Here is a 140,098-nt window from a genome sequence, read left to right as displayed (position 1 = left end):
TTTCCCAACTTTTTTCTGCATTTTTTTTCCTGCATTTTTTCTGTGTATTTTTTCTGTATGTTTGTAATTTTGCATTTAGACAATTAGAGGCACAGACAGCCACTAAAGGAATTTTCCCAACTTTTTTCTGCATTTTTTTCCTGCATTTTTTCTGTGTATTTTTTCTGTATGTTTGTAATTTTGCATTTAGACAATTAGAGGCACAGACAGCCACTAAAGGAATTTTCCCAACTTTTTTCTGCATTTTTTTTCCTGCATTTTTTCTGTGTATTTTTTCTGTATGTTTGTAATTTTGCATTTAGACAATTAGAGGCACAGACAGCCACTAAAGGAATTTTCCCAACTTTTTAAGCCCATTAATTGGCCCTGAATGGCTGAGCAGCAAATCCTGGAGTCCTGCAGGTGCCCCACCAGGGTTTTTCATTGGAGCGCTTGAGCTTTCACCTCATTTTAGCAATTTTGATCCCTCAAAAATCAGCACAAACCTTCACCCCGCGCCTTCAGAGGTTTGTGCCTCTGCTCTGAGCATTTAGTGCTGGCAGGAGTTGGGGAATTGGGGTGGAAAACGCAGATCCTGGGCAGGAGCTCATTGTTATTCCTGTGTTTTCCTCCTTTCACCAAGGGCCCTCATTTCCCTCTCAGTGATGCTGCTTTGAGCACATTGGATTTGACTCCTCACTTCCACCTGCCAGAGATCAAACATTCAACAGCCCCGAAAAAAAACCCTCGAGTGGTTCCCAAAAGCCAAACAAAAACCAGCCCAGGAAATGGGAAACAACGTGCAAACGAGAGCTCCAGAGATGGGAAATAACAACAGGGCAAAAAAAAAAAAAAAAAAAAACAGAAATTGTGATTTCCACCCATGGAAAGGAGGGGAAATAATTGGAGTCCAGTTTGTTCCAGCAAATAAACCCTGAGGGGAAACGCAGGGTCTGGGCAGCTCCATTTGCAGTAATTAACCCAAAACAAGAGGTTTGTGGATATTTTATCCATTGGGGAGGGAAACAAGAAGTTGTGTCAGCATCGATCCCCTTTTCTGAGGGAAAGGGAAAGGAATTAAAATAAAATGGGTTTGATGGAATCAGTGGTTTCCTGGTGAGTTTCAAGCCCCAAAAAAATCAGGCGGTTCCCTCAGGTGAGGTGACATCCATGGGGTTTTTCCTGAGGGAAAATCTCATTTGGGGAGAGCTGTGGGGTTTGGGCAGAGTTTGGGGCAATCACTGCCCAGGAAATGGGAGGTGCCAGGTGGGACATCTGGGAGGGAGGAATTTCACTGAATTAACTTGGTGAATTATCACTGAATTATCCCAAAATCCCGAACTCAAGGAAGGTTCGATGGGGAGAGTTTAATGCTGAGCTCTCCAGGCAATCCCATCCCTCCCCACAGCTCCTGGGATCCTGCAGCACCTCGGTCCTGCCCCCTCTGAGCCCGGGCAGAGGCAGCAACAACCAATTCCTCCATGGAAATCAGAATTTGGAATGGCCACAAGGCCCTGCCTCAGAAAAACCCCACAGCACCGGTGTCCCTCATGAAATCCTACAATGTTCCCTAAAAAGGCCGGTCTGGGTTCAACCCAGCCTGTTTTAGGGGTTCTTTTCCTCTGTAGGTCCCACACAATGGGCAAAGCTGGAATTTATTTATTTAAATATGATTTAAATTCACTTTTTCCATAAGAGCTGCTCGTTTGATCCTTCCTGGCTCCTGCCCAGCGCTCGCACCAGATGTTGCAATTTGCACCTGGTGGGTTGGTGTTTGAAAAGCCCCATTTCTGCTTTTTCCTCCATAAACAGAAGGAAATCTGTCTTTAGCACCTTTGATGAATTCCTTGCACTTTTCCCACCTATTAACTCCTCCAGCTGGGCGCTACCACCAGCAGGAATCCAGGAGGGACGTGGAGGAGGTCACTGCCAGCCCTAAACTGCCAACTCAAAACTGCAAACCCCAAATTCCCAACTGCCAAATGGCAAACCCAAACTGCCAACCCCAAATGGCAAACCCCAAACTGCCAATGTAAAATGGCCAAGCCCAAACTCCCAACCCCAAATGGCCAATCCCAAACTTGCAGCCCCAAACTGCCAACCCCAAATGGGCAAACCCCAAACTGCCAATGTCAAATGGCCAATGTCAAATGGCCAATCCCAAACTGCCAACCCCAAATTCCCAACCCCAAACTCCCAATCCCAAACTCACAGCCCCAAACTGGTCACCCTAATCTGCCAGTCCCAAACTTCCAACTCCAAATGGGAAAACCCCAAACTGCCAATGTCAAATGACCAATCCCAAACTTGCAGCCCCAACTCCCAAATGGCATATCCCAAATGGCATCTCCCAAATGGCAAGCCCCAAATTGCCAATGTCAAATGGCCAATCCCAAACTCCCGACCCCAAACTGCCAGCCCCAAACTGCCAATCTCAAAGTCCCAACTCCAAACTCACAACCCCAAATGGCAAACCCCAAATGGAGAACCCCAAACTGCCAATGTCAACTGGCCAAGCCCAAACTGCCAACCCCAAACTGTCCATCCTAAACTGCCAGCCCCAAACTGCCAGCCCCAAACTGGCAACCCCAAATGACCAATCCCAAACTTGCAGCCCCAACTCCCAAATGGCATCTCCCAAATGGCAAGCCCCAAATTGCCAGTGTCAAATGGCCAAGCCCAACCTCCCAACTCCAAACTGCCAGCCCCAAACTGGCCACCCCAAACTCCCAACCCCAAATGGCAAACCCCAAATGGAGAACCCCAAACTGCCAATGTCAAATGGCCAAGCCCAAACTGCCAACCCCAAACTGGCCATCCTAAACTGCCAGCCCCAAACTGCCAGCCCCAAACTGGCAACCCCAAACTGGCAACCCCAAATGACCAATCCCAAACTTGCAGCCCCAACTCCCAAATGGCAAGCCCCAAATTGCCAATGTCAAATGGCCAAGCCCAAACTCCCAAGCCCAACCTCCCAACTCCAAACTGCCAGCCCCAAACTGGCCACCCCAAACTCCCAACCCCAAATGGCAAACCCCAAACGGAGAACCCCAAACTGCCAATGTCAAATGGCCAATCCCAAACTCCCAACCCCTAAATGGCAATGTAAGACGGCCAATCCCAAATTGCTAACCCCAAACTGGCCATCCTAAACCGCCAGCCCCAAACTGAACACCCCAAAACTCCCAACCCCAAACTCGCAGCCTCAAACTGACCACCCTAAATGAGGAAACCCCAAACTGGAAACCCCAAACTGGCCATCCTAAACTGCCAGTCCCAAACTGTCAAACCCAAACTACCAACCCCAAATAGCAAGGCCCAAACTGCCAATGTCAAATGGCCAATCCCAAACTCTCAACCCCAAACTAGTCACCCTAATCTGCCAGCCCCAAACTTCCAACCCCAAATGGGAAAACCCCAAACTGCCAATGTCAAATGGCCAATCCCAAACTCCCAATCTCCAATGGCAAATCCCAAATGGCAAACCCCAAACTGCCAATGCCAAATGGCCAATCCCAAATTGCCAGCCCCAAACTCCCAATCCCAAACTGCCAACCCCAAACTCCTGACCCCAAAGTGGCCGTGAGGAGCTGCTGCCATCAGTTCTGCCCCACCCTGCACAAGCATCTCCTCTCAGGCAATTCCCAAAGCTCTTCAGCACCAAAAGTTCCTTCCCTACCACGAATTTCCTCAGCAATAACAAAAATAACTCCAGACAAAGCTTGGGGAGCCAGCAAGAACAGAAGGAATGTGAAGAGTTCAATTGAGAGTCAGAAATGAAAATGGACTTAATCTGTCTTGAAACTTCTGGAAAAGTCCAAAATGGGTATTTCCTTGTTTGTTCAGCCTGGTTTTGTTGTTTGTGGGGGTTTTTTAAGCACAGAACTGCAGGGGGTGTAATCAGAGCCTTCATCACTCACATTGGGCTCATTTCTTACCCCACCCAGCCCTGCCAGACGAAAATGTTCCTTCACCAATGAGAGCAATGAGAAATTGAAGTGGCAACAAAAGAAAGTGGAGCTGGGAAGTGCAAAGGAGTCCAGCAGGGAGGGAAAAAAGAAAGAAAAAATAAAAAAAAAACAAGACAAAAATGCGGTGATCACAACCTGTTTTCATTCACTGCTTTCCAATTAAAGTGATTTTTCTTAGAAGAAAACCTTATCTCTGGAACACATTCATTTCTTCTCAGCCTTCTGTGAAGGCAAATTGAAAACTCACAGGGTAAAATTTGACTTCATGGTAAAATTACAACCAATTTTTTCCTCACAACAATAACAACACAGCCGCTCGCAGTTTTCAAATCAATTTTCCCTTCTCTTTTACTGAGATAAGTGGCACAGTTTCCACGATTTGAGATGTTTTTTTCCCCCATAAAGATTTCTACTTAACCCTGACCACAATCACACAATTCCTGCCCCTCCTCCATGAAATCACTGCTAATTATCAGTGCAGGGATGGACTCGGTGCTGCCTAAAAGCTCATTTAGCACAAATCCCTGCCAGGTGAATTTTCTCCTCGCTGGGAGCCAGCCCAGTCTCACCAGCACAAAGAAATGAGTTAAAACCCACAAAAATCTGCATTTCCAGGGCTCTTTTTCCTTCTCCCAGCCGGGCACCTCCCCTTCCCTCTGTTCTCAGGCTGTTCCCAGGAAAAAGCCGTTTTTCTTGGAATTATTGTGAATTATTCTGCCAGAGCAGGCAGAACCAGCAGCGATTTTCAGATCAATTTACAGGACATCCCACTTACTTCATGTCGCTGTTCCACTCCACTGCATTCATTACTTAAAACGTGTCCTTAAAATTGAGTTTTCATCTCCTGTTCCCCGCGGTTCTGGAGTGCAAAAATCTCCTCCTCAGCCCTGGGGCTGCTCATTTCCATCCCATTCCTCGCTCCCACAAAGAACTTTTCCAAACTGAAGGGTCTACAGCCATTCTCCTTTGCAGAGTTGATTTATAAATGGGTTTTTTAGGTGTTAACAGGACCTTTAAACCCAGAGCATTTCTGGATTTCCCAGCCACATGGGGAAGTTGGACGAATTAAACCAATTTTTTTTTAAATTCTGGTCTATTTTCTGAGCTTTTAGGCCAGCTTTTCCAGCCTTTCCACAGCATTTCTGCTGCTCAGCTACTGAAGGAGTAAAATTCCAGCTGGTGACCTCTGAAAGGAGAGGAAATGAGGAAAAAAAGCTTTTTTTCTGTGCACACTTCCCAGCAGTGGAAACATCTCTGAGGGAAAAGGAGTCACTCCCAATTTCCCTGATAGGGAGGGAAAATTAAAACTTGATTTATACACACTGAAACAGAAATAAATCAGAGCTTTCCCAGGCCAGGTGCTGTTAAAAATTGAAATAAACCCCTGAAGAGATGGAGAATTCTCCATCTCTTGTTGCTTTTGGTGCAGATACTGGGAATTCAGCTATGGGGGCTCAGGAGGAGCAATAACTACAAGGAAAACCCGAAGTTTTACTGAGGATGTTAAAACATTCCCCATACCATGACTGAGGCTCCAAACTCAGTTTTTTTCAGGCCACAGAATTGAGAAATACTTAAAGAAGAGAGGGAAATGAGGATGTGGTTGGGTTTGTGGTGCTGGTGCTGTTCATACACAGAAAAAACCCTGCACAGCCCCAGAACAATGAAGATTTTGCCAATTTTGAGAGACTTCAGAACAACCTTGTTAGGAAAATTAATCCACAAACACCAGAGGTTTATGCCCAAAAAGGACACACAGGAGTCCTTTGACTTTATTCCAATCAAGGCAGAGGCCATGGGGCATCCCCTGGGGTCTCTCCAAGTTTTGGAGGATGCAGCCTCCCTTTTTATCCCAATTTCCAGCCACATTTCCCTTCTCTCTTTCCCCATTTCTGAGGTACTTGAGAGGTTCAGACTTCCCAGAACACCTGATCCCAAAGATTCCCCTCTGATGTGTAACTCTCCATTTTCATTTTTAATCTTCATGGAGTTTAGGGGTTTTTCTTCCCCGTTGTTTCTTTCATCTTTCAATGTCTAATTTCATTGATCAGCAACCCTAAAGTTGATTTGTAAAAGCAAATCTCTTTTTCCATTCATCCATCAGTGGAATCCTTCCCATTGTTTCTTTTCTCTCCCAGTGCTGGTTTTATCTCCCAGCAGCCCCACAGCTCGTTTGGAAACACAAATCCGCCATTCCTCTCAATCTGAATGCTCTGTGACACCAAATCAACCCCAAAAATTCTCCTTTGAGCATCCCTGAGCTCCCCAGCCACTGACCCCACCACTCCTTTAATTCCAGGAACTTTTTGAGAGGAATAAATGGGAGCCAGCTCTGAGCAGCCCAGGCCAGCTCAGGTTTGGGATCAGAATCTCTCAGGGTGAGCTGAGCTCAGACCTTGGCTGGAACTCCACCTGCAGATCCCCCTCTGAAAATATCCATGGGAAGGCTGCATTTACAAAAAAAAATATGAACACACCGAGATTCTGACTTTTTCAACCTTTTATCAACCTTTTTTGCAACCAACTTCTCTTTTTTCAACCAACTTCCCTTTTTCCAACCTTTCAAAAAGTTAAGGCTGGCTGCACTCAGCCTGTGTCAATCTGCGTGTGAAGTGTCAATCTGCACCGCAAACCTGCACATCTGATTTAATTAATAACTATTTCAATAATATTTTAAAATCGATTACATATTTAATTAAATATTTTTTAAAGTAACTAAATATTTGAATTAGGAATTAACCGGCACGTTTTATTTAATTAATAGCTATTTGAATAATAATATGAAAATAAATATTTTAAGAATAACTAAATATTTAATTAGGAATTAACCTGCACATTTAAGTAATTATTATATTTATTTAGTTATTTATTTTATTTTTATTTTTTAAATTTATTTCTGTGCCATATTTCCCTTTCACACACAGCTTGCAGCACGTGGCTCTCAAAGCCCCAGCAATATTTGGCGTGTCGGGGCTGTCAGGATGATTAACAAGAGGAATTTGAAAAGAAAACAGGAGGTAGTTAAGACTTGCTCTCAGAATATGATTTATGGAGGTGTTTTCTGACAGAACCACGCTCAGAAATCTGAAAGGAGGGCGGAGCAGATTGGGTTTGGCTTCAAGATTCTTTTGTTTTGCAGAACTGGTTAAAATCAGTGAGAAACGATGAGGAAAATTGGATCTCTTAAAGATAAGGGACAGCAGGGGAAACCCAAATCCCAGATATTCCACATCAGCCTGCTCCTGGTGGAACAGCAAATCATGCACAGCACTGAGGGGTAAAACAGAAAAAAGTCACAGTATTGAGGGGTAAAAGAGAAATAATTCACATCATTGAGGGGTAAAACAGAAAAAATTCACATCATTGAGGGGTAAAACAGAAAAAATTCACAGTATTGAGGGGTAAAACAGAAATAATTCACAGTATTGAGGGGTAAAACAGAAAAAAATCATAGTATTGAGGGGTAAAACAGAAATAGTTCAGAGCATTGAGTATGAATGGAAGACAGGAAATAATTCATAGCATTCAGGAGTAAAACAGAAATAATTCACAGCACTGAGAGGTAAAACAGCAAATAATTCACAGCATTGAGTGTGAATGGAACACAGGAAATAATTCATAGCATTGAGGGGTAAAACAGAAATAATTGACATCACTGAGGGAAATTTGTTCCCAGGTACAGCAGGGTGGGTTAAGTGGAACCCGCCAAGGCCATCACTGCCCAAGGATTGGCTCTCAGGGTTTTGTTTCCTTTATAAATTTCTTTCCTGAGTCTCCAACCACAGAACTATCCCAGCCTGGCTGGAGAACTCCAGGTGCTCCTGGATGCAGGAACATCCCCAGTTTTAACATTCTGCTCATCCCTGGGGTTGTCTGCAAGCCCAGCTCAATGGGAAGGATCCCCTGAGATTTTCTCACTTTGCATTTTGTTATGCATTAAAGGGAATGGATGAGAAGAAGGAACCCCAGTGCTAAAAACCCCCAAAAGAAGAACCCCAGTGCTGAAAACCCCTAAAGGAAGAACCCCTGTTCTCAAAGCCCCGAAAGAAATAACCCCCTGAGCTCAAAACCACAGGAGGAGTGTGAAAAATGAACCCCAGTGCTCAAAACCCCAAAAGAAAGAACTCCCCTGCTCAAAACCCCAAAAGAAGAACCCCAGTACTCAAAACCCCAAAAGGAAAAACCCCTGTGCTCAAAACCTCATGGGATTTATTGAAAGGATCCTCTGGGATGGATTTCTGAAGCAGCTTGGAAACATTTCCCCTCGTTTTCCATCCCCTCTTTGTCCCAGCATCACCAGGGGGGTTCTGCTTATTTGAGTTCCAGCAAGTGGGGTCAATTTCCTGATTTTAAATCGGCCTTTAATGCAGCTTTTGAGAGGTTTCCTCTCCAATTTAAGGCAATTTAAGCAGCTGTTCATTCTAACCCAGGGGTCAGCTTCTCTTGGTAAAACACCGTGCAGATCAAGGGGGGGCAGGTGATTGTCAGGGCCTGCAGCAGCTGCTTGAGAATGAAAAATGGGGATTTTTGCTGCTGTTGAAAACCAAAACTCACCAAGTTTGAGTGAGTCCCCACTCGAGCTTCTCCCCCTGTGCAGTCCCGGGAGTTCTGACCCCAGATGTCCCCTCCCCATTGAAAGGAATGAGGGAGATTTGTCCTCACAAACTGTGGGAGTGCTGAGAAATAAAACTGGGTACTGGGAGGTGAAAGAAACAATGGGATGAACCACAAATCCCATAGGAATTTATCAAAGAAGGAATGGAAAGAACCATAATGAAATTAGCCATAATGAGTGAAAGAAAGAATGGGAAGAACCATAAATTCCACAGGAATTCATGAAGAAGAGAACACTGGGAGGAACCAGAAATTCCATGGGAATTCCACTGATGGACACAAGGGAAAGACAAAGGGGGATAAATTAGAAGGGGGTCCGGATTAGGGGGTTTGGGAAGTCTGAACCTCTCCAATACCTCAGCCAGAGAGAGGGAAATTGGGATGAGAAGAAGGAGGCTGAGACTCCTGAAAATTGGGTGACCCCATGGGAAATGCCCCATGGCCTCTCCCTTTATTCCAACGTAATCCCAGCACTCCTCTGCCTCCTTTTTAGGCACAAACCTCTGGGGTTTGTGGATTAATTTTCCTCACAGTCTTTACAAACAAACTGTGGGTCTGCTGATAAATACAATTGGATACTGAGAGATGAAAGGAACAATGGGAGGAACCAGAAATTCCATGGGAAAATACAAAGCGGGGATTCATTAGAAAGGGGGTCTGGATATGGCAGGGATCCTTCAAAAGCAATAAGGAATAAATATTGAGCCATCAAACCTTGCCAGACCGCATGGGTAGCAGGGGAGAGCAAGGCTGGGAATGAAAAGAATTATTTTTTAACAGATAGAAGCAGGGGAAAAAAAGCTCAGAGGGGTTTCCTTGGAGCTGAAGTACCAAGGTGTTCCAAAGGCAGCTGCAGGGGGAATTAATGTGCATTTTGCCCACAATTAGAGCGCTGGGTCGTTAAGGGGTGGGGATGGATATCTGCTGGTTTTCAGCTGCCTTTTTCTACCTCTGTTGAGGTCAGGATTGGAGGCACTTGGGAGGATGGTTCCCATTCACACTCAGGTTATTTCTCACTCGTTATTATTTCCTATCAATGTTGCAGTCTCACAGCAGTGAGTTCTGCAGCCTTTCATTAGCCAGGCACGAAATGGTTAACTATCTCTTGGTACAAGGTCTTTTAAGGCTAAACTATCCAATTAAGAAATGACACCTGAAGAAGAACAAGCTGCCTCCACCCTAAATCCTCCATCTCGCTCCACGTACATTACTGTATTCCAAAACCCCAAACTCCTAAGTTTTCCATCCTGTGATATCACACACTTCTGAATAACTACACACTCACAACCCCAGTGTTATCAGTCAATTTTGGAATCCTTTTCTACAGCCTCAGGTCAAATGACGAGTCAGAGTCTCTCCTGGGAGTCGGAGTCTGTCTGTACAGAAAGTCTGAAAATCTCAGCATCCAGAACTCCAACAGTTGCCTGGCGAGCGGAGGTTTGGAATATGGTTATATCCCACATAGTTATATAATTACATTCCAAATAGTTATATAGTTATATTCCATTCTCCATTTCAGGGCAGGCTCCTGCCTTCCTTAGCAAACACCTCTCTTTCCAAACCAAGACCCCTGGGCTGCACAAACACCTCCAGAGAATCAGCAAATCCATCGCAGGGGACCCCACAAACTGCAATTCCCCAGCCAGCCTCCAGCTCCAGACCATCCAAAAGCACCTGTGGCACCGTGCCCTCCCTGCCCTGCTCTGAAATGTGCTTTTATCCTCTGGCCTCGGCTCCCAGTGCCAGGGATCTCTGCAGGGATGCTGGGGCAGCCAAGCTGCCAGATGTCCGCGAGAGAAGGATGGAAGAGGAGCGAGTGTCTGATCCTCCACGCGGATGAAACGGCCCCTCCTGCTCCGGGAAAAGCAACAACCCCAAACCAGGAGAGGAGCAGGGCTGAGGGACGGGCAGAACAAAGCAGCGCAATCTTTCTTTGGTCAGTAAACAAACCTGGAGAGAATGGGTTTGCAGTGTGTTGACAATGTTCTGGCAGTTCATTAATCCCAGCAAAATCTCTCCAAAGCCACTGATGCATGGATTCCATTTTCAAATTTCTCATTAGTTCCTCTTTATGGATTAAATGCTGATGTTCACGAGTGAATGCACACAGCTTCAGCTGATGGATGTAATTGGGTTGTAATGGATTTTAGCTGCTGTTCCTCCTGATCTGGCCAATTTGAAATGCAGTATCAATGCATTCTGCCCATCTCTCTGTAGGGAATGAGAAATTGAAACCTACAAGATGAGATTTATCAACTTCCATAAAGTTCTCTCCAACCATCATAAAACTGTTAAACTCCTCATTATCATTCCAGCACAGTGATTTCCCCAACTCTGCTCGGGCAGTCCAAATATTAAAGTGCATTAGAAATAAGTAGAGTTGATCCCTCAATATTCTGCATGTCCTCAACATTGATTTAGGTGCTGTAAATATCCCCAACCCCGAATGACACGAGCACAGCGGAAAAAAAAAAAAGCTTAACAGCAGGAACACAAAAGGCTGTGACAGGATTTAAAGGTTGCAGAACTTCCCTCCAATTTTTAATAGCTCTGAGTCTCAATAGATAAATGGGTGAGTGATTTGCTCTCCCTGTGGGGCCGGGGTGTAAAATGCAGCTTTGCACGTTTTCATGGATTGAAGGCAGCCCTGGGCCAGCAGGGGGATGGGGAATGCTGAGGGAATTCCCTCAGTGTTCCCATCCTGGAAATGGCAGGGTTGTTACAAACGCCAGGAAATTCCTCTTTGGAGGTGGGGCTGTGAGGAAGCCCCAGGCTGGGGCACCCAAAGCTGCTGAGGGGATTTGGGAAATGATCCCATGGATTCTCCTCGCTGAGAGCCCCATGGGGCTGGAGAACACCTTGCTGTGACTTCTCTACAGGCTGAGGGGGTACAATTCCTCAAGCCAGATTCAGATTTCACCCCACAGGAGCCCAGCTCACCTGGGAACACCCCCAAGGATCCCCCCAGCCCCTCTGGCCAGGCTGAAAATCCCATTCCTGCCCAAAACCCCGAGCTCTGCACTCCCAGCCAGGGCCAAGCTGCACTTGCTGGTCCTTAAAACCGAGATCAGCAGCAAAACCTGGGGGCAGGACCAAGCACAGACCCAAACCCAACCAAAGTGGCCTCTTTTTAGTGACTTTTTAGTGACTCCAGGTGCCCAGCCCTTCCCCATCCCTGCTGCCACCCAGACCCTCCCTGCCTGATCCCCCTTCCACGTTCCAGGCTGGTTGCAAGTGAAAACCGAATTATTGCCTGCAGTGATGCTGGGTTTGACCTGCTCTGTCCATCAGCAGCCACAGAATCCCAGACTAATTAGAAAAGCCCCGTAAAACAGATGAGAAATTTCTCAGTTTTACTGCTGTTATTATTGGAGCCCTCATTTCCATCCTGTGAGGTGTTTAAAGGCTGGAATAGCGGCTAAATGGGACATTTTGGAATAAACATTGCTCACCCTGCCAGCCACGCTCATCTGTCCCCTCCTGAAGCTCTTAAAACCAACTTCCAGCTGATTAAAATGTTAATGAGACCCTCCACAACCCCCTCAGAAGCGTGGTCTGACCCAAAGCTCAGCACCAAAGCAGAGCTTTACCTGCCTGATCCATGGGATCAGCCTAAAGGGAAATGTTCTCCCAAATTCTGGGCGATTTTGGTAAAATAAACTACTGGAAACCAGGTAATAATGGAAAAGTCAGAAGTTCCATCTGAAATGAGCTCTGAGCCTCTCAACCAGCATTCCCAGTAATTCCCGTCACTATAAAAAATTCCTTTATTGGGCTGGTTAAGCTTTGAAGGGAACTCCTCCCTGTGTTCCAGCATCTCCCCTCCTTTCCTGGCTGCTCCTCATTTCTTGTCACTGATTCTCCTCCAAAAGCTCCTCACGCCTTTAATGAAATCATCTCAGCCCTTCCTGGGTGACCCATAAATCCCCATCCGTTGCCTGCGACCTGGGTTTGCTGATTGCAGAAATTAGCAAAATTAGCAGAGCCACAGGGAGTGGCTAAAGCGGGGTTTTGTTAAGCCTGGCTCAATCTGAGCCACAGCGCTGTTTGTGTGGTGGGTGGGAATTCCCTCAGAGCTCACCCAGAGCCTGGAAATCTCCACAGGAATGTTCCTGGCATGGAAGAAACTGGGAATCACTTGGGTCTGCCCAAAGCTCCCCCAGCCTGGGGAGATGGAGATGCTTTGCCTTCAACTCTTTTTATTCAGCATCTCCAACCCAAATCTTAATTTTCCTGCCTCAGATTTGCCAAAAGGCTTCAGTTTCCATCAAACTGGTTTTTGTGAATGGAGAGTGTGGTATTTACATTCTCTGAAAAAATCCCTTCGCCCAGGATTTTTCTCCTGGGAAGCTGAGAAGCCTCAGAGAAAAAGGAAAACAATTCTTATCTCATTTGCTTCTCCTGTGTTTTGCTTCTTTGGAATGTGTTTGGAGATTGTTTACTAACTGGTGACTGTTTCATTGGTGTCATGTGAATTGTTTTGACTCATTGGCCAATCAGTGCCAAGCTGTGTCAAGATTCTGGAAAGAGTCACGAGTTTTTATTATTATCTTTTTAGCCTTTTGTCTGTATCCTTTCTGTATTCTTTAGTCAGTATAGTTTCGTATTCTTTAAAATAATATAGTATTATAAAGTAATAAATCAGCCTGCTGAGAACATGGAGTCGGATTCATCATTCCTGCCTTCATCAGGACATTTCTCAGCGAAAACAATAGGAGAGAGCTCAGAAACCCCAAATCCAAATCCCAGGAACCCCAAATCCCAGGAATCCCAAACCCAACACGTTCTGAGCCTGTTCTTCCCTCAGTTTAGGAACATTTTGGAGCAGGGACAGCTCAATCCCTGGCATCGTTTTTAATTCCTCACAAGGCACAACCCAAAAGAGGTCCGGGGGCACTTTGGCAGGGAGGAATGAGGAAAGGAAGAGGAATTTCAGCAGGTTGATAAAAACAGGGCAACAACAGCTCAGGGGGTGGGGATCACATTTTGGGGAGTTTGATAAAAAAGGGACCAGCAGCTCCGGGGATGGGGGTGACACTTTGGGGGTGTTTGATAAAAACAGGGGAACAACGGGCTCAGGGGACGGGGAACACGTTTTTGGGTATTTGATAAAAACAGAGGAATAACAGTTCAGGGGATGGGGATCACATTTTGGGGAGTTTGATAAAAACAGGAACACGGGATCACATTTTTGGGGAGTTTGATGAAAACAGAGGAATAACAGCTCAGGGGATAAGGATCACACTTTGGGGGTGTTTGACAAAAACAGGAACAAGGAGCTCAGGGGATGGGGAACACATTTTTGGGTGTTTGATAAAAACAGAGGAACATGGGATCACATTTTGGGGAGTTTGGTAAAAACAGGAACAAGGAGCTCAGGGATGGGATCACACTGGGAACTGCTCTGCTCTGCCACAGAGGGTGCCAGGAGCCCAATTAGGGGGTGCAATTAACAGGTGGAATTGGGGTTTGTGGGTATTAAACACAGACAGCAAAAGGGTTGCAGGGTGGTGGAAAAACCCCGAGTGCCCCACACAAAACCATCACCCAAAAATCCTTTAAAATATCCAATAATGAACACAAATTAGGCTCTGATTGGCACCCAGTGCCCTTGGCATGGACAGAAAACCTAAGACAGGGAAAAAACATTTTGTAAAGAGATCCAGGATTCCAAACCAAGAAGAATTCAAAACACTATGGATAATAACTATAAAAATAAAAATAAAAACTAAAAATAATTTTTTTTTCATTTTATTTTTTGTTTTATTTTTATCATTATTTCTCCATCATCAAGAGCCTCTTTTCAGAGATGCCTCACTCATTTGCAGCCCCGAGTATTTATCACTGGGGCTATTGATTTCTCCCTCAGCAGATGGAACACCTTTCTGGGCTGAAGCCAGCAGGATGAATCGATTTGAGGATGTTTTTTCCTGCCTGTCATAAAGCAGTTTTGGACTGCTCACAGTCCCTGGGCGGGTTTGTCCACACGGATTTCTCTTTTCATTAGTCTGCCATCAAAGCCAGACAAACCAGCTGATTGTTTTTTCCCCCTACGCTTCAAATAACTGTTGATAGAAACGTTAATTCCGAGCCTATTGTCTTGGCTAATTAGCATATTAAAGGAAGTCAGCTAGAGGAAAATATCAATTTATTAGGAATAATGAGCCTTACCTCTCCCAGAGAGGTAAATATTTCAGGATTAAAGACTTGAAGTGGCTGAATGTCCTGAAGGGATCTGAGCTCCCAAGGGAAAAGCAGGCAGAGGTTCAGAATCAGAACCCTACACAGCAGGAATTGGGGATTTTGGATTTAGGGCATGAAGCCCTAAATGAAACCCCCTAAAAACAGAGATTCCAGCTAAAAACAGAGTAATTCCAATTAAAAATAGTTAATTCCCTAAAAACAGAGTGATTTCAGCTACAGCTAGAGAGATTGCCCTAAAACCAGAGTGATTCCAGCTAAAAACAGAGTGATTTCCCTAAAAACAGAGTGATTGCCATAATAAAAGAATAAATAATAAAATAAATGTAAATGCCATAATTTAAAAAAAAATAATTTGTGTGTGGAAATAAAAGCGGGAGAATTTTGGCACGGCACCATAATGAAATAAAAATAAAAATTTTGTGTGGAAATAAAGGTGGGAAAAACTTTAGCACCCCACCATAATAACTGTACTCAGTTGGGATTACAGAATTATCTGCTCAAAAAGGGAGAAAAACAGTGCTCAGGAAGGGGGAAAAACCTCAATTATTCCATTTGGACACAGCAAAAAATTAAAATTTAACTCCAGCTCCCTTTGAGTGGGTTTATTTGGGCCTGAATAAACAATTTTGCCCTTCCACGACTGCTCGGAGACGTTTTCAGACACAAATCTTGAGGAGCGCTGCAGTTTCTCAGGGCCTGACTTCTGGAGGACATAAATTGATTCCAAATACCATCGAAGGGATGAATTAATTTGACAATAACTTTCTTTCCAGTCTAATAAAGGCAGAATGAATCACTGAGGGATGAGTTCACCACGAGGGGAGCACTGGCTGATGATTTCATTAATCCTCCCTAAAAAACCGGAACCACAATGAAAGAAGACAGCTTGCTTCAAAAAATGTTATTTTTATCTGCATAAAAACCCCTTTCTGGCCCTTTTTTCCACCCCATTTGTGCTTTTACCCTGTTAAGAATCAAATTGCAGAGAGGATTGCCTTGGAAACTATCCTGCTGCTATACTATTATACTAATTGTTATAATATATAATAAAAAATGTATAATAACTTATTTTTTATATATATATATATATATATATATATATATAAAATATTATTTATAATAAATTATAATATAATAATAAATTATAAATATAATTAGATAGTATATAGGTATTATTAGATTATATTTATATTATTATATGTTATATAGATATAATAATTGTTATAATTATTATCACATATATGATAATATATAATAATGAATGCATCTTAATGTACCATTATAAGAATTATTATAATATTCTATATTATATTGTAATAATGTAAACTAAGGTATATATAAGAATTTGTATATATTGCCATATCTATTAATTATACAAATTAATTATAAAATAATTAATATGTAATAATTAATATTATAGTATTATTAATAATATATAATATTATTATATCTCATTGGCAAATAAATAATAAATATAATTTTAAAATATTATTTAAATATAAATAACCCTGTAATATATAATATCAATAACCCTATTATATTACATAATATAATAATATATGCCAATATTATTATAACATCAATAACCCTATTCTATTGTACAATATAAATCACCCTGTATTAATAAATACATTGATCATATATAATATACACATATAGAATTTAATAAATATATCCTCTTTTCTACTTAAAATCAATTTAATTCCATTTAATTTCAGCTGTCCATGCCTCACACCCCCCCTAGGCCATGTTTCACAGCTCGGGCTGTGAATTCTCCCTGCAGAGTCAAGGTCGGAGCATTTATGGGCTCTGGCTCCAGCCTGGCCGGCCCTGCCTGGGTCCCTTCTGGGAGGAGGAGCTGGGCATGAATCACCCAGGGCTGGCACCAAGGAGCCTCTGATTTACTGAAAAAGCAGCAGCGCAGGGCAGGGGCGTCAGGTTTGTGAGGTGAGAGATGAGAATCTGACTCCAGAAGGCTGATTTATTATTTTATGTATCATATTATATTAAAGAATGCTCTACTAACACTCTACTAAAGAAAGAGAAAAAGGATACATCAGAAAGCTTAATAAAAATTCATGACTGACTCCTCAGAGTCTGACACAGCTGATGGTGATTGGTCATTAATTACAAACAATTCACATGGAACCAATCAAACATTCACCTGTTGGCAAATGAGAGGAATGGTGGATTTGTGTTTCCAAACAAGCTGTGGGGCTGCTGGGAGATAAAACCAGCGCTGGGAGAGAAAAGAATTGATGAATGGAGATAAAGCTGATTGATGAATGGAAAAAGATATTTGCTTTTACAAATAAAATTACGGTTTGCTGGTAAATGAAATTGGACATTGAAAGATGAAAGAAACAATGGGGAAAACCCCTAAATTCTGTAAGAATTAAAATTCCATAGGAATTAAAAATGAAAAGGGAGGGTTATAAATTAGAGGGAAATCTTTGAGATCAGGTGTTCTGGGAAGTCTGAACCTCTCAAGTACCTCAGAAATGGGGAAAGGAAGAAGGAAATTGGGATAAAAAGGGAAGCTGTGTCCTACAAAACTTGGAGAGACCTCAGGGGATGCCCCATGGCCTCTGCCTTGATTGGAATAAAGTCAAAGGACTCCTGTGTCTCCTTTTTGGACATAAACCTCTGGTGTTTGTGGATTAATTTTCCTAACAGTAAACAATCTCCAGCCACATTCCAAAGCAGCAAAACACAGGAGAAACAAATCAGATAATTATTGTTTTCACTTTTCTCTAAGGCTTTTCAGCTTCCCAGGAGAAGAAATCCTGGAAAAGAGGTTTTTCCAGAAAATGTGACATTGGGAATAACAATTTCTGCTTCTCCCTGGGTTCTCAGGAGCATCCTCTGTTGGGAAATGGATGAAAATTGGGAAATTCATGGAAAGATTGGGTTGGAAGAGACCCTAAAGACCATCGAGTCCAACCCATGCCCCATAGAGCTGGCTAAATTGCCCTATAGAGTCGCCCTAAATAGTTGGCTTTGGGTGGCATTGGAGTGAATTATAAATCTGTATTTTTATACAGATATAATTTTCTATAAATCTGTATTTTTATAGAGATATAATTTTTTATAAATCTGTCTCAGCCTTCACCGGGGCTGAAAATGGAATAAAAGCTTTTAAAAACCCTCTCAATTTTCCCATCTGTGGGTCAGGAAAGGGTAAAATCTGACATCCTCTGAGCGGGGCAGCTGCTGGGGTTGTGGGGTGGGGATGGGGTCAGCCAGGAGAAATTCCCTATGGGGTGGGGATGGGATATCCAGGAGAAATTCCCTGTGGTGTTGGGATGGGATGGGATGGGATGGGATGGGATGGGATGGGATGGGATGGGATGGGATGGGATGGGATGGGATGGGATGGGATGGGATGGGATGGGATGGGATGGGATGGGATATCCAGGAGAAATTCCCTGTGGGGTTGGGATGGGATGGGATGGGATATCCAGGAGAAATTCCCTGTGGGGTTGGGGATGGGATGGGATGGGATATCCAGGAGAAATTCCCTGTGGGGTGGTGTCAGTTTCTCGGCTGTTTAGGTGACCTGGAAAGGCCCGGGGTGGCCTTGGACAGTCCGGCGCTTCAAAGGACAAGAAGAGACTTCAGATCTTTCTTCGGTCTCGGTGTTTATTAATTGTTTATCTAAAAGATTTTCTCTTGGCCCGACAGAGGTCTGCACAGCAGCCAGCCATGAGCACACTGAGAGCCCCCGGGGTGGTCACTTATCTTTATACTCAAAGTTACGTATACAATATTTATCATTTTTCCCTAATACCTTTTACCCTTATTAACCAGTGCACTTTTAGTAATAACCAATCCCAAAGTGCCACCATCACCACAGAAGATGGAGGCCAAGAAGAAGAAGAAGAAGGACAGGACACGCCCCAATTCCTCCATCTTACTTCTCCAGACCCCCCTGTACAGAAATCCTAAACCCTGTGTTTCACACTCTAATTAACCCATCCCTTCACCATTTATCCCAGTGAGATCCTCCCATCCTCATACAGGTGTCGTCTCCTGTGCAGGATCAAAGTCCAGCCACCAGACACTTCTGGCAACATCCCAGGACCTCCGAGCCCCCCAAGGGTGGTCTCGGTCACTCTGCACATCAGTCCTGAGGTGCTGAGATCCCACAGGGTGGGAATAGGGGTATCCAGGAGAAATTCCTTGTGGAGGGATGGGGTCAGCCAGGACAAATCGCTTGTGGGGTTGGGATGGGGTATCCAGGGCAAATTCCTTTTGGGATGGGGATGGGATATCCAGGAGAAATCCCTTGTAGGGTGGGGATGGGGGTATCCAGGAGAAGTTCCTTATGGGGTAGGGGTTTGTAGGATGGGGATAGCTTCAGCCAGGAGAAATTTACTGTGTGTTGGGGATGGGATATCCAGGAGAAATTCCCTGTGGGATGTGGATAGGTTCAGCCAGGAGAAATCCCTTGTGTGGTGGGGATGGGATATCCAGGAGAAATTCCCTGTGGGATGCGGATAGGTTCAGCCAGGAGAAATCCCTTGTGGGGTGGGGATGGGGTCAGCCAGGAGAAATCCCATGTGGCCCAAACCCCAAATTTCAGTGCTGAGGGGATCAATCCTCCCCCAGCCCCTGCTGGAAATGTCCCCAAGGTCACCTCACCCATGGGGAGGGACTGAGACCCTCCAGCTCCAGGCCAGGACAGAGGAAAAGCAAAAAGAAAAACAGGAATTAGGATGGCTGGTAATTTGTTTTGTTCTCACATCTATTCCCCAGGAATGAAAATACAGCAGGAGCAGGAGCAGGAGTGCCAAACGCTGAAAAGTTGTGAAAGACGGGCTAATTATAGGCAGGATTAACAGATGGGAAAGCTGAGCCCGAGACAGGCCACCAGGAGAAACAGGGCTCTGTGACAGGCAGGGGAAACTTGGACCAGCGCTTTTTGTCAATCTCCCTCCTCGTTTGGTTTTAAAGGCACAATTAATTCCTGGGTTTGGGTTTTTTTTTCCTACAAGCAGGAGTGATTTATTCTGCTAAAAACAGCGAAGGACAGCGAGCAGGAGAAATGGGAATGATCTCAAATCCCTGCACATGGAGCTCGGGGGCCAGACTGTTTCAAGCCTGAAGGAAATTCACCTTCCGAAACACTGACAAGGAATGAAAAAACCAGCTGGAGCTTTCCTCCAACGAGCCATTCCCCAACAAGTTTCCGTGGTTGTTTTCTGTACAAAACTCCTGTCCAAAATTCCCCACCACTTCTCAGCTCTGCCTGTTATTTTGGACAACTCTCAAAGGAGCCTCTCTGGCAGCTGGCTTACAATAATTGCTGTGAGAACTGCCCTCAAACCGTCTTTTTCCAAAAAACACCTCGGGATGAGCACCAGGGTGCCTCTTTCCCCAAAAACATCCTTATTCCAGCTGCCACAAGGTGAGAAACACCTCCCTCTCCCCTTGGATCTCAGGCTTTTAAAATCCAGTCTGAATTTCAGGTTTTTCAAAACCCCCATTTGAGCTGGAGGTGGAGCAGGAGCAGCCACCCAGCACTCCCCTGAGGCCCAAAAAAAGAAACTGCAGAATGAATGTATGTAAATGTATCATCATTATAAGAGTTATTATAATATTATATAGTATAGCATGTAATAATGTAAAATAAGGTATGTATAACAATTTGTGTATACTGTCTAATAATTAATCTAGAATAATTAATAATATTATTAATAATATATAATATAATTATAGTATCCCAGTGATAAATATAAATTAATACATATAAATATACATTTATAATATAAATATATCTATAAATTGCTCCCAAAATCCAGCCCCGGCTGCCTCTCATTAGAGCCCCTCTGGGGAGGAATTCGCTCCATTAACTGGAACTGCCTTCAGGAGAGTGGAAAAGAGTCCCCTGGCACTTATGTCACCCAGCTGTTGCTGTTCCATAAAAATTCACCTCCCTGGCAGCCTCTTGTCCTCTCACCCTTCACCACGACCCATTTTTTTGCTTCTTTTCATAGAAAATCCCCTCCCAACCCCTTCCCTCTTCCTCTCAGCACATTCCCAGCTCCACAGCGGAGGCAGAGCTGAAAAATCAATGCTGTTTTGAGGGGGGAAAAAAGGGTTTGAAACCCCCTGTTTGTCTGTCAGTGATTGGATTCCAGGCTGCAGAGACAATCAGCAGCAATGCCCCGTGAAACGTTGCTGATGCATTCCTGTCAAACCCGCAGGTTTGTGGTAATTAAAGCTCAGCTTGCAGCCCAAACCCACAGCTCGTGGCACAGAATTCTGGACGAGGCCAAGCCCAGCAAAGCTGGGCCCTTTTCAGCTAAAGAATCAGCCACCACCACCACAACAAAATAATAATAAAATAAAATATAAAAAAAGAAAAAATCGATGTTTCCTCAGACTGGAGAACAGCTTGAAGCCAGACAGACACATTGCAAGGAGCAAAAAAAATGTTTTGACCCCCCCTGAAAATGTATTTACACAAATCTGTGTTTCTTGCAGAGCTGCCTCGCTGCTCAGGGAGCTTGCATTGATTTCCCAGCCTCCTGCCCCAGTGCTGGTGATTTGACAGGCCGGCTCTGCTCGGCTCAGAAATCGTGTCTGACCACTTTGCTCGTGCTGATTTTGGGCTGATAAACTCCAAAATTCCTCTCGGGTTTGGTGTTGCTGAAATGGCTCCCGAGGTATTAGAGTCTTTTTTCCCAGCCCTGTGGTGGAAGAAGAAGTCGAGATTCGTCAGTTTTGCTTTTCAAGACTGTTTATTTTCTCTTATCTGTCACATTCTTTCTCTGACCTGCTGAGATCTGTCCAGCAGGTCAGGTTGTGGCACAGCCCCTGCCCTTGGGGTGGGGTTCACTTTTTATACTGAGATCTAAGTGTGCTTTATTTACAATAATTTTCCAATACCTATCACCTATGTTAGACAGTCTGTCTCTCCTCTAAACCAATCCAAAAGTTTCACCATCACAGCAGAAGATGGAGGAGAAGGAGAAGGAGAAGGAGAAGGAGAAGGAGAAGGAGAAGGAGAAGGAGAAGAAGAAGAAGAAGAAGAAGAAGAAGAAGAAGAAGAAGAAGAAGAAGAAGAAGAAAAGGGACAGGACACACCCAGATTCCTCCATCTTGCCTCTTGAACCCCCATTCTAAATCCCCAAAATTCTACTTTTTCACCCTTTGACAAATCCACCATCATTCTACTCAAACTCTTGTGGCTTGTAACTCCTCACACAAAGTTGGTAATTGTTTCCATGGGCTAAAATCAAAGGCTCAGGTGTTTGTGACTGTGTGCCGGGGTCTCTGAGCCCCCTGCCAGGGTCTGGAGTCCTCCAGGGCAGCCAGAGGAATTTCCTGGATTCCCACAAATTCCCAGGCTGGGTTTAGTGCAGCACAGAAGGAGGACAGGGCCAATTTAACCTGGTGTTTTAAGGCTGCTGTTTGCACGCATTAATTGGGATTAGCCTCACATTTATCCTCCTTAAGGCTCAAAGCCCTTTGTCAAGGAGCGCTTGTCAGGTTCTCCTGGAAAACCAGCTAAATTGGGAATTGAATTGCTTGCTGTTTTTACCCGAAAAAAAAACACCAAAAAACCTTAAACTTAGAAGCTGTGTGATAAAATAAAAATATTTTCCTTCCTCTACTGCTCTCCATTGTAGGGAAAGATAAAGGTGAGATCGCTTGTGAGATCTAGTCCCACCCTGGCTTGTCCTGGCACCACTGGGGACATTCCTGACACCACTGGGCACATCCAGTCCCAACCTTGGCTTGTTCTGGCACCACTGGGCACACCCAGTCCCCCCCAGTCTGTCCTGGCACCACTGGGACGTTCCTGGCGCCACTGGGAACATCCAGTCCCCCCTGGCTTGTCCTGGATCCCCTGAGGACATCCAGTCCCATCTTGGTCTATCCTGGCACCATTGGGAACATGCCTGGCACCACTGGGGCCATCCAGTCCCAACCTGACTTGTCCTGACCCCACTGGAGATGTTCCTGGCCCCACTGGGGACATCCAGTCCCCCTTGGTTTGCCTTGACCCCACTGGGGACATCCAGTCCCATCTTGGTCTATCCTGGCACCATTGGGGATGTTCCTGACCCCACTGGGGCCATCCAGTCCCATCTTGGTCTGCCCTGGCACCACTGGGGACATTCCTGGGCCCCACTGGGGACATCCAGTCCCCCCTGGTTTGTCCTTGTACTGCTGGGACATTCCTGGCTCCACTGGGTACATCCAGTGCCACTCTGGTCTATCCTGGCACCACTGGGACATCTCTGGCACCACTGGGGACATCCAGTCCCATCTTGGTCTGCCTTGGCACCAGTGGGGATGTCCAGGCCCCACTGAAGACACTCTTGGCCCTACTGGGGACATTCCTGGCTCCACTGGGAACATCCAGTCCCCCTTGGTTTGCCTTGACCCCACTGGGGACATCCAGTCCCATCTTGGTCTGCCCTGGCACCATTGGGGACGTTCCTGACACCACTGGGGACATCCAGTCCCATCTTGGTCTGCCCTGGCACCATTGGGGATGTTCCTGACACCACTGGGGACATCCAGTCCCAACCTGGCTTGTCCTGACCCACTGGAGATGTTCCTGGCCCCACTGGGGACATCCAGTCACATCTTGGTCTATCCTGGCACCATTGGGAACATCCATGGCACCACTGGGGCCATCCAGTCCCAACCTGGCTTGTCCTGACCAACTGGAGATGTTCCTGGTCCCACTGGGGACATCCAGTCCCATCTTGGTCTATCCTGGCACCATTGGGGATGTTCCTGACACCACTGGGGACATCCAGTCCCATCTTGGTCTATCCTGGCGCCATTGGGGACGTTCCTGACACCACTGGGGACATCCAGTCCCAACCTGGCTTGTCCTGACCCCACTGGGGACATTCCTGACCCCCGTGGGGACACCCAGTCCCCCTGTCCTTCCACCCCTCAGGGAAGTTTGGGGGATTTGTTTTTTCCCAGCCCCTGCCATGAAAGAGCCCCTGCTCCCCCTTCCCCCCCTCCCAGCGCTGGCGGAGCAATAATTTCATTAAGTGATTAAGTGCTTTTATTCCTCTGACTCACAGCTCGTGAGGCACGCGAGCATGAATTTCAATTAGCGCTCCTTACAGGGAAAAAGGGAAAAGAGAAATGGGAAAACATTCCTGAGCAGGGTGGGGAGAGGGAGCTGAGCCACCCCTGGCTGCAGGGATCCCCTCCAGCTTTCCACCCGAGACGGTGCAGCTCAACTTCTGCGGCAGTTTGAAGTCCTCAGGATAAATTTATTATTTTTTTTTAATTTTAACTTAAAAAGATTTTCAATTTAATTTCAAATTATTTAAATTTACATTTATTTGAATTATAATTTAAATTTATTGGAATTTTAATTTAAATTTATTTGAATTTCAATTTAAATTAATTTCAAAATTTTAATTTCAAAATTTTAATTTTAAATTTTAATTTAAAAAAAAATTAAACTCAGCCAATGGAGTTTCTGTGGTGTGAATCCCCCTGGTCTTCCATGCAGTCCTGTAAAATAGTTTGTAAATTCAGAGTCTTGCTTGCTTTTGCTCCTGATTGCAAGAGGGAGCAGCTGAGGGGAAGAGTTGCAGTGTTTTATTATGGAGATGCTGCAAGGGAAGAGCTGAGAGAGATCCTTAAGGAGAAGCAGGTTTCCACCAGAGCCCCTTGCTCTGCACCAAACCCTCCCCAGGAGGCAAAAATTCCAATTTCAACAGCTGCCACTCCATTGCCACAGAGAAACTTTTAATTACACCTGTCGGGAAAATTAACCCACAAACACCAGAGGTTTGCGGCCAAAAAGGAGACAGAGGAGTCCTTTGACTTTATTCCAATAAAAGCAGAGGCCATGGGGCATCCCCTGGGGTCTCTCCAAGTTTTGGAGGACGCAGCCTCCCTTTTTATCCCAATTTCCAGCCACATTTCCCTTCTCTCTTTCCCCATTTCTGAGGTACTTAAGAAGTTCAGACTCCCCAGAACACCTGATCCCAAAGATTCCCCTCTAATGTATAACCCTCCCTTTTCATTTTTAATTCTTGTGGAATTTAGGGGGTTTCCCCCATTTCTGAGGTACTTGAGAGGTTCAGACTCCCCAGAACACCTGATCCCAAAGATTCCCCTCTAATGTATAACCCTCCCTTTTCATTTTTAATTCTTATGGAATTTAGGAGTTTCCCCCATTGTTTCTTTCATCTTTCAATGTCTAATTCCATTTCTCAGCAACCCTAAAGTTTATTTGTAAAAGCAAATATCTTTTTCCATTCATCAATCATTGGAATCCTCCCCATTGTTTCTTTTATCTCCCAGTGCATGGTCGTGCATTTTGTGACCATTTTGGTTCATTTTGTGACCATTTTGGTTCATTTTGTGACTATTTTGGTTCATCTTGGGTTCATTCTGGGACCATTTTGGTTCATCTTGGGTGCAGCCCTGGCCGGGCTCTGGTGCTGCCCAAGTTGTATCCATAGAGGAGACCTTTTTCATAAATCCTTTATTCTTATTTTAATAAATGCTTTATTCTGCATTTCATGTAGAATAATCTGCATTTTGTACACAATAAACTGCATTTTGAGGGGCCGCCTGGACTCTCGCATCTCTCATTTAGGCTCTTGCCCTTCTCCCTGATTTTGCAGCCCTCATTCCTCGCTCCAGACACGGCTGAAGTGCTGCTGCTGCTCCATCCTGATGGCTCCTGCCTTGAACAGCTCCTTGTGCTGCTGCATCTCCATCACAGGATGAATTTTTGATGCTGTGAGGTCCCACCACACCCAGATCCTCATTTCAGCTTTTTTCCAGCTTTTTCCTCCTGTTCTGCTCTGGGTTCAGCTCAGCTTTCTGTCCCAAACTCCCCAACTAAAACAAGAATAAACAATGTCAAAAAAACCCAAGGAATTGGCACAGCCCAGCCAGAAACAGCTGAAAACTCCCCAAAACTCAGAGCAGGTCAGTGATTATGATTTATAAATTATTTATAATCACCAAGAGTCCGGCAGGCGGCAATTAGTGCTTGATACAGGGTGGAGGTAAAGATACAAAACTAAAACCTGAGTGAAATCTTTGTGGTTTTCATTCTTCCAAATAAAAAATCCTTGCTAAATAAAAAATCCTTGCTAAATAAAAACTCCCTGCTAAATAAAAACTCCCCGCTTCTCTCTGGAGCTGTGGCTGAAGAGTTTTTTTTTATTTTTCAGTGATCTCAGGAAACACAGAAGTAAAGAGGCCCCATCCTGCATTGCAATGGGCAACTTAAGGAAAATAAATTGTGATTTCTCTTCAGCTGCCAGCAGAGATCCCCTCCCTGATTTCCAAGAAAAAACTCAAAATGCAAATAAAGCACAAGGAAAGGAGCAGGGCCTGGCCTGGCAGGGCCCATTAGAGCTTCCAGAAGCTTCTCCTTTTTGGAGCTGGGAATAAATCACAGCTGCAATGAAGGGAAAGAATTAATTTGCCAAAAAATTAATGGTGAATCTTTGAGGTGGAGCTGTTTAGAGGCGGAATAAAGAGGTTTTCACTGGGTTCCAGAGGCTGGAGGATGTCAGGCCTGTTGGGATGTTCGATTCAAAACACTGAGGCTGCTTTCAGCAGAAAGGTTCATTGGGTTTAAAAGGGTCTTTTTGGAGGAGGAAAAAAAAAGCAAAAGGAAACCTGAAGCGGTTTTGTCCTGCTTTAACACACGAAAAGCTTTTAAAATAAAAAAATACCATGACAAAATTCACTCCAGAACGTTCTCTGGTTTAAAATCTCTTCAGAACATTCATTCCAGAACATTCCCTGATTTAAAATCTCTTCAGTTCCCCCTAATTATCATTAACGAGGAGATCCTGAGCCCCACAATCACCACAAAAATCATTTGGTTTAAAAACATCTTTTTGGAGGAGGAAAAAAAAGCAAAAGGAAACCTGAAGTGGTTTTGTCCTGCTTTAACACACAAAAGGCTTTTAAAATAAAAAATTACCATGACAAAATTCACTCTAGAACATTCCCTGGTTTAAAATCCCTCCGGAACATTCACTCCAAAGCATTTCCTGATTTAAAATCCCCTCAGTTCCCCCTAATTATCATTAACGAGCAGGCCCTGCGCCCCACAAACGCCAGGCCCAGAGCCCAGGCGGATTTCTGATCTCTTGACAGGCAGGAATTGATTTCTGTTTAGTCCAGAGTTATTTTACACCTCTCTGGATGCATTAAAAACAATCCTTAAGTTGACTGGAAACAATTTTTCCCTCAGATTGATGCAGCAGGGCAGAAGCAAAGGGAGAATTCAGAATTCACCCGGGGATTTCCTCAACAAAGAGCGGGACTGGGGCTCCCAAAGCCCTTCCCCAAAGCTCTTGGCATTTTCCAGAGATTTCTCAACACAAAAAGCAACAGATTTCCAGAGAAATCTGGAAATTCATCCTCATCCCCTTGGTCAGAGCCAGGGGTGCATCCTGCAGCAGAAATTCTCTTTATTAATATAATATATGTATTTATAATTCCCTGATATTCCTGGGTGCTGCAGAGCTCTGTGGGATATTTCCCTGTGCGAGCAGGGGGCTGGATCCACCTCTGGCAATTAGAAAATGTGGTTTAGTGTTATAAAATCTGTTTTGGTGTTATAAAAAGTGTGGTTTGGTGTGAAGGACAAGTTTGGTATTATCACATCTGGTTTGGTGTTAAAAATGTGTTTTGGTATGAAGGGCAGCATTGGTGTTATCAAATATGGCGGGAAAGGCAAATTTGTGTTATAAAATCTGATGGGAAGGGCGGGTTTGGTGCTACAAAATCTATTTTGGTGCTATAAAATCTACTTTGGTGTTATCAAACATGTTTTGGTATGAAGGGCAGCTTTGGTGTTGTCAAATCTGGTGATAAAGGCAGGTTTGGTGTTATCAAATGTGTTTTGGTGTTATAAAACCTGGTTTGGTGTGATGGGCAGCTTTGTGTTATATACATTATGTCTTCTCCCCATCCAAAAATCTCCTTCAATTTTCATTTCCATTCCAAACATCCAGATATGGGAGCTCCCAAACAGGACCCAGCTTTAACCTCAATATTTTCATCACCATTTACCATTTTTCCAACAAATAAACTTTAAACACCAGGGCCCAGCACTCATGGGGAGCTCTTTGGCTCCTGAACACGCCAGAAATCATTGCTTGGGATAAAATTGTCCAGAAGCTTCTGATTTTTGTGGTTTGTGTTCTCTCTAGAGCCCTGAAGTTCCTCATGTTTTGGAGAAATGTGGTCAGAAATGTGATGAGGTATGGTTTGGTAGCTGCTGGAGTGAGAAAACTTCTTTATTTAAGTCAAATAAAGAAAATAAAATTCCTTTTCTTTATTTGACTCAAAAGTGAATCCCTGACTTCCTCTACTTCCAACAGATTTATGTCAGGAGAGGAAAAAAAATGGAAAATGAAACCCAATGTGTGCTGGAAGAACATTTCCCTCCCACCTGACTGAAAATATTGATTAAACAAAGCAGAGCCTGCGGAAGGTGGTGGAAAAACAAGGCCAAAGAAGCTAAACATTGATAAACTTAATTAAATTTCTAATGAAAACAGAGGCAGCCTGTGGTGATTACTCTGTGTAAGTGAGACTGATACACCAATTAGGGTAATTCATCCCCTGGTGCTCTAAACACAGCTCTGAATTCAGTCCATGCCTCTCCTCATGTGTCACCAGCCCATTTCTGTCTCCTGGGGTGGACAGGAGAAGCTGCAGAGACTTTTCCACAGGAGCAGATCATGTTCCACCAGCTCCAGAATTTGTTGTCCCATACTCAATGAAACCAGGTCAAAATATTATTAATTTGTGAGTCCAGAACTTGGAAAAAGGCTCAATGGATGGAGAAATTTTTTTTTTTTTTTGGGGTGATTACTTTGTGTAACTTGGACTCATACACCAATTAAGGTAATTCATCCGCTGGTGCTCTAAATTCAGTCCATGCTTCTCCTCATGTGTCACCAGCCCATTTCTGTCTCCTGGGGTGGCCAGGAGAAGCTGCAGAGACTTTTCCACTGGAGCAGATCCTGTTCCACCAGCTCCAGAATTTGTTGTCCCACACTCAATGAAACCAGGTCAAAATATTATTAATTTGCACTTGGAAAATGTTATCTGTGCTGGGAAAAAGGCACAATGGATGGAGAAATTCCTTCTTTTTGGGGTGATTAGTCTGTGTAACAGACTAAAACACCAATTAGGGTAATTCATCCCCTGGTGCTCTAAATTCAGTCCATGCTTCTCCTCATGTGTCACCAGCCCATTTCTGGTTCCTGGGGAAGCTGCAGAGACTTTTCCACGGGAGCAGATCCTCTTCCACCAGCTCCAGGAATTTATTTCCTTCGCTTATGTCCCACACTCAATGTAACCAGGTCAAAATATTATTAATTTGCACTTGGAAAACGTTATCTGTGCTGGAAAAAAGGCACAATGGATGGAGAAATTCCTTTTTTTTGGGGCGAGTGAAGCCTCCTGCACCAGGTGAAGCTCTGACCATTTTTCGGATCATTGTTTTTGGAAACTTGACCAAGACATCAGGGCCAGGCACGGCAAAACTAAATTAATTTCTTCCTAATTTCAGAAAACTCATGAGATGTTGAAATGCTCTGGTTCCTGCTTAATTTATATAAAATGTAAATAAATACATTTATTTACAGAGCAGCTCCTGGATGGTTTGGAAGGAGAGGAGCAGAACTGCAGGAGCAGTTTGAGTCTGGGACCCTCCAAGAACAGCTCTGGGCAAGATCCATCCCCTGAATGCTGAATAATTCTGCAATTATATTATTATTATATTTATATAATTCTGAAATTATATTATTATTATACTATACTATTATATTATATTATGTTATGTTATATTATATTATATTATGTTATGTTATATTATATTATATTATATTATATTATATTATATTATATTATATTATATTATATTATATTATATTATATTATATTATATTATATTATATTATATTATATTATATTATATTATATTATATTATATTATATTATATTATATTAATAATTTATTATATATTATTAAATATATGTATTATATATCAATAATATATATTATTATACATTATATAAAAATATATAAACATCCTGTATATAAATAATAATAAATATATTATTATATATCAATAATATATAATAATTAATAAAATCCAGTATTATGTATTATTAAAGTAATGGAAATTATAATAATAATATATTAATATAATTTATTATATTATATTGTAATATTAAAATAATATAAATATATTAATTATCAAAATATTTATTTGGGGGATTCTCCAGAAATTTTGGGAAGTTTTCTTGGACTTTTTGCTTTTTCTGCACACAAATAAATCCAGTCCAGGTGGTGGAGAGCTCAGGGATGGCCTGAGGTGCCCCAAAATCAAATCCTGGGCTCGGGAGAAGGAAAAACAAATTAATTTAACAACTTTGCCTGTCAATCTGCAAAACTCAGCCCTGCTCCAAACAAACACTAGCTCGGGCAATTAGCAACACTTAATTTGGAAAATTAGCTAATAGAATCGATGATGTCTTTTAATTTGCCAGGCAGGATTTTACAGGGATTCATTTTCTGCCTCTCCACCTCTCAAATTATCTTCAGGTGCTGTTCGGAATGTTTATTCTGAAATTACCTCAGTGCTGAACGTGACCCCCATGGAATGTCAGGGGGTGCTGGTGGGGCAGGACGGGGCAAGGATGGTCCTGGCCCATCAAAGGGGCTCCAGTTTGTCCCTGTGCCACCAAAACTGGGGTTTCTCAGCTTTTTCCAGGCTGGCTGTGAAGCTGCTCTGCTGCTCTCCACACCACGAGCCTGGTGTTGGATTTTCTGCGTTTCCTTGAGGACTTTCTCCATTTCTTTCAGGATCCTCTCTATTTCCTCAAGGATCTTTTCCATTATCCTGAGGAGTTCTCTATTTCCTTGAGGATCTTCCCCATTTCTTGGAGGATCTTCTCAGCCTTCTCAAAGATCTTCTCCATTTCCTTGAGAATCTCCTCCATTTCCTCAAGGACCTTTTCTGTTTCCTCAAGGACCTTCTCCATTTCCTCAGGGATCTTTTCCATTTCCTGAGGATTTTCTCTATTTCCTTGAGGATCTTTTCCATTTCTTGGAGGATTGTTTCCTCAAGGATTTTTTCCACTTCCTCAAGGACAGTCGCCATTTCCTGAGCACCCTCACAATTTCCTTGAGGATCTTCTCAGTTTTCTCAAGGATCTTCTCCATTTCTTTGAGAATTTTCTCCATTTCCTCGAGGATCTTCTCCATTTCCTCAAGGACATTTTATGTTTCCTCAAGGACCTTCTCCATTTCCTCAAGGACCTTCTCCATTTCCTCAAGATCATTCTGCGTTTCGTTGAGGATCCTCTCAGTTTTCTCAAGGATCGTCTCAATTTCCTTGAGGATTTTCTCCATTTCTTTGAGGATCTTCTCTATTATCTCAAGGATTTTTTTCTGTTTCCTCAAGGGCCTTCTCCATCTCCTGAGGATTTTCTCTATTTCCTTTTTTTCATCACCATTTACCATTTTTCCAGTCCTCCATTTCTTGGAGGGTTTTTTCCTCAAGGATATTTTCCACTTCCTTGAGGATCTTCTCCATTTCCTCAAGGACCTTCTCTATTTCCTCAAGGATATTCTGCATTTCCTGTGGATTTCTCCATTTCCTTGAGGATCTTCTCTGTTTCCTCAAGGACCTTCTCCATTTCCTCAAGGATTTTCTCTATTTCCTTGAGGATCTTTTCCATTTCTTGGAGGATTGTTTCCTCAATGATTTTTTCCATTTCCTCTAGGACATTCGCCATTTCCTGAGCACCCTCACAATTTCCTTGAGGATCTTCTCAGTTTTCTCAAGGATCTTCTCCATTTCTTTGAGAATTTTCTCCATTTCCTCGAGGATCTTCTCCATTTCTTGGAGGATTTTTTCCTCAAGGATTTTTTATATTTCCTCAAGGACCTTCTCCATTTCCTCAAGGACCTTCTCCATTTCCTCAAGATCATTCTGCGTTTCGTTGAGGTTCCTCTCAGTTTTCTCAAGGATCGTCTCAATTTCCTTGAGGATTTTCTCCATTTCTTTGAGGATCTTCTCTATTATCTCAAGGATTTTTTTCTGTTTCCTCAAGGGCCTTCTCCATCTCCTGAGGATTTTCTCTATTTCCTTTTTTTCATCACCATTTACCATTTTTCCAGTCCTCCATTTCTTGGAGGGTTTTTTCCTCAAGGATATTTTCCACTTCCTTGAGGATCTTCTCCATTTCCTCAAGGACCTTCTCTATTTCCTCAAGGATATTCTGCATTTCCTGTGGATTTCTCCATTTCCTTGAGGATCTTCTCTGTTTCCTCAAGGACCTTCTCCATTTCCTCAAGGATTTTCTCTATTTCCTTGAGGATCTTTTCCATTTCTTGGAGGATTGTTTCCTCAATGATTTTTTCCATTTCCTCTAGGACATTCGCCATTTCCTGAGCACCCTCACAATTTCCTTGAGGATCTTCTCAGTTTTCTCAAGGATCTTCTCCATTTCTTTGAGAATTTTCTCCATTTCCTCGAGGATCTTCTCCATTTCTTGGAGGATTTTTTCCTCAAGGATTTTTTATATTTCCTCAAGGACCTTCTCCATTTCCTCAAGGACCTTCTCCATTTCCTCAAGATCATTCTGCGTTTCGTTGAGGTTCCTCTCAGTTTTCTCAAGGATCGTCTCAATTTCCTTGAGGATTTTCTCCATTTCTTTGAGGATCTTCTCTATTATCTCAAGGATTTTTTTTCTGTTTCCTCAAGGGCCTTCTCCGTCTCCTGAGGATTTTCTCTATTTCCTTTTTTTCATCACCATTTACCATTTTTCCAGTCCTCCATTTCTTGGAGGGTTTTTTCCTCAAGGATATTTTCCACGTCCTTGAGGATCTTCTCCATTTCCTCAAGGACCTTCTCTATTTCCTCAAGGATATTCTGCATTTCCTGTGGATTTCTCCATTTCCTTGAGGATCTTCTCTGTTTCCTCAAGGACCTTCTCCATCTCCTGAGGATTTTCTCCATTTTCTTGAGGCTCTTTTCTACTTCTTGGAGGATTTTTTTCCTCAAGGATCTTTTCCATTTCCTTGAGGATCTTCACACTTTTCTCAAGGATCTTCTCCATTTCCTCAAGGATTTTCTCCATTTCCTTGAGGATCTTTTCCATTTCTTGGAGGATTTTCTCCTCAAGGATCTCTTCCATTTCCTTGAGGACCTTCTCCATTTCCTCAAGGACCTTTTCTGTTTCCTCAAGGACCCACTCAATTTCTTCAAGGACATTGTCCATTTCCTTGAGGATCTTCTCCATTTCCTTGAAGATTTTCTCAATTTCCTCAAGGATTTTTTCCATTTCCTCGAGGATCTTCTCCTTTTCCCCCTTTAAGCCCAGCAGAAGCCCCACCACAAACCCAAATCCCCCCAAACCTTCTCCACCTTTCCCAGCTCCTCGTCCTGCCAGGCCCAGCCCAACTTGTATCTCCCAAGGAATTTCCTGTAAATTAAACTGAGAAAAAAAATTCAATTTCCAGCAGGGAAAACTTAATTTTAGCAGAAACTAGAACTCCTAAAACACCCCCAGGCCAGCAGCTGCCCCAGAGCTCAGAGCCACCTCCCAAGCAGCTGCTGAAATTTGGAGCCCAGATTTGCCTGAATTCATAATTTTAAGTGAATTTAAACCACAGTTAGCAAGCAAAGCCCAGAGAATTAAAAGAATAAATAAATAAATTCCCAGTCAGGATTGGGTAGGACCGAAGTCGGTGAGGAGCAGAACACAACATCTATTTTTGTGATGACATCCTTGAGGTCACAGCAGCAATGGGGAGGGGGAGGAATTAAAAGGTATTTCCTCTGAAGACACCATTTTACAACACTTTTCGCTTGTAGCTCGTTAATTTTCACAGCAGAGCTGCCTTTGCAACGTGAATTAAAGAAACAGATGAAAAAAGTCTGCTGCCTCTAACTGTACCAAGGGCCCCGTGCACACTCCTGTGCCTTTGATGAGAAACATTAAACATTTTTAATTTAGCACATCAATTTGAAAATCTAATTTTTTTTAATGCTTTGTAGCAGCAGACGCTTTTCACGGGGCTGTCACGACCACAGAAGAATTATGAGAAACTTGAACCGCGAAAAGTAAATTAGAAAAATCTCATTTCGGTTACTCTAAAAAAGAGGGGAAATTAGATTTTGATTAAAATCACTCACACATACAATTTTAGGTAAACTAATTTAGCAAGACTGACTATATAATTTTTTTTTTTTTTTTTGCTTGCCTGTGTGTCCTTTAAGAGAGGCTGAATGGCCTTGGAATGGCCAAGGAGAGGAAATTCCTGGTTCTCCTTGACCAACGCCTGGCAGGTCATGGAAAATGGGTTTAATTAAGGAAGAGTGGACAGGAACTGAGTTTATTTATTATTAAAAAAATGTTTACATCATTCCTTGACATTTAAGGAACAGTGGACAGGAGCTGAGGGTCCTTGGATCTTTCTTGATCCCCTGGGAATGCCACAGAAACAAGGGAATGGGGAGGAAGAGGAGTGTGGTATTTTCAGGGTCCCTCATCAAGAGGAGGAAATGATGAATCTGACTCCATGTTCTTAGAAGGCTAATTTAATATGATATGATTTCTATTCTATTCTATTCTATTCTATTCTATTCTATTCTATTCTATTCTATTCTATTCTATTCTATTCTATTCTATTAATAAAATAGTATAATAATAATAAAAATCAAAATATTTATTTTAATGCTGAACAGTTCTGCAATATATTTTATTAAAATAATGAAAAATATTCTATTATTATAATATAATAATAAAAATATTTATTTTAATGCTGAATACATAAAATCTTTCCCCATCTCCCTGTGCAGAGTCCCCTTTTCATCCTGTGACATTTCCCTGCTCCTCCTCCCATGTCCTTGTCCCTCCTCCCCTCCCCAGCCCTGCAGTCCATCCCTTCAGCAGCCAAAATCCTGAAATAAATGAGGAAAAAAATAGAAAAAAAAAGGGAAAAAAAGAAAAAAAAGAGCTCCATCAGCGAATTCTCGTGGATGTCACAGCACGAGCTGGTGATTTAAAAACTAAAGCTGCTCCTGATTTTGGGGGAGGAGATACAGATACAGAGTGGGGTTTTTTTCACTTTTCATGGTTTTTTCCGAGTCCTTTTAAACTTTTTGGTTTACATTTTTCATTCCAGACCCCCTGCAAAGTGGGTTCGGGAGCTTGGGGTTCCTCAGTGCCCTCAGCAGGGTTTGGAGGGTTTGTCCTGCTCGTGGGATTTGGGATCGAGGTGGGGAGATGGGAATGTCACCCCAGTGCCGTGAATGTCACCCCCAGCCCAAGAATGTCACCCCCAGTCCTGGGAACGTCACAGCCTCGGAAATGTCACCCCCAATCCCAGAGATGTCACTCCAGTCCTGGGAGTGTCACCTCCAACCTCGGGAATGTCACCCACAGTCCAAGAATATCACCCCAATCCTGAGAATGTCACCCACAATCCTGGGAATGTCACCCCAAATCCCTGGGAATGTCACCCCAAATCCCTGGGAATGTCACACCCAGTCCTGAGAATGTCACCCCCAACCACGGGGATGTCACCCCAATGTCACTCCCAGCCTCAGGAATGTCACCCCCAATCCTTGATATGGCACCCCCAATCCAGGCAATGTCACCTCCAGCCTCAGGAATGTCACAACCTTGGGAATGCCACCCCAATCCCGGGAATGTCACCCCTAGTCCTGGCAATGTCACCCCAATGTCCCCCCCCAGCCCCGGGGATGTCGCCCCCAATCCCAGGGATGTCACCCCCAATGCTGGGGATGTCACCCCAATCCCAGAGATGTCACCCCAGTGTCCCCCCCAACCCTGGGAATGTCACCCCCAATGCTAGGGACGTCACCCCAACCCCAGGGATGTCACCCCCAATGCTGGGGACGTCACCCCAACCCCAGGGATGTCACCCCAGTGTCCCCCCAGCCCCGGCAGTGTCACCCCCCCGTGGCATGCCAAGGTCTCCACGCTGTGTCAGGTTTAGCTCAGCAAGGCCCGGGTTTGTGTGGGGCCGATGCCATTGAAGTTTTCCTTCCCCAAAAATCGAGATTTGGCGGAGTTTGGGACGGCCGCGCAGCGCCACCCAGGGTCCGCGGGGGGGAGATTTGTAATGATTTCGGCAAAAATGAATCCCCGCGGAGCTCTGGGGTTCTGCGCTGCAGAACTGTGGCATCGGCACCCACAGCTCTGGGGTGCTGCCCTCAGTTTTGGGATCCTGCCCTGAGCTATGGGATCAGCACCCACAGCTCCGGGATCCTGCCCTGCAGAGCTGTGGGATCCTGCCCTTGGCTGTGGGATTCTTCCCTCAGTTCTGGGATGCTGCCCTCAGCTTTGGGATCAGCACCCTCAGCTCTGGGATCCTGTCCTCGGCTATGGGATCACGCCTGCAGCTGTGGGATCAGCACCTTCAGCTGTGGGATCAGCAATCACAGCACTGGGATCCTGCCTTTGGCTGTGGGATCCTGCCCTAAAGAGCTGTGGGATCCTGTGCCTGGCTCTGGGATCCTGCCCTTAGTTCTGGGATCCTGCCTTTGGCTGTAGGATCCTGCTCCTGTGCCCGGGAATTCTGCCCCAGGAGCTGGATGAACCCAGATCCACGTGGTTGATCCAGGGCTTGTTCTGCTCCTGTGTCCAGGAATTTTGCCCCAGGAGCTGGATGAGCACAAATCCTCGTGGCTCATCCAGGGATGGATGGACACAGAACCTGCAGCTCATCCAGAGCTGGTTCTGTTCCTGAGTCCAAGAATTTCTGCCCCAGGAGCTGGATGGGCACAAATCCTCATGGTACATGTAGAGCTGGATGAACCCACATCCCCGTGGTTCATCCAGGGCTGGTTCTGCTCCTGTGTCCGAGAATTCTGCCCCAGGGACTGGATGAACACAGATCCACGTGGCTCATCCAGGGATGGATGGACACAGAACCTGCAGCTCATCCAGGGCTGGTTGTGTTCCTGTGTCTGCAATTTCTGCCCCAGGAGCTGGATGAACCCAGATCCCAGTGGTTCATCCAGGGCTGGTTGTGTTCCTGTGTCCAAGAATTCTGTTCCAGGTATGGATGAACACAAATCCTCGTGGTTCATGTGGGGCTGGATGAACATGTGGCTGATCCAGGGTGGGGATCCTGTTCCTGTGTCCAGGAATTTCTGCCCCAGGAGCTGGATGAACCCAGATCCCAGTGGCTCATCCAGGGCTGGTTCTGTTCCTGTGTCCAGGAATTTCTGCCCCAAGAGCTGGGTGAACACAGATCCTCCTGATTTATGTGGGCTGGATGTACCCAGATCCACCTGGTTTATCCAGGGCTGGTTCAGTTCCTATGACCAGGAATTTCTGCCCCAGGGGCTGGATGGACACAGATCCTGCAGCTCATCCAGGGCTGGTTCCGTTCCTGTGTCCAGGAATTCTGCCCCAGGGATGGATGAACCCAGATCCACCTGGCTCATCCAGGGATGGATGGACACAGATCCACATGATTCATCCGGGGCTGGTTCTGTGCTCCCAGGGGTGGTTTGTGTTTGTGTGGATTTATCCTGCACAGTTCTCGTGCTTGGTTAAGGATCTAATGCCTGCAGAGCTCCCCGTGTACGTGGGAGTGTTTGCACAAACACCAGTGAATTTTTAAAACTCCAGCAGAAGTAATTGGACACATTTATTACTGTCAGTGCACTCAGGGAGGGAGATTCCTGCCCACACCAATTTTCCCCCCTAAGAAACACAACAAAACTCCAAATAAATGAAGGGAAACGCTGCTGCTTTTATTGGGGGAAGGTGGAATCCAAACCTTGTTAGCCCTGGCTCCTCCACACGGGCTGGAAGCTCACTAATAACCCCGAGCCCAGGCACAGGAGCGTTGCTAACAAGCTCCACACTGACAGCAGGATTTGGCAGGGCTGCTGCTCCACCGGCCTCAAAGGCTTCAAACTTTCAGGGTCATTATCCCCTGACCTTGGGAAAAACCATCCACGGGAGCTGCTGGCCGGCCCTCATTGCTGATTGCACATTTGGGGTGTGAGGAGCAGCAGGGCCTGCAGGGTGGATGGGCCCTGGTGGTTCTCGTTGTTTGTGTTGTGATGGTGTTCAGAGGGGTCTGAGGATGAGGGAAGAGATGAGGATCTGACTCCATGTTTCAGAAGGCTTGATTTATTATTTCATGATATATATTATATTAAAACTATACCTGAAACTGGGAATGTTCACATTGCCATCCTAAACTGGGGATGTTCACAGTGCCACCCTAACTAGGATGTTCACAGTGCCACCCTAACTGGGGATCGTGACCGTGTTCACAGGGGTCTGAGGATGAGGGAAGAGACGAGGATCTGACTCCATGTTTCAGAAGGCTTGATTTATTATTTTATGATATATATTACATTAAAACTATACTAAAGAATAGAAGAAAGGATTTCATCAGAAGGCTAGCTAGGAATAGAAAAGGAAAGAATGATAACAAAGGCTTGTGGCTTGGGCTCTGTCCTAACCAGCTGACTGTGATTGGCCATTAATTAGAAACAACCCCATGAGACCAATCCAGATGCACCTGTTGCATTCCACAGCAGCAGATAACCATTGTTTACATTTTGCTCCTGAGGCCTCTCAGCTCTCAGGAGGAAAAATCCTAAGGAAAGGATTTTTCATAAAAGATGTCTGTGACATTTGTGCTGTTCTTTTTTCCTAGAAGAGAACAGTTTTGTGTCCAGGGTGGTGTCACCCCCACACCAACCCCTGGGTGCTGCCCCAAAATCTCCCCTGAGCTCCAAACCTGGCCCAGGCCCTGCTGGATCCCTGTGGGTGTTTGAGGGCAATAAACTCCAGCCCAGCCTTGTGGCTCTCTGCTGATGCCCACAGAATCTGTAGGGATCTGCAGCCCCCCAAAACTCCTCAGGGTCACACCCAGCCCTGGGAGCTGCTGCCTTCATGTTCAGCACATTCCAGTCCTTCAGCTCCTCCATCCTTGATTCCATCTCTGCTCCTCTGTCCTTTCTTCCCAGAGTGGATCTGACACAATTCCATCTCTGCTCCTCTGTCCTTCCCTCTTCCCAGAGTGTCTCTGACTTGATTCCATCACTGCTCCTTCCTTCTTCCCAGACTGCTCTGGATTCCATCTCTGCTTCTCTCTGGTGTCCTCTATCCTTCCCTCCTCCCAGAGTGGATCTGACTCGAATCCATCTCTGCTCCTCTGTCCTTCCTTCCTCCAGACGGACTCTGACACAATTCCATCACAGCTTCTCTGTCCTTCCTTCTCCCCTGAGTGTCTCTGACTTGATTCAATCTCTGTTCCTTCCTTCCTTCCTTCCTTCCTTCCTTCCTTCCTTCCTTCCTTCCTTCCTTCTTCCTTCCTTCCTTCCTTCCTTCCTTCCTTCCTTCCTTCCTTCCTTCCTTCCTTCCTTCCTTCCTTCCTTCCTTCCTTCCTTCCTTCCTTCCTTCCTTCCTTCTTCCTTCCTTCCTTCCTTCCTTCCTTCCTTCCTTCCTTCCTTCCTTCCTTCCTTCCTTCCTTCCTTCCTTCCTTCCTTCCTTCCTTCCTTCCTTCCTCCTTCCTCTCCCTCCCTCTGACACAATTCCATCTCTTCTCTTCTGTCCTTCCTCCCTCCCAGACTGGGGACAGGACACACTTGAGATCTCCCTCCCAGGGCGGGGAAGGAGGGACAAAATGCTCCCAGACATTTGAAGGAAATGAAGCAGAACAAAAGCTTCAGGACAGCCCTGACAGCTCTGCTCCCACTCAGAAGCACAAACAAGCACAGGAGCCATCCCAGGACATTTCAGGGAATCTCCTGACCCCAAGAATTACCTGGAATTCCACAGGGATGCACAAACAACCTTGGCAAAGCAGCATGAGCAAAGGCAAATGGGGAAGGGGGTAAAAAAGCCCCAAATTGCAGCGCTTCAGGGCGTCTGATGCTATTTTGCCTCGTTCTGTTTGTTTCTGCACGGTGCCAGCAGTTTCTGTCAGCTCTGCTGCACGCTGCCAAGTCTATTATTCGCCCTGATTCCTGCTCTCAATATTTTTAGCAGCAGCGGATCTTTAATCACGGGGAAATTGTTTTTGGGGGCGGTATTTTATTTTCTGCGTGCCCTGAAGCAGAGCTGAAGGTCCTGTCCGAAGGCTCCGTGATGATCCCGCAGCCGGAGAGGACAAAGAGGGAGTGTTGGAGATGGATAATGAGATTATTTGCTCTTGCAATTAAAAGATAACTATTGTGTGAATATCAATAAAATCTTTAATGATGTACAGTTATGTTATTTTGGTTTTGATGTCTTCTGTTCTCCCTATAATTCCCTTTTCCCCCCATACTGTGACCATCAGACAGCCTGGGGTGTCTAGGACAGGTACAAAGTGTGGGATTTTTGGGGTTCCCCAGACGGAGGAGGAAATGAGAATCTGACTCCATGTTCTCAGAAGGCTGATTTATTCTTTCATGGTCTATATTATATTAAAGAATGCTATACTAAACTGTACTAAGGAATACAGACAGAAGGCTAAAAGATAATAATGAAAACTCGTGACTCTCTCAAAGCCCCAACACAGCTGATGGGTGATTGGTCATTAAGTAAAAAACAATTCACAGAAACCAATGAAACAATCACCAGTTGGTAAACAGTGTCCAAACCACATTCCAAAGCAGCAAAACACAGGAGAAGCAAATCAGATAATTATTGTTTTCATTTTTCTCTGAGGCTTCTCAGCTTCCCAGGAGAGAAATCCTGACAAAGGGATTTTTCCAGAAAATATGATGGTGACAAAAAGAAGGCTGCACATGTATCCCTTACCTGGGCCAGGTGGAATGGAAAATCTTGGTGCTCAGGGGTGTGGAGGCAACACCTGACCTCCAATCCAGTTACAAAGCAATCTGTCACTGTCATATTTTCTGAATCAAGCTGATCCTGACAGAATCAGAGGGGGAAATGTGATTCCAAATTATTTTCCGGTGTTTTCCTGCACACGACAAATTTGCTAAGCAAGGTCTGAGAGGTGTGTGTAGAACAACGGGAATTCCTGGCTCTCTCTGCCAGGAATGCAGCTGGGAATAACAGGAAATCCTGGCTCTTACCACCAGGAATGCAAGTTTAAGAACTGCAGCTAAGTGAGACATTGACCTTGAATTTGTTCCCCTCTACGGTGAATCTGGCCCAGAAAACGCCGATTTTGGAGCACAAAGCTCCGTGTCTCTACTGCTCACAGTGACCCCAAAATGTGTTAAAGTCTCTTTTCCCAGCCTGGCAGCTGAAGAAGGAGTTGGAGCTCTTCTATTCTCATTTTCAAGGTTGTTTATTGTTTCTTATCTATAAAATTCTTTCTTTGACTTGCCGAGATCTATTCAGCAGGACAGGCAGAGGCACACTGGTGTTATCATTTTAGACTAAAACCCATATGTACAATATTTACAATTGCTTCCCGATACCCATCACTTGTGTTAGACAGTGAGCTTTTACCTTAAACTAATCCAAAAGTGCCACCATCACAGCAGAAGATGGAGGCCAAGAAGAAGAAGGAGAAAGGGTGGACAAGCCCAGATTCCTCCATCTTGCTCCCTGAAGCCCCATTCTAAAAACCCCAAAAATTCTATTTTTCACCCCGTGACAAACGAATTATTATTCTACTTAGACTTTCATGGCTTGTAGGTCTTCATATAAGGTTGGTTATTTTTTCCATGGATTAAAATCAAAGCTACAGGGGTCTTGGGCTCTGTGCCAGGGTCTCTGAGCCCTCATTCTAAAACTCCCAAAAAAATCTATTTTTTACCCGGTGACAAACTAATTATTATTCTACTTAGACTTTTGTGGCTTGCGGATCCTCATATAAAGTCGGTAATTTTTTCCATGGGTCATAATCAAAATTACAGATGTCTTGGGCTCTGTGCCAGCATCTCTGAGCCCCCTGACAGAGGTTTGGGCAATCCAGGACAGACAGAGGGAAGTCCTGAATTCTGAAACCCGTGAATTTGGTGAATTTCGCTGCTGTGTTGGTGTGTGTGTGTGATAAATGCCTTTAACAATGGAGCTCTGGGATCAGAGGCTTCAGAGGAGCTCGGAAAATCTCCGATGATGATCTGCTTTAATTCGGGAATGCGGATTGAACTTTGCAGGAGCGCAGCTGCTCCGCCAGCCCATCTGCAGGGCTCCCATTGATCATTACGGGTGTGAAGGCAGCACCTGTTGGAATTCAAACCAGGCATTTTTCACATCCAACCCGCAGCCAGCCTGGCTGCAGTGCCAAATCTGAGCAAAAAAAAAAAAAAAAAGAGATTTTTCTGCACTGACCACCCACAGGCAGGTCCAGTCTGGTAGGAACCAAGTTTTTCATTCTTGGTCGCTTATTTTTGCTCTCAAAAAACCCATTTCCTCCAGATGGAATGATAGCTGCTTTAGAGTGGCAGAGGGCAGGGATAAGATGGGTATTTGGAAGGAATTCCTCCCTGTGAAGGTGGTGGGGTGGAATTCCCAGGGAATAGATTTTCTCCAGATGGAATTAAATTGTTTTTTAAGTGGCAGGGGGCAGGATAAGGTGGGATTTTGGGAAGGAATTCCTCCCTGTGAAGGTGGTGGGATGGAATTCCCAGGGAACAGATTTTCTCCAGATGGAATCAAAGCTGCTTTAGAGCAGCAGAGGGAAGTGATAAGATGGGATTTTGGGAGGAATTCCTCATTGTGAAATTGGTGGGGTGGAATTCCAGGGAATCCATGTCTGCTCCATCCCTGGCAGTGCCCCAGGCCAGGCTGGAGCAGCCTGGGATGGTGGTAAATCCCATGGGATGGGATTTAGGGCAAATCCACGTCCTGGAAGTGCCCCTGCTCTCCCTGAGCCCCGGCAGTGGATCCAGCTTCTCCTGGGTAATTAAAGGGATAATTATCGCCTGTCCAGAACATTTCCCTTACTTATATATAGCCCCGTGGAAGTATTAAAGTTGATTAAACACAGATACTGCTGGTGGAGAGCAGCTCCAGCCCCAGATGGAGCAAGGAAGGGCAGCAAAGGGAGGAGAAATTTAATGAATATTCTGCAAATATTACAGGAGAAAGGCGGCTGAGAAAAAGCTGATCCTGACAGAAGCAGAGGGGAAATTTTATTCTGAATTATTTCCTGGTGCTTTTCTGCATGGGGAATTTGCTAAGCTAATATAATATAATATAATATATATAATATAATATAATATAATAGTAAATATATATAATATTATATTATATATTATATAATATATATATATAATATATATTATATATATAATATATATATAAAATATATATATATTATATATAATATATATAGTATATATTATATATATTATATAAAATATATATAATATAATATAATATATATAATATAATATAATATAATATAATATAATATAATATAATATAATATAATATAATATAATATAATATAATATAATATAATATAATATAATATAATATAATATAATAGTAAAATATAGAATATAATAGATATTTATTATATATATTATATTATATATATTGCATATTATATAAATAATTATATATTATATTATATTATATTATATTATATTATATTATATTATATTATATTATATTATATTATATTATATTATATTATATTATATTATATTATATTATATTATATTATATTATATTATATTTATATTATATTATATTATATTATATTATATTATATTATATTATATTATATTATATTATATTATATTATATTATATTATATTATATTATATTATATTATATTATATTATATTATATTATATATATTATATATAAATAATTTATATAATAAAACATATAAATAAATCCCACGTTCTGTGCACAACCATCAGCACAAAGCTGCGGCAGTTCAGCCTGAAGGAGGGGGAAACTTTGCAGGAGAGGAAGAAACTCAGTCCCCACTGCTCTCAAAGACTTTCATTTAACAGCGTGAAAACGAAGCCAAAGCAAAGCAATTTCCTCCTTCCTCAAACCCCCAAGGTCCCCACAAATAAGGACCTGATGGATCCTGAAAGCATCAGAGGCGAAAGGGACGGAAATCACCTTTTCTTTCAGCGGGTAATTGCCTGCACTCCGCTGCAGAGGAGCTGTGCCTGTTCTAATTTGCAGCGCCCGCAGCCTGGAATGCTTTGAAATGGCCCTTTTTTGGAAATGTTGCTTTTTGGAAACGTCGCTTTTTGGAAATGTCTGTAATATGTGATGTAAAGTAATTCATGCTCGTGTGGAAAATATATAAAATAGAAATTGTAAAACAAATTATACATGTAATGAAAATCCAATGAGCCTCAAACCATGGACAGCCCAGATTGCACACTGAAGTTGTGAACTCCTGATGGCAGCAGGAGAAGAATGCCTCAAAAGAACGTGGCTGGTGCAGAGATGGGCTTCCCCCAGAACCACCTGGGAACATCAAGGATGATCAGCTGGGAATAACGGGAATTCCTGGCTCTCACCACCAGGAATTACAGGAATTCTCACCTCTCTCTGCCAGGAATTCCTTCTCCAGGAGGATTCTTTTCTGCAGGACTTGCCCTTGCCAGGAAAAACCTGGAGGAGTTTTCTCCAAAGATGCTCAAATGCAGAATCGCAGAATTCCAGCCTGGGTGGGGTTGGAAGGACCTTAAATCCATGGATGGGGAACAGCAACAGAATCCATGGATCCTTGAGGATCTCAGGGAACAGCAGCAACCAGGAGGGAAATGGAAATGGAGATGGAGATGGAGATGGAGATGGAGATGGTGATGGAGATGGTGATGGAGATGGAGATGGAGATGGAGATGGAGATGGAGATGGAGATGGAGATGGAGATGGAGATGGAGATGGAGATGGAGATGGAGATGGGAAGGGAAGGGAAGGGAAGGGAAGGGAAGGGAAGGGAAGGGAAGGGAAGGGAAGGGAAGGGAAGGGAAGGGAAGGGAAGGGAAGGGAAGGGAAGGGAAGGGAAGGGAAGGGAAGGGAAGGGAAGGGAAGGGAAGGGAAGGGAAGGGAAGGGAAGGGAAGGGAAGGGAAGGGAAGGGAAGGGAAGGGAAAAGGAAAGGAAAGGGAAAAGGGAAAAGGGAAAAGGGAAAAGAGCCCTTCTGCTTTAGCTGAGGGCAGAACAGGAACAGACAGCTCTCCCCTTCCCTAAACAAAACCATCTGCAACACTTCCAATTTGAATCCAAATAATCTCTGGGCTTTGGGATCCGGCAGCAAACCAGCTCAGGGTCTGTAATCCCAGCGCCTGATGTTTGGGGGTGTTGGGATTTGGAGCTAATTAATTCAGCCACCTGTAATTTCTGCTCAGATGTGCTGCCTGCCTTCTCCTTGGATGTACTGTATGCTTTGGAAAGCTGCAGACAGAGCTGGCCTGAATCCCAATCCCTCTTTTTTCCCCCCTAAATCTTTCCCTTATTTTTGTTTATTCAAGTTTTTCCTTGTTCCTTCTCCTTTTCTCCCACCTCCCTCCTGCTGCTCTCTCCCTCTTTTGGGTCCTTGCTCATAAAAAAGCCCAGAAACAACAACAAAACTCTGACATTCAGTGAGTGTTTGGGTTTTTCCTGGATGGAATGGCCTTTTCCCTTCAGGGCTGGCCTCAGGATGATGCTCCCAGCGCTGTCCCTGTGTCCCTGCCTGGTTTTATCTCAGCACAAAAGCTCCAGTGCTCCTGTCAGGAGCAAGGCTCCCGGTGATAAATATTGCAGGGTTTAGAAAGCCCAGGAGTCCTGTCCTGATTTCCGTCCCTTGGCAGGGAAAGGGATGGGAGAAGAATGAAAAGATAATTAGTTTGGGGTTTGGAGAAATTAACTGGAAAAGATTAATCCGTTCTTTTTAGGATTGAGGGGAAGCTTGGCCTGAGCTGCACAGGCTGGAAGGTTCTGGGGGCTGAGGTGTGGCCACAGGAATTTCTGTTCCTCATTCCCTGTGGGATTAAACCCTTCCAACAGCTGGAATGGGATTTCCCACAGATGTAGAGCCTGGAGCTGTCCTTTCCCAGAGCTGTGGGCATCCCTGGGGTCAGGAGAACCAAAATTTGAGGATTTTACATTAAATCCATCATTTCCATGTTCTGTATGCCATGATGAGTTCCCAGAGCTGTCCATGGCCATCCCTGGGGCCAGGAGAACCTAAATCTGTGGATTTCCCATTAAATCCATCATTTCTCTGTTCCCATCCCCGAGGCAGGAGAACCCAATCCTGTGGACTTTCCATGAACCCAAATCTGAGGATTTTCCATTAAATCCATCACTTCCCTGTTCTCTGTGCCATGATGAGCTCTGTTCCCATCCCTGGGGTCAGGAGAACCCAAATCTGAGGATTTTCCATGAAATCAATTGTTTCCCTGTTCTGTGTGCTGTGACGAGCTCTCAGACCAGTCCATCGCCATCCCTGGGGTCAGGAAAACCCAAATCTGAGGATATTCCATTAAATCTATCATTCCCCTGTGACCATCCCTGCTTTCAGGAGAACCCAAATCTGAGGATTTTCCATGAAATCCATCATTCCCCTGTTCCCACCCCTGGGCCAGGAGCTGTTCCAGGGAGTCCAGAGCACATCCCAGGAGCTTTGGGAGCTCTGTCTGGAGCCGCTCGTTCGGGAGGCTGCACTTAATTAAAGCTGCCAAATGGAGCAATCAGCCAGGGCTGGGAGCTTCCTGCAGCCCCAGCTGGGTGGAACAGCAGCTTCCCAATCTCCCCATTTATCTGGTTGTGGATCCACAGCCATCAGCTCCAATAATCCTCCAGACTTTGATGGGTTCATTTGGAAAGCACCCAGACGACAATGGAATCATTTTGATTTTAATTTCATTTATTTTGCCTCACTTTCCATCTCTGGGGGAGAGGGGGTTCATGCTCTGGTCTCAGAGGATGCAGGGTGGGCACCAAGGCTGGAAAAAGGGCAGGGAGATGATTGGTGGCGTTTTTCAGGTGAGTTCCAGCTGAGGGAAACCACACAGCAGAGTTTGGGGCCAGGAACAGCAGCTGAGCTACAGAGCCTTTGAAAACCTTTGAAAATTGATATTTTTCCAAAAAGGAAAAAGCTTCCTGTCAGCTCTCACTGCAGGCTAGGCCGGGGGCGGGGGCATTTTACTGTAGTCACAGCTCAAATCAGGGCTAGGAGCTGGCAGGGTGGCACCAGGCTGGCCTTGTTTTGTGTCCCTGACCCTGGCAAGGTTGGCACCAGGCTGTTTCTGCTCTGTGTGTCCTATTCCTGGCAGTGGGAGGAGCCAAGCATTCCTGCCTGGATATAATCTGGGGATTCTGGAACACCAACCAAGCATCCCTGCCTGGATATAATCTGGGGATTCTGGAACAGCAGCCAAGCATTCCTGCCCAGATATAATCTGGAGATTCTGGAACACCAGCCAAGCATTCCTGCCCAGATATAATCTGGGGATTCTGGAACACCAGCCAAGCATTCCTGCCCGGATATAATCTGGGGATTCTGGAACACCAGCACGGCTTCTCCACTGGATTCCCCAGAGGAACAGCAGCTGCCCCTGGATCTTCAGAGGAAGAATACATCCTTCTCTACAGGATCCCTGCTCCAGCAGAACCAGCCCTGACACTGCAGGAGGGCTGGGCCACAATTCCAATGGGACTGCTGCCAACACCCTGACCCACAGGGTGTCAGGCTGGGTTCTGACTCTGGCAGTGTTGGTTTAGTTCACTGCATCATTTATTTTATCCTTTTACTTTCTTCCCTATTAAAGAACTGTTATTCCTGCTCCCATAATTTTTGCTGCCTGAGAGCCCCTTAATTTAAAATTTATAACAATTCAGAGGGAGTGGGGGGTTACATTTTCCATTTCAGGCAGGCTCCTGCCTTCCTCAGCAGACTCCTGGCTTTCCAAACCAAGACACAGAGTCCGACACAGCTGGACTGGGATTGGTCATTAAATTAAAACAATTCACATGCTGGGTGAAAAATTCTCCAAATCACATTCCAAAGCAGCAAAACAGGGAGAAGCTGAAGCTTTCCAGGAGAAGAAATCCTGCTGAAGAGATTTTTCATCAAATATCACCGTAACAGTGTGGTGGCTGCTCTGATATACACCAGCCCATGATCCGGCTTTTATTCATTATTATCACCCAAAATTAATCCCCTGGGGTAAATGGAGGAGTTTGGCATGCTGGCATGGTTTGCTGGGAGTGTTTTTCCAGGCCAGACAACTTCCAGAAACTCGGGGAGAGCAAAACATTGGGCTGAGGCAAGGATGAGTAATTGAGGCTGGGGATGGGAAGGTGTAATTACAATTAGCTGCACAAGAGTGTTAATCACGGCAATAATTACACGTCAGCGCTTTCCAAAAGGAAGGAGAATGGTGATGAAGTGCCCAAGTGGGTGACAAAACCCAGTAGGGGAGGGGCAGGAGGGGAACAGAGGCCAAATCCTGGATATTTCCTGTGAAAAATGCATGTATTTTATGATTGGCTTTTCGCAAATATTAAAATGAATATTATATGTGTTGTGTTCGAAAGTAATGCTGTGTTAATTCTCTTAAGTAGTGTGTTAAATATAGGTTTAGGTTATAAAAAATGTTAAGAAACAAATGATGCTATGTAGAATACTTTTTTTAAGGAAAGGACTTGCAGTGCTATAGCAGACACAGGACACCTGAATCTTTCAAAGAAAAAGAATTTCTTGCCCTCTTATCAGAAGAAATGAACTTCTTCCCACCTCGAATGCACTGTTAAGACTCAGAGGAAGAAGCTGACACTGACCAGACAGAATCCTGTGTTTGAATGGAATTTATGCATCATGGATGAGGTGTATGAATATGCAACAGGCTGTTGCTTTTAAGGGTTAATCTTCTGTTAACGTGTGTCCTTTTTTGGGTTCATGCTGCCCAGAAAACTGTACCCAGACTGACTGTAACTCTTTGTCTTTGTTGTCTCATATTGTCCTAATTCAAATTGCCCAAATTATTGTTACTCTAATTACATTACTATTTTTATATAACCATTTTATTACTATTAAACTTTTAAAATTTTAAAAACAAGCGATTGGCGTTTTTCACATTTCCCGTTGCTTCCAAGGAGAGCAGAGCTGAGGATCAGGCCTGAGCTCTGTCCGGGTGGATGCAGATGATTTTACCAGCAGGAATCAGGATTTGGGCTCCCAGCATTGGATTTCCCAGCTTTGCTAGGCTGGGCCGCCTCTGCTTGCAGCAGGGTTAAGCTCAGACCTGCAGCCACCTCCCCTTCCAGGACTCCACAGCCACACAAAGATTTTTTTGTCCCACAAAGGAGGCAGACCCAAGGCAGACCCGGGTTTAGGGGACATTTGTGCAGCACAAGGCTCAGTTCTGCTCTGGGGTTTGCCTTCAGTGCTTTTTGCTTTTACAGGAATTTTAATTCCAGCTGGGGCTGGGAGCAGCCCCCAGAGCAGGGCCCTGGGCCAGGGATAGGACCCAGCCCCAGCTGTGACCCTGAGTGACCCCTGAGTGACCCCAGAGTTACCTATGAGTAACCACTGAGGTACCCCTGAGTTGTCCCTGATTTACCCCTGAGTAACCCCAGAGTTATCCTCGAGTTATCCCTGAGTTACCCATGAGCTATCCCTTAGTTACCCCCAAGTAACCCCTCAGTTACCCCTCAGCAGCTATCCCTGAGTTATCCCCAAGTTACCCCTGAGTTACCCCTGAGTTACCCCCGAGTTACTTGAGTTATCCAAGAGTTATCCCTGAGTTACCCCTGAGTTTCCCCAGAGTAACCCCTGAATGACCCTTGAGTTACCCATGAGCTCTCCCCAAGTTATCCCTGAGTTACCCATGAGTTACCGCTGAGTTACCCATGAGTTATCCCTGAGTTACCCTTGTGTTATCCCTGAGTTACTCCCGAGTTACCACTGAATTACCCATGAGTTACCCCCAAGTTACCCCCAAGTTATCCCTGAGTTATCCCTGAGTAACTCCTGAGGAACCCCTGAGTAACCCCTGAGTTACCTGTGAGTTACCCCTGAGTTATCCCTGAGTAACCCTCGAGTTACCCCAAGCTCTCTCAGCTCCCAGGGCAGTTACAGTTCGCGTAATTTATCTTGCATGAAATGAGCAGTGAGAGCGGCCTGGAGAAGCCAAGCCATTAATTCAGAATCGCTCCTGGACTCTGCAGAGTTGCAATTCCGTTCTGCTGTAAAAGTGATGGGATTTTAATGCCCTTTTTTTTATTATTATTTTATTTTATTTTTATTTTGTCCTGCTGCAGTCACGGCCTCGGCTGCCCCTGAAAGCAGCTTCACCTCAGCAGTCACCTGTGAACAATTGAATAAGTTTGTAAATCCTGTAAATCCTCATCTTTAAACTCATTAAAGTGTGCCCAGCTTCTCCAGGAGCAGTTTGACAAACTCTCCTGAGCAACAAAGTCGTGTTTATTGTGATTATTATTACTATTATTATTATTTTTCGCTGCAATATAAACACCATTACATTTTAATTATCTGCCTGAAGAGGAGATCTGAGAGTGAATCCTGCAGGAACCTGGCTGGAATAACAATGGGAATGTCCCTGGAGGGGAGAGAGAGGCACGCAGATGGGACAGGGTGAAGGTCAGGGCCATGAATCCCAGGGAAGTGGGGCTGGAAGCTGAGGGATCCCCCTCCAGGAGGGGATTTCCAGTTTTATCCACAGTTTGGGGGAGGAAGGGGCTGGCAGAGGTTGTTTGAGTGATTTTGGTGAAGGATGGTGAAGGTGATTTATGTATGACCAGAGCAGCCTCCAGTGGCTGCAGCCGTGAACTTTTCCAGCTGAGGTTCCATCCCATCCCATGGATTCCATCCCATAGATCCCATCCCATGGGATAGCATCTCATCCCATCTCCCTGATCCCATCCCATCCCATTGATCCTACCCCATTGATCCCATCCTATCCCATTGATCCCATTCCACGGATCCCATCCCATCCCATTGATCCCAACCCATCCCATCCCACCCCATTGATCCCATCCCACCCCACTGATCCCATCCTATGGATCCCACCCCATCCCATTTCATTGACCCCATCCCACTGATCCCATCCCACCCATCCCACTGATGCCATCTCATCCCACTGATCACATTGATCCCATTGATCCCATCCCATCGATCCCATCCCATCGTGTCCCATTGCATTCCATGGATCCCATCCCATCCCCCCCCATGGATCCCATCCCATCCCATGGATCCCATCCTATCCTATCCTATCCTATCCTATCCTATCCTATCCTATCCTATCCCACTGATCCCATCCCATGGATCCCATCCCATCCCATGGATCCCATCCCATCCCATCCCATTGATGCCATCTCATCTCATCCCACTGATCCCATCCCATGAATCCCATTGATCCCATTGATCCCATTCCATCCCACTGATCCCATCCCACCCCATGGATCCCATCCCATCCTATCCTATCCTATCCCACTGATCCCATCCCATGGATCCCATGGATCCCATTGATCCCATTGATCCCATCCCATCCCATTGATGCCATCTCATCTCATCCCACTGATCCCATCCCATCCCATGGGTCCCATCCTGTGCATCCCATCCCATGCCATGGATCCCATTGATCCCACTCCATCCTATCCCACTGATTCCATTCCATGGATCCTATCCTATCCCACTGATCCATCCCATCCCATGGATCCCATCCCATCCTATCCTATCCTATCCTATCCCACTGATCCCATCCCATGGATCCCATCCCATCCCATGGATCCCATCCCATCCCATCCCATTGATGCCATCTCATCTCATCCCACTGATCCCATCCCATCCCATGGGTCCCATTGATCCCACCCCATCCTATCCCACTGATTCCATTCCATGGATCCTATCCTATCCCATCACATGGATCCCATCCCATGGATCCCATCCCACTGATCCATCCCATCCCATGGATCCCATTGATCCCATTGATCCTATTGATTCAATTGATCCCATTGATCCCATCCCACTGACCCCATCCCATCCCATCCCATCCCATCCCATCCTGTCCCACCCCATGGATCCCATGGATTCCATCCCGAGTGAGGGAATCCAGCCTGCACCAGCTCATTTCCATTTCTCCTGGGTTCGTTTTTCCCACTTCCCAATCTGAGTCAAACTTTTTGTGGGAAAGCAGCAATTCCAAGGGAAAGGGAGCAAATCCAGCCTGGAAAATGTTTAACTGAAACATTGCAGCGCTTGTGAAATCAATGGTGGCGTTTAGAAGCTGTCAAAACAACAAAAAAACTCTGCTTCAATCATTCCCTCATTTTTATTTTATTTTTCTTTCTTTTTTGAAACATTTCTTTATTTTTTAATTGTTCTTTATTTTTTTTCCTTATTTTTTTAAATTTTCTTTCTATTTTAATTTTTCTTTATTTTTTTAATCTTAATTTTTCTCTTGGTTTTATTTTTTAATTTTTTTTTTAATTTTTCCCCCCTCCTGGGAAAAAAAAATATTCCCTGCCCTTGACAGGAATTTGTAAATTGTTTTAATTTGGAATGGAACCATAGGACCATGGAAGGAGGTGATGTTTAAGGTCCTGCCCAAGCCAAGCCATTCCCTGCTTTGCTATGCCCACATAAATCCAGGGTTTATTTTCTTTACACAAGGAGAAAAAAATCACTGAGGCCTGGGTGTGCAAAAAGGGAGGGGGGAGATAAGGTCAGATGGGGAAAAAATGCAAAAAAAAATTGCCTGGGAAGGAAAATACAAAAAATAGCAGAAAAAATACCCCAAAAATACAAAAAATATTGCCTGGGAAGGAAAAATATAAAAAAATAGAAAAAAAAATACAAAAATACATTGTCTTGGAAGGAAAAATACAAAAAAAAAAAAATAATAATAAAAAAAAAACCCACACAAAAACCACCCCATTGCTTGGGAAGTAAAAATTAAAAAAAAAATTAAAAAATACAAAGAAAACATTGCCTGGCATGGAAAAATAGAAAAAAATAATTTAAAAAATACCCAAAAAATCACCCGGGAAGGAAAAATACAAAAAATAATAAAAAATACAACAAAATAATTTCCCTGGAGGGAAAAATACAAAAAACAATAAAAAAATACAAAAAAATAATCGCCTTGGAAGGAAAATTACAAAAAAACCCAAATAAAAATAAAAAATAAAAACAATAAAAACAATAAAAAATTAATAATGATGATAATGATAATGATAATGATGATGATGATGATGATGATGATGATGATGATGATGATAATAATAATAATAATAATAATAATAATAATAATAATAATAATAATAATAATAATAATAATAATAATAATAATAATAATAATAATAATAGTAATAAATGCCTTCGAAGGAAAAATACAAAAAACAAAGCACCAAAAAAATCCAAAAAATCCATTGCCTGGGAAAGAAAAATACAAAAAATAATTTAAAAATACAAATAAACATTGCCTGGGAAGGAGAAACACAAAACCAAAGACAAAAATACAATGCCTGGGAAGGAATAATACATAAAAACAACTAAAAAATACCCCAAAAAATCACCTTGGAAGGAAAAATACCTCAAAAAAATACCCCAAAAAATACAAAATAATACAAAAAAACCCAAAAACCACCAAACCCCATCAGCATTTCCTCCAGCCGTGGCTCCGGCGGGGCGCGGGGGAGGCTCCGCGGTGGCTTTGGGGACATCGCCGCCGTCGCTGTCGCTGCTGCGCGGTGGCCGCGCGTCCCCTCCGCGCCCAGCCCGGCCCGAGCCGCGCTGCCTCCGGCCATGTCATGCCTTAAAATAGCAGCTCCTCCATCCGCCTCCCTGCCTCCCTCCCGCGGCAGCCAGACATGGCCGACCGGAGCTGATCCCGCTGCTCCCGCTCCTGCCGCGGCTCCCGGCGCTCGCCCAGGTACGCGCGGGGGGCCCCGAACGCTCCCCGGGGGGAAAGCGAGGCGCGGAGCCTCCGCACGGCTCCCTGCGGCAGCCCACGGGAGGGGTTCTGCGTCCTGAGGGAGCGTTCGTGAGTCCTCGACCCTCCCTGAACCCCTCGGGAGCGTTCCTGAATCCTGAACCATCCCTGAGCCCCTCGGGATTGGTCCTGAATCCTCAACCTGCCCTGAACCCCTTGGGATCATTCCTGTACCCCGTGGGATGATTCCTGAATCCTGAGCCCCCCTGCACCCCATGGGATCATCCCTGAATCCCTCGGGATCATTCCTGAATCCTGAACCCTCCCTGAACCCCATGGGATCATCCCTGCGCCCCTCGGGATCATTCCTGAATCCTGAGCCCTCCCTGCACCCCTCGGGATCATTCCTGAATCCCTCGGGATCATTCCTGCACCCCACGGGATCATTCCTGAATCCTGAACCCTTCCTGCACCCCATGGGATCATTCCTGAATCCTGAGCCCCCCTGCACCCCATGGGATCATTCCTGAATCCCTCGGGATCATTCCTGCACCCCACAGGATCATTCCTGAATCCTGAACCCTCCCTGCACCCCACGGGATCATCCCTGCACCCCATGGGGTGATTCCTGAATCCTGAACCCTCCCTGCACCCCACAGAATGATTCTTAAATCCCATGGGACCCTTCCTGCACCCCTCGGGATCATCCCTGCACCGCTCGGGACCATTCCTGAATCCTGAACCCCCCTGCACCCCACAGAATGATTCCTGCATCCCACGGGACCGTTCCTGAATAATCCTGAACCCCCCTGAACCCCTCGGAATCATCCCTGCACCCCATGGGATCATTCCTGAATCATGAACCCTTCCTGCACCCCTCGGGATCATTCCTGAATCATGAACCCCCCTGCACCCCACGGAATGATTCCTGCATCCCATGGGATCGTCCCTGCACCCCTCGGGACCATTCCTGAATCCCGAACCCTCTCCCTGCACCCCTCGGGACCATTCCTGAGTCCTGAGCCTTCCCTGCACCCCACAGAATGATTCCTACATCCCATGGGATCATTCCTGCACCCCACGGGACCATTCCTGAATCCTGAACCCTCCTGCACCCCACAGGATCATTCCTGCACCCCATAGGACCATCCCCCCTATCCCACGTCTCCATCCCCCCCATCGCCCAGCTCCATCCCCCCCATCCCACGGCTCCATGCCCCCTATCCCCCAGCTCCATCCCCCCTATCCCACGGCTCCATGCCCCCCTCCCGGGGCTCCATCCACCCATCCCAGGGCTCCGTGCCCCCTCCCAGCCGGGCACAGGGCCCTGGCAGAGCGGGCGATCCCCGGTTCTGCCCCCAGCCCGGGGCCAGCCCTGCCCGTGCGGTGCCCGGAGCCTCTCCCGACCCTGGGGGGCTGCAGGGGGCTCGGGGGGCTGCTGGCAGCCCGGCCTGGGTGGGCACGGCTGGTTTTCCACGGCTGGTTTTCCATGCCTGTTTTTCCAGCCAGCTGTTTTTCCAGCCAGCTGTGGCCCTTATTGCGGCTGGAATTCTCAGCCCTCCCCGTGATCCAGCCGCCGATTCCGGGGCTGGGGCCGCGCTGCCACCAAGGTCACCCAAGGTTCCCGGAGCTCGGCCCTGCCCGGAGCTGTCCCAGCCAGGGTCAGAGCAGGAGGAGCCGGCCCTGGGGTGACGCCTGGGCAGGGCTGGCACACCCCTGGCACAGGGAAGGGACGTGGGGACATCCCTGGGCTCCCTCCGAGCTCCCCCCTGCCCTTGGCGCGTTTCTCTCTGTGTTGGCAAGACATGGCCGGAGGCTCTGGGGGCTCCTTCCTCCTCCTCCTCCTCCTCGGCTGGCTGGAGCCCCGGGAATGTCACAGGAGGGACGGGAATGTCACAGAGGGACCGAGGAGGGACCGGGAATGTCACAGAGAAGAGATCGGGAATGTCACAAAGGAGGGACCGGGAATGTCACAGACGAGGGACCGGGAATGTCATAGAGAAGGGACGGAGGAGGGACCGGGAATGTCACAGAGGAGGGACCGAGGTCTGCCCAGCCGGGCAGGGCTGCGAGGCTCTGGTCGGCCCCAGGGCAGCTCCAGGGCACCAGCATCGGTGTGAGAAGGAGAATTTGTCATTTCTCCTCCTGAGGGAGGGGCAGCAGCGCAGGGAGCACAAAAACGCCGCTCTGACCACACCTGGCAGCGGGCAGGGCCCTTGCAGATGTGTGACAGCAGCGGATGATGCAGATCCGTGCCCTGCAGGAGCTGCTGGCTGAAAGCAGCTTGCTCATGCCTGCAGTTAACCCTTCCCAGCCCGGAGCAGCCCCGGGTGCTCCCGAGCAGCTGCAGGGCCGTGCCCGTGGAGGGTTAAATGTCATGGACATCTTTTTATGAAAAATCCTTTCCTTGGGAATTTTTCCTCCTGAGAAGCTGGGAGGCCTCAGGAACAAAATGTAAATAATTATTATCTGCTGCTGTGGAATGCAACAGGTGCATCTGTGATTGGTCTCATGGGGTTGTTTCTAATTAATGACCAATCAGTCAGCTGGCTCGGACAGAGAGTCTGAGCCACAAACCTTTGTTATCATTTGTGACCGTGCTCACAGGGATGAGGGAAGGCTTAGGAGGGTCTTGGGATGAGGGAAGAGATGAGAATCTCACTCCATGTTTCAGAAGGCTTGATTTATTATTTTATGATATATATTACATTAAAACTAGACTAAAAGAATAGAAGAAAAGGTGCTCATCAGAAGGCTGTCTAAGGATAGAAAGGAATGATAACAAAGGTTTGTGGCTCGGACAGAGTCTGAGCCAGCTGACTGATTGGTCATTAACTAGAAACAATCACACGAGACCAGTCACAGATGCCCCTGTTGCATTCCACAGCAGCAGATAACAATTGTGTATATTTTGTTCCTGAGGCCTTTCAGCTTCTCAGGAGGAAAAATCCTAAGGAAAGAATTTTCATAAAAAGATGTCTGCGACAATCATTCTTTCTTTTTCTATTCTCAGACAGCCTCCTGATGAAATCCTTTCTTCTATTCTTGTAGTATAGTTTTAATATAATACATACCATAAAATAATTAATCAAGCCTTCTGAATCATGGAGTCAGATCCTCATCTCTTCCCTCAACCTCAGGCAGTGAACACAGTCACAGGTTAATGCTGCCCCGCAGGGTTTTGTGTCCCGGCCAGGCTGGTTGGTGCCGTGAGGAATCCTCCACCTGCTCGGGGCTTTTCCTGGTGCCGTGCCCAGCCCTGGCCGCCTTTCCTCGCCTCCCAGCGCGGGTTGGCAGCGCCAGCCCCGAGCTGGCAGCGTCCCCTGGCAGCAGAGCCACGGGAGGGGCTCCTGGGCAGGGCAGCGCCTGCCAAGGCGGCCTCAGCCCAAACCGCGGTGTCACTGTAGGACACAAAAGAACACAAACACACACCGCTGCTCTCGAGGCGGAGAAAAGGGACGTTTATTTTCTGATTCCAACATTTAGAGTTTTCCAAAAGTGACAGCGGATTGGAGGGTGACAGTGCCACCTCTCCAATGACACTGGACAATCCATCAAAATTCTCCTCCTCCACGGAAGAATGCAAAACGAGGAGTTATTTACAGAAAGTGTGTGAGAAAGTTCGCGGCAAGAATGTCGACATCGGAAGGCTTAGAAAACCTTAAAAAATAATATTAATAATTATTAATAATTATCACTATCATTAATTCCCCCCTCTGCTCCCCGACAGGACCGTGGGTGGCAGCAGCAGCAGCAGTGACCCCCAGGCCCCCGTCCGGCCTCGCCGTGCCCTCCGGCATGCCTGGTGGGGCTGGGCAGCGCCCATGGCTTTCCTGTCCAGGCTCTACAGGAGCAGCAGCCGCTCCCCGAGCCGCGCCCCGCGGGACGAGCGCGGCGCCCACCCCATCCTCAGCGTCTTCGAGCTGGAGCGGCTGCTCTACACCGGCAAAACCGCCTGCAACCACGCCGACGAGGTGTGGCCTGGCCTCTACCTGGGCGACCAGTGAGTGTGGCCAGTGGCACGGGCTGGGCTGGTGTTGGCAGGGAGGGATGGTGAGGAGGACTCAGACCGCCAGGTTTTTGCATCCAGCTCTCTCAAGCCAGGAACGTTTATCCAGGACGGCCTTTCCGGTGTTCTGGGATGCTTTTAGTGGTCTGAAGTGTCCCCTGCCTGCTGTAGCTGCTGTCCCTGCAGAGATTTAGCTGGGACAACTGAGGAAGGAGCTGAGAGGGCTGTGCAGGGATGGTGTCCGTGGGGCCAGGGCTGTGAGATCACCATAAACCCAAAGACCTCAAAAATGTGCCAGGTTTTACATCCACCTCTCTCAGCCAGAAGCATTTACCCAGAACAGCCTTTCTACCATTCTGGGACACTTGCAGTGCTCTGAGGTGTCCTCTGCCTGCTGTGGGTGCTGTCCTTGCAGAGATTTAGCTGGGACAAAGGAGGAAGAGGTGTCAGAGCTGGGCAGGGAGGTCACAGATGGGTTGTCAATGGAGCCAGGGCCACGAGATCGCCTTAAAGCCCAATAATCTCAAAAATCCGCCAGGTTTTTACATCCAGCTCCCTCATCCAAAAACATTTACCCAGAACAGCCTTTCCACCATTCTGGGACACTTTTTCTGCTCTGAGGTGTCCCTCCCTGCTGTGCCTACAGAGATCTAGATGGGACAAAGGAGGAAGGAGGTGGCAGGGAGGGTGACCACAGAGCCAGGGCCATGAGAGTGGTACAAAACCCAATGATCTCAAAAATCTGCCAGGCTTTTACATCCAGCTCCCTCACCCAAAAACATTTATCCAGAACAGCCTTTCCACCATGCCGGGACACTTTTAGTGCCCTGAGGTGTCCCTCCCTGCTGTGCCTGCAGAGATCTAGATGGGACAAAGGAGGAAGGAGCTGACGGGTCTGTGCAGGGAGGGTATCAACAGAGCCATGGCCGTGAGAGCGCTACAAAACCCAATGATCTCAAAAATCTGCCAGGTTTTGACATCCACCTCTCTTTAGCCAGAAACATTTATCCAGAACAGCCTTTCCACCATTCTGGGACACTTTTAGTGCTCTGAGGTGTCCCCTGCCTGCTGTCCCTGCAGAGACATCGCGTCCAACCGCCGGGAGCTGCTGCAGCTGCGCATCACCCACGTGCTGAACGCCTCCCACTGCCGCTGGCGCGGCGGCGCCGACTACTACGAGGGCACGGGCATCCGCTACCTGGGCATCGAGGCCCACGACTCGCCCTCCTTCGACATGAGCCCCTACTTCTACCCCGCCGCCGACTTCATCCACCAGGCCCTCAATGAAGGTGCCCCGGAGGGAAGGGGGAGGAGAAGGAGAAGGGATGGGGGAGAGAGGGGGTGGTGGTCTGGTGGTGGTTGTTTGTTAAGGGTCATGGGAAGCAAAGGGGTTTTGAGGTTGGGATGGTGTCTCCTCGTGGGGTCACCCTAATGGTGTGTCCTCACGGGATGACCTTGATGGTGTCCCCTGGATGGGATCACCTCAATGGTGTCTCTTCATGGGATCACTTTAATGATGTTTGCTCATGGGATAATCCCAATGGTGTCTCCTCATGGGATAATCCCAATGGTGTCTCCTCATGGAATAACCCAAATGGTGTCTCCTCACGGGATAATCCCAATGGTGTTTCCTTGTGGGATCACCCCAATGGTGTCCCCTGGATGGGATCGCCTCGATGGTGTCTCCTCATGGAATAATCCCAGTGGTGTCTCCTCATGGGATCACCTAGATGGTGTCCCCTAGATGGGATCTCCTCAATGGTGTCCCCTCATGGGATGACCTTGGTGGTGTCCCCTGGATGTGATAACGCTGATAGTGTTTCCTCATGGGATCACCTCAATGGTGTCCCCTGCATGGGATCATCCCAGTGGTGTCCCCTCATGGGATAATCCCAATGATGTCTCCTCATGGCATCACCCTGATACTGTCCCCTCATGGGATGACCTCGATGGTGTCCCCTGGATGGGATCACCTCGATGGTGTCTCCTCATGGGATCACTTTAATGATGCTTCCTCATCGGATAATCCCGATGGTGTCCCCTGGATGGGATCACCTCAATGGCGTCTCCTTGTGGGATGACCTTGATGGTGTCCCCTGGATGAGAAACCCTGGTAGTGTTTCCTCATGGGATCACCCCAATGGTGTTTCCTTATGGGATCACCCCAATGATGTCTCCTCATGGGATAATCCAAATGGTCTCCTCTGGATGGGATCACCTTGATGGTGTCTCCTCATGGGATCACTTCAATGATGTTTCCTCATGGGATAATCCCAATGGTGTCTCCCCATGGGATGACCTTGATGTCCCTTGGATGGGATCACCTCAATGCTGTCTCCTCATGGGATCACCTTAATGATGTTTCCTCATGGGATAATCCCAACGGTGATCCCTCATGGGATAATCCCAATGGTGTCTCTTCATGGGATCACCCCAATGGTGTCCCCTGGATGGGATCATCTCAATGGTGTCTCCCCATGGGATGACCTTGATGGTGTCCCTTGGATGGTATGACTTTGATGGTGTCCCCCATGGGATCACCCCAATGGTGTCCCCTCACGGGATCACCTCAATTATGTCCCCTCATGGGCTGAAAATGTGAGATTTCGGGGCTGAAAATGTGGGATGCTCCTGGCTGTGCCGTGACGCGGGCGCCGTGTCCCCGCAGGGAGGATCCTCGTGCACTGTGCCGTCGGGGTCAGCAGGTCGGCCACCCTGGTCCTCGCCTACCTCATGATCCGCCACCACATGCCCCTGGTGGAAGCCATAAAGACGGTCAAGGACCACCGCGGCATCATCCCCAACCGCGGCTTCCTGCGCCAGCTGGTGGCCCTGGACAACGCCCTGCGCCTCCAGAGGAGCTCCTGAGGGGCTGCCACTGTGTGAGCTCTGCCCGTGGCTCCCCCATAAACCCCCCCAAGCTCGGGGGTCCCCCATGGTCCAGCCCAGACCCTCCACCTGCACTCCTGGCCATGGTTTCCTTCCCAGCCCCACCTCACCGGCTGCTCCATCCCCGTGGCCTCCAGGGAGCCTCCAAGGCTTTGTTGTCCCCCCTGGCGTTTGTGTCCCCAGCTGCCAGGACAGCTCCGTGTCTGTGTTTGTGGCGATGTCAGGCGTGGTGTGCGGGTGTTTGGGTGTTCTCTGTGCCTCGTGCCACCCTGTGACAATAAAGGCAGAGCTAAGGAACGGCCTGGACGTGCCTGGTGGGACTGGGGACAGCTTGGGGTGGCATCGGGCATGGGACTGGGGGACAGAGCGTCACCTGAGTGCTCGGGGTTGAGATGGACCCGAGAGCCCCCAAACTCTCAGGCCAGGGATCAAACTTGGGATCCTGCTCAGTGCCCAAACCTGAGCCCCTGCCCAAAACCTGAGATCCCACCTAAACCCAAGATCCCACTCAGTGCCCAAACCTGAGGTCCTGCCCAAACCTGAGATCCTGCTCAGTGCCTAAACTTCAGATTCTTCCAGAATCTCAGATCCTGCTCAGTGCCCAAACCTGAGCCCCTGCCCAAAACCTGAGATCCCACTCAGTGCCCAAACCCGAGATCCTGCTCAAATCTAAGATCCTGCACAGACCTGAGATCCCACCTAAACCCAAAGATCCCACTCAGTGCCCAAACCTGAGATCCTGCTCAGCGCCCAAACCTGAGGTCCTGCCCAAACCTGAGATGCAGCTCAGTGCCCAAAGCTGAGATCCCACTCAAAATGAGATCCCACACGCACAGGGTGAGTGGACAGCGGTGAACCAGGATAACCCTCAGGACATGGGACAGGTTGGGGATGGAGCTGGGGTGAACCGGGATAACCCTCAGGACACGGGACAGGCTGGGGATGGAGCTGGGGTGAACTGAGATAACCCTTGGGACACGGGACAGGCCAGGGATGGAGCTGAGGTGAACCGGGATAATCCTGGGAATACGTTCCCTGTGCTCAGGGGCAGGCTGAGATGAACCGGGATAACTCTCAGGACACAGGACAAGCTGGGGAAGGAGCTGGGATGACCTGGGATAACCCTCAGGACACGAGACAGACCGGGGACGCTGTCCCGGGATGCGTGGCCCCGTTTCGGGAGGGAATCCCCGTCCCCGCGGGTGCTCTGAGCTCCCGGCTGGAATTTCCCGGGATTTCCCGATCCGTGCCGTTTCACACCCGCCCTCGGCCGCGGTCTCACCTCCCACAGCGGAGCTGCGCCGTCTGCCCGGAGGATTCTCGGCTGCAGGAGGAGCTGGGAGCGCTCACGGTTTCCACAGACAGCGAGTGCGGGGAGCGGCCGCTCCCCGGGAATCCCGGCGGGAATCCGCATTCCCGAATTTCTGCCCGCAGGAATTGCGGGAATTCCCGGTGGGAATCAGAATTCCCGAATTCCTGCCCGTATTTGCTGGGAATTCTCGGCGGGGAATCAGCATCCCCACTTTCCTGCCCGCAGGTGGCTGCAATTCCCCGTGGGAATCGGCATTCCTGAATTCCTGCCCGCGGGAATTGCAGGAATTCCCGGTGGGTATCAGAATTCCGGGATTTCTGCCCGCAGGAATTGCAGGAATTCCCAGCAGGAATCGGCATTCCCATCGGCCCAGGATCTTGGGCTCTGTGCCAGCGTCTCTGAGTCCCCTGGCAGGGGTTCTGGCAATCCAGGACAGACAGAGGGATGTCCTGAATTCCGACAGGATTGTACAGTTTTGTGTCCAAAAAGATGATTAAAAGGATGATTTTTAACCCATCTGAGCTGTGGGTGCTATCAGGGGACCCCAGAGGGGTGCTGAGCCCCCAAGGAGTGGACACTGCTGGCTGTGACACTGTAACGTGGTGACAAGCTGCCCAAAATACACCAAACTGCCCCCAAACTGTGCCCAAATCAGGGCAGGAGCCCCCCGCCCCCGAATCTTCCCAATTTCCCTGCTTTCACACATCTGAGAGATGATGACATCAGTAGTGACATCACTGAACCCTCCAGGGCTGGCTACCCCCCATGCTGTGCCCACATCAGGGTGGACGCACCAATTTGCCCATTCCCAGTGATTTTTGTCCCAGAGAATGTGACATCAGCAGTGACATCACAGAGAGCCCAGGGGCTGAGCACATCCCCCTTAACCTGCTAATTTCCGCCGATTATTGACACGGGGAGGAGATGACGCGGCAGTGACACCACAGAGCCAATCACCAGGCACTTACACGCCGAGGGGATGACATCAGCAGTGACGTCATACACCCCATAACACCCTCCTAGCTATTGAATTTTGCGGTTTTGACATAAGGGAATGATGCGGCAGTGGTGTCACAGAGCCAATCACCAGGCACTTACACACCAAGGGGATGACGTCAGCAGTGACATCACACACCCCATAACATCCTCCTAACTATTGAATTTCACTTGTTTTAATATGCGGGAATGATGTCAGTGACAGCAGTGACATCACAAACCCGGTTTCCAGCCACTTCACACAGATGACATCACCCACAACACATGCGCAGCTCAGAAATGATTCTATTCTTAACACACAAGCGGTAAAAATGACGTCATGGCGACGTCAGGACCCCCCGGCGGTCAGATGGGACTGTGCCACGTCGTAACGCAGGGCGCACACGTCACGCAGCCGCGTGCCACTCCCATTCATCATTTCCATGAACCGGAAGGATCGCCAAAATGGCCGCCGGGCCCGAAGCTAGCGCCGCTCTACTGCTCTGCCGGTGACGGCGACATCACTGTCCCACTCAGCTCTCCCCGGTTTTTCAATTTTTCCCTCTGAGCCGTTCTTTTAATACCTCTCGTTCCCGGATTTTTCGCTCCGCACCGCCGCACGGCCGCCCTGCCGCGCTCCACGGTCTGAAATTAGCTATGCTAATTTATGCACATAAAACCACGCCCGCTCCGCCGTCGGCTTTACGGCAAGCGGGAGGTTTTGCGACAGTTCCCGTGCGTGGTGCGGGTGGCGGCGGCGCCGCCGTGACGGAACCGGGGGTGCTCGGGGGTGTCTGAGGGATCCCGGGGTGCTCGGCGGGTTTGTGAGGGATCCTGGGGGTCTGCGAGGGGATCGTGGGGTGCTCGAGGTGTCTGTGAGGGGATCCCGAGGTGCTCAGGGGTCTTTGAGGGATCTCGGGGGTCTCTGAGAGATCCTGGGGATGCTCGGGGGTCTGTGAGGTATCCAGGGGGTGCTCGGGGGTCTCTGAGGGATCCCGAGAGTCTCTGAGGGAGTCCCCCGGGTGCTCGGAGGTCTCTGAGGGATCCCGGGGATGCTCGGGGGTCTCTGAGGTGTTCTGGATGTGTCTCGGGGGTCTCTGAGGTTTTCCGGGGGTGTCCCGGGGTTCCCTCTCCCCGCAGTTCGCCGCTGCCGCCATCGATGTGTCCCTAGCGGGGTTCAGGGGCGGGTCAGTCCCGCGGTGCCCGTGTGAGGCCATGGCCGGCACCGGCACCAGCACCACCCGCAGCCCGAGCCCGGAGCGGGGCCCCGGCGCTCCCTCGGCCGAGCAGGCGCTGCTGCGGGCCGGGCAGGAGCTCTGCGAGCGGCCCGGGGCGCTGCGGGAGCTGGGCGCGCTGCTGGAGGCGGCGGATCCCGCGGCTCTGGCCCGGCTGGCGGCGGCGCTGGGCGGGCTGGCGGCTCCGCCACGCCGGGAGCAGGACGGGGCCGAGCCGCCCGGCCGGGACACGGCGTTAGCGGCCGTGGCGGAGCGGGCAGAGCGCGTTGGCGCCGCGTTCCTGCTGCTCCTGCAGAAGCTGGAAGATGCCCGGAGCCAGGAGTCGCCGGTGAAGCCCATCCCGAAACGGGTGCTGGGACACGCGTTCATCTTTGCTGTCACACACAAGGAGGAGAGGCCCTGGACCACGGCGAGGAGTCGGGCGGTGGCTCAGGAGGTGCTGGAGCGGCTGCTCCGGACTGCGGGCTGCGCGTCCGTGCAGGAATTCCTGCAGGGAAAGGAAGGGGATGAGGATGGAAGATTCGGAGAAGTGATGGGGATCCTGAAGCAGGAGTTAACTAAGTGAGTGAGGAGCAGAGTGGTTGGAGGGTCTCTGTGGGAAGTACTGGGAAATTTGACACTCAAGAGATGATAAGTATGAAACCAGGAGCTTTCCAAATGGAAGGTGTCGGGATCTCTGCTGGTCAGAGTGACCTCGAGAAATGTTCCAAAGTCTCTTTTCCCAGCCCGGCGCTTGAAGAAGGAGTCTGGGCTCGTCATTTCTCGGTCTCAAGGTTGTTTATTGTATCTTATCTGTAAAATTCTTTCTCCTGCCCCGCCGAGGCCCGTCCAGCAGGACAGTTCCAGGCACTCTGCCTGCCCCCGGGACAGTGTTATGTCTTTATACTAAAAACTGCATGTACAATATCTACAATAACTTTCCAATACCTATCACCTATGTTAGACAATGAGCTTCTACTCTAAACCAATCCCAAAGTGCCACCATCACAGCAGGAGATGGAGGCCAAGAAGAAGAAGGAGAAAGGCTGGACATGCCCAGATTCTTCCATCTTGCCTCCTGAGCCCCCATACCAAAACCCCCAAAATCTACTTTTCCACCCCATGATAACTTCACTAATATTCTACTTAAACTGTTGGGGCTTGCTGATCTTTATATAAGGTTGGTAATTTGCTCCACGGATCATAATTAAACCCACACAGGCATTTTGGGCTCTGTGCTGGGGTCTCTGAGCCCCCTGGCATCCCTGGCAGAGGGATGTCCTGGCTCCTGACAGGAACGTGTTGGGGGATGGTTGTCAGGGTTTGAGAGCCTCGAGTGGAAGGAAAACGAGCCCTGTGAGTTCGCTGAGCTGTCCCTGCCTCTCCAGAGACACCTGGAAGCGTAACCCAGCCTCCAAGGATGTGTTCTCCTGGTCCCTGCTCCGTGTCAGCCGGCCCTGGCTGTGCCCGCACCTGGAGCGGGTCCTGCCGCCCGCGCTGCTCCTCTCCGACGACTTCCAGGAGGAGAACAAAGTGCTGGGCGTGCGCTGCCTGCACCACATCGTCCTCAACGTGGTGAGCGAGGGCGTGGAGTCCCCTGGGGCTGTGCGTGAAGGGAGGGGCAAGCACGGCATGTCCTGAGCTGGGAGGGACCCATAGGGATCTGAGTCGCAGCCCTGGCCCTGCACAGACCCCCGAAAATCTCGTCCATGAATGTTTCCTGGAGCTCTGGCAGCCTCGAGGCTGTTCCTGCTCCCTGGGCAGTGCCCAGCACCTCGAGACTGTGCCCAGAGCCCGGGCAGTGCCCAGCACCCTGTGGGGAAAGAACCTGTCCCCAAAATCCAGCCTGACACAGCTCCAGCTGTGGGTCAGGTTCCTGACTTCTCTTCCTGGTGAATGGCAGGGTTTAACCTGCATTTCCTGCAGTTCCCCAGACTCTGGGAAGGCCATGGCAGGGTTTAACCTGCATTTTCAGCAGTTCCTTACACTCTGGGAAGGCCATGGCAGGGTTTAACCTGCATTTCCTGCAGTTCCCCAGACTCTGGGAAGGCCATGGCAGGGTTTAACCTGCATTTTCAGCAGTTCCTTACACTCTGGGAAGGCCATGGCAGGGTTTAACCTGCATTTCCTGCAGTTCCCCAAACTCTGGGAAGGCCATGGCAGGGTTTAACCTGCATTTCCTGCAGTTCCTTAAACTCTGGCAAGGCCGTGGCAGGGTTTAACCTGCATTTCTTGCATTTCCCCAGACTCTAGGAAGGCCGTGGCAGGGTTTAACCTGCAGTTCCTGCAGTTCCTCACAGCTCCCAGGCTTTGACAAGGCCATGGCAGGGTTTAACCTGCATTTCTTGCATTTCCCCAGACTCTGGGAAGGCCATGGCAGGGTTTAACCTGCATTTCCTGCAGTTCCCCAAACTCTGGGAAGGCCATGGCAGGATTTCAGCTGCATTTCCTGCATTTCCTCACACCTCCCAGACTTTGGCAAGGCCATGACAGGGTTTAACCTGCATTTCCTCACACTTCCCAGGCTTTGGGAAGTTTAACCTGCATTTCCTGCAGTTCTCACACTCCCCAGACTTTGGCAAGGCCATGGCAAATTTAACCTGCGTTTCCCCACACTCCTGCAGGCTTTGTGAAGTTTAACCTGCATTCCCTGCAGTTCCTCACACTCCCCAGGCTTTGTGAAGTTTAACCTGCATTCCCTGCAGCTCCTCACTGGGTTTAGCTCCCTGTGCTGCCCAGCAGTGACGTGCTGCTCTCTGTTGTTGCAGCCAGGAGCGGATCTGTGCCAGCTCAACAGGGCCCAGGTGGTTTTCCACGCCCTCTACAACCACCTGTACTCACGGGAGGCTCCTCTCATCCAGGTAGGACGGGGTTGCCCTGGCTTTTGGGGTGCCCTGGGGTGCAGGGAGCCCCTCGGGTTCAGGCAGGAGGCTGAGCCTGTTCCTGTCACCAGGAGAACACCACAGAGGGAGGAGCTGTTCCCTCCTGCCCCGTTCCAGGTGGGCAGGGAGCAGCTTTGAAGCTCGGTGGGTGCCCACGGGGTTGGGATTTTTTGTGTTTTGGAGAGAACGGGAGCTCAGAGTCCCCCCTGTCCCCAAACCAGGCGGTGCTGCTGTGCCTGCTGGACCTGCTGCCCGTGCTGGAGCGGTGCCAGCGGCGCCAGGGCCAGGGCAGGGCCAGCTCCAGCTCGCCCTGGCACCAGGTGCTGCAGCTGCTGCTGGCACACATGGAGGCCGAGCACCGGCTGGCGCTGCGCAGGGTCTACGCAGGGGCACTGCCTGCCTTTGTCACCAGGTGAGACACAGGGGACACCTGCACCCCTGTCTGAGGGGTGGGAGCTGCACCTGGGGCTGTGCCCACCTTCCTGAGGGGTGGGAGCTGCACCTGGGGCCGTGCCCACCTTCCTGAGGGGTGGGAGCTGCACCTGGGGCTGTGCCCACCTTCCTGAGGGGTGGGAGCTGCACCTGGGGTTCTGCACATCTTCCTGAGGGGTGGGAGCTGCACTTTGGGCCGTGCCCACCTCCCTGAGGGGTGGGAGCTGCACCTGGGGTTCTGCACATCTTCCTGAGGGGTGGGAGCTGCACTTTGGGCCGTGCCCACCTCCCTGAGGGGATGGGAGCACAGGGATGGGACCTGGGCTTGGTGTCCAAGGGTTGGATCCCTCCTCAGGGTCTGTTTTTGGGATCCAGGGGATCTGACCTCCCTCCATGTTTATGGGATCCAGATGACCTGTCTTCCCCCCTTGGTGTGTTTTTGGGATCCTGCGGATCTATCCTCCCCACTTAGGGTGTTTTTGGGATCCAGGAGATTTATTATCCATCCTCAGGGTTTCTTCTAGGGATCCAAGGGCATGCTGTCTCCTCAGGGTGGATTTTTGGGATCCAAGGGATCGATCCTCCTCCCTCAGGGTCTGTTTTTTGGGATCTGACCTCCGTCCATGTTTATGGGATCCAGGGGGTCAATCCTCCCCCCTAAGGCTTTTTTTGGGATCCAAGGGCTCCTCAGGGTGTGTTTTTGGGATCCAGGGGATCTATCCTCCCCACTCAGGGTCTGCTTTTGGGATCAAAGGCTATGCTTTCTCCTCAGGCTGTTTTTGGGATCCAAGGGTTCTGTCCTCCCCCCTCAAGGTGTGTTTTTGGGACCCAGGGGATCTATTCCCCCTCCTCAGAGCATTTTTGGGACCCAGGGGATCTGTCCTCCCCCCTCAGGGTGTGTTTTTGGGATCCAAGGTTATGCTGTCTCCTCAGGATGTGTATTTGGGATCCAAGGGATCGATCCTCCTCCCTCAGGGTCTGTTTTTGGGATCTGACCTCCGTCCATGTTTATGGGATCCAGGGGGTCAATCCTCCCCCCTAAGGCTTTTTTGGGATCCAAGGGCTCCTCAGGGTGTGTTTTTGGGATCCAGGAGATCTGTCCTCCCCCCTCAGGGTGTGTTTTTGGGATCCAAGGTTGTGCTGTCTCCTCAGGATGTGTATTTGGGATCCAAGGGATCTCTCCTCCCTCCTCAGGCTGTTTTTTGGGTTATGGGGATCTATCCCTCCCTCCTCAGGGTGTGTTTGTGCCCCCAGACTCGGCATCCTCATCGTGAGGCACCTGAAGAGGCTGGAACGAGTCATCCTGGGCTACCTGGAGGTGTCTGATGGCCCTGGGGAAGAGGCCAGGCTGGCAATCCTGCAAACCCTGCAGTGCACCATAGAGCACGCCTGGCCCAGGTACCAGAGCAGCTCTGCTGCCATGCATGGCTCATTCCTGTCCTGAATCTTCCCACTTTGAAACCCAAAGTTACTGTTTCTTGAGGAAAAGCTCTGAGATAATTTCATTCCTGTCTTGACATGAATGTTTCATTGCTATCATGAATATTCCCACTTTAAGACCCAAAGTTACTTTTTCTTGAGGAAAAGCCCCTGAAATCATTTCATTCCTGTCCTGCCATGAATGGTTCATTCTTATCCTGAATCTTTCCACTTTAATGAGAAAAATCTCTGAAATCATTTCATTCCTGTCCTGACATGAATGGCTCATTCCCATGTTCCCACTTTAAGACCCAAAGTTTGGGGGTTTTTTTGAGAAAAAGCCCTGAAATAATTTCATTCCTGTCCTGACATGAATGTTTAATTTCTATCTTGAATATTCCCACTTTAAGACCCAAAGTTACTTTTTCTTGAGGAAAAGCTCTGAAATCATTTAATTCCTGTCTTGACATGAATGGTTCATTGCTATCCTGAATATTCCCATTTTAAGACCCAAAGTTATTTTTTCTTGAGAAGAATCCCTGAAATCATTTCATTCCTGTCCTTACATGAATGTTTCATTCTTATCCTGAATCTTTCCACTTTAATGAGAAAAAGCCCTGAAATCATTTCATTCCTGTCCTGACATGAATGGTTCATTCCTATATTCCCACTTTAAAACCTGAGGTTACTTTTTCTTGAGGAAAAGCCCTGAAATCATTTCATTCCTGTCCTGACATGAATGCTTCATTCCTATCCTGAATGTTCCCACTTTAAAACCCAAAGTTGTTTTTTTTTTGAGTAAAAGCCCTGAAATCATTTCATTCCTGTCCTGACATGAATGTTTAATTTCTATCCTGAATATTCCCACTTTGAAACCCAAAGTTATTTTTTCTTGAGGAAAAGCCCTGAAATCATTTCATTCCTGTCCTGACACGAATGCTTCATTCCTATATTCCCACTTTAAAACCCAAAGTTACTTTTTCTTGAGAAAAATCCCTGAAATCATTTCATTCCTGTCCTGACATGAATGGCTCATTCCTATGTTCCCACTTTAAGACCCAAAGTTGTTTTTTTTTTGAGTAAAAGCCCTGAAATCATTTCATTCCTGTCCTGCCATGAATGTTTAATTTCTATCCTGAATATTCCCACTTTGAAACCCAAAGTTATTTTTTCTTGAGGAAAAGCCCTGAAATCATTTCATTCCTGTCCTGACACGAATGCTTCATTCCTATATTCCCACTTTAAAACCCAAAGTTACTTTTTCTTGAGAAAAATCCCTGAAATCATTTCATTCCTGTCCTGACATGAATGGTTCATTCCTATGTTCCCACTTTAAGACCCAAAGTTATTTTTTTTTGAGAAAAAGCCCTGAAATCATTTCATTCCTGTCCTGACATGAATGTTTCATTCTTATCCTGAACGTTCCCACTTTAAAACCCAAAGTTAGTTTTTCTTGAGAAAAATCCCTGAAATCATTTCATTCCTGTCCTGCCATGAATGGTTCATTCCTATGTTCCCACTTTAAGACCCAAAGTTATTTTTTTTTTGAGAGAAAGCCCTGAAATCATTTCATTCCTGTCCTGGCATGAATGGTTCATTCCTATCCTGAATATTCCCACTTTGAAACCCAAAGTTACTTGTTCTTGAGGAAAAGCCCTGAAATCATTTCATTCCTGTCCTGGCATGAATGCTTCATTCCTATATTCCCACTTTAAAACCCAAAGTTACTTTTTCTTGAGGAAAAGCCCTGAAATCCTAAGGGAAATTTGTCCCACTGGCATTACTGAAAAACCTGGCTCCAAAATTAAGCTGGCTCCTCATTTTGACCCGACTTGTGCATAAATTAAAGCAGCATGGAGTAAATAAACCCTGTGCCGTGGGCTGGGCAGTGCCAGGTTCCTGCCTGTCTGGGGCTGTCCTGGCAGCAATCCTGCCCCAGAGCAGCCCCAGCTGTGCTGTCCCTGCCCAGGGAGGTTTGGGATGAGGTTTGGGCTGAGGTTTGGGCTGAGGTTTGGGATGAGGTTTGGGCTGAGGTTTGGGATGAGGTTTGGGCTGAGGTTTGGGATGAGGTTTGGGATGAGGTTTGGGATGAGGTTTGGGATGAGGTTTGGGATGAGGTTTGGGCTGAGGTTTGGGATGAGGTTTGGGATGAGGTTTGGGATGAGGTTTGGGATGAGCTGTTTCCCTTGCAGGATGCCCTGCAGGCTCCCTGTGCTGCTCAAGGCCCTGCTGAGGCTGCTCTGGGACGTTCACAGCGAGCGGGGCCCGACCCCCGAGCCCGTCAGGGCTGCCCTGCTGCAGGAGGGCACCCAGTGCCTCATCCTGCTGGACCGCTGCTGCCAGGGCCAGGTCAAGGTGGGTCAGGGCTCCTTGGGGTGCCAGGGCTTCCTGGGGGCTGCCAGGGCTTCCTGGGGGTGCCAGGGCTCCTTGGGGGCTACCAGGGCCAGGTCAAGGTGGGTCAGGGATCCCTGGGGGTGCCAGGGCTTCCTGGGGGTGCCAGGGCCAGGTCAAGGTGAGTGAGGGATCCCTGGGGCTGCCAGGGCCAAGTCAAGGTGAGCCAGGGTTCTCTGGGGGTGCCAGGGCCAGGTGAAGGTAGGTCAGGGCTCTCTGCTGGCTGCCAGGGCTCCTTGGTGGCTTCCAGGGCTCCTTGGTGGCTCTCAGAGCTCCTTGGTGGCTCTCAGGGTCTCTGCCAGCTGCCAGGGCCAGGTGAAGGTGGGTCAGGGCTCCCTGGTGGATGCCAGAGCTCCCTGGTGGCTGTCAGGGCCAGGTCAAGGTGGGTCAGGGCTCCTTGGGGGTGCCAGGGCTTCCTGGGGGCTGCCAGGGCCAGGTCAAGGTGAGTGAGGGATCCCTGGGGGCTGCTGGGGACAGGTCAAGGTGGGTCAGGGATCCCTGGGGGTGCCAGGGCCAGGTCAAGATGGGTCAGGGCTCCTTGGGGCTGCCAGGGCTCCTTGGGGGCTGCCAGGGCCAGGTCAAGGTGAGCCAGGGCTCCTTGGTGGCTGTCAGATCTCCTTGATGGCTGCCAGGGCACCTTGGTGGCTGTGAGAGCTCCCTGGGGGCTGCCAGGGCCAGGTCAAGGTGGGTCAGGGCTCCCTGGTGGATGCCAGAGCTCCCTGGGGGCTGCCAGGGCTACCTGGGGGCTCTCAGGGCCAGGTCAAGGTGGGTCAGGGCTCCCTGGTGGCTCCCAGGGCTCCTTGGTGGCTGCCAGAGCTCCCTGGTGGCTCCCAGGGCTCCTTGGTGGCTGCCAGGGCCAGGTCAAGGTGAGTCAGGGCTCCCTGGTGGCTCTCAGAGCTCCTGGGTGGCTCTCAGGGTTCCCTGGTGGCTGCCAGGCCCCTCTGCCCCCTGAGCCCAGCAGGATTTTGGATCCCCCTCCCCAGTGCTGAGTGACTCGTGGCTGTTGATGGGCTCGGTGTGGGCTGGGCAGGGTGGGTGACACCATCAGGGCTGGGCAGGGTGGGTGACACCATCAGTGTCACAGGGCACTGCAGTGCTGCTCTGCTCCCTGCAGGTGCTGCTGGCTGGGCTGCACAGCTGCTGTGAGGAGAACAGGCTGCAGGAGTGCTTCAGGAAGGTGCAGGAGAGCTCCTGACGCTGCTCAGCCCCTTTTGTACAATAAAAATGTTGTGTTTATTTCAAGTTCTGTCGTTCCTGTCCCATGCCCACCTTCCTGAGGGGGTGGAAGCACAGGGAAGGGCCTCAGCTTTGGTATCCAAGGGTTGGTTTGGGCACTGTGCCAGGGCACTGCCAGTGCTGCTCTGTTCCCTGCAGGTGCAGGAGAGCACCTGACACTGCTCAGCCCCTTTTGTACAATAAAATTCTTGTTTTTATTTAAAGTCCTGTCGTTCTTGTCCCACCTCAGCCCTACACCAGAGAGCACAGGGGCACCTGGGGCTGTGCCCACCTTCCTGAGGGGGTGGGAGCTGCACCTGGGGCACTGCCCACCTTCCCAAGGGGGGACAGGGGCACCTGGGGCACTGCCCACCTTCCCAAGGGGGGACAGGGGCACCTGGGGCTGTGCCCACCTTCCCAAGGGGGGACAGGGGCACCTGGGGCTGTGCCCACCTTCCCAAGGGGGGACAGGGGCACCTGGGGCTGTGCCCATCTTCTTGAGGGGGTGGGAGCACAGGGAAGGGCCCCAGGTTTGGTACCCAAGGGTTGGTTTGGGCACTGTGCCAGGGCACTGCCAGTGCTGCTCTGTTCCCTGCAGGTGCAGGAGAGCACCTGACACTGCTCAGCCCCTTTTGTACAATAAAAATGTTGTGTTTATTTAAAGTTCTGTCGTTCTTGTCCCATGCCCACCTTCCCGAGGGGGGACAGGGGCACCTGGGGCTGTGCCCATCTTCCTGAGGGGGTGAGAGCACAGGGAAGGGCCCAGGTTTGGTACCCAAGGGTTGGTTTGGGCACTGTGCCAGGGCACTGCCAGCGCTGCTCTGCTCCTTTCAGGAGAGCACCTGAGGTGCCTGAGAGCATCTGACACTGCTCAGCCCCTTTTGTACAATAAAAATGTTGTGTTTATTTCAAGTTCTGCCGTTCTTGTCCCACCTCTGAGCCCCACATCCCCTCCAGACACAGCTGAGCTTTCAGGGAGCAGCAGAGCCCCCAGGCCAGGGCCCTTCCTGGGCTTGCAGAGGAGGTGGGAGATGTTCCTTTGAGCGTTGCACAAACTCACTGCAACTGCCTGGGCTCGGGACACAAACCCCAGAACACGCATGGAGTATCAAACCAGGGTCCTGTCAGGGGTGGAGGTGGGTGACAGATGCTGGAGTCACCCTCTGGTGGCACATCTGGAGTTCAGTCAGTACAAAATGGCATCGGGAGGGCTCAGGCTGCTTTTGTCTTGGTGCTGGGCTCTGTCTCCTCCTCGTACTCGATCTCAATGTGGGGACGTTTTCTCCTGGCTGGGCCCTTCAGGGGCGTTTTCCCTTTGGATTTGGAGTGGGAGGCTTTCTCCTCTACTTCTTCCTCCTCTTCCTGCTCCTCTTCACTGCTTGTCTCCAGCTTATCCATGTCCTGAGGAAGAATTGAGTAATGTCAGGGCAGGTTGTGTAACTAAACCTCCTCTTTTCCCCAAAATCACCTTGTTATGATCCCGCTTGTGTCGGGAGTTTAGTTCAAGCATGGCTTAAAGAAAAAGGCCATGAAGGCATACAACTGAGAGAAAAGTAAAAGGTAGTTGTGAAGCAGTTCCAAAGCAGTTCCCAGCCTGACTTCTATAAACAATTAGACTCTTTCAGGCATCACTGTATAAACAATAAAGTTCTCAGGCAGTCTTCCCATAACAAGTGTAACACCCTCTCTGGGAAAAGATGGCACCCTGAGAACAGATATGGAAGTTTTGGGAACCGTTCATATCACAGTGGGAACACTGGTTTTGTTTTGTGTAAACAATCAACGGTGTAGTAAAACAAAAGGTGTGGTTAGAGTTTTCTCTGTTAGCCTATCATAAACCTGTATTTTAGAATATGCATGAAGTTCATTAACACTGTTATTTAAGCTGACTGATCGATCAATAAATCGAGTTCGATGCATCACAAGATGGTCGTTCTCCCCTCACTTCAACACACTTGGATCTGGGCTGGGCTCCCACTGGACAATTCTTTTCCAGAGCTGATTTTGCTGCCTCTCACCCCTCCCCAGAGGCACCCAGGGGTGGAGGTGCCCCTGCAGCTCAGCCTCAGTTGGCACCTGGTGCTTCACCCACCTCAAAGTCGCTGAGCTCGCTGTCCTCTGCCTCCACAAACTCCCTCTTATCCACGTCCTGCAAGGAACACAGGCAGGGACTGAGCACAGCAGCGCCATGGAAGAGCCACCAAATGGTTCTTCTGAGTTGTTCTCAGCCCAGCTCAGCACCAGGAAGCTTTACCTCATCATCATCATCCTCATCTTCTTCCCTCTCAGCATCCGACTCGCTCTCGCTCTCCGCATCTTGCTGCTGCAGGGCCTTGTCAAAGGCGTGGATGGGGAAGTTGTAGATGTCTCCATACTGCAAGGAAAATCGGGATTTTCCATGAGCCACAGCAGGAGGAAGATGGATTTTGGGCTGGGGGTGGCACTGACAATCATGGGGCAGCATCAGGCTGAGGAGTGGATCAGCCCCTTCCAGCTCTGAGCCCACAGTCCTGCACAGAGCAGGAGGGGAACCCACGTGTTTTGGGGAGCCCTCGTGTTTTGGGGCTCCATGTGCACAAGAGAGGCATCTTCATGTTTTGGGGAGCCCTTGTGTTTTGGGGCTCCCTGGGCACAAGAGAGGCATCTTCATGTTTTGGGGCCCCCTGTGCACAGAACAGGAGGGCAGTCCTTGTGTTTTGGGGCTCAAGCAGGAGGGCAGCCCACATGTTTTGGGGTTCCCTGTGTTTTGGGGCTCCCTGTGCACAGAAGAGAAGGGCAGCCCACATGTTTTGGGATTCCCTGTGTTTTGGGATTCCCTGTGTTTTGGGATTCCCTGTGTTTTGGAGCTCCCTGTGCATAGGACAGGAGGGGAGCCCTCCTGTTTTGGGGTTCCCTGTGTTTGGGATTCCCTGTGTTTTGGGGTTCCCTGTGTTTTGGGATTCCCTGTGTTTTGGGATTCCCTGTGTTTTGGGGCTCCCTGTGTTTGGGGCTCCCTGTGTTTGGGGCTCCCTGTGTTTGGGATTCCCTGTGTTTGGGGCTCCCTGTGTTTTGGGGTTCCCTGTGTTTGGGATTCCCTGTGTTTTGGGGTTCCCTGTGTTTGGGATTCCCTGTGTTTGGGATTCCCTGTGTTTGGGATTCCCTGTTTTGGGGTTCCCTGTGTTTGGGGTTCCCTGTGTTTGGGATTCCCTGTGTTTTGGGGTTCCCTGTGTTTGGGATTCCCTGTGTTTTGGGGTTCCCTGTGTTTGGGGCTCCCTGTGTTTGGGATTCCCTGTGTTTTGGGGTTCCCTGTGTTTGGGGCTCCCTGTGTTTTGGGGTTCCCTGTGTTTGGGGCTCCCTGTGTTTTGGGATTCCCTGTGTTTGGGGTTCCCTGTGTTTTGGGGCTCCCTGTGTTTTGGGGAGCAGGCAGCCCCATTCCCCAGGGCAGCTCCCACTGTGCCCCTCACCGTGTCCTGCTTCAGCCTTTCCAGCAGCTCCTTCTCGATGGCGTTGTCCAGCTGGGCAGCGATCAGGGCTTTCTCCTGGGGAACACAGAGCAGCTGGGTGAGCCCCGGGGGCAGAGGGGACAGCAGCAGGGACACGGGGACAGTGACACGAGGTGACACAGGGGCACAGGAGGTGACACAGGGGCACGGGGCACTCGTTACCTCCCGCCTGTTCTCGCGCCGCTCGATCTTCCTGCGCAGCGGGACGAGCTTCCTCCTGCAGGGAACAGGGGATGTCACAGCCCTGGCAGGCAGCTCCAGGCAACATTCCAAACCTCCTGAGGGGTGGGTGCCTCAGGGGAAGGGAGATCTAAAGGATGGGGAAGGGTCTGGACGGGCCACAGGAGGAGCAGCTCCTCCCGAGGGACAGCTCTGATCTCGGCTCTGTGTGACAGGGAATGGCTGGAGCTGTGGCAGGGCAGGGTCAGGGTGGATTTTAGGGGAAGATTCTTCCCCCAGAGGGTGCTGGGCACTGCCCTGAGGCTGCCAGAGCTGGACACTGCTCCCAGGGATGCACAGGTGGGGTTGATGAGGGTCAGTGCAAGGCCAGGAGTTGGGATCAATGACCCCTGGGTGTCCCTTCCAGCTCAGGACAATCCCTCAGTGCATTTCTACACTGCATTCCTGCAGCCAGGGATGCACAGGTGGGGTTGTTTGGGGCCTTGTGGGTCCCTCCAGCTCAGGACAATCCCTCTGTGCATTTCTACACTGCATCCCTGCAGCTCATCCATGTCAGCTCCATCTAAACCCCTCAGGAAAACAGGACCAGCTCCATGTCCCAGCAGCTCAGGAGAGGCTCCAGAAGCCACCAGAGGTCACTGCCATGGTCACCTCTGTGTCCCTTACTGTCTCTTGAGGGTCAGCTTGCGGATGCGGATCAGGTACTGCGTGATCTTGGTGAACCTCTGCTTGCACTTGTGCCGGATGAAGCGGGGCCAGTAGATGAGGTTCTCATCGATCTCCTCCAGAGCCTTCTCGTAGTTCTTGCTCAGCAGCACCTGCAGGGACAGGGGAAGGGCTGGGTGACAGAGCAGGACACAAAAGGGACATCTGGGAGGGGCTGCATGGCCCCCAGAGTCACGGAATCGTTAAGGAAAAGCCCTCCAAGGTGGTCCCCACCTTGTCCCCATCCCCGAGCACTCAGTGCCACCTCCAGGGTGAGGATTCCAAACCTCCCTGGGCAGCTCCAAGGCCTGAGCAGCCTTTCCATGGGGAAATTTCTGCTGCTGTCCACCTTGTCCCTCCCTGCCCTCTGTGGGGACACCAGGGCTGCTGTCCCTGCTGTGTCCCTGAGCTCACCCGCTCCCAGAGGCGCCGGGGAAACGCCGCCCGCTCGATGGTCTTCATGTAGAGGTAACAGCGACCTGGGAACAACAGGGAAGGTGGAAAATGTGTATTTTATAATTGGCTTTTCACAAATATTCAAATGAATATTATATGCGTTGCGTTAGAAAGTGATGCTGTATTAACTTTCTTAAGTACTGTGTTAAATATTAGCTTTAGGTTATAACAAACTGTTAAAATAGAAACGATGCTATGTAGGATACTTTGTTTAAAGAAAGGACTTGCACTGAGATAGCAGCCACAGGACACCTGAATCTTTCAGAGAAAGAGAATTTATTGCTCCATTATCAGAAGAAATGAACTTCTTCCCACCTTGCTCAGTTAGGATTAAGAGGAAGAAGCTGACACTGACCAGACAGAATCCTGTGTTTGAATGGAATTTATGCATCATGGATGAGGTGTATGAATATGCAACAGGCTGTTGCTTTTAAGGGTTAATCCTCTGTTAACGTGTGTCCTTTTTCAGGCTTATTTTGCCCAGAAAGAGGTACCCAGACTGTCCATAACTCTTTGTCTCTATTGTCTCATATTGTCCTAATCCAAATTGTCCAAATTATTATTACTCTAATTATATTACTATTTTTACAACCATTTTATTACTATCAAACTTTGAAATTTTAAAAACAAGTGATTGGCGTTTTTCACAGGGAACAAACCCCCTGAGCCGCCCTCAGGCAGCACCACCCACCCCTCCCTGCCCGCTGCACCCAGAACACTCCAGGCTGGAAAAACCTTCCAAGATCAAACCCAACCTTTGATCCCCAGTGCCACATCCCGGCATTCCCATGGCACATTGTCACAGACATGTTTTTATGAAAATCCTTTCCTTAGGAATTTTTCCTCCTGAGAAGCTGGGAGGCCTCAGCAACAAAATGTAAACAATGGTTATCTGCTGCTGTGGAATGCAACAGGTGCATCTGTGACTGGTCTCATGTGGTTGTTTCTAATTAATGGCCAATCAGTCAGCTGGCTCAGACAGAGAGTCTGAGACACAAGCCTTTGTTATCATTCTTTCTCTTTCTATTCTTAGCTTAGCTAGCCTTCTGAGATGAAACCTTTCCTTCTATTCTTTTAGTCTAGTTTTAATATAATATATATAATAAAATAAGAAATCAGTCTTCTGAAACGTGGAGTCAGATCCTTGTCTCTTCCCTCAACACAAGACCCGTGTGAACACCGTTATAGCACCTCAAGGACTGGGGACTCCAAACCCCCCTGGGGGCCCTTTCCAAGGCCTGATCCTTTTTCCAAGCAGGAATCCCTGCTCCCTTTCCCTGATCCCCTTTCCCTGCAGGAATCCCTGCTCCCTTTCCCTGATCCCCTTCCCTGCAGGAATCCCTGCTCCCCCATCCCTGCAGGAATCCCTGCTCCCCCATCCCTGCTCCCTTTCCCTGCAGGAATCCCTGCTCCCTTTCCCTGCAGGAATCCCTGCTCCCTTTCCCTGCAGGAATCCCTGCTCCCTTTCCCTGCAGGAATCCCTGCTCCCTTTCCCTGCTCCCTCTCCCTGCAGGAATCCCTGCTCCCCTTCCCTGATCCCTTTCCCTGCAGGAATCCCTGCTCCGCTTTCCCTGATCCCTTTTCCCTGATCCCTTTCCCTGCAGGAATCCCTGCTCCCCTTTCCCTGCAGGAATCCCTGCTCCCTCTCCCTGCAGGAATCCCTGCAGGAATCCCTGATCCCCTTTCTCTGCTCCCACCTTTCTCCTCCCGGACCGTGGCGTACTGGCTGTTGGCCAGCGGGCAGGAGGAGCGGTTGCACAGCCCCGTCAGGTTGTACTCGTTCCTGCAGAAATTCTGTGTTTTGGTGCTGCAAAAAGCCAAAAAAAAAACGAGACAGGGAATTCATGAGGGGAGGGCAGGAAGATCCCACAGCTCACCCCATGCTCTGTGACTGTCACATGTGGTGGCACTTCAGAGGATGTCCCCGCTGGATCCCCCAAAGCCCCCAGCCCACCGTGTCCCACAGACTCACGTCATCTTGTAGGAGCAGAACTGCCTGTTCCCCAGCATGCTCCAGACAACCTGCAGGGGACACAAACAGCAGGTGACACATCTCACCTGCACGTCCCCACCGGCTCCAGCAGCTGACGGGGGACACCCCACAAACATTGGGCTTTGCTCGGTGTCCCCTGGCACGGAGAGCGCACAGACACAGCACATCGGCTGCTGCCAAGCGTCCATTCACACCCCCGGTACCCCGGTCCCCTCAGAGTCACAGTCGCATGGGGACACACAGGGGACTCCCGGTGCCCTCAGAGCCACAGCCGCGGTGGGGACACAGGAGGCACACAGGGGATCCCCAGCGCCCCGGAGCCACAGCCGCGTTGGGAACACGCTGGGGACACACAGGGGACCCCCGGTGCCGCGGTGCCCTCAGAGCCCCGCTGGGGGACACACAGGGGAACCCCGGCCACGTGAGGCGGGCCCGGCGGCGGAGCAGGCGCCGGACACGGGGCCGAAAGAACGGTGAGACTCACATCGTCAGAATGCATGGTGGCGGTGACAGAGGTGGCACAGACGGCGGTGACAGAGGTGACCGCGGTGGCGGTGACAGCGGGCACTGACGGCGCTGAGGGCGCTGAGGGCACTGACGATGCTGACGGTGCCGGCCGCGCGGTCTAGGGCGCCGCCATTACAGGAAAGGGCGGGGCGCTCGAAATCTCGCGAGAGCGGCGGCCCTGAGGGAGGGGAAAAAGGCGGGAAGGAGGGCGGGAGCGCTGTCATGGCGGCCGCGCCCCCTCAGGGCGGAGAGCGAATAAAGCCTCCGCTCAAACAGACGCTGAGACACCCTCAGCGATGTGTTCGGGTAGTTTAAATCTGCTCTCTGGAGCCGTGGGAGAAAATGCAGATTCTCTGCCAAGCTCTTCCCTCAGAGGAAGACGCCATCCTTCACGCAGGACACGGAGATTTACTGCAGGGAGAGGGAATAAATCCTAAATATACTCACCTTTCCTCCGCTATGGAGGGGCTTGGCAGCTGGCCTGCAAGCAAAGCTGAGTAAATGGAAGTTCATTTCTTCTGATAATGGAGCAATAAATTCATTTTCTCTGAAAGATTCAGGTGTCCTGTGGCTGCTATCTGGTGCAAGTACCTCATTCCTCTATTTAAGAGATATCCCACATGCACAGTTCCTATTTTAGCTACAAAAGTTACCTTTTGACCACAAAACTACATTTATCATCCTATTAAAATGTCAATACAGCATTAATAACCAACACAATACAATACAGATGGAAAATATCTGCCTAGAGCCATTTAATCTGCACTTTTCACAGCGGGGCAGCAGCACCATCTGCTGAGGGAGCGCGGAGCTGTCGCTGCCATTTTTTTGTGGAAAAATCATCTTTGCTCAGGATTTCTCCACTGGGAAACGGAGAAGCCTCAGAGAAAAAAGAAAACAATAATTATCTGATTTGCTTCTCCTGTGTTTTGCTGCTTTGGAATGTGGTTGGAGATTGTTTATCCAACAGGTGAATTGTTTTAACTTAATGACCAATCACAGGCTGTGTCAGGGCTCTGCAGAGAGTCACGAGTTTTCATTATTATCTTTTATCTTTCTGTCGGTATCCTTTCTCTATTCTTTAGTATAGCATAATGTAATGTAATATAATGTAATATAATATAATACCATAAAATAATAAATTGGCCTTCTAAGAACATGGAGTCAGATTCTCAATTCCTCTTTCGGGATCCTGCAAACTCAACAGAAGGCTCTCAATTCTCCTTCGCCTTCCCCTTTTTTCCTTTTCCCCTCCTGTTTTTCTGCATTTAACCCTTTCTGTGCAGTTATCTGTTCTGTTTGCAGCCTCTTCAGGAGGTTTCCTGTCTCTCCGCCTCCTTGTTGCTCCAGGCAGAGTCACCCAGGTCTCTTTGCAGATGTTTTCCCCAAATATTTCCAGTTCTGAGCCAGCGGGATGGGATTGATTTAAAACCCCAACCTGTTCTGCCTCACTGCTCCAGCTTCCTCGCTCTACTTCTCTTTTCCTTCCTTTTGCCTTTTATTCTTCTTTTTTTGCTATTTTCCTCTCTTATTATTTTAACAGTTTTAAAATTTTTTCTTCATTCCTTTTCCTTATTTTCCTCTTCCTTTCTCTTGCCTTTTTTCCTCATACCTTTCGCCTTTTGACTCTGCAATTTTTTTATTCTTAACAATTAAGCTTTTTCCTTCCTCTTCCTCTTCCCTTTTTCTTTTATTTTCCTTGTGTTTTTCCTTTTCCCTTTCCCTCTTTTCTTTTCTCTTTTCCCTCTTCCTTTTACTTTTCCCTCTTCCTTTTCCTCTTTCTCTTCCCTTTCCAATTTCCTTGTCCTTTTCATTTTCCTTTTACTTTTCCCTTTTCCTGTTCCTCTTCCTTTTCCTCTTCACCTTCCCTTTCCTATTTCCTTGTACTTTTCCTTTTACTTTTCCCTTTTCCCTCTTCCTCTCCTCCTCTTCCTCTTGCTCTTTCTCTTCCCTTTTTCCCTTTTCATTTCCTCTTCCCTTTTTGACTTTCCTTTTCCTTTTCCTTTTCCTTTTCCTTTTCCTTTTCCCCTTCCCCTTTCAGGACCTGGGACAGCTCCGGCCCCGCCCCTCTCCGCGGGTGGGCGTGTCCCGTGCGTCAGTGGGCGTGTCCCGTGCGTCAGTGGGCGTGTCCCTGTGGTCGCTATAACAGCGCATGCGCATCCGCCCCCCTCAGCAGCCGGTCCAACATGGCGGCGGTGCGGGCGCTGCGCGGGGCCGTGAACGGCGCCGGGCCCGGTGGGCCCCGCGAGCAGGCGGCGGCTCTGACCCGCGATTTCCTGTCCCAGCCGCGCCTCAGTGAGTGCGGGGGGACCCGGGGTGGGGTGCGGGAGGGGGGATCCGCCCGCCTCGGGGGCCGCAGCGCCGGGCCCGGGCAGGCCGCAGTGCCGGCTCGCCCACCCCCTCAGAGCAGCCGGGGTTAATTAACAACCTAATTAACACCGTAATTAACCCGGCCCGTGTCCTTCCCGAAAGCCGGGGTTTGTTCCCGGAGCTGGAAGTGCTGGCGGTGGGATGGTGTCTGTATTTAACGCTGAATTGAGAAATCGGGTGAAAAAAGGGGAAATGCGGGGCTTTGGTGAAATCGCTTTATGGCAGCGCAGTGAGGAGAAATCAGAGTGCTTGAAGGTGATTTTATGGCTGTAATTACGTAAAATGGCTTTGCCTGTGCCCTGAATAGCACCGGGAGCTGCAGGGGCTGCCCAGCAGCTCCTGGGTCACGGATCCTTGGGAATCTCCGCCAGGTTTGGGAGCCAAACCCATCGCTGCAGTTCGGGGCTTTGCCTGGAGCAGAGGCTGCTGGCAGGGCGGGGGCCGGGGGCACCGCAGGGTTTTCCGTGGAGATTTGGATTTTCCCTGAACTGGGAAAATGGGAAATGTTCCGGGCTGCTTTTGGTTTGCCGTGGAACTGCCTGAGAGGCCGATTGAGGAAGGAGAGCTCATGGGACAGTCACGGGGTGGAATGTCTCACTCGGGGTCAGCCTTTCCACATCAAATGCCTCACCCAGGGTCAGCTTTTCCATTCCCTATTCCTGGTTCCTTCCTGATTATCCCGTTCCCTTATATCCCATTCCCTGTTGCCAATCCCATTCCCGGTTCCTGTTGCCCTATTCCCTGCTCTTATTCCCGATATCCTGGCCCCATTCCCGACCCCGTTTCCTGGATCTCAATCCTGGTTCCCAGTCGCGTTCTTGGCTATCCCAGCCCCGTTCTCTATATCCCAATATCCCATTCTTGTTACTAATCCCATTCCCTACATCCCAGTTCCCAGTCCCATTCCTAATATCCCAGTACAGTTCCCTGTTACTATCCCCATTCCCTGTATCCAAGTTCCCATTACCAGTTCCATTCCTGATTATCCCAATCCCATTCCCATATCCCAGTTCCCAGCCCCATTCCCTGTTACTAATCCCATTTCTTATATGCCAATACCACTCCCTGTTCCCTATCCCATTCCTTAGATTCCAGTTCCCAGTCCTGGTTCCTGATCCCATTCTTGATTATCCCAGTTCCCATTCCCTATATCCCAGCCCCATACCCTTTTACTAATCCCATTCCCTCTATCCCAATACCACTCCCTGTTACCAACCCCATTCCCTGTGTCCTGTGTCCCATTCCTGGTTCCCATTCCTATTCCCTGTTGCCATTCCCAATGCTGTTTCCAATCCCTTTCCCAGTTCCCATTCCCTATATCCTGGTTCCCTGTTCCTGATCCTAGTGCTGTTCCCATTCCCAGTTCCCAATCCCATTCCCAGTTTCTATATCCTGGTTTCCATTTCCCGTTCCCAGTTTCCATTTCCTGTTCCCAATCCCATTCCCTATATCCTGGTTTCCATTTCCCATTCCCAGTTTTTATATATTGGTTTCCATTTCCTGTTCCCAATCCCATTCCCTATATCCTGGTTCCCTGTTCCTGATCCCAATGCTGTTCCCATTTCCTGTTCCCAATCCCATTCCTTATATCCCGGTTTCCATATCCCATTCCCAGTTTCCATTCCCAGTTCCCAATCCCATTCCCTATATCCTGGTTTCCATTCCCCATTCCCAGTTTCCATTCCCAGTTCCCAATCCCATTCCCTATATCCTGGTTTCCATTCCCCATTCCCAGTTTCCATTCCCAGTTCCCAATCCCATTCCCTATATCCTGGTTTCCATTCCCCATTCCCAGTTTCCATTCCCTGTTCCCAATCCCATTCCCTATATCCTGGTTTCCATTTCCCAATCCCAGTTTCTATATCCTGGTTTCCATTTCCCATTCCCAGTTTCCATTCCCAGTTCCCAATCCCATTCCCTATATCCTGGTTCCCTGTTCCTGATCCCAATGCTGTTCCCATTTCCTGTTCCCAATCCCATTCCTTATATCCCGGTTTCCATATCCCATTCCCAGTTCCCAATCCCATTCCCTATATCCTGGTTTCCATTCCCCATTCCCAGTTTCCATTCCCAGTTCCCAATCCCATTCCCTATATCCTGGTTTCCATTTCCCAATCCCAGTTTCTATATCCTGGTTTCCATTTCCCATTCCCAGTTTCCATTCCCAGTTCCCAATCCCATTCCCTATATCCTGGTTTCCATTTCCCAATCCCAGTTTCTATATCCTGGTTTCCATTTCCCATTCCCAGTTTCCATTCCCAGTTCCCAATCCCATTCCCTATATCCTGGTTTCCAGTCTTGTCCCCGTTCCCTGTTCCACATCCCATTCCCTATTTCCCCATGTCCTGTTCCCAATCCCATTCCCCATGTCCTGTTCCCATTCCCTGTTTCCAATCCTATTGCTTGTTCCTGTTCCAAAACCCATTCCCCGTTCCTGTCTGCTGGGATTTGGGATCCTGGGGTTTGGGATCCTGCCTGGGCTGTGGGTGTCCCCACTGGGGTTTGGGATCCTGGGATTTGGGATCTTGGCTGGCCCCACTGGGATTTGGGATCCTGGGATCATGTTGGTGTCACCCCCAGGAGTAGGTAAAATGCTCCAGAAATTCCTGTAATGGCAGAAGGAAACACTGGGATCATCTTCAGAAGCAGGAAAAATGTTCCAGGAATTCCTGTCATGGAAAAGGAAACACTGAGGTCCTCTCTAGGAGCAGGAAAAATGCTCCAGGAATTCCTGGAATGGGGAATAAACATTGGGATCATCTTCAGGAGCAGGAAAAATGTTCCAGGAATTCTTGTCCTGGAGAATAAACACTGGGATCATGTTGGTGTCACCCCCAGGAGTAGGAAAAATGCTCCAGAAATTCCTGTAATGGGGAATAAACATTGGGATCATCTTCAGGAGCAGGAAAAATGTTCCAGGAATTCTTGTCCTGGAAAATTAACACTGGGATCACCTTCAGGAGCAGGAAGAATGCTCCAGGAATTCCTGTAGTGGCAAATAAACACTGGGATTGTGTCAGTGTCACCTCCAGGGAGCAGGAAGAATGCTGGACACCCAATCCTGTCCCTAATCCTTCCTGTGGGGTTCCCAATAAACAGAAATCAGGCCCCAAATCTGAGCTTGGTGCAGGGGATGGAGTGGGAAATGGGGTTGAATGGGAACTGGGATGTGGGAAGGGATTAAGCAGGAACTGGATCTGGAAAATGGGATTGAATGGGGAAGGGGGGGAAATGGGATGTGGGAAGGGATGAAATTGGAAGTAGGAAATGGGAAGTGGGAAATGGGATGTTGGAAGGGATGAAGTGGGAAATGGAATCTGGAAAGTGGAATGAAATGGGAATTAGGATGTGGGAAATGGTGTCTGGGATGTGAGAAATGGGAACTGGGATGTGGGAAGGGATAAAATTGGAAGTGGGAAATGGGATGTGGGAAGGGATGAAGTAGGAACTGGAATCTGGAAAATGGGATTGAATGGGGAAGGGGGGAATGGGATGTGGGAAGGGATGAAATTGGAAAGTAGGAAGTGGGAAATGGAATCTGGAAAATTGAAATGGGAATTGGGATGTGGGAAGGGATGAAATGGGAATTAGGATGTGGGAAATGGGGTCTGGGATGTGAGAAATGGGAACTGGGATGTGGGAAGGGATAAAATGGGAAGTGGGAAATGGGAAGTGGGAAATGGAATCTGGAAAATGGAATGAAATGGGAAATGGAATGTGGGAAGGGATAAAATGGGAATTAGGATGTGGGAAATGGAATCTGGAAAATGGAATGAAATGGGAATTAGGATGTGGGAAATGGGGTCTGGGATGTGGGAAGGGATAAAATTGGAAGTGGGAAATGGGATGTGGGAAGGGATGAAGTAGGAGCTGGAATCTGGAAAATGGGATTGAATGGGGAAGGGGGGAATGGGATGTGGGAAGGGATGAAATTGGAAGTAGGAAATGGGAAGTGGGAAATGGGATGTGGGATGTTGGAAGGGATGAAGTGGGAAATGGAATCTGGAAAATGGAATGAAATGGGAATTGGGATGTGGGAAGGGATGAAATGGGAATTGGGATGTGGGAAATGGAATCTGGAAAATGGAATGAAATGGGGTCTGGGATGTGGGAATTGGGTCTGGGATGTCCCTGAGGAAGTTCCCATTCCTGACCCTGCCCTGTGGTTTTTTTTTGCAGCTTACAAAACCGTGTCAGGTGTGAACGGGCCCCTGGTTATCCTGGACCAGGTTAAGGTAAATTCTCAGCTGTTGATGGAGATTTTGGAGGGAGAATTGCCAGGAAAAGCTGGGAAAGATAAAATCCACCTGCTGGCAAGCTCCCCAGAGCCACCTTGGTGCATTTCTGACTGCTGGGATGAATGGGAGTGGGAAATTCCTCTGAGGCAGGAGGAGAGGGAGAAGGGAAGCAGAGTTTGAGTTTTCCTTTCCTTTCTAGGGGAAGGAAGCAGAGTTTGAGTTTTTCTTTCCTTTCCTGGGGAGAGAAAGGAAGCAGAATTTGGGTTTTTCTTTCCTTTGTGGGGAAAGGAAGGAAGCAAAGTTTGAGTTTTCCTTTCTTGGGGGAAGGAAGGAAGGAAGCAGAGTTTGAGTTTTCCTTTCTTGGGGGAAGGAAGAAAGGAAGCAGAGTTTGAGTTTTCCCAAACCCTGGAATGCTGATGAATTTCCAAGCTGAATTAAAGCTGTTTGCTTTGCTCCCAACCTTTCTGTTTCCACATCTGGAAAAGGAAGCTGTGGACACTCCTGGCTTCTTTTCAGGCAAATCTGCAGGTTTTTCTTCTTGTGCAGAGGCTGCACTGAGTCTTTCTGCCACAATTTGGAGATTTTAGAACTAATTCTACCATCTCCAACCATCCAAACACTCACATAGAAACACCTTTCACTTTCGAGATTTCATATCCTGGGCAGGAGTTTGATTGAGATGATAAATTATTCATAAAAACCAGAGTAATTTTTCAGAAACTAGGTTGGGAGGGTGATGATTTTTGTTTTCTGGCTGCAGTTTAACCCCTTCCCTCCTCCCTGTGCCTCCTCAGTTCCCCAGGTACGCCGAGATCGTGCACCTGACCCTGCCCGATGGCACCAGGAGGAGCGGGCAGGTGCTGGAAGTCAGTGGCTCCAAAGCTGTGGTTCAGGTAGGAGCAGGAGGCTCTTTCCCCATCATTAATTCATCAGGATGAGCCCCAAACCAAATCAAACCTGCCTGGAGCTTAGTTCTTTTTCAATGGAAACAACAAAATCACCTGCTTGTTCCAGTGCAGGTGGCATTGATAATTTGAGAAAATTTCTGACCGTGCACAATGACATTTTTGTTTCCATTATCACTGGATTTATTTCCATTTATTTCCAACCCCCACTGCATTCCTTTGCTCCAGGATTAAAGGAACCCCCTGGAATTTGCAGTGTTGGATTCCAGATCAACCCCGTGCTGATATTTTAAATATTTCTCCTAAAAATCTGTTTCTTGTTCACATGATTGAATCCAAAGAACTTGCCACTTGAGATCCAAGGAATTGCAGCAGGTTTGGTTGCTTGTTGCTGATAGAATTTAGGATTTTTTAGGAAGCTCTTTCCCATCATTAATTCATCAGGATGAGCCCCAAACCAAATCAAACCTGCCTGGAGCTTTGTTCTTTTTCAATGGAAGCAACAAAATCACCTGCTTGTTCCAGTGCAGGTGGCATCGATAATGTGAGGAGATTTCTGACCATGCACAAAGACATTTTTGTTTCCACTCCCTCTGCATTTATTTCCACCCCACTGCATTTATTTCTACCCCACTGGATTTATTTCCAACCCCCACTGCATTCCTTTGCTGCTGGATTAATGGAACCCCCTGGAATTTGCAGCGTTGGATTCCAGATCAACCCCGTGCTGATATTTTAAATATTTCTCCTAAAAAGCTTTTTCTTTTTCACATTATTGAATCCGAAGAACTTGCCACTTGAGATCCAAGGAATTGCACCAAGTTTGGTTGCTTGTTGCTGATAGAATTTAGGATTTTTTAGGAAGCTCTTTCCCCATCATTAATTCATCAGGATGAGCCCCAAACCAAATCAAACCTGCCTGGAGCTTTGTTCTTTTTCAATGGAAACAACAAAATCACCTGCTTGTTCTAGTGCAGGTGGCATTGATAATGTGAGGAGATTTCTGACCATGCACAATGACATTTTTGTTTCCATCTTCACTGGATTTATTTCCATTTATTCCCACCCCCCTGGATTCCTTTGCTGCTGGATTAATGGAACCCCCTGGAATTTGCAGCGTTGGATTCCAGATCATCCCCGTGCTGATATTTTATATATTTCTCCTAAAAAGCTTTTTCTTTTTCACATTATTGAATCCGAAGAACTTGCCACTTGACATCCAAGGAATTACACCAGGTTGGGTGGCTGTTGCTGATAAAATTCAGGATTTTTTTGAAAAACAAGATTTTTTTGTGGTGTTTTCCACCAGCTCTTGCAGCCCTTTCAGAGCAGCTCCTGCTTTGTGCCCTGAGGCTGCAGGTGAAGCAGCATTCAGGAGTTACTTTGTGAAGCACAAAACTCCTTTCCTGTGGTTGATTTTTTATTTTTCCTGCTGCATTTGCAGGTATTTGAAGGCACTTCAGGGATTGATGCCAAGAAAACCTCCTGTGAGTTCACTGGGGACATCCTGAGGACCCCGGTCTCAGAGGACATGCTTGGTGAGGATTTACCTGTGGATGTGGCCAGTGAACAGAATTATTCAAATTTATCTGCTTTTCACAATAATTCTCATTTTTTTTCTTGCTCTTTCCTATAGGCAGAGTGTTCAATGGGTCAGGAAAACCCATAGACAGAGGTCCCATTGTCTTGGCTGAGGATTTCCTGGACATTATGGGTTTGTTCTTAATCCTTTTTTTCTGAGGGGGAATAAAATCAAACCCGGTGTGTTCCAGCTGAATTTATATCTTTGAACACAAGAACTAACTCTATTTGTTTTATATTACAACACAAGATCTAACTTGGGAGGAGCTTATTCTCATTTTTGAGTATGTGAATGGCACCAAATTCTAATTAAATTATGCAAGTGCAGGGAGATGAGGGAGCAAAAAATTTTCTGCAGTGTTTGAAAGATGCTCTTTGTTATTTGAAAACTTAATCTACAGCACCTAAAGGTGAAATTCTGATAACCTGGCAGAGTTTTAAATCATTTTTACCACTGACATGAGCATTTAACAGCAGAATCTTGGGTTCTGAAAGGTCAGGTGTGACCAGGGGCAGCTGAGATCTGTTGGTGTCACAGTGGGATTTGTATTTTTTGAATTTGTGTATGGCATCAAATTCTAATTAAATTACCAAAAAAATTTTTTGCAATGTTTGAAAGATGCTCTTTGTTATTTGAGGTGAAATTCTGATAACCTGGCAGAGTTTTAAATCATTTTTACCACTGACATGAACATTTCACAGCAGAATTTTGAAAGATCAGGTGTGACCAGGTGCAGGTGAAGATCTGTTGCTGTCATATTGGGGTTTCCACTCATTTTTGAGTATATGTATGACCAAATTCTAATTAAATTACCCAAGTGCAGGGAGATGGAGCAAAAAATTTCCTGCAGTGTTTGAAAGATGCTCTTTGAGTGTCCAGGGAGTAACTTTGTGTTCTCTCCACCATCCCACAGGCCAGCCAATCAACCCCCAGTGCCGGATCTACCCAGAGGAAATGATCCAGACTGGCATTTCTGCCATCGATGGCATGAACAGCATTGCCAGGGGCCAGAAAATCCCCATTTTCTCAGCTGCTGGGCTGCCCCACAACGAGGTGAGGCCCTCAGAGCTGCTCTAAACCTGGTGGGAGCCAAAATAAATTTAATTCTGGGCTGTGGGACAGCATCAGGTGCAAACCTTGGGGTGTTTCCTTTCTAGATCGCAGCGCAGATCTGTCGCCAGGCTGGCTTGGTGAAGAAATCCAAAGATGTGATGGATTACAGCGAGGAGAACTTTGCCATTGTCTTTGCTGCCATGGGGGTGAGCCCACAGAGCTGGGGCAAGGTTGGGCTGCAGGAATCAGAGACATTCTGAGAGTGGCTGAGGCCTGAGCAGCTTTTGTGTGTGTGTGTGTGGAATTAAAGAACGGGTGAAAATCCCCAAGGCTGGATCTGCCTCTGGACAGGCTGCTCAGAGAAGCTGTGGCTGCCTCATCCTTGGAGTGTGCAGGGCTGGGTGAGGCTTGGAGCACCCTGGGGATGGTGAGAGGTGTCCCTGCCCATGGCACTGGATGGTGACTCTTTACACAGGGTGATTATTTACACAGGGTGACGATTTCCAGATGCGAACGAGATGGGACTGCTGGGAACGTGCCTTGAGCTGTTTTATTTTCCAGCATCACTCCCATTCCATGGTTATGACAATGGGAAGATGCCACCAGCTCACATCTCAGGCAGCAGGCCAAAAAACTTAATATTACAACTCACTTTAAAAGTTTTTTGACCCAATCACACAAAGCAAAAGCACATTGACAGTAGTTCTATCCAACCACTATGAGCGCAGGTACCTTTGGTTAAACAATGCTTGCTTATTTCGAATACAATACCTGCTTGTGAGCCTTAAACACAATGAACAGAGCTCCATTGTTAATCTTTAACCTTCCCAATATCTCTCTAGATAAACTTCTCTGCAGCTTAGAGAGTTATTCTAGACAAGCATTAATACACAGTCCATTGTTCTATTTGTCCTTGCTTTTCTACAGTTTAAATAATTTTTCTGCTGACCAATCTCATGGCTGCTGCTCAGCTCTGATCACAGTTCTGCTGTCTCTGAGGCCTTTTGCAGCTTTCCCAAAACCCTCTGATTTTGTGGATTCCCGCAGAGGGGTTTTTGGGGTCCCTCTCCACCCAAACCATTCCATGATTCCAACAAAGCCTGGCTGGTCAGGATAAAACACCTCAGACTTGATCTCCAGCCTGGAATTCCAGAATTTGCTCACTCTGACAGTGTAGAGGAACCTGATGGCTGGAGATCTTTGCAGTGGGTTATTAATGAGCTCATCAGCCCTTAATTGGTGGGGAAATGAGCCAGGTCCAACGCAGAGCTGTGCTTTAGGTGAACATGGAAACCGCTCGGTTCTTCAAGTCGGACTTTGAGGAGAACGGCTCCATGGACAACGTGTGCCTGTTCCTGAACCTGGCCAACGACCCCACGTGAGTGGCACCCCCTGAGGGGGCAGGACAAACACCTGGGGGGCACAGAGCCTTCTGGGGGGCACAGAGCCTTCTGGGGGGGTTGTGCAGGTGCCACTTGTGGGGTGGGGCTTTGTGGCAGCAACGCTGGAAGTGAAATTCGGATGGAGCTGCGAGTGCAGTGCTGGTGGTGCAGCTAAAATGCTGCTCCAGGTGCAATGGTGCTGGAGCTGCTGCAGATGTTGGGGAAGATGAAACAGGACAACCTTATCAATATGATTGCCTGGCAAAAGATTTTGAGATTATGGAAATTATAAGTGAGACTGAAATGAAAGCAAGCTTTGAGATCCCTCAGTTACTGAACAACTGGAAAACAATGGTGTGGCTGGCTGAAGGTGATCCCCTTTTGATGGAACAACACCCTCTGCTTGCAGACAGGCCAAGGCTCAGAGCAGACCCTACAGCTTGGCAGAAGGGCCCAAAGAGGAGTTTGTAGGGTTTAAAATGTAACACAGGATGGTAACGTAATGATTCTTATAGGCTGTATGTAAATGCTGTAGGATTTGTATCTTGGACTAGATTGGTTAGTGAGAATCAGAATATTCAACACAGAAGATGATTTACTGTATTGGAATGGGAAATTTGCTCTTTTAGCTCTTACCCTTTTACTCTCTCACCCTCTCATCCTCTCTCCCCCTCTTTTCTCTCAGGCCTGCTCTGAGCTGTGCCTGGCTGCTCCCAGCAGGGCCCTGCACTTGGTCCTTTGCAATAACCCCAAATTCCACGACCAGAAGAAGATTTATTGTATTGTAACAGGAACCTTGCCCTCTGATCCTCTCTTTCACTCTTTCATTCTCTCTTCACCACACTCTTTATCTCCCTCCCTCTTTGGGGCTGCTCTGAGCTGTGCCTGGCAGCTCCCAGCAGGGCCCTTTGCAATAAACCCCAAATTCCACGCCCTGGCTTCAGAGATCTGTCGTCTCCATCCATCCCAACCGTGCTACCCCCCATCATTCCTTCATGCAGGGGCTGCACTGGAGCTGCAGTGGTGCCAGGCAGCCCCAGGTGTGGCTCTCAGGTGTCCCTGCAGGTGACAGCAGTTTGTGTTGCAGCATCGAGCGCATCATCACGCCCCGGCTGGCGCTGACCACGGCAGAGTTCCTGGCCTACCAGTGTGAGAAACACGTGCTGGTCATCCTGACAGACATGAGCTCCTATGCTGAGGCTCTGCGAGAGGTGTGTGTGCTCATTAAGGTGTTAATTAATGGGGGTGTTGGCAGAAAGGGGTGCTCTGAAGTGAGGAGCCGAGCTGCTGCTCGAGCTGTTGGAATTAATGTTCATTGGGATGGTTGGGAGCAGCCGGTGAGGATTTTTGGTGATCCTTGGTGGGCTGGGATTTATTTCACTGGTGGCAATTCCAGCCCTGGAAATGTCCAAGGCCAGGTTGGACACAGGGCTTGGAGCAGCCTGGGATGCAGCCTCCCTTTTTATCCCAATTTCCAGCCACATTTCCCTTCTCTCTTTCCCCATTTCTGAGGTGCTTGAGAGGTTCAGACTCCCTGGAACACCTGATCCCAAAGATTCCCCTCTAATGTATAACCCTGCCTTTTCATTTTAATTCTTATGGAATTTAGGGTTTTTTCCCCATTGGCTGAGGTACTTGGAGGTTCAGACTCCCTGGAACACCTGATCCCAAAGATTCCCCTCTAATGTATAACCCTCCCTTTTCATTTTAATTCTTACAGATTTAGGGGGTTTTCCCCATTGGCTGAGGTATTTGGAGGTTCAGACTCCCCAGAACACCTGATCCCAAAGATTCCCCTCTAATGTATAACCCTGCCTTTTCATTTTTAATTCTTAATGAATTTAGGGGTTTTTCCCCATTAGCTGAGGTACTTGAGAGGTTCAGACTCCTCGATACGCCTGATACTGAAGATTTCTTTTTCCCTTTTAATTTTTAATTCTTTCAGAATTTAGAGGCTTTTCTTCTCCATTGTTTCTTTCATCTTTCAATGTCTAATTTCATTTATCAGCAAACCTAAAGTTTATTTATAAAAGTCAATCTCTTTTTCCATTCATCCATCAGTGGAATCCTTCCCATTGTTTCTTTTATCTCCCAGTGCTGCTTTTATCTCCCAGCAGACCCACAGCTTGTTTGGAAACACAAATCCACCATTCCTCTCATAACCTAAAACTATAATTTTAAGAGAATTAACACAGCATAACTTTCTAACACAACACATATAATATTCATTTGAATATTTGCCGAAAGCTAATAATTAAATACTCATTTTTTTTTTCACATTTTTTGTGGCTGTCCAGGTGTCAGCAGCTCGGGAGGAGGTGCCTGGGCGCCGAGGCTTCCCTGGCTACATGTACACCGACCTGGCCACCATCTACGAGCGTGCAGGGCGTGTGGAGGGCAGGAACGGCTCCATCACCCAGATCCCCATCCTCACCATGCCCAACGACGGTGAGTCCTTGTGAAAAATGTGCCTGGAGTCACTGGGGCAATGTGCCACCTGTTGATGGAGTGACAAAACTGTCCTTTGTCCCCTTAAAAAGGAAAGAAGTTCAGAGGTTTAGGTGAAAAATGCCTCTCATAGGATCTGGGGAACTTCACCTCAAACTTAAGGAGAGCAAATTGGTGAGTCACTGTAGGAATGTGCCTCCTGAGTGACAAAAGTGTCCTTTGTCCCCTCAAAAAGGAAGGAAATTTAGAGGTTCAAGTGGAAAAGGCCTCTCATAGGACCTGGGTTTGTTCTGAAGTCTCAAGAGTTCACCTCAAACTTGAGAGCAAATTGGTGTAGGAATTCACTGTAGGATTGTGCCTCGAGTCCCTGGAGGAATGTGCATCTTGTTGACTGAGTGACAAAACTGTCCTTTGTGCCCTAAAAAGAGAAGTTTAGAGGTTTAGGTGAAAAAGGCATCTTACAGAACCTGGGGGACTTCACCTCAAATTTAAGGATTCCCAATTGGACAAAGCCAAAAAGTCCCACCTGGGCAATTCACTAGAATAAAGAAGAGAACAAAGAAATTAATCACTTTTGTGAGGTGTTTTACCAGGAGGAAGAATCTCTTGCACCTGGCTCGGTATTTTCTCTGTAAAGAGTTTGTTATTTTGCCTTTTATTAAAACCTTTTTGTTTCCAACACCACCACAGAAGCCATCCTGCTGATTTTATGCCATCTGAGGTAGCTGAGCTATCTTGGGTGTGAAATAAATCTCCAAGAGCTGCCTTGGGGTCACCCAGCAGCACAGCAGTCCTGGGGCCTTTAGGTTTCTTTCCTGCTCCAGGTTTTGGTGCTTTCTGCTAAAAATGTTCTGCCCTTTGAGGGCTCAGGCTTGGTGCTCATCCAAGAACACTTGGGATTTGTGGAGGGAATAATTGCTGAAGTCACCTGGCAACCTGCAGCTCAGTGCTAAAATGGATATAAAAAAGGCTGAAAATTTTCAAAACTTCTTTTTTTTTTTTTTTTTTTTTTTTTCACAGATATTACTCATCCCATCCCTGACTTGACTGGCTACATCACTGAGGGACAGATCTACGTGGACAGACAGCTGCACAACAGGCAGGTGTGTGCCTCATTGCTCTCAAGGTGCTTTGGGTTATTCTGAATTTGAAGGATTCCTGTTAATTCTGGGTGTTCTCCCCCAGATTTACCCTCCCATCAACGTGCTGCCCTCCCTGTCCCGGCTGATGAAGTCGGCCATCGGCGAGGGGATGACCAGGAAGGACCACGCTGATGTGTCCAACCAGCTGGTGAGTACAGAACCCCCTGGGCTGCCCAGCTGAGGCATCCAGAACATTCCCGAGGCTGCTTTCACTAAGCCTTGGCTGAGTGTTCAGTGAGAGGTTTGGAGTTTGAAGAGGAATTGTGGATGATTCCAGAGGAGGGGAGAGCCGAGCTGGGGGTGTTCACATGGAGAGAGCTCAGAGCCACCTCCAGGGCTTGAAGGGGATCCAAGGAGATCTGGGGAGGACAGGACACAGGAAATGGCTTCCATTGGCAGAGGGCAGGGATGGATGAGATATTGGGAAGGAATTCCTGGGCTGGAATTCCCAGAGCAGCACCAGGAGAGCTGGGGAGGGACTGGGGATGAAGGATGGAGGGACAGGACACAGGGAATGGAATCCACTCCCAGAGGATAGGAATGGATGAGATATTGGGAAGGAATTCATGGCTGGAATTCCCAGAGGAGCACAAGGAAGAGAGCTGGGGATGAAGGATGGAGGGACAGAACACAGAGAATGGAACCCACTTCCAGAGGACAGGGATGGATGGGATATTGGGAAGGAATTCATGACTGGAATTCCCAGAGGAGCACCAGGAGAGCTGGGGAGGGAGTGGGGATGAAGGATGGAGGGACAGAACACAGGGAATGGCTTCCACTCCCAGAGGATAGGAATGGATGAGATATTGGGAAGGAATTCCTGGCTGGAATTCCCAGAGCAGCACCAGGAGAGCTGGGGAGGAACTGGAGGGACAGGACACAGGAAATGGAACCCACTGCCAGAGGGCAGGGATGGATGGGATATTGGGAAGGAATTCCTGGCTGGGAGGGGCTGGGCTGGAATTCCCAGAGGAAACAATGAGTTATTTACAGAAAGTGTGTGAGAAAGTTTGCTACAAGAATGTAAACATCAGAAGGCTTAGAAAATGTTAAAAAATCAGGGTGACAGGGAGGGACAGAACACAGGGAATGGAACCCACTGCCAGGGGACAGGAATGGATGGGATATTGGGAATTGGGAATTCCTGGGCTGTGAGGGGCTGAGCTGGAATTCCCAGAGGAGCACAAGGAAGAGAGCTGGGGATGAAGGATGGAGGGACAGGACACAGGGAATGGAACCCACTGCCAGAGGGCAGGAGTGGATGGGATATTGGGAATTGGGAATTCCTGGCTGGAAATCCCAGAGCAGCACCAGGAGGGACTGGGGATGTGGGATGGAGGGACAGGACACAGGGAATGGAACCCACTGCCAGAGGGCAGGAATGGATGGGAGATTGGGAAAGAATTCCTGGCTGGAATTCCCAGAGAAGCTGTGGCTGCCCGTGTATCCCTGCAGTGCCAGGCTGGGACAAGCTGGGGCAGAGGGAGGTGTCCCTGGCGTGGCAGGGGTGGCATGAGGTGATGATGATGATGATGAGGTTTGAGGGCCCTGCCAGGCTCCCTGAGCCCCCTTTCCCCCCCAGTACGCATGCTACGCCATCGGCAAGGACGTGCAGGCCATGAAGGCCGTGGTGGGCGAGGAGGCGCTGACCTCTGATGATCTCCTGTACCTGGAGTTCCTGCAGAAGTTTGAGAAGAACTTCATCGCTCAGGGTAAGGCTGGCAGCAGCTGCCAGCGGGGCAGGGATCACAGCAGGGTGTTCCTTGTGCCACTCCCTGCCCCTCGTGTCCCCGCAGGGCCCTACGAGAACCGCACGGTGTTCGAGACGCTGGACATCGGCTGGCAGCTGCTCAGGATCTTCCCCAAGGAGATGCTCAAGAGGATCCCCCAGAGCACCCTGGCCGAGTTCTACCCTCGGGATGCCAAGCACTAGCCCGGCTCCTCGTGCCCCTGCTCTGTGGTTTGGTTTCCTTTTCCATGTGTTGGTGTTTCCCTGTCGCCCTCCCAGCTCCACCCAGCAGCAGGTGACACTTGTGGCGGTGTTCCCAGCTGAGAGCAGTTTGGAAAATTATTCCCTTCTCCCACAGGCTGCATCTCCAGGAGGATGCTGTGAAAATGTGCAATAGCCACCATGAGGTTTTGAGCTTTGAAATGAGCTTTTTGTGGGGTTCTCAAGGTGCTGAGCGTGACCAGAAATTGCAAACCTTCACTTTGAAAGCGTGGGTTAGAAAAAATGAAAGAGGAAATGTAACTTGCATTCCTTGGTGGCAACAAATGTGACAACATTTCCTTGGTGAAAAATGCAGGTTTGTAAGCAGGGCTGCACATTCTGAAAGGATGTGGAGGTGACACTTCCAGCAAAGGTGGAAAAGTCCTTGTCCTTTCAGAGGACAAAGGCCCCTGAGGTGCTACCTGAAATTACCAGGGTCAAGCTTAATTATTGAACTGCAGGTTTTAAATTGAAGTTTGCAGAGTAAATTTCCTCTTTCACCCTCTTTTGGTTGGATTCTGGAGATGCCAAACAGAACCAGCAGCTCAGTTTGGGCTCAGAATTGTCACCACAGCTGTTGGTGCTTCAAGGCTTTGTGCTGCTGCTGAGGGGAATCCTGAGAGCTGAAAACCAACCTAAAACCTGGCCTAGGTCTGCTGGTGTGAGCTCAGCTTTTAAACCATGGCCTGCACACACAAGGCAACAGGAGCTGATAAAAAAGGCAGCTTTCAATGTCAGAAGGGATATTTCCAACCTGCTCCAGGTGTGCCATGGCTGGAGCTGTTGTGGTTTGCACTCCAGGCACAGATTTGCCTCAGCATTCCCAAACTCTGCAGTCCTGGCTGGGCAATTCCGTGTTGTTCCTTTTTCCAACAGGTTCAGCTGAGGCTCTGGGCCCGCTGCTGCTGCTGGCACAATTCCATCAATTCCTTGCTTTTTCCAGGCTTTCCTGTAGTCTGAGCCCTGGGCTGGCTCAGCAGAGCATGTTGCACCTCCCTGCAGTGTCTGGGAAGGTGCTAACATGACTGGAATGTGCAAATTCCAGCTTTCCCTGAGGTCCCCATGTGCAGTTCTCTGGTTTGTCCCGTGTTCTCTGTGGCTGCAGCAGCGACTTGATTCCAGTGCATTCCACCCAAAGCTGTGTCCAGTCTCTTTTTCCTGAGGTTCAGGATGGGAGGGCAGAAGCCTTGGCATGAAAACACTTTAATGTAGAGAAATCTCTAAATAAATTAAATATGGAAGGTGTTAAACAAACGGGAGCTTTGGTGGTGAAAATTCACTTGGGGTGTTCCTGTCCCTGGGAATGGAGCAGCTCCAGTGTGGATTCAGGGTCACTGGAGCCACCCCCACATTGTCCCTGAGGAGGAGGAGGAGGAGGGTTTGACCTTCAGCCCCAGTCACGGGGAAAGGCTTTGCAGGAATGTGCAGGGAATGTGATCCCTCTGTGCTCACCTCCCTCTGCTGGGGGAGGCTTGGGAACCTCAAACTCCTGGAAAATCAGCTCAGGCCCCACTTGGGCTGGGGTTTTGGGTGTGATCAGCACTGGGGTGGGGGGGTCAGTGAGCCCAGAGCCTTCATCACCCCGGGCAGGTTACAGGGTTAGGAGAGACCCTGGACCAGGGCGGGACAGACTGAGCCTGCCCAGGGCCCTGGAAACCCAGGGATGGGCAAAGCAAACCTGGAATGGGCAAATCAAACCCTGGAATGGGCAAACCCAGGAATGGGCAAACCTGGAATGGGCAAATCAAACCCAAGAATGGGCAAACCTGGAATGGGCAAATCAAACCCAAGAATGGGCAAACCTGGAATGGGCAAATCAAACCCTGGAATGAGCAAACCCAGGAATGGGTAAATCAAACCCAAGAATCACCAAACCAGACCCAGGGATGGGCAAATCAAACCCAGGAATGGGCAAACCTGAAATGGGCAAATCAAACCCAGGAAATGGGCAAACCTGGAATGGGCAAATCAAACCCAAGAATGGGCAAACCTGGAATGGGCAAATCAAACCCTGGAATGAGCAAACCTGGAATCGGCAAACCAAACCAAACCCAGGAATGGGTAAATCAAACCCAAGAATGGGCAAACCTGGAATCGGCAAACCAAACCAAACCCAGGAATGGGCAAATCAAACCCAGGAATGGGCAAATCAAACCCAGGAATGAGCAAATTAAACCCAGGAATGGGCAAACCTGGAATCGGCAAACCAAACCCAGGAATGGGCAAACCTGGAATGGGCAAATCAAACCCTGGAATGGGCAAACCCAGGAATGGGTAAATCAAACCCAAGAATGGGCAAATCAAACCCAAGAATCACCAAACCAGACGCAGGAATGGGCAAATTAAACCCAGGAATGGGCAAACCTGGAATCGGCAAACCAAACCAAATCAAACCCAGGAATGAACAAAAGTAGGAATGACCAAACCAGGTCATGGAACTGCAGGAAATGAACAAAACCAGGATTGAGCAAACCAAAGCCAGGAATGACCAAAGTAAACCCAAAAATGGCAAACCTGGGAATGGGCAAGCCCAGAAATAACAAAACCAGAAATGCCCAAACCAAACGTGGGAATGAACAGAGCTAGGCATGGGCAGAACCAGGAATGACCAAACCAAACCGGGGAATGGCAAAGGCAGGAGTGGCAAACACAGGAATGGCCAAACCAAACCCAGGAATGAACAAATCAAGCCCGGGAATAGAAAACCCAGGAATGGGCAAACCCAGGAGTGGCAAACACAGGAATGGCCAAACCAAACCCAGGAATGAACAAATCAAACCTGGGAATAGAAAACCCAGGAGTGGCAAACACAGGAATGGCCAAACCAAACCCAGGAATGAACGAATCAAACCCGGGAATAGAAAACCCAGGAATGGGCAAACCCAGCAATGACCAAACCAAACCTGGCGATGGCAAACCCAGGAATCGACACCCCAAGCCCAGGAACTGCAAACCCAGCAATGACCAAACCAAACCTGGCGATGGCAAACCCAGGAATCGACACCCCAAGCCCAGGAACTGCAAACCCAGCAATGACCAAACCAAACCTGGCGATGGCAAACCCAGGAATCGACAACCCAAGCCCAGGAACTGCAAACCCAGCAATGACCAAACCAAACCTGGTGATGGCAAACCCAGGAATCGACAACCCAAGCCCAGGAACTGCAAACCCCCGCAGGTTTCCTCTCTCCCCAGCCCAGCGTTTCCCCCGAGCTGCTCAGCGCTGTGGGATGAACAAAGGCTTTGGGGTTCTGTCTGTCTGTCCCTGGCAGCGCTGTGACAGCTCTGGCACGGCTCTGTCCCGCCTGGGGACAGCAGGTACCGCCTCAAAGGGCCGTGCTGCTCTCCCAGCTGCCGCTGCCGGGCGTTTCCAACCCCGGCCGCTTTTTGAATTCAGATTTTTGATCCCATAATGAGTAACGAGCAGCGCCCGGGGGATGGCAGCCGGTCCGTGCGCGGGCACACGCCAGCTGTCCGTGCCTGGCCCGGGAGGGGAGGGGACAGCGCGGGCGGTCCCCCTGCCCCGGGGGCTCGGGGCCGATGGCAGATGCGAGGCAGGGCCGGCACCGGGCGGGTGCGCAGGGCGGCCGGGGCTCATTTGCACATCAAAAGCGGCGTTTGCTCCCCAAAGCCGGCCCTGCGAGAGCGGGGGGCTCCGGCCGGTCCCCCGTGCCGGGCAGCGCCGCGGAGGGGCTGCGGTGGAGTTGGGTTTGGGTTTAGGTTCGGGTTTGAGTTTAGGTTTAGGTTTGGGTTCGGGTTTGAGTTTAGGTTTAGGGTTGGGTTCGGGTTTGCGGTTGGATTCGTGTTTAGGTTTGGGATTGAGGTGGGTTCAGGTTTGGGGTTGGGTTCAGGTTCGGGTTTGGGGTTAAGTTTGGGATTGGGTTTGGGTTTGGCTTTAGGTTTGGGTTCGAGTTCGCATTCAGGTTTGGGTTCGGCTTTAGGTTTGGGGCTGGGTTCAGGTTTAGGTTTGGACTCAAGTTTAGTTTTGGGTTTAGGTTTGGGTTTGGATTCAGGTTTGGGGCTGGATTCGGGTTTGAATTTGGGTTTAGGTTCAAGTTTAGGTTTGGGGCTGGGTTCGGGCTTGGGGTTGGGTTTGGATTTGAGTTTAGGTTTGGATTTGAGTTCAGGTTTAGGTTTGGGTTCGAGTTTGGGCTTGGGTTTAAGTTTGAGTTCGGAGTTGGGTTTGGGTTCGGGGTTCAGGTTTGGGATTGGGTTTGGGGTTGGGTTCGAGTTTAGGTTCGGGTTTGGGTTCGGGTTTGAGTTCGGGTTTAGGTTTGTCTTCGGGTTGGGGTTCAGGTTCACGTTTGGTTTGGGTTTGGGTTTGGGGCTGTCTCTGCCCCACACACAGCCAGACACGCGTGCGGTGCCACCGGCGCGTTTTAAGCAGATGCAAATCGGCTTTGCTCCGTGCCGGCGCTCATTTGCATACCATCATTTGCATACGCTCATTAGCATACGCTCATTAGCCCAACGACCGCGCTGCTCCCGCGGCAGCTGCAGCGGGGCTGGAGCAGAGCAGGGACCCCCGAGAAGGGCTCGTTCTCCCTTTTGTCCCCCAAAATCCAGCCTGGCTGCCCTCAGGCCCTGCTCATGCTGAGCCTGACCCTGAGAGTGCTCAGAATGATTTCCCCTGGGATTATCCGGCCTTGCTGCTCCTTCCTGCTCTGTGTCCTGCAGGAGCAGGGTCCCAGCTGTCCTGGGGCTCTCCCGAGAGAAATTCACATCCTGGGGCTCTCCCAGGACAGGAGGAGCTCACATCCTGAGGCTCTCCTAGGAGAAGTTCACATCTTGAGGTTCTCCCAGCAGCATTTCACATCCTGAGGCTCTCCCAGACCAGGAGCAAGGTCCCAGCTGTCCTGGGGCTCTCCCAGGACCAGTTCACATCCTGGAGCTCTCCTAGGACCAGCTCACATCCTGAGGTTCTCCCAGCAGCATTTCACATCCTGAGGCTCTCCCAGGGCAGTAGGAGCTCACATCCTGAGGCTCTCCTAGGAGAAGTTCACATCCTGAGGTTCTCCCAGCAGCATTTCACATCCTGAGGCTCTCCCAGGACAGGAGGAGCTCACATCCTGATGCTCTCCCCTGCCAGGTTTGTGCCAAGCTCAGCCCCAGCTCCAGGAGGGGTTTGCTGGAAAAGGGGCAGGATCATCACCTGCCTTTCAGGAGAAGCAGCCCAAGGCCCTCAGGGCTGGGATTTTGGATCTCCAGGCATGAGGTTTTGGCTTCCCTGGGGGGTGTTTGTGCCCTCAGGGATGCTGCTGTCCCTCCTGGCCCTGCCCTCGCTCCTCCCGGTGCTGCTGAGCTGGGCTGTGACCTCCGAGGGACAGCGACATCCCCGTGAGGCTCAGGGCTCTCCTTGCTGCTCTCCTTTGGCTGCATTCCTGGCAAAAAAAGGGCTGGGAAGGGCTGGGCTGCACCCCCAGCCAGGTTGGGGTGGCTGTGACAGGAGGGACCCTCAGGGCACAGAGCCCTCATGGGGAATTCGCGTCCTTTACCTCCCAAGATGTTCCAAAATAAACTAAAAATAAATAAACTCTGGAAATCTGTTTCCCTCACTCCTGGGGCAGCGGGAGCACAGCCAAATTTGCTTGGAAATTTTGCTTGGAAAGCAGCAGCAGGTGCCTTTTTGGGGTGCACAGATCCACCCCCTGCCCCGTGGGTGCAGCCAGAATTTCCTGAAATTGGAAACTGGAAATTGGAAATTCCTGAAATTGGAGACTTTTCCCCATTTTCTGCTCCTCAGCCTCCCGCTTGGCCCTGCCCCCCATGCTGTTTTGATTTGGTTTGGAGCAAAACAGCTGAAACAGTCAAAATCCGATCTCAGGTTTGTTCCAGCAGCCGCACTTCACCTTCCCTCGGGAATTGTTTTCCCTGGATCTCCTCAGGGTCGGGACCTGCCTGCTCAGGGATGGGCTGGGGGTGAAATCCAGGCCCCCCTGCAGGGGCTGGGGGCTCAGACTGGGAGGATTATCCCGAGCCCAATCCCTGCTTTTCTCCATGCTCGGGTTATCCCAGCTGCAGAGCAGAGATAACTCCAGGGCCAGGTGCAGGGATGTCCCCAGAGGGGCTCTGGTGGGCTGTGATAAATTCACAGAATGATGAGGTTGGAAGAGACCTCTGAGATTATCGAGTCCAACCTGTGCCCCGACACCTCACCCAGACCATAGCACCCAGTGCCATGTCCAGGCTTTGTTTAAACACATCCAGAGATGGTGATTCCACCACCTCCCTGGGAAGAGCATCCCAGTATTTATTATTCTTTTGGTGAAAAATTTCTTCCTAATATCCAACCTATCCCTTCCCTGTGTCCTCTTCTGGTGGCTCGGGCATGGAGAATCAATCCCAACACCAACGAGCACCTGTCGCAGACATGTTTTATAAAAAATTCTTTCCTTAGGATTTTTCCTCCTGAGAAGCTGGGAGGCCTCAGGAACAAAATGTAAACAATGGTTATCTGCTGCTGTGGAATGCAACAGGTGCATCTGGGATTGGTCTCATGGGGTTGTTTCTAATTAATGGCCAATCACAGTCAGCTGGCTTGGACTCTCAGTCAGACACAAGATTTTATTATCATTCCATTCCTTTCTATTCCTTTCAAGCCTTCTGATGAAATCCTTTATTCTATTATTTTAGTAGAGTTTTAATATAATATATATCATAAAATAATAAATCAAGCCTTCTGAAACATGGAGTCCTCATCTCTTCCCTCATCCTGAGACCCCTCTCAACACTACCCAAGCACCTGCAGAGAGAGGCTGGGGAAGTTTTAAAAAATTTATTTATAAATAAAAAACATAAAATTAACCAGTAGTTTACATCAGTCACCAGAAAGAACATCCAAAAAAACATCAACAAAACCAAAAAAAAAAAAAAAAAAAAAAAAAAAAAAACCAAAAAAACCTGCAGAAAAATAATTCTCTTGTCCAGGCCGGGGCCTGGAGCGACACACCTGGAATGCGACGGGCACACACAGCGCGGTTGTGCAAAGGCAGCACGGCGAGGCCTCTGGAGATCACATCACAGAGCTGGGGGGGACACGGGGCCGGGGACACGCCTGGGGACAGGGACGGGGACGGGGACGGGGACAGGGACAGGGACAGGGACAGGGATGGGGACAGGGACAGGGATGGGGACAGGGACAGGGACAGGGACAGGGATGGGGACAGGGACAGGGACAGGGACAGGGACGGGGACAGGGACAGGGACGGGGACAGGGACGGGGACAGGGACAGGGACAGGGACGGGGACAGGGACAGGGACAGGGACGGGAATTGCCAGGACGGGCTCTGCTCCCTCCCGGCGGGGCTGTGCCAGTTCTGGGGAGGCACAAAATCCCTGCCGGCCTCGCTGTGCCCCCGATCCTTCAGCTTTGCGAACATCCTTCGGCTGGGCAAGGCTGGGCACGGGCAGGGGATGGGAGAGGGCAAGGGATGGGAAGGGATGGGCAGGGATGGGCAGGGACAGGGCAGGGAATGGGCAGGGACAGGGCAGGGAATGGGCAGGGCTGGCCCCGAGGGGCACCCGCAGGAGCCTGAGGTTGGCTTTTCCATCGGGCCGGGGTGAGCATCGCTTGTGACGGTGCCAGGGTGGGCTGGGCAGTGCCAAGTATGGCTGGGCAGTGCCAGGACCAGCTGGTCAGTGCTAGGAGTGGCTGGGCAGTACCAGGAGTGGATGGGCAGTGCCAGGACTGGCTGGGCAGTGCCAGGTATGGCTGAAAAGTACTAGGCTCAGCTGGACAATTCCAGACCCAGCTGGACAGTGCCAGGACTGGCTGGGCGGTGCCAGACCCGGCTGGGCAGTGCCAGGTATGACTGGGCAGTGCCAAGAAAGGCTGGGCAGTACCAGGCTCAGCTGGACACTGCCAGAACTATCTGGTCAGTGCCAGGACTGGCTGGGCAGTAGTAGGCTCAGCTGGGCAGTGCCAGGAGTGGCTGGGCAGTGCCAGGTATGGCTGGGTAGTACGAGGCTCAGCTGGGCAGTGCCAGGCCCAGCTAGGCAATGCCAGGAGTGGCTGGGCAGTGCCAGGCCCAGCTGGACAGTGCCAGGCCCAACTAGGCAATGCCAGGACTGGCTGGGCAGTGCCAGAACTGGCTGGGCAGTGCCAGGACCGGCTGGGCAGTGCTGGGTATGGCTGGGCAGTACTAGGCTCAGCTGGAAAATGCCAGGCCCAACTAGGCAATGCCAGGACTGGCCGGGCAATGCCAGGACTGGCTGGGCAGTGCCAGACCGAGCTGGACAGTGCCAGGAGTGGCTGGGCAGTGCTGGGCATGGCTGGGTAGTACTAGGCTCAGCTGGACAGTGCCAGGACCAGCTGGACAGTGCCAGAACTGGATGGGACGTGCCAGGAGTGTCTGGGCAGTGCCAGGCCTGGCTGGGCAGTGCCAGGAGTGTCTGGGCAGTGCCAGACCCGGCTGGGCAGCACTAGGCTCAGCTGGACAGTGCCAGGACCAGCTGGACAGTGCCAGGCCCAACTAGGCAATGCCAGACCTAGCTGGTCAGTACCAGATGCAGCTGGGCAGTGCCAGGACCAGCTGGTCAGTGCTAGGAGTGGCTGGGCAGTACCAAGACTGGATGGGCAGTGCCAGAACTGGCCAGGCAGTGCCAAGAAAGGCTGGGCAGTGCCAGGACTGGATGGGCAGTGCTAGGCTCAACTGGGCAGTGCCAGGACTGGCTGGGCAGTGTCAGGACTGGGTGGGCACTACCAGACCTGGCTGGGCAGAGCTAGGACTGGCCAGGCAGTGCCAGAGCCAGCTGGGCAGTGCCAGGCCCAGCTGGGTAGCACTAGGCTCAGCTGGACAGTGCCAGGAGCAACTAGGCAATGCCAGGACTGGCTGGGCAGTGCCAGACCTGGCTGGGCAGTGCCAGGACCATCTGGGCAGTGCCAGGCCCAGCCAGGAGAGCCGGGGCAGTGGTTTGGGGTGCTCAGGTGCAGAAGGCACAGACTGGTTCCTGTGTGTCACCTTTCCAGGCTGCAGTGGCGCGAGGGGCGCGGGATTTCGCACAGCTCGGAGCCCGTGGCCGAATTGGCGGCGTTGGGATCGTGCAAGAACCTCCCCCAAGAGCCCTGGAATGGGGCAGTGGGTAAATAATTGCAGCAAAAACATCATTGCACTGGCACAGAGGGGTGCCCTAGGGGGGAGGGGGTCCTGCTGGTTCCCTCCCCAGCCAGGGGGACACCATGGTCACCAGCGGGGCCACCTCGGTGTCTGTGGAGCCACTCGCTGGCGGCCGGAGGAGCTTTTAAGAGCTGGGGTAGAAATTAAGGTGGCAGTGGTTGGTTTGGGGTGTTTAACCAGCTCCCCTGGGCCGGATCCTGCGGGATCAGGGCACGGGAGGAGATAAGGCAGCCGGGAGGGACAGCCCCAGCGAGTGCAGGGGGCTGTGGGGTGAACACAAACCCCAATCCCTGCTCAGAACGTGGCTGGGACATTCCTGTGAATCCTCAGATCCAGCTGCTGCCTGGCAGCCGGGAGAAGGGATGGGGTCCTTGTCTGTGGGAGCTGGGAATGCCAGAGGGAGGGCTGTGGGGGCTGTGGGTGCAGTGTAGGGGCTGTGCTTGGACTGAATGGGGAGTTCAGGGTGATCTCAAGGTGATTTCAGGGTGATTTTGGGATGATTTTGGGGTGATTTCAGTGAGTTGGGCCCTACTGGGGGGTGTGAGCAGCTGGGGACCTTCCTGAGGCCCTCATGGGCTGGCACGGGTGGATGTGGCAGTGGCAGGAGGTGGCTCTGTGCTCCCACGGTGCCAAAGGAGGGTGAGGAGGAGTGGGAGCTTCCTCCAGGGATCTGGGGCTGATTCCTGCCACCATCAGTGGGCAGGACTGTGCTGTGCCATCCTTGGAGATGGGCATACACTGGGGCTGATTTCTGGGCACAAATTGGGGCTGATTCCTGCCCACCATGGGCAGGATGATACTGTGCCGTCCTTGGAGTTGGGCACACACTGGGGCTGATTCCTGCCACCATCAGCGGGCAGGATGCTGCTGTGCCATCCTTGGAGATGGGCACACACTGGGGCTGATTTCTGGGCACAAATTGGGGCTGATTCCTGCCCACAATGGGAAGGATGATACTGTGCCGTCCTTGGAGTTGGGCACACACTGGGGCTGATTCCTGCCACCATCAGCGGGCAGGATGGCGCTGTGCCATCCCGGGTGCTGTGCCATTCCCAGAGCTGGGCACAAATTTGGGCTGATTTCTGCCACTACCAGTGGGCAGGACTGTGGGAGCTGTGCCACCCCAGAGCTGTGCCATCCCCGGAGCAGGGCCAGGCTGTGTCCCCCCAGCCTGGAGCAGAGCATCCCCTGGGCGCTGGGCATGGATGGCAGAGAATTCCCTGGAGTCCTGATCCCTGCCCGGGGGCAGAGGGGGCAGTGCCAGGCTGGGGGAGCTGCGGGCACGTCACCATTGGCACGAGTGGCTTGGTCACCTCTGGAACACGACGGGCGGCGCAAGGACAGGGGGACACTGCGTGGCGGGGAGGGGACAGCTCCCCCGGCGGCTCAGATCTCGGTGGCGATGATGTCCTCGTAGGGGACGTCGGTGCCACCGGGGATCTCCAGCTCGATGGGCTCCTTGCCATCCTCGCCCGCTGCCAGCTGCTGCAGCATCTTCTCCAGGCTCTGGTTCCTCTTGTACATGTGCAGGTAGCTCTGCTGCAGCTGCTTCTGGTAGTGGATCACCTTCTCCTTCTCCTCCTTCCACGTCTGCCGCTCGTGCTGGAAGCTGCAGCTCATCTGCTCGTTGCTGTCGCGCTCCGCCTTCAGCTCGGCCCGCAGCCGCTCCAGCTGCCCCTGCAGGGCCTGGGCATCGTCCCCGCCCGGCCTGGGGAGCCCCTGGAGCTGCTCCCGCAGCGCGGCCAGCTCGGAGCGCAGCTCCAGGATCTCCTGCTCCAGCAGGTTCACCTTCTCGCGCAGCAGCTCCGACTCGTTCTTCTTGCGCTGCAGCTCGTTCTCGCACACCTCCAGCTCCATGGCCTTGGTGCGCAGCGACACCTCCAGCTCCTGGCTCTTCATCTCCAGCCCCTCCATCTTCAGCCTCACCTCCTTCAGCTGCGCCTTCAGGCTCAGGATCTCCGTGGTCTTGGTGGTGAGCTCGGTCTGAGACTCCTTCAGCTGCTGCTTCAGCAGCGAGATCTCACCGGATTTCTGGCACACCTGGAGGGGGTGAACATCTGAGTTAGGGCTGGAGCAGGGTCAGGGGGAAGCTGCTGGGTTTGGAAATTAAAGAATCCAAATCCTTCGGTGAACACCTGAGTTAGGGCTGGGCCATGAGTTAGGGCTGGACCAGGGCTCGGGAGCATGCTCAGGGGGAAGTTGCTGGCTAAAACTTCTGGACTTGAAAATTAAAGGATCCAAATCCTTCAGTGAACACCTGAGTTAGGGCTGGACCATGTGCGTCGCTCTAGGACACGAAATAAAACCACACTCATGCTGGAACCTCCAAGGTAAAAAAAAAGGGCAGTTTAATTTCTGACTCTAACATTTATAGACTTTCAAAAGTGACAGTGGATCGGAGGATGACAGTGCCACCTCTCCAATGACACTGGACAAACCAACAGTCTATTAAATTTATCTTCTTCTAGAAAAGAATGTGAAACTATAATTATTTACAGAAAAGTGCATGAGAAGGTTTGTTACAAGAATGTAAGCATCAGAAGAACTTAGAAGAACAGGGTGACACGTGTGACCCAGGCACAGCTGGGGTGCAGCATGTGGAGATCCCGAATTTAACTTTTTTACCATTATTTTTAGAATTCTAATTTAATTACAATTATTATTTATAATCAATACTACATTAAATAATATCATATATTATTTAATGTGGTATTAATTGTAAATATTAATATTATATATTAAATAATATAATATATTTTATATTAAATATTGATATTATGGATTGTATATATTAAATATTAATATTGTATATTAATTTATAATTACCTCTTCCTAAACATTGGAATTTCCAGCAGATTCACAGTGTTTGCTCAGCAATACCAAGGAGTGAGTAAATTAAGCTTAAGCAGAGAGTGGAAGGTTTTACTGCTCCCTAACAAACTTCCATGTCAAGCCCAAGGAGTTCCTATTTCCTTGTGGCAAGGCAGTTTTACAGCTCCTGTGGGGCAGGAAAACCGGAGCTGGAGGCCGGGAATGCTGAGTTAATTCAATGCCTGAGGGGATTTGTGCTGTGCTTGTTCCCTTGGGTGAGGGGAATGGTCCAGGGGGGCAGTGAGAGCCTCAACCCCACTGCCAGGGGGTTCTGCTGGGATTCACATCCATTTCCTACAGCCTGGGACGGGATGGGATGGGATGGGATGGGATGGGATGGGATGGAATGGGCTGGGGGGTTTGGAGCTCTCCTTGATCCCCCCTTTGCCTCTCACCTCCCACTGCGTCTCCTCCAGCGCCGGGGCAAAGCTGGTCTTCTCCTTCTCGTAGGACCTCAGCTTGGTCTCCAGCAGGTTCTGCTCCTTCATGAGTTTCTCCAGCTCCTCCCTCAGCTGCTGCTTCTCCTGCTGCAGCTGGAACACCTGCAGGTGCAGCACCTGCTGCGTCCGCTGTGTTTTCTGCGAGGTTTGCTTGAGTTTGCTGTTGCATTTCTGCTTCAGCCCCTCCAGCTCCTCCTTGCAGCGCCGCTGCTTCTCCTCGTAGGCCTGGCAGGAGCTGATTTCCTTCTCCTCGAAGCTCGACTGCAGCTCCTGCAGCTCACCCTCCCTCTCCAGCAGCTTCTGCTCCAGCTCCTGGATGGTGGATTCATCCGTGGCGATGGGCGAGCGCATGCAGGCGCTCTTCTCGGCGGCGGTGCGGTGCTGGGGCGCCTTGCCGGGGTTCAGGATCTTGTTGCCGCCGTCCGAGAAGGACATGGCCTTGAGGCTCATCATGTTGCTGTCCTGGATGATGGCACACTGCAGGATGTTGTGGGCAGAGCCCCCGAAGCGGCTGATGGGGCCCATGGGGGTGACCAGGGGCTCCAGCTGGTAGCTGCTGCTGGTGCTGTGCGTGGGCAGGCTGGACATGGAGTTGCGGCCGGAGTCGGACAGGCCCCCCGAGCAGGGCAGCGGCCGCAGCTCCTGCTCCTTGGCCTTCTCCGGGGGGTGCAGCTGCTGGGCCAGGGGACCCCCGCTCTCGGGGGACGAGTGCAGGATGGCCCCGGAACGCGGCAGCACCGGCTTGAAGGCCGTGGGACGAGGCAGCGGCTTCTCCCCGCCCTGCAGGGAGAGCAGAGCCCGTCAGCACCAAGGGAGCCCCGCGTGTGTCCTCCCACCCCACAGTCCCCCCAAGGCTCAAAGAGACTCAGGGGATGCTGCTGGCTGCAACTGCTGGGTTTGGAAATTAAAGGATCCAAATCCTTCAAGCTGCGTTGCTGATCCAAACTCCCAAAAGGTGAGGTGGCAGAGCTGCCCCTGCTCTCCCTGAGCTTCCTCAGTGACCACAACCAACACAACCCCGTGGTGGCATCTGACAGTGTGTAGGGGGATACACTATAAGTAAATAAGGTGGTATAGAATGTAATCTTACCCCCTAAAGAGTTGCAGATGAACCAATTATTAAGGATTAGGAGCAGGCCTGATGTTACAGGCGGCAGCTGCAGCCGATAAGAAGAGTGTTATAAAAGAGTGGATTGGTTGGTTGAGGGGAACTGGAGTCAGTTGGCTGCTGTGAGGACAAGGAAGAGTCAGTGCCTAGAGGAGATGCCTACGAGAAACATCAAGGAGATGCGAAACTCTAGCGACATGGAACCCTTGCAATGTACTGACAATAGAACTCTTGTAATAGAGTGACAACAAATGGTGACCCCGACGTGATTCAGGAAAAAGGACTTGAAGATATGATCCCATGGATTCGGGAACCCTGTGGATTCGGGACTAAACTATACAATCCCGTGGATTTGGGGAAAGAGGATTCGACTATATGACCCTGTGGATTTGGGGAAAAGGACTTGAATCCTAAACTATTGGCAAAATATATCAATTGCAGCTACTAATGCTTGTTAAATATGAGCATAAAAGATTTGGAAGAAAACTATGCGATATGGAGCCCTTGCAATGTAATGACAATAGAACTCTTGCACTATAACGACAACAACAGTGGGACATCCCCCTGCTCCCAGGGCTGCTTTTCCCCACTCACCACTTCCAGCTGGCTGGGGAAGGGCATCAGCTTCTGCGGCGTGGGCGTCCCGAAGTCCAGCGAGCCGCTCCCGGCGGGCACGGCCAGCTCGCCGCCGCCCAGCACGGTGTAGTCCGGCCGCTGGGCGCCGTGCGCCTTCTGGCTGACCTTGATGTAAAAGAAATCCTCATTCTTGCTGCTCTTGGAGCCGGACTTGTGGCCGGAGTCCTGCGAGAAGCCGAAGCGGAGCAGCCCGTCCGAGTAGCGGTTGAGCTTCTTCAGGTGCGAGGACTTGCGGAGCTTGTACTGGGAGGCGCGGCAGTGCTTGCTGTGGAAGCTGTGGCCGGAGATGAGGCTGCTGACGCTGCCCATGCTGCTCCCAGCGCCACCAGATCATAGCAGAGCCCGCGGTGTGGCCGGGAGCGCCGAGCCTGGGGACACGGGGACACGGTGTGAGCCAGGAGAGGACAGCCAGGGGTGGCAGAGCTCCCCGGTTCAGGGGTTGAGTGTTAAAAATCGGTTAGAAAGTGTAAAATAGTTGATAGATTGTTAAGCATGTGCTGTTAGTTTGGTTACAAGGTGTTGGAACCCAGGACATTGCTCTGGCTGCCCTGGAGGACTCAAGACTCTGGCAGGAGGCTTAGTGACATTGGCACGGAGTCAAAAACACCTGTGCCTTTGATTTTAACCCATTGCTGCAGACATCTTTTATGAAAAAACTTTTCCTTAAGATTTTTCCTCCTGAGAAGCTGAGAGGCCTCAAGAACAAAATGTAAACAACAATTATCTGCTATCCCAACAGACTCCCGCATCTCCTGCCCGTTCCTGGCCAGATCCCAGCTCCACAGCCTCTCCCGCGTCCCTCTCCACTTTCCAGTGCTCCTCTTAACCTGCCTGAAAAGGGGCACCGCGAGCCTTAATTAGCATTAGGCTTAATTAGCATTAATGGCTGTGCGGCACTCGAGCGGAGCACTGAGCGCTGCCATCAGAGGCATGAGGGGCTCCTCCGCTTTGTTGTGAGGGGAAAAATGTAAATAAAATAAAGCCCCAGCTCCTGGTGGCCTCCATGACACTCAGCTCTAATGGGGACGCAGATCCAGCTCGGTAATTAGCGGTGAGAAAGGGGAAAGGCTCATAAATAAAATTATCAGGGTGCTGTTTGCACTGAAGGAGGAGGGAGAGAAGGTTTCAGCTCCATGCGGTGTTTGAGCAGCTCAGAGCTCCCACTGGGTGCTCTGACCCACTACAGAGCTCCCTAGGCCGAGTTCCAAGTGGGAATCTGGGGGTTAAACCGGAGGTGGGAGAGGCTTGGGTGGTGGAGGGGGTGCAGGAATGCTGTGCCAGGGCCCCCTCACTGCCCTATCCTCAATCCCGGAGTCAGGCCTCTGTTTTCCCATTCCTCTTTCCCTATTCCTCTTTTCCCACTCCTCTCTTTTCAACTCCTCTCTTTTCCTACTTCTCTCTTTTCCCACCCCTCTTTTCCTATTCCTCTTTTCCCACTCCTCCCTTTCCCCTTCCTGTTTTCCCATTTCTCTTTTCCCACTCTTCTTTTTTCCCATTCTTCTTTCCCCTCTCCTCTCTTACCCCACTCCTCTTTTCTCACTTCTCTTTTCCCATTCCTGTTTCCCACCTTCTTTTCCCATTCCTCTTTTCCCACTCCTCTTTCCCCCTCCTCTCCTTTCCCACCCCTCTTTTCCTATTCCTCTTTTCCCACTCCTCTCTTATCCCCCCTCTATTCCTATTTTCCCACTCCTCTCTTTTCCCACTCCCCTCTTTTCCCAGCCCCTATTCCTATTCCTCTTTTCCCACTCCCCTTTTCCCATTCCCGTTTCCCACTCCTCTCTTTTCCCATTTCTGTTTTCCCCTTCCTCTCTTCCCCCACTCCCCTTTTCCCATTCCTGGCTGCTCCCAGCCCCACCCATTCTCATCCCTCCCTTTATTTCTTTTCCTCTCCCCATGCCCGAGGCCCGGGATGGCTGAAGGGCAGAGGGAGGACAGACAGACTGCCGGCCTAATCCCCAATTCCATTTCTGGGAGATTAAGAGACGCGAGAAAGGCCCGAGCGGCTGCCGGGGCGCTGCTGATACCGGACTAGCAGGGGAGGGATCGCTGCGGGGGACGCGACAATTGTCCCCACAGTTGTCCTCACTTTTGTCCCCACAATTGTCCCTACAATTCTCCCTATAATTGTTGCCACAATTGTCCCCACACAGCCTGCGCCGGTGTCTGCACAGGAAGGCGCTGTGACAATGACACAGGTGCCACCGGCGGCTGCAGCGTCCCGGGCTGTGACATTTCTTTTCCTCCTGGGGAGGTTTACACGCACACACAGCCCATCCCTGTACATTTATTTTCCCCCCGGGGGGGTTTACACTCACCCACAGCCCATCCCTGTACATTTATTTTCCCCCCAGAGCAGTTTACATGCACCTATAGTCCGTTCCTACACATTTCTTTTCCTCCTGGAGGGGTTTACACACACCCACAGCCCGTTCCTATAGTCCCTATACATTTATTTTCCACCCAGAGATGTTACATGCACCCACAGCCCCTCCTTGTACATTTATTTTTTCTCCTGGGAGGGTTTACACTCATCCATAGCCCATCCTATACATTCATTTTCCTCCTGGGGAGGTTTACACGCACGCACAGCCCATTCCTATACATTCATTTTCCCCCTAGAGGGTTTACACTCACCTACATCCCATCCCTATCTATTTATTTTCCACTTGGGGGAGTTCACTCTCACCTACAGCCCATCCCTATATATTTATTATCCCCCCAGAGGGGTTTACACGCACCCACAGCCTCTCCTCGTACATTTATTTTCCACACAGGGGGGTTCACATGCACCCACAGCCCATCCCTGTGTACTGATTTTCCCTCCAGAGGGGTTTTACATAGACCCACAGCCCCTCCCTGCACATTTGAGCCCCCAAAGTCTCAGATTTTCTCGCTGCCCCCACAGGCAGGTCCCCTGTGGATTTTTGGGTGTTTGTGGGAGCTGGGAGAAGCGAGGAGGCAGCGCTGGGACCCTCCAGCCTCTTTCCTCCTCTGGCAGGAGGCATTTCACAGAATCACAGAATCACAGAAATTCAAGGCTGGAAGAGACCTATAAGATCATCAAGTCCAACCCATGTTCTAACTATTCAACTAGATCATGGCAGCAAGTGCCACATCCAGGCTTTTGTTGAACTCTTCGAGGGATGGTGACTCCACCACCTCCCTGGGTAGATGATTCCAGTATCTGACCACTCTTTCTGTAAAATACTTCCTTCTTAATTCTAACTTGCATCTCCCTTGACGCAGCTTGAGACTGTGTCCTCTTGTTCTGTCTGTTGTCGTTGTTTCCATCCACCCCAGCCCTCCTACACACACCCCACAGGGTTGGGCACGTTCTTCTTCTCCTTCCCTGTTAAAAATGAGCACTTTGGAAGCCGTGGGGCAGTCGGGATTCAAGGGAACGACGGCAAAAAGAGGAGGCAGCAGGGATGGGAGGGCATGGGAGCACAAGGAGGGGTCAGAGCTGTCCCATTTCCCTGTTCAGCGCCTTCCCAGGGATCCAGAGGGGTTTGCTGAGCCACTAAACCCCAGCACTGAGGACATTGAGGATATTGACACACAAAAACCGCGAGGAAAAATCGTGGCTGGGTTTGAGCGGGTATGGATGGGTCAGAGCAGGGGTCATGTGAAGTGTGAAAGGGAAAAAAATAAATGTAAATAATAAATTTAAAGATGTAAATAAAAAGAAAGAAAAAGAAATCAATAATAGATAAATAAATAATGAAACTATAATAAATAAATAAATAAATGTGAATAAAAGGAAATAAAAAATAAATACTAAAAATATATTTTAAAATAAATAAAGAAATGATAAAATAGATGCAAATATAAATTAAATAAATAAAAATAAATAAGAGAAAAATAAATAATAAAAACAATTTAAAATAAATAAACAATTAAAATGTAAATAAAAATAAATAAGAGAAAAATAAATAAAATAAAAATAAAACATATTTCAAAATAAATAAATAACCAATAAAATTAAATGTAAATAAAAAGTAAATAGAAATAAATAAAGAAATAATAAATAAAGAAATAATAAATAAAGAAATAATAAAAATATAATTAGAAATAAATAAATAATTTTTAAAATAAATGTAAATAGAAAAATAAATGCTGAGAGTTAAAGTGGGGGTGTCCTGTGGGCCGCTGCGGGTGCACAGCTGGAGAGGGGGAGCACAGCTGGAAAAGGGGAGCACAGCTGGAGAGCACTGGGGGCTGGGGCTGCAACACGGCCAGAGGTCACAAAACCACAGAATTCAAATTAAATCGAATTTTTCAAATTAAAATTAATTTTTGAAATTGAAATTCAAATTAAAATCTTGAAATTAAAAAGATCTTGGAGATCGAGTCCAAGCTGTAAAAGGGAGAGCGGTGACAGGACCTGCGGGTGGGGTCACGACGTCCTCGGTGATGTCACCGATTAGGTCATTACCCCGATCAATTAGCTCAATTAGCTCAATTAGCGAGCACGGAGAGCCACAGAAGGCTCCAGCGCGTCCCTGCCGCTCTGTGCCCGCAGCAAACGAACCTTTCCAGGATCTTTTGGCACGAACCCCGTGTCCCCTCCCCAAGCAGCTCCGTGACCCTTCCAGCTCCACCTGGATCAGGGAATTCCAGAATCATGGAATTCCAGCTCACTCCTGGGAGCCTGGGGGGGGTCCTGGGGGGGCTGATCCCCACAAACAGCGCGGGCTGAACCCCGGCGTTGGGGGGAAACACGTGGATTCACCCACTCGGGCTTGTGCGGAGAGAACGGGGGAAAAGAATGAATGGCATCTCATCAGCGCAGTCATGCCTACCCCGCACGTGGGAGCGCCGCTCTCCCCCCCGCAATCCAGCCTTATCTCCCCCAATCTTATCTCCCGCAGCCTTTGAAGCTTTCCCCCCTTTCCCTGCTCCTTCCCGAGCAGGTTTCCCCGGCAGGAGCCGCGGTTTTGCTGCTCCGCTCCCTGCCGATCCTGTTCTTCCCCCCCCCGCCCCGCTCCATCTCTGGAATGCCAGCGCTTCCTTCTCGCCTCGCCCCCGCCTTTTCCCTCCTGGATTATTATTCATCCTCGCCGTGCAGATGCTCCCACACATTTGGGTGTTTGTTGGGAGATGCTGGGATGGCACGGAGCAGCTGGGGCTCAGCCTGAGCCTTCCTCTTCCTCTCCAGCATTGCCAGGTGCTGTGTCCCTGTTATGAGCCCTGTGTTTATTTCAGCCCTGTCCCACCCGGCCATCTGGGCCTTGGGGACACAGGGAATGTGGCCCTGGGGTAAAAAACTGGGAATTTCCATGGTGGAAAGTGCTACCTGAGCACCTGAGTTGGGATTTAGTGAAGGGAATGGCTCAGAGCAGAGCTCGGAGGGCAGATTTGCACTGAGCTGGGCCTGGGAGCTGCAGCAAACCCAGACTGAGCCTCCAGAAGCCCCAAAGGCGGCTGAACCCCCTGAGCTGGGCCTGCTCCCCAAACCCTGCTGGTTTTATTCTCCAAACTCTGCTCTTTTAGCCTTCCAAACCCTGCTTTTTTTTCTCTCCAAACCCAGCTCTTTTAGCCCTCCAAGCCCTGCTGGTTTTTCTCTCCAAACCCTGCTGGTTTTTCTCTCCAAACCCCGCTAGTTTTGCCATCTAAACCCTGCTCCTTTTGCTCCCCTAACCCTGCTTATTTATCCTCCAAACCCTGCTGGGCTTACTCTCCAAACCCTGCCCTTTTTGCTCCCTTAACCCTGCTCCATTTTGCCCTCCAAACTCTGCTTTTCCTCCCCAAACCCCATTCTTTTTGCCCTCCAAACCCCGCTCTTTTTAGTCTCCAAACCCTGCTGTTTTTTCTCTCCAAACCCTGCTCTTTTTACTCTCCAACCTCTGCTCCTTTTGCTCCCTAAACCCTGCTCCTTTCGCCCTCCAAATTCTGCTTTTGGGTCTCCAAACCCTGCTCTTTTTGCCGTTCAAACCCTGCTCCTTTTGCTCCCCTAACCCTGCTGGATTTCCCCTCCAAACCCTGATGTTTTTGCCCTCCCAACCTTGATCTTTCTGCCCTCCCACCCCTGTCCTTTTTGCCATGCAAACCCCGCTCCTTTTGCTCCTCAAACCCTGCTGCTTTTACCCTCCAAACCCAGCTCTTTTTACTCTCCAAACCCTGCTCATTTTGCCCTCCGAATTCTGCTTTTTTGCTCCCCAAACCCTGCTCCTTTTGCTCCCCAATCCCTGCTGGTTTTACCCCCCAAACCCCGCTGGTTTCCCCCTCCAAACCCTGCTGGTTTTACTCTCCAAACCCTGTCCTTTTTCCCCTCCAAACCCTGCTCTTTTTGCTCCCCTAACCCTCCTCTCTTTATTCTCCAAACCTTACTCTTTTTACTCTCCAAACCCTGCTGGTTTTACCCCCCAAACCCTGCTCTTTTTGCCCTCCAAACCCTGCTGGTTTTACCCCCCAAACCCTGCTGGTTTTACCCTCCAAACCCCGCTGGTTTTACCCTCCAAACCCCGCTGGTTTTACCCTCCAAACCCCGCTGGTTTCCCCCTCCAGACCCTGTTGCTTTTACTCTCCCAACCCTGCTCTTTTTGCCCTCCAAACCCTGCTGGTTTTACCCTCCAAACCCAGCTCTTTTTGCCCCCCAAACAAACAGCATCATCCATCGCTTGCCGAGCCCCGTGCCCGAGCCCCTCCCGGCTCTGCCGGGGCTGAATTCATCCCCAGCCCGGGCAGGCGCCGGCCTCTCGTCGCTCCTTTGTGCCTGGGGGCCCCACGACACGGATTTCATTCACTGCCACCCATTGTCCCCGCTCATTCAGCGACATGCACCGCGCTGGTTTGTGGCCGCGGGCCGGCACAAAGCGCTCCCCGATTTGCCATTAGCGAGGAGGGGAGGAGGGGACACTCGTGGAGAAGAATAAACCCGGGCTCGGTGACACGTTCCAGGCACTCGAGTGGCCCCGGAGTCCATCACACGCGCTCGCTGTTCTGGCAATGGGCACCGGGAGGATTCGTTAAGGGGAGCCGGTGCCAGGCGCTGGGTGGGCACCGTGCCAAGGGTGGCACTGCCGCTGTTCCCCCCTGGCAGCTGGGCACTGCGGGTGGGGGTGTGATTGCTCAATAGCAAAAAAAAAAAAAAAATAAAAAAGGGAGGGAAAAGGAAAAAAAAAAAGAGGGAAAGGAAAAAAAAAAGGGGGGAAAAGGAAAAAAAAAAGGAGAAAAAAACGGAGGAAAATGAGGGGAAAAGGGGGGAAAGGAAAAAAAAGGGGGGGAAGTAAGAAAAAATGAGGGAGAAGTAAAAAAAGGGAAAAAAGGAGGTACAAGGGGGAAAAAAGGGGGGGGAAGGGGGAAAATGGGGGAAAAGAGGGAAAAGGGGGGAAAAAGGAAAATAAAAGGGGGCAGAAGGAAAATAGGGAGAAAAAGGAGGAAAATGGGGAAAAACGGGGGGGAAAGGGAAAAAATAAAAGGGTGGAAAAGGAGGAAAAAGGAGGGAAAGAGGGAAAAAGGAAAAACTGGGGAAGAAAAAAGGAGGATAAAAAGGGGAAAAACGGGGGGGAAAGGGAGAAACAAAGGAGGGAAGGAAAAAAAGGGGAAAAACAGGGAAAAGGGGGGGAAAAAAGGGGAAAAAAAGGGGGAGGGGACGGAAGAAAAAGGGAGAAAAAAAGAAAAAAAAAAGGCAATCTACATCACAGCAGTTCCTGCGGGAGGGTGGCTGGGATCAAGGTCACTTAGAAAGCCAAAAACCACGGCTGAATTGAGCAGCAGCTTTGGGAAGGGCTCTGCGGGAGCCGCGGACACCCCGGGAGGGGCCGGGGCGCGGGTCCCGCCCGGGATGTGCCCAAAGCGGCCGCGCCGGGCGAGCAGGGTTGGACCAGCCCCGGTGGGACCAGCCCCGGGTTGGACCAGCCCCGGGTGGGACCAGCCCCGGGTTGGACCAGCCCCGGGTGAGACCAGCCCCGGGTGGGACCAGCCCCGGGTGAGACCAGCCCCGGGTGGGACCAGCCCCGGGTTGGACCAGTCCCGGGTGGGACCAGCCCCGGGTGGGACCAGCCCCGGGTGGGACCAGCCCCGTGGGCGGCTCCGAGCCGCCTTTGGGGCAGAGCAGGGGGGATTCCTGCGGTTCCCGGTGATTCACAGCCAGGCCCAGCTCCGGGGGTGCCACCCCACCCTGCCCGGGATTGCTCAACGCGCAGAAAATCGGTGTCAGCAGCGTCCCCACGACTTCCCACGGCTCCTCTTGGCTCTCTGCTTCAGTCCTTTAACTCCAAGGTTCAAATCCTCTCCCTAGCTTAACCCAAACCATCTCCCATGACTAACAACCCTCTCTAAATCAACCTCATCACAGCCCTCTCCTATGCCCTCCCAATCTTAATCACAGAATTTCTAGGTTGGGAGAGACCTTTAAGATCACCGAGTCCAACCCATGTTCTAACACCTCAACTAGATCATGGCACCAAGCGCCACATCCAGTCTTTTTTTAAACACATCGAGGGATGGTGACTCCGCCACCTCCCTGGGTGGATGATTCCAGTATTTGACCACTCTTTCTGCGAAAAACTTCCTCCTTAATTCTAGCCTGTATCTCCCTTGGCGCAACTTGAGATTGCGTCCTCTTGTTCTGTCTGTTGTTGCCCGGAGAAAGAGCCCGACCCGCAGCTCACCACAGCCACCCTTCAGGAAGCTGAAGAGGGTGATGAGGTCACCCCTGAGTCTCCTTTTCTCCAGGCTGAACAACCCCAGCTCCCTCAGTCGTTCTTCTCCAGTGGGGAAGCCGTGCTGGTATTCCAGAATCCCCAGATTATATCCAGGTAGGAATGCTTGGCTGGTGTTCCAGAACCTCCAGATTATATCCAGGCAGGAATGCTTGGCTGGTGTTCCAGAACCTCCAGATTATATCCAGGCAGGAATGCTTGGCTGGTGTTCCAGAACCTCCAGATTATATCCAGGCAGGAATGCTTGGCTGGTGTTCCAGAACCTCCAGATCATATCCAGGTAGGATATAATCTGGAGGTTCGGTGCTCGGTGCTCTCCTTTGGACACGCTCAAGCATCTCAACGTCCCTCCTAAACGCTACAGAGCGCAAAATCCTAAGCGACGTACGAGGCCGAAAGGGCCCAAACATTGTTGGACTAAAGCCTTGTGCCCAGCAAATCCCCGGCCTAGAGGGGGCATTTGTCCCTCTCCTCCCCGTCCCGTAGCCCCCAGGGATGTGGGGGTGACACAAACCCTGAGAGGCCACAGGCAGTGCCAGAATCCCCTGGGATGGAACCCCCCTGAGATCCTGCAGGGTCACAGCCCCTGGGAAAGCCAGGCTGAGGGAATGGGGCTGGAAAAGGTTCTGCCCCAAAAGGCTGCCAGAGCTCCAGGGATGGGATTTTTGTGGGTCTGCACAGACCCGAGACTCTGATCCCTGCGGGTCCCTCCCAGCTCAGGACATCCTGTGATCCCAGAATTAATTGGGATGGCACCAGATGGAGATGATGAGGGAGTGAACATCTTCATCCCCTCCCTCCTGCCAGTCCCCAAAAGTCACTTTTGGAATCTGCTGCTGCCAGACCAGCCCTGGAGCTGGGAGGGACCCGCAGGGATAAGATGGATGGATGGATGGATGGATGGATGGATGGATGGATGGATGGATGGATGGATGGATGGATGGATGGATGGATGGATGGATGGATGGATGGATGCTCCCTCCTGGATTCAGGCCAGCCTGGGAACATCCCAGCAGCTTGGGGATCCCTGCTCCACCCACCTCGGCTTGGCCTTCAGCTCTCCCTGCACTCAGCTGCGGCCAGACTCCCCAAACCCTGCTCCTTTTGCCCTCCAAATTCTGCTTTTGGGTCTCCAAATGCTGCTCCTTTTCCCCTCCAAACCCTGCTATTTCTTCTCTCCAAACCCTGACCTTTTTGCTCCCTAAACCTCGCTCCTTTTGCCCTCCAAATTCTGCTTTTTGCTCCCCAAACCCTGCTGCTTTTGCAACATTTATGTGAGCAGCCCCCAGCCCTGCCTGGTGAGAGCAGAACCCAAATTTTTCCTCCCTCATTTTTTGGGTTAAATCCACTCCAATCCCCTCTCAGCTGTCATTCCTGGCTCCACCACATGCCGGAGCCCCCCGGTGCCACCCGGAGCCCCCCGGTTCTGTCCCCGCCGGGCTTTGGAAGCTCGGTGATTCACCGGGCACCCACACGAGCCACATCAGTCATGTCCTTTTTGCTCCCTAAACCCTGCTCTTTTTGCTCTCCAAACCCTGCTATTTTTGCCCTCCAAACCCTGCCCTTTTTGCTCCCTAAACCCTGCTCCTTTTGCCCTCCAAATTCTGCTTTTGGGTCTCCAAATGCTGCTGGTTTTCCCCACCAAACCCTGCTATTTCTTCTCTCCAAACCCTGACCTTTTTGCTCCCTAAACCTCGCTCCTTTTGCCCTCCAAATTCCGCCTTTTGCTCCCCAAACTCTGCTGGTTTTGCCCTTTCCATCCTCCCAACACCAACATTTGTGTGAACAACCCCCAGCCCTGCCTGGTGAGAGCAGAACCCAAATTTTTCCTCCCTCATTTTTTGGGTTAAATCCACTCCAATCCCCTCTCAGCTGTCATTCCTGGCTCCACCACGTGCCGGAGCCCCCCTGTGCCACCCGGAGCCCCCCGGTTCTGTCCCCGCCGGGCTTTGGAAGCTCGGTGATTCACCGAGCACCCACACGAGCCACATCAGTCATGCCCTTTTTGCTCCCTAAACCCTGCTCCTTTTCCCCTCCAAACCCTGCTATTTCTTCTCTCCATACCCTGACCTTTTTGCTCCCTAAACCTCGCTCCTTTTGCCCTCCAAATTCCGCCTTTTGCTCCCCAAACCCTGCTGCTTTTGCCCTTTCCATCCTCCCAACACCAACATTTGTGTGAACAACCCCCAGCCCTGCCTGGTGAGAGCAGAACCCGAATTTTTCCTCCCTCATTTTTGGGTTAAATCCACTCCAATCCCCTCTCAGCCGTCATTCCTGGCTCCACCACATGCCGGAGCCCCCCGGTGCCACCCGGAGCCCCCCGGTTCTGTCCCCACCGGGTTTTGGAAGCTCGGTGATTCACCGAGCACCCACACGAGCCACATCAGTCATGTCCTTTTTGCTCCCTAAACCCTGCTCTTTCTGCCCTCCAAACCCTGCTATTTTTGCCCTCCAAACCCTGCCCTTATTGCTCCCTAAACCCTGTTCCTTTTGCCCTCCAAATTCTGCTTTTGGGTCTCCAAACGCTGCTGGTTTTCCCCTCCAAACCCTGCTATTTCTTCTCTCCATACCCTGACCTTTTTGCTCCCTAAACCTCGCTCCTTTTGCCCTCCAAATTCTGCCTTTTGCTCCCCAAACTCTGCTGCTTTTGCCCTTTCCGTCCTCCCAACACCAACATTTGTGTGAACAACCCCCAGCCCTGCCTGGTGAGAGCAAAACCCGAATTTTTCCTCCCTCATTTTTTGGGTTAAATCCACTCCAATCCCCTCTCAGCTGTCATTCCTGGCTCCACCACGTGCCGGAGCCCCCCGGTGCCACCCGGAGCCCCCCGGTTCTGTCCCCGCCGGGCTTTGGAAGCTCGGTGATTCACCGAGCACCCACACGAGCCACATCAGTCATGCCCTTTTTGCTCCCTAAACCCTGCTCCTTTTCCCCTCCAAACCCTGCTATTTCTTCTCTCCAAACCCTGACCTTTTTGCTCCCTAAACCTCGCTCCTTTTGCCCTCCAAATTCCGCCTTTTGCTCCCCAAACCCTGCTGCTTTTGCCCTTTCCATCCTCCCAACACCAACATTTGTGTGAACAACCCCCAGCCCTGCCTGGTGAGAGCAGAACCCGAATTTTTCCTCCCTCATTTTTTGGGTTAAATCCACTCCAATCCCCTCTCAGCCGTCATTCCTGGCTCCACCACGTGCCGGAGCCCCGCGGTGCCACCCGGAGCCCCCCGGTTCTGTCCCCGCCGGTCTTTGGGAGCTCGGTGATTCACCGGGCACCCACACGAGCCACATCAGTCATGCTCGGCTACAAAGGCAACGCGTGTGCGACACCGTTAAATATTCCTGGGGCGGAGAGAAAGATCCTTTCAGCTCCTCTAATTCCTCCCAGCATCTGGCTTTGCGCGCTAATGAGCGCCTGAGACGGCAATTAGAGCCCTGCTAATTGGCAAGGCAGCAACGCCCGCTCCCCGCTTTGGTTTGGGGACACCTGAAGGGTGACAGTGGCACCTGGGGTGTCACTCCCGTCCTGTGCCAGGCGCCAAATTTGGGGACAATTTGGGGACAATTTGGGATGCTGTGGGGGACACCTCGCTGGAGGTGCCATCCCTGCACTGGCCGAGATAATTTGGGGATATTTTGGGATAATTTGGGATATTTTGGGAGCCGTCTGCGGCTGGCAGGTGGTGCCGGGGTGGTGACAGCTGAGCCTGGAGCCGCCAGGCCCCTGCTCACACTTCCCTTCCCGCACAATCTGCCGCGGGGGGAGCTGAAATTCCTGGTACAGGGAACTGAAATTCCCAGCTCCAGGAGCTGAAATTCCCGTGTCCAGGGAGCTGAAATTCCTGGTCCAGGGGCCTGAAATTCCCGGCTCCAGAGAGCTGAAATTCCCGGCTACAGGCAGCTGAAATTCCCGCCTCCAGGAGCTGAAATTCCCGGCTCCATGGAGCTGAAATTCCCAACTCCAGGGGCTGAAATTCCCGGCTCCAAGTAGCTGAAATTCCCAACTCCAGGAGTTGAAATTCCCAACTGCAAGGAGCTGAAATTCCTGGCACAAGGGAGCTGAAATTCCCAGCTTCAGGGAGCTGATCCCAACTCCGGGGAGCTGAAATTCCCCTCTCCATGAGGCTGAAATTCCCGGTCCAAGGAGCTGAAATTCCCACTCCATGGAGCTGAAATTCCCGGCTCCAGGGGCTTGAAATTCCTGGCTCCAAGGAGCTGAAATTCCTGGCTCCAGGGGCTGAAATTCCTGGCTCCAGGGAGCTGAAATTCCCACGTTCAGGGGCCTGAAATTCCCGGCTCCAGGGAGCTGAAATTCCCACGTTCAGGGGCCTGAAATTCCTGGCTCCAGGGGCTGAAATTCCCGGCTCCATGGAGCTGAAATTCCCGGCTCCAGGGAGCTGAAATTCCCAGCTCCAAGGAGCTGAAATTCCCGCCTCCAGGACCTTAAATTCCTGACACAAGGGAGCCCAAATTCCCGCTTCCAGAGGCTGCTCTGCTCCAGGAGGGTTCGGGGATGGATCCCTGAATTCCTGCCCGGGCTGGGGGTCCCGCAGCCTCCCCCATTCTCTGCCTGCTGGGAGGGCTTTGCCTGCCCTGCTAAAAATAGCAGGGACTTGCTGTAACTCGCCATGAGCCCGAAATACTTCTCCATCCTCCCAGCTCACGTGGCTTCAGCCCTGAATTATGGATAAATACGACGAGGGGGCACCAAACCCATTCCCCTCGAGGTGCTGGCACCGAGGGCTCCTTCCCCAAACCCCAAAAAACCCGCGGGGAACACCTGGGCCCAGGCTCTTTGTGCTGCACGACTCCCCCGGGCACAGGAGGGGAGCAGCAGCATCCTCTCCATGTAGAGGCAAAATTTAGCAGCGGTGCTGGGGCTGCCATGGAGACCGGGCTGTGTTTGCAATCCCCGCGCCTTTTATTGTCTCTCTCTCTCTCCCCCCCCTCTCTGAAAAGCAGCCAGGAGCGGCAGGGCTGGCATTGCTTCGCTGGCATTGCCGTGTTGGCATTGCCACCCCGCTCCTGGTGGGCACAGCAGCCAGCCCAGCCCTGCCTGGGTGCCCGCTCTGCTCCTTCAGGGCCACCTCGGGCACCTCCTGGTCTCTGTGGGGACCAAAAAGCAAATTTGGGTTTGCTGGGGCTCAGGTGAGGGGCACGGGGCCACTCTCTGCTGTCCCCTCTTCCCTGTGCCCTGGGGACAGCCAAGGAATGGAGGAGAAGAGAAGGAATTGGGATGGAATTGGGCTGGTTTGGGGCTTTTTCCTCCAGCCAAATAATGGGGGACAAGGGCTGGAATTGGGTTGGTTTGGGGCACTTTTCCTACACCCAAGGAAGGGAGGACAAGAGGTGGAATTGGGCTGGAATCGGGCTGGTTTGGGGCTTTTTCCTACAGCCAAATAATGGGGGACAAGTTCTGGAATTGGGCTGGTTTGGGGATTTTTCTACAGGCAAGGAAGGGGGAACAAGGGGCTGGAATTGGACTGGAATTGGGCTGGTTTGGGGATTTTTCTACAGCCAAGGAATCGGGGACAAGAGCTGGAATTGGGCTGGTTTGGGGATTTTTATTCCAGCCAAGGAAGGGGGAACGAGAGCTGGAACTGGGCTGGAATTGGGCTGGTTTGGGGATTTTTTTCCTACAGCCAGGAATGAGGAAACAAGAGCTGAAATTGGGCTGGTTTGGGCATTTTTCCTACGCCTAAGGAAGGGGGGACAAGGGGCTGGGACTGGGCTGGAATTGGGGCTTTTTCCTACAGCCAAGGAATTTGGGACAAGGGCTGGAATTGGGCTGGTTTGGGGATTTTTCCTCCACCAAGGGCTGAGAAACAGGAGAGGGGGAGTCTCCGGCCCTGGCAGCAGCAGCAGCAAACCCCAAATCTCTGCCCCAGCCTGAGGAAAATGAGAACCAGAGGGAAAAACCTCTCCCAGGCAGGGCCTAAAGATCCTCCTCAAACCCAACCCAGCGCCAGGCCCGGGCTGGGCTTTGCTGTGGTTCCTCCTGCGCTGCCCTTCCCTGTCTGTGGCACCGGTTCCACCCAGTTTTGTCTAAATTTGGGGATTTTTTGTGCCTGCCTGGCGCTCAGAGCTCAGCTCCTGCTCGTTGGTGAGGAGCCAAGCTCAATCCTCGCCGCGAGGAGCATCTGCTGCTGCTGTCTCCTCATCCCCAGCTCCTCTCCTGCTTCCCAGGGTGTCACATCCCATCCCAAAGCTCCAGTGCAGCAGCAGAAGGGGGAAAAAAAACCCAAAAAAAACCCCCAAAAAAACCCCAATAAAACCCCCCCAAAAAACACCCAAAAAAAGAGGCAAATTCACTTCTCGCTTTCTATTTTCCTTTTCCAGACTTGGCCCGTGGTGAATTCCACCCCTTTAATGCCTGGCTGCCAAACGGAGCAGCTCTCCCAACGGGGAAATGTGCATCAAAGTTGCAGGGAATATTTAATTAACCTTTAAAGGAGCTCTTCCCTAAGTGGCTCAGGGAGATGTCGCTGAATCGTGCTGAAAATCGGGAGGGAGAAAAAGAAAAAGGAGGAAGTTAAAGATCCAAAATGTTCCTGGATGCTGAGCAGGAATCTCGGATTTTGGCTTGGGCAAGGGGCCAAATGCACAGTGCTGAAGCCAGGGGGAATTGGGCTGGTTTGGGGATTTTTACTACAGCCAAGGAATGGGGGAAAAGGGGCTGGAATTGGGCTGGTTTGGGGTTTTTTTCCTAGACCCAAGAAGGAGGGATAAGAGCTGGAATGGGGATGGAACTGGGTTGGTTTGGGGATTTTTCCTACAGCTAAGAATGGGGGAAAAGGGGCTGGAATTGGGGATTTCTCCTACAGCCAAGGAAGGAGGGATAAGAGCTGGAATGGGGCTGGTTTGGGGATTTTTATTCCAGCCAAGAATGGCGGGACAAGAGCTGGAATTGGGCTGGAACTGGGTTGGTTTGGGGATTTTTCCTACAGCAAAGAATGGGGGAAAAGGGGCTGGAATTGGGCTGGAATTGGGCTGGTTTGGGCATTTTTCCTACAGCCAAAGAAGAGGGGAAAGGGCTGGAATGGGGCTGGTTTGGGGCTTTTTATTCCAGTCAAGGAATGGGGGACAAAGGGCCGGAATTGGGTGGGTTTGATGCTTTTTCCTACAGCCAGGGAATGAGGGACAAGGGGCTGGAATTGGGGATTTTTCCTACGGCCAAGAATGGGGGAAAGAGCCGGAATTGGGCTGGAATTGGGTTGGTTTGGGGATTTTTCCTACAGCCAAATAATGGGGGACAAAAGCTGGAATTGGGCTGGAATTGGGTTGGTTTGGGGATTTTTCCTACAGCCAAGGAATGGGGAACAAGAGCTGGAATTGGGAGAACTCAGAGAGGACACCCTGGGATGGCAGCAGGGATTTTTGGGAGGTTTTTCCTTCCCCAGCATCTCCCAGCTCCATCCTCTCCCTCTCCCAGGCCTGGCAGGATCCTCCCAAAAATGAGAAAAATGATAAAAATTCCTTTCACGGAATGAAAAAAAAAATGATAAAAATTCCCTTCAGGCCGGAGGTGCCTTTTTGCTGAGGGGATAAATGGGAATATTTCAGCCCTGGCTGTGAGGAAGAGGGAGAAAGAGGGGGAAAGAAAGAGGGGGAAAGAAAGAGGGGGAAAGAAAGAGCAGGAAAGAGGAGGAAGAGCTGGCTGGGAATTCTGCAGGGATTTCACATTTGCTGCTGCTCATGCAGGATTTGCCTCCCCAAACCCAGCGAATGACCCCATTTAGGGCTTCCCACAAAAAAACCAGGAATCCCTTGGTGCTCTCAGAGGCTTCTCCCAGCCAGGGGAGCAGCACAAAACCAGGGCAGGCAGCAGGGAAAGCCCCACGTGCCGCATCTTTGTGCATTCCCTGCTATTTTTAACTAATCCCGAATGGAAAACCCTGCCTGGGGCTGCTGCTGCTGGAAAAATCCCCCCCAAAGGGCAGCTGGCCAGCGAGGAGCAGCGAATAAATCAGGCAGGGGTGGGTTTGGGGGCTGAGGAATAGCGAATAAATCAGGCAAGGGGTGGGTTTGGGGCCTCCCAAGAGAGAGGGGATTTATAAACATGGCAGGAAATGCTCAGGGAGGGGGGGACAGGAAAAATCCTCTCCAAATTTCCTGTCGGGGTTGAGCGTTCCCTGATTCTTGAGGGATGGAGCTGCCACGGAGCCACGGCCAGGCTGGGCTGCTGCAGGAGCAGCTTTAGGAGCAGTTTTAGCAGCAGGTTTAGCAGCTTTAGGAGCAGTTTTTTGGTTTTTTTCTGCAGCAGCAGCTCCAGGAATAGCTGCGGCGCTACTATGGATTCACACTTGGCCACGCAGCACCGAGCTCTGCCGGCGGCCCCGGGTGACTCCGAATCCCAAAAAGGGACCTCAGGGATCTCTGGGAAGCTCAAAAGGATCCCATTCCTGGTCCTGGGCGACTCTGTGTGCCAGGAAGGGCTCTCAGGGATTTCTGGAATGCTCAAAAGGATCAAATTCTCAGCCCTGGGTGACTCGAGGCTTTTTCCTACAGCCAAGGAATGGGGGACAAGGGCTGGAATTGGGCTGGAATTGGGCTGGAATTGGGCTGGTTTGGGGATTTTTCCTACAGCCAAGGAAGAGGGAAAAAGAGCTGGAATTGGGCTGGTTTGGGGATTTTTATTCCAGCCAAGGAATGGGGGATGAGGGGCTGGAATTGGGCTGGAATTGGGCTGGAATTGGGCTGGAATTGGGGAATTGGGCTTCTGTCCTGGGAAGGGCCCCTGGAGCTCGGCTCAGGTGCTCAGGGATTTCTGGGATGCTCAAAAGGATCAAATTCCCAGCCCTGGGTGACTCGAGGCTTTTTCCTACAGCCAAGGAATGGGGGATAAGGAGCCTGAATTGGGCTGGAATTGGGTTGGTTTTGGGATTTTTCCTACAGCCAAGGAATGGGGGACAAGGGGCTGGAATTGGGCTGGAATTGGGCTGGTGTGGGGATTTTTATTCCAGCCAAGGAATGGAAGATAAGGAGCTTGAATTGGGCTGGAATTGGGTTGGTTTGGGGATTTTTCCTACAGCCAAGGAAGAGGGAAAAAGAGCTGGAATTGGGCTGGTTTGGGGATTTTTATTCCAGCCAAGGAATGGGGGATGAGGAGCCTGAATTGGGCAGGAATTGGGTTGGTTTGGGGATTTTTCCTACAGCCAAGGACAAGGGGCTGGAATTGGGCTGGTTTGGGGCTTTTTTGCTACAGAAAAGAAGGGGAGACAAGAGCTGGAATTGGGCTGGAATTGGGCTGGTTTGGGGATTTTTGCTACAGTGAAGGAAAGGCAGGACAAGAGCTGGAATTGGGGAATTGGGTTTCTGTCCCGGGAAGGGCCCCTGGAGCTGGGCTCGGGCGCTCAGTGGTTTCTGGGATGCTCCCAAGGATCGGATTCCCGGCCCTGCTGCTCGGTGCTGCCCCTCTCTGCGTGCCGGGGATGCCTCACCTGAGCCTCACCTGAGCATGACAGGACCTGCCCGCTGCAGCCTGGGCCTTGCCGAGGGAGGGAAAAGGGATTTGGGGCTGAGGAGAGAGCCAGGGGGGCAGGAGGAGCTGGGACAGACCCTGGGACAGGGACAGAGCCCTGGGACAGACCCCATGGACAGATCCCTGTCCCCTCCGCAGCAGAGCAATGTCGCAGACACCTTTTTATGAAAAATCCTTTCCTTAGGATTTTTCCTCCTGAGAAGCTGGGAGGCCTCAGGAACAAAATGTGAACACTGGTTATCTGCTGCTGTGGAATGCAACAGGGGCATCTGGGATTGGTCTCATGTGGTTCTTTCTAATTAATGGCCAATCACAGTCAGCTGGCTCAGACAGAGAGTCCAAGCCACAAGCCTTTGTTATCATTCCTTTTTCTATTCTTAGCCAGCCTTCTGATGAAATCCTTTCTTCTATTCTTTTAGTAGAGTTTTAATATAATATATATAAAATAAAATAATAAATCAAACCTTCTGAAACACGGAGTCAGATCCACGTCTCTTACCTCAACCTGAGACCCCTGTGAGCACGGTCTCAGAGCATCCTCGCTGCCCCTCCTGCCCTGCACACCCGGGCACGGCACTGCAGAGCCCTGGCATCCCCCGTGCCCAGGGGGGCTCTGTGGGGGCTCTGGGCTGCTCCAGAGCTCTCATTTTGCTGGGGCAGACCCCTGGGACAGACCCCTGGGACAAAACCCTGGGACAGACCCCTGGTTCAGACCCATGGATGGATCCCAGGGATGGATCCCCTGGGATGAATCCCTGTCCCCTCCACAGCAGAGCATCCCCCTTGCCCTGCACACCTGGGCACGGCACTGCAGAGCCCGGGCATCCCCCGTGCTCACGGAGGCTCTGTGGGGGCTCTGGGCTGCTCCAGAGCTCTCAGATTTTGCTGGGACTGACCCCATGGACAGACCCCTGGGATGGATCCCTGTCCCCTCCACAGCAGAGCATCCCCCCTGCCCAGCACACCCGGGCACGGCACTGCAGAGCCCTGGCATCCCCCGTGCTCAGGAGGCTCTGTGGGGGCTCTGGGCTGCTCCAGATCTCTCATTTTGCTGGGACTGACCCCTGGGACACATCCCTGGGACAAAACCCTGGTTCAGACCCCATGGACAGATCCCTGGGACAGATCCCTGGGATGGATCCCTGTCCCCTCCACAGCAGAGCATCCTCCCTGCCCAGCACACCCGGGCACGGCACCGCGCAGCCCTGCCATCCTCCATGCTCATGGGGGGTCTGGGCTGCTCCAGAGCTCTCATTTTGCTGGGACTGACCCCTGGGACAGATCCCTGGGACAAAACCCTGGGACGGATCCCCAGTTCAGACCCCATGGACGGATCCCAGGGATGGATCCCCTGGGATGGATCCCCGTCCCCTCCACAGCAGAGCATCCCCCCTGCCCTGCACACCCGGGCACGGCACTGCAGAGCCCTGGCATCCCCCGTGCCCAGGGGGGCTCTGGGCTGCTCCAGATCTCTCATTTTGCTGGGACTGACCCCTGGGATGGATCCCTGGGACGGATCCCCAGTTCAGACCCCATGGACGGATCCCAGGGATGGATCCCCGTCCCCTCCTCAGCAGAGCATCCCCCCTGCCCTGCACACCTGGGCACGGCACCGCGCAGCGCTGCCATCCCCCACACCCGCCGGGCTCTGGGCTCCTCCAGATCTCTCATTTCGCTGCCTGAGCCTCTCCTGCCTTCTCCTCCCCCCCCTCGGCAGCGCTGAGTAACGGGGTGGGAGGGACGGAGCGGCCCCGTTCCCGTTCCCGGCCCCGCCGGGGGCTCCGGAGCATCCCCCGAGCCGCGGTTGTGCCGCCGAATGCGCTTTTGCAGCTGCCATTAATCGCCCCCAGCGCTGACGGGAGAGGGTTTCGCACTCGCGGCTCTTTGTGCCGCTCATTAACGGGGCTGGTAATTAATTAATGGGCCGAGAGGAGCGGCTCGGCAGCGCCCCCGGGAAAAGCCGGATGGGGGAGCGGGGGTGAGCTGGACACAGGGGAGGGACAGAGGGTGGCACTGGAAAAGCCTGGACGGGGACACAGGGGACAAGAGGGTGGCACTGGAAAATTTGGCTGGGGACACAGGGGACAAGAGGGTGGCACTGGAAAAGCCTGGATGGGGACACAGGGGACAGAGGGTGGCACTGGAAAAGCCTGGATGGGGACACAGGGGACAGAGGGTGGCACTGGAAAATTTGGATGGGGACACAGAGGGGACAGAGTGACACCAGAAGGGCCTGGCTGGGGACACAGAGGTGAGCTGGACACAGGGAAGGGACAGAGTGTGGAACTGGAAAAGCCGGGCTGGGGACACAGGGACACACAGAGGGGACAGAGAGTGACAAAGGGACACACAGAGGGGATGGAGTGACACTGGAAAATCCTGGATGGGGACACAGGGACACACACGGGGGACAAAGTGCGACATTGGAAGGGCCTGGCTGGGTGCACAAAGGCGAGCTGGACACAGGGAAGGGACAGAGTGACACTGGAATGGCCTGGCTGGGGACACAGGGACACATGGAAGGGACAGAGTGACACTGGAATGGCCTGGCTGGGTGCACAGGGGGCAGAGGGTGGCACTGGAAAACCGGGCTGGGGACACAGGGGACAGAGGGTGACATTGGAAGGGCCTGGCTGGGTGCACAGGGGTGAGCTGGACACAGGGAAAGGACAGAATGTGACACTGGAAAAGCCTGGCTGGGGACATGGAGGTGAGCTGGACACACGGAAGGGACAGAGGGTGACACGGGAAAAGCCTGGCTGGGGACACTGGGACACACACAGGGGACAGAGTGACACTGGGAGGGCCTGTCTGGGGACACTGGGACACACACAGGGGACAGAGTGACACTGGAAGGGCCTGTCTGGGGACACTGGGACACACACAGGGGACAGAGTGACACTGGAAGGGCCTGGCTGGGGACACAGAGGTGAGCTGGACACACACACAGGGGACAGAGTGTGACACTGGCCAGGACTGGAGGGTGACACTGGCCAGGAATCCCTGGCAGAGCTTCCCAGGGCAGGTAAATCAGTTTTGCTGCGTGATGCTTGATGGTGGAGGAGTTTTTTTTTTCCTTTGCTCTGGGGAGGGTTTGGGCAGCCACGGGGGCTCCTGTGGAAACCCACGGGGCTGCTCCCAAAAACGGGGTCCTGTTCCCAAAAATGGGACCCACACTGTTCCCTCCTGGCTGCCCGAGGGAGGAGAAGGTCACAGGACACAGACAGAAACCCCTGGGGCCCTGCTGGTGCCACGGCAGGAGGGGACAGCAGGAAAGCAACCCCAGCAGGGATGCAGCTGTGCCAGCCCTGCAGTGACACCGAGGGATGGGGACACATCCCTGCGGATGGAGGGTGGGATCAGCACTGGGGGGGGGGGGGGGTCCCACAGGACCCCAGACCCTCTCATGGGGGTGGGACCCTCCTGCCACACCAAGGGGGGACCCCAGGTCCCTCGGGAGATGTCACTGAGCGAACACGGCTCGGGGGGCTCAGCAGGGCCGGGAATGCCGTGTGCCAGGACGGGAATACCGCCGGCCAGGACGGGAATGCCGTGTGCCAGGACGGGAATGCCGCCTCCAGGACGGGAATGCCGTGTGCCAGGACGGGAATGCCGTGTGCCAGGACGGGAATGCCGTGTGCCAGGACGGGAATGCCGTGTGCCAGGACAGGAATGCCGCCGGCCAGGACGGGAATACCGTGTGCCAGGACGGGAATGCCGTGTGCCAGGACGGGAATACCGCCGGCCAGGACGGGAATGCCGCCTGCCAGGACGTGTCCCCGCTCTCGGTCCCCCCAGGGAGCACCTGGATGTGTCCCCAGCGAGCGCTCGGTGTCGCCGTGAGAGCGGTGACAGCCCGGCCGTGGCAGCGCTCCAGCGCCGCGTTTCCAGGCGCGATTCCTCCCCGGCTTTCCAGGAGGAGCTGCGCGGCCTCGGGGCGGCTCTGCCCCTCCCTCCCCCGCCTTGCCCGGGCTGCAGAGCCCCGGGAAGGGCCCTGCAGGGCCGGAGCTGCCGCATCCATCCAGGTGCGCTCGGCGTTTTCCCGCAGGGGCCCCCGCGCTCCTTCCTCGCCTCCCACGCAACCGGCGCTGCCCCCGCGCAGCTCCAGCGGCGAAAAATTCCTGCAGGGGGAATGGTGGAGCAGGCAGCCCCTCAGCCGGGGTGGCTCCGAGCTGATGACAACAAACCAAAGGCATCCACCCGTCCGCTCCTCGCCTTCCTTCCCTCCTCGCCGGAGCTCTGTAACCCGAGGCAGCCCGCACCGAGGTGCTGCTGAACAGGCAGAATTTTCTCGCTGCCGTGTGAAAAGAAGTTTGCCAGACTTCAGAGGGAAGCGGAAAGAGCCGGGGCTGAGCTGCGGGGGAGGCTGCGAGCGGCCGGAGGGACGGGAGCCGGCAGCGGGGGCGAGTCCGGCCGCTCTGCCGGGGCCATCCCGGCTCTTTGTGACCGAGCCCGAGCCCCGTCCCGGGGCTGCACCGGGAGAGCGGCGGTGCGGGGCATCGCGCCCGGCGTGGGGGTCACCCCAAAACCATCGCGTTACGGGGAGCCCCCACCGCGCATCACGGTCCCTCGGTGTCCCATCAGCGTCCCCCGGCGCCACCAGCGCTTCCCCCGCGCGTCCCCTCCGTGCCCTGCCCGGTGTCCCCCCCCGGCGTCCCCCGTGCCCACCTCGGGTGGCCGCTGGCTCCTCGGCGCGGCGCGGGGCTCCGCGGGGCTCCCGGAGCGGCCCGGCCGCAGCATCCCCGGCGAGGCGGCGGCGGAGGAGGAGCCCGGACCCCGCGCCCGCGCACCGGGCCCGCCCCAGCGCAGCCCACCGCCTTTGTGCGCCGGCCCCCGGCCCCTCCTCCGCGCCCCCGGCCCCTCCTCCGCGCCCCCGGCCCCTCCTCCGCTCCCCGGGCTGGGGATGGGGCAGGAGCGGCGTTTTCTGCTCGGATGCTGAGCGAGAAGGGCCCGCGGGGGGATCCGGGCTCGCCGGAGCTGGGGTTGGGTCCGGTGCTTCGGGAACGGGAGGAGCAGCCAGGAGCCCGCCCGGCTGGGAAATGTCCGGGCTGAAGTTCCTGTTCTGCTGCATTCGCAGCGAGGACTTTGAGCTCCAAAACCCCGGCCTGGGCTGTGCCCGGCTCACGCCACAGCCTGGTGGCACCAGCAGGGACACGATCCCGCGGCTCTGACCGCCCTCAACCCGCTCGGGGGGCTGGAGCTGCTGGGCCGGGGGGGACCTGAGCCCTCTGACCCTCCTGCCTCGGCCTCGCCGGAGTGCGAGGGACGCTCGAAGGGAAACCCCGAAGGTCTCTAAATCCGCTCAGGTGGGCCCCGATTTCCGTAGCCCAAGCAGGTCACCAAGCCCAGGATCCAGTTCCAGGCTGTGCGTGGCCGCAGCGAGGTTTGCCCTGGTTTGACCCGCGAAGGTCTCTGCTAAATCCACTCAGGTGGGCCCCCATTTCTGGAGCCCAACAGGTGAGGTTGGTTCTGCTCCCGATTTTCCAGCTCCGTGTCCTTCCCGTTGCTCGCTGGCAGCCTGGAACGGGGCTGGAGGTGCAGCGACATTGCCACATCCCTTCCGTGCCTGCCCACCGGCCCCTGGGGGGGTTTGCCTCCTCCTCCTCCTCACCTGGGGGCCGCTCCCTGCCCGCATTTTCCTGCCTGGATTTTCCTGCCCGGAGTTTTCCACCTGCCCCGCGCGGGGCCGGGGCGCTGACGCAGCGCTCAGGAATCCCCCGGGCAGCTGGAGCCACATCTGGGCTTGTCTCGGCCACATCTGGGCTTGTCCCGGGCACATCTGGGCTTGTCCAGCGGCCCGGTCCAGTATGCGGGGAGGGGGGATCGCCCGAGCCAGAACAGGATCCCATTCCAAAATAGGATCCACATTCCAGCTCAGGACCCCATTTCAGCCCAGGATCCCTCACTCCAGCACAAGATTCCAAATTTCAGAACAGGATCCCCAGTTCCAGCCCAGGATCCCCCATTCCAGCCCAGGATCCCCTGTTCCAGCCTGGATCCCAATTTCAGAACAGGACCCCCAGTTCCAGCCCAGGATCCCACATTCCAGCCCAGGATCCCCAAATCCACCTTGGGATTCCCATTCCAGCCCGGGATCCCCCATTCCAGCCCGGGATCCCCCATTTCAGCCCACGATCCCTGTTCAGTCTCACATTGGGCTGCTGGTGCTCATGGTATTGGGATCATTGTATCCCATGGGGTTGGGATCGTGTCCTGTGGGATTGGGATCATTGTGTCCCATGGGTTGGGAGGGTGCCCTATATGCTTGGGATGGTGTCCCATGGGGCTGGGATGGTCTCCCATGGTATTGGGATCATTGTATCCATGGGGTTGGGATCGTGTCCTGTGGGATTGGGATCATTGTGTCCCATGGGATTGGGATTGTTGTGTCCCATGGCATTGGGACCATTGTGTCCCATAGGGTTGGAGTGGTGTCCCATGGATTGGGATCATTGTGTCCCTTGAGGTTGGGATGGTGTCCACTGGAATTGGGATCATCGTGTCTCATGGGATTGGGATCATTGTGTCCCACGGGGTTGGGATGGTGCCCTATAGGCTTGGATTGTGTTTCATGGGGTTGGATGGTTTCCCATGGCACTGGGATCATTGTGCTCCACGGGGTTGGGATGGTGTTGGTCCCATGGGGCTGGGATGCTCTCCCATGGGATTGGGATCGTTGTGCCCCACGGGGTTGGATGGTGTCCACTGGAATTGGGATCATCATGTCCCATGGATTGGGATCGTTGTGTCTCATGGCCTTGGGATCATCGTGACCCATGGGGTTGGATGGTGCCCTATGGGATTGGATTGTGTTTCGTGGGGTTGGGGATGGTGTCCCATGGCCTTGGATCATTGTGTTCCATAGCATTGGGACCATTGTGTCCCGTGGGATTGGGATGGTTTTCCTTGACATTGGAGTCATTGTGCCCCACGGGGTTGGGATGGTGTCCCATGGGGCTGGGGTGGTCTCCCATGGTATTGGGATCCTTGTGCCCCACGGGGTTGGGATGGTTGTCCCACGGGGTCGGGACGGTGTCCCATGGCTGGATTCTCCATCCTCTGGCACAGCCAGGGATCTCAGCCCTGGATTTGCTCCATTTCCCAGTGGGGGCTGGCCCAGCACCCCAGGACTGGGCGGGAAGCGCGACCCCAATCCCGGCCCTGCCCTCCCGGGCTTGACAGGAGCGGGAACAGAGAGCGGGCTGCCATTGATGGGATTTAGGGGATTTATGGGATCGAGGTGATTTATGGCAGACGAGATCCACCCCCTGCCTTTTCCTGACGCCGTTTCCTGGCAGCTCCCTCGGTGTCTCTGCTGGGCTGAGCAGCTCCCACAGCCCCGAGAGCAGGGATGGAATCCGATACTCTGGGAGCTCCGGAGTGAGGGAGGAGGGAGAGAAGGAGGAGGAGAAAGAAGGAGGAGGAGGAGGAGGAAGAGGAGAAAATGAAGGAGAAGGAGGAGAGAAGGGAGGGAGAAGAGAGAGAGGAGGAGGAGGAGGGGAAGAAGAGAAGGAGGAGGAGGAAGAGAACGAGGAGGAAGAAGAAGAGAGGGAGAGGGAAGAAGGAGAGGAAGAGAGAGAAGGTGAAGGAAGAAAAGGAAAAGAAGGAGAAGGAGGAGGAGGAGAAGGAGAAGGGAGGGAGAAGAGAGAGGGGAGGAGGAGATGGAGGAGGAGGGGAAGGAAGAGAACGAGGAGGAGGAAGAGAAGAAGGAGGAGGAGGCGGTGAAGAAAGAAGAGAGGGAGGAGAAGGAGAAGGAAGAGAAGAGGGAGAGTAAAATTAGAAGTAGAAACAGGAGGACAAGGAGAAGGAGAGGAACGAGAAAGCAAGTTCACGTGAGCACAGAGAGGGTTCAGCAGGATTCCACGAGGGAAAAGGCCCAGGAAAATGGTGATGATTCATTGTCAGCGAGCTCCGTGTTTTCTATAGCAAACCACAAACAGGAGGGATCTGCTCCAGCTGGGCCAGAGGCTGGAGCTGCCAGGAATTCTCTGGGCTGGAGCTCAGCAATTCCAACACCGTGGGGGGGTTGCGGGGGAAAGAGCCCCGCGATGTCCCTGGGCTGTCCCTGGGCTGTCCCTGAGGGCATGCTCGGCTCTTCCTGGGCTGGACCTTGACCTGCCTGGCTGCCCCATCCCATCCCACCCCATCCCACCCCATCCCATCCCATCCCATCCATCCCATCCCATCCCATCCCATCCCATCCCACCCCATCCCATCCCATCCCATCCCAATCCCATCCCATGGATCCCAATCCCATCCTTGGCACCACCAGCCCCATGGACCTGGCTGTGCAGGAATATCAGCCCAGCCATGGGGTGGGGGCTCCTCCCAAAGGAATTGGCCTGGAATCCCTGCAGAGAGGAGGCATCACTCTGTGCATCCCTCCTATGGCGTGGTTGCTCCTTGGGAGAGGTTCCCTATCCAGTGCTGCCCACCCCATCCCATGGATCCCATTCCTCCAATGGATCCCATGGATCTCATCCAATGGATCCATCCACCCCATGGACCCCATCCCATCCCATGGATCCCATTCCATCCAATGGATCCCATGGATCTCATCCATGGATCCCATCCCATTCCTTCCCATGGATCCCATCCCATCCCACCCCTATGGATCCCATCCCATCCCATCCCATGGATCCCATCCATCCCATCCCATCCATCCATCCCATCCCATCCCATCCATCCCATCCATCCCATCCCATCCCCATCCCATCCCATCCCCATCCCATCCCAATCCTGTCAGAACTCGCCCCGGTGCCGCCGCCTCCCCGCAGCCGCCTCGGAGCCGCGGTTGCTTCACTGCGGAGTCACCTGGAAACCTTCCCAGGCAAGGGAGCCCCGGAGAGGAGCTGGAACGGATCCCAGTGGAGCTTTGGGCTCCTGAGGAGCGTGGGGTGAAGGCCAGGTCCTGAAATGCCTCCCTGAATCCACCTGGATTCCCCGTGGTGGGACCTGAGCTGTTGTGAAAATCCCCCCCCCGCAAACATTCCACGTTTTAAGTTTAAAAATTCTTCCAGCAAAACTCAACCACAAAAAAAGACAACAACAACAACAAAAAAATCACAATAATCCACTTTTTGTCCTTCGGGGGGTGAACCACGGGTGATTTGTTTCCCTGCAGGGGAATTTGGGCAGGAAATTTTCCTGGCCTGACTCAGGTTTGGTGGCCCCGGGAGTGGCTCAGGTGGGCAGTGAGTCCCTCCATGTCCCCTCCCACCCCTCCTTCCTCCCTGGACACAGCCTAAGTGGATTTGCATAGCTACATGGAATGAAATCCTTAAATTTTAGTACAAAGGAAAAGCAGAAATGACAAAGACAGGATTTTCCCCCCCCTCCCCCTTTTTTTTTTTTTTCCATTTTTTTACTACTCCCAGATTATTTACAAATCCCTTGAAATTGGATAGAACTCGGTTCACACTCGTTTGCTGCTCGGGGAGGGAATTACAAGATAATCAGATCAGTGATAAAAGCAAGAAGTAGGTGTGTATTTAATGACTTTTTCCCCACAGAGCCATGAGGGAGGATTGGAGGAGTGAGGGAAAAGCTGGAAAAGGAAACAAAACAAAACCTACAAAGGCTCCGATGGCACCCGGGGCTGGCAGGGGAAGAAATTCTACCTTGTTTTTCCACCTGGATTTTCAACAGATCCAGGCAGGGGATGTGGGGTGGGGATGGGGATAGGGAAGGACATCCACGGGGCTGTCCCAGCTCTCCTGGTTTGGAGGATGGGGTTTTGCTTCCCAAAAGCACAGGACAGGAGTTTCTCCTTCCAAGAAGGAGAAAGCGGCCGTGGACTGCACAAAGGGTGATCCCAAAGGCTGATCCCAGAGCCTGATCCAAAGGGTGATCCCAAAGGGTGATCCAAAATCTGACCTAAAGGGTGATCCCAAAGGGTTATCCAAAACCTCATCCAAAGGCTGATCCCAAAGTCTGATCTCAAAACCTGATCCCAAAGGCTGATCCAAACGGTGATCCCAAAGCCTGATCCCAAGTTTGGTCTCGCAGCCTGATCCCAAAGCCTGAGCTTGAGCTCAAGACCTGGTCCCAAAGCCTGAGCCTTCCTGTAGGTGTCAGAGCAGGGATTTGGGACTTCATGACTGGGATATGGCTTTGGGATTGCTGAGGGCTGAGCTTTGGGCTCAGCTTTAGGGCTGGGAATATTCATGAGCTCATCCCAGCTGCTGTCCCAGGGTTTTGTCCCCATTGAGCTGTACAAAGGGATTTCCCAGCCAGGCCCAGGGATAATTCTGACAATTCTTGTTCTGGTGGGTGGAGCAGGGAATCCCTCCCAACCCATCCCAACCCATCCCTATCCATCCCAACCCATCCCAACCCATCCCAACCCATCCCAACCCATTCCAACCCATCCCAACCCATCCCAACCCATTCCCAACCCATTCCAACCCATCCCAACCCGTCCCAACCCATCCCAACCCATCCCACCCATTCAACCCATCCCAACCCATCCCAACCCCATCCCAACCCATCCAACCCACCCATCCCATCCCAACCCATCCCAACCATTCCAACCCATCCCAACCCATCCCAACCCATCCCAATTCATCCCATCCCAACCCAACCCAACCATTCCAACTGATCCCAACTCATCCCAACCCATCCCAATTCATCCCATCCCAACCATCCCAACCCATCCCAACTCATCCCAACCCATTCCAACCCATCCCAATTCATCCCAACCCAACCCATCCCAACCAACCCATCCCAACTCATCCCAACCCATCCCAACCCATCCCAACCCATCCCAATCCTACCCTGGGAGTGTGTCCTTCCCAGCAGGAAAGGTGACTCCCACCAGCTCCTCTGTAATTTGGGGTAAAACCTCACCCACCCAGAACAATCCCAGCATGGTTTGGGCTGGAAGGGACCTGAAATATCCAATTCCATGGGCAGGGACACCTCCCACGATCCCAACCTGGCCGTGGGCACTGCCAGAGGTCCAGGGGCAGCCACAGCTGCTCTGGAAATCCCTGCAGCGTTCCCAGGGAGCTCCAGCCTGCTTA

The 140,098-nt window shown here is 50.6% G+C and overlaps 5 protein-coding genes, 1 long non-coding RNA gene and 1 other non-coding gene across 7 annotated transcripts; 3 read left to right on the top strand and 4 right to left on the bottom strand.

The window, feature by feature from the left end:
- The first annotated feature begins 53,508 nt into the window (after positions 1-53,508).
- DUSP26 (dual specificity phosphatase 26) lies at positions 53,509-60,786 on the top strand. Its single transcript, XM_063175255.1, has 4 exons — positions 53,509-53,591; positions 57,322-57,594; positions 58,681-58,889; positions 60,269-60,786. Exons 2-4 carry the CDS (start codon positions 57,416-57,418, stop codon positions 60,466-60,468), a joined length of 588 nt encoding a protein of 195 aa, XP_063031325.1. The 5' UTR covers positions 53,509-53,591; positions 57,322-57,415; the 3' UTR covers positions 60,469-60,786.
- Positions 60,787-63,140: 2,354 nt separating this feature from the next.
- Positions 63,141-63,234, bottom strand: LOC134428619 (small nucleolar RNA U13). The gene has a single exon (XR_010030424.1). It is a non-coding gene; the product is annotated as a small nucleolar RNA U13 (small nucleolar RNA).
- A 372-nt stretch (positions 63,235-63,606) lies between these two features.
- TTI2 (TELO2 interacting protein 2) lies at positions 63,607-72,356 on the top strand. The gene is made up of 8 exons (XM_063175205.1): positions 63,607-63,727; positions 63,809-64,572; positions 65,379-65,565; positions 66,759-66,851; positions 67,094-67,284; positions 68,559-68,702; positions 70,916-71,078; positions 72,229-72,356. Exons 2-8 carry the CDS (start codon positions 63,992-63,994, stop codon positions 72,307-72,309), a joined length of 1,440 nt encoding a protein of 479 aa, XP_063031275.1. The 5' UTR covers positions 63,607-63,727; positions 63,809-63,991; the 3' UTR covers positions 72,310-72,356.
- LOC134428468 (uncharacterized) lies at positions 72,321-73,006 on the bottom strand. Its single transcript, XR_010030397.1, has 2 exons — positions 72,807-73,006; positions 72,321-72,686 (listed from the first exon to the last, which is right to left on the bottom strand). It is a non-coding gene; the product is annotated as an uncharacterized LOC134428468 (long non-coding RNA).
- Positions 73,007-73,208: 202 nt separating this feature from the next.
- MAK16 (MAK16 homolog) lies at positions 73,209-79,782 on the bottom strand. The gene is made up of 10 exons (XM_063175206.1): positions 79,630-79,782; positions 79,125-79,174; positions 78,850-78,959; positions 77,111-77,175; positions 76,658-76,809; positions 75,974-76,028; positions 75,773-75,847; positions 74,584-74,703; positions 74,422-74,478; positions 73,209-73,730 (listed from the first exon to the last, which is right to left on the bottom strand). Exons 1-10 carry the CDS (start codon positions 79,642-79,644, stop codon positions 73,542-73,544), a joined length of 888 nt encoding a protein of 295 aa, XP_063031276.1. The 5' UTR covers positions 79,645-79,782; the 3' UTR covers positions 73,209-73,541.
- Positions 79,783-81,828: 2,046 nt separating this feature from the next.
- Positions 81,829-98,016, top strand: ATP6V1B2 (ATPase H+ transporting V1 subunit B2). Its single transcript, XM_063175089.1, has 14 exons — positions 81,829-81,947; positions 86,202-86,257; positions 87,055-87,153; positions 88,610-88,703; positions 88,802-88,879; positions 89,661-89,800; positions 89,905-90,006; positions 91,081-91,178; positions 92,270-92,393; positions 93,480-93,630; positions 94,651-94,733; positions 94,816-94,920; positions 96,355-96,484; positions 96,569-98,016. The coding sequence occupies exons 1-14, from the start codon at positions 81,839-81,841 to the stop codon at positions 96,703-96,705; spliced, it is 1,506 nt and encodes a 501-aa protein (XP_063031159.1). The 5' UTR covers positions 81,829-81,838; the 3' UTR covers positions 96,706-98,016.
- Positions 98,017-103,522: 5,506 nt separating this feature from the next.
- LZTS1 (leucine zipper tumor suppressor 1) lies at positions 103,523-133,803 on the bottom strand. The gene is made up of 4 exons (XM_063175185.1): positions 133,743-133,803; positions 110,892-111,301; positions 109,145-109,969; positions 103,523-107,918 (listed from the first exon to the last, which is right to left on the bottom strand). Exons 2-4 carry the CDS (start codon positions 111,240-111,242, stop codon positions 107,265-107,267), a joined length of 1,830 nt encoding a protein of 609 aa, XP_063031255.1. The 5' UTR covers positions 111,243-111,301; positions 133,743-133,803; the 3' UTR covers positions 103,523-107,264.
- Between the last annotated feature and the right edge of the window lie 6,295 nt (positions 133,804-140,098).

Source organism: Melospiza melodia, chromosome 23 (genome assembly GCF_035770615.1).
Source record: "Melospiza melodia melodia isolate bMelMel2 chromosome 23, bMelMel2.pri, whole genome shotgun sequence".
NCBI classification, from domain to species: Eukaryota; Metazoa; Chordata; class Aves; order Passeriformes; family Passerellidae; genus Melospiza; species Melospiza melodia.
This window is presented reverse-complemented; position numbering and strand designations above follow the sequence as displayed.

Excerpts from the sequence above, each read along its gene's own strand:
- ATP6V1B2 (XM_063175089.1), top strand. The coding sequence starts at position 81,839 with ATGGCGGCGGTGCGGGCGCTGCGCGGGGCCGTGAACGGCGCCGGGCCC. Across the intron at positions 88,880-89,660 it reads GGATTTCCTGGACATTATGG|GCCAGCCAATCAACCCCCAG; the intron begins GTTTGTTCTTAA and ends ACCATCCCACAG. Across the intron at positions 96,485-96,568 it reads GAAGAACTTCATCGCTCAGG|GGCCCTACGAGAACCGCACG; the intron begins GTAAGGCTGGCA and ends GTGTCCCCGCAG.
- LZTS1 (XM_063175185.1), bottom strand. The coding sequence starts at position 111,242 with ATGGGCAGCGTCAGCAGCCTCATCTCCGGCCACAGCTTCCACAGCAAG. Across the intron at positions 109,970-110,891 it reads TCCCCAGCCAGCTGGAAGTG|GGCGGGGAGAAGCCGCTGCC; the intron begins GTGAGTGGGGAA and ends CTCTCCCTGCAG. Across the intron at positions 107,919-109,144 it reads TGGAGGAGACGCAGTGGGAG|GTGTGCCAGAAATCCGGTGA; the intron begins GTGAGAGGCAAA and ends CACCCCCTCCAG.
- MAK16 (XM_063175206.1), bottom strand. Across the intron at positions 74,704-75,772 it reads AAAGGCTGAAGCAGGACACG|TATGGAGACATCTACAACTT; the intron begins GTGAGGGGCACA and ends TTTTCCTTGCAG. Across the intron at positions 74,479-74,583 it reads ATGAGGATGATGATGATGAG|GACGTGGATAAGAGGGAGTT; the intron begins GTAAAGCTTCCT and ends TGTTCCTTGCAG.
- DUSP26 (XM_063175255.1), top strand. The coding sequence starts at position 57,416 with ATGGCTTTCCTGTCCAGGCTCTACAGGAGCAGCAGCCGCTCCCCGAGC. Across the intron at positions 57,595-58,680 it reads GGCCTCTACCTGGGCGACCA|AGACATCGCGTCCAACCGCC; the intron begins GTGAGTGTGGCC and ends CTGTCCCTGCAG. Across the intron at positions 58,890-60,268 it reads CCACCAGGCCCTCAATGAAG|GGAGGATCCTCGTGCACTGT; the intron begins GTGCCCCGGAGG and ends GTGTCCCCGCAG.
- TTI2 (XM_063175205.1), top strand. The coding sequence starts at position 63,992 with ATGGCCGGCACCGGCACCAGCACCACCCGCAGCCCGAGCCCGGAGCGG. Across the intron at positions 67,285-68,558 it reads CTGCCTGCCTTTGTCACCAG|ACTCGGCATCCTCATCGTGA; the intron begins GTGAGACACAGG and ends TTGTGCCCCCAG. Across the intron at positions 68,703-70,915 it reads ATAGAGCACGCCTGGCCCAG|GATGCCCTGCAGGCTCCCTG; the intron begins GTACCAGAGCAG and ends TTTCCCTTGCAG.